This window comes from Leptosomus discolor, chromosome 4 (assembly GCF_034619465.1).
Source record: "Leptosomus discolor isolate bLepDis1 chromosome 4, bLepDis1.hap2, whole genome shotgun sequence".
Classification (NCBI taxonomy): domain Eukaryota; kingdom Metazoa; phylum Chordata; class Aves; order Leptosomiformes; family Leptosomidae; genus Leptosomus; species Leptosomus discolor.
The window spans coordinates 6644244-6761525 of NC_141394.1; the positions used below are offsets into that span (position 1 = coordinate 6644244).

Sequence of the window (117282 nt, forward strand, 5' to 3'; positions counted from 1 at the left end):
TTTCACTTAACACAAATATTTTCTTTCAAAGATGACATAAAATACCTTTGCTCTTGTTGAGAACATTCATTTTGCTGAGAACAACTTGGTGGTGAACTCTTCCCTCTCCCATTTTCCTCGGCAAGCCAGCAATGTAATACCTAATAAATAGACAGCTTTTGCTAGACTTTTCTTCATTCTGTTTTACACTTTCCTGGTACAAGTAAAGATGTGTAGCCAGGGCAAGAAGCACCCTTTCTGTACAAAACCTGATTTTGCAGCATTTCCTCATAAAACATCTATCATCGTGGGGAAGGGGAAGCGTTGCCAGAACAGTTTTCCATATTGTTATTGCCTTCTCTGGATCCTTTTTGATAATTTATTATGTGACTGATTAAAAACAAGTTGTTGCTATTAAATGTATTATCATACGGCACAAAGGGGGTATACCTGCAGTGCGAGAAAGCTGTACTGGGCAATTTTAAAACACACTGGAAGGCAAATCAATGCATATTTTCAACTTGACCTCTCCATTAGACCTTAACTCCCACTATTACCCACTTTAGTGGCATTTTCTTGACTACTGTCACAGCCAGTTAGCAAAGCACGCCTCAGTAGCCCACACAACCTTACCTAGGCAGCCTAGCCAGCTAGGTTGAGCGGGATGGGGTTCGGCCAAGTCTCCTCTGGCAAGGTGGTGAATGTCTGTCTGGGACAGGAATCTTCAGGAGCCTCCTGGGATCTCGGCAAGCTCAATGGCCAAAAGTTTGGCGAAGTACTTTTCAGTTTGAGCTTACGCTCGTCATCACGCGAGGGCCTGCAGCAGCGTTGGCGCAGAAGGGGCTGGAAGGGCAGATAAAATCTCCCCACTCTCTCGTTTGGGCTGGGGATGGACCGGCCGCAGCGTGACACGCTGTGGGTGACGTGAGTCTCCCCTCACGCAGAAGACCACGTACCTACTACACGATCTATTTCCCCTCTCAGCCTGACCCGAAGGTGACGAGAGGCTGCCTTGGTAGTTCCAGCGCCCACCTTGGGCATGTCGAGCCTCCGGCCGGCTGCCGCACGGCTGAGGGGGGGGCGGGGGGGGCGCCGGCCGCTCCCTCAGCCGCCACCAGCGCGCGCCACGGCCGAAAGCCATTTGACCGCCGTCCCGCTCCACGACGCCGGGGCGGACCCGCGCTGTGCGCTGATTGGCTGCCGCCGCCGCCCCCCCCCCGCCACGGGGCCCGCTGGCCGCGGCAGTCGGGGCTGTCGTCGCCCCGCGGAGCTGGTGGTGCTGTCGCCACCCCGGCTTCCCTCGGGCTGCTGCCGGCTTTGCCCGCCTCTGCCTTCGCTTCTCCGCACCGGGTCCGCTCCGGCTGCTTCGCCCCGCCAAAGCGCCGGAGGGGTGGCGGTCCGGCGATGGCGGTGCGCGGGCGGCGGCGGTGAGACAGCTGAAGAGGGAGTAAGGACGGCGCCATGCGGTCCCTGAACATCACCCCAGAGCAGTTCGCGCAGCTCCTGCGGGACAACAACGTGACGCGGGAGCAGTTCATTGCCCTCTACGGGCTGCAGCCGCTGGTGTACATCCCGGAGCTGCCGGGGCGCACCAAGGTGGCCTTCGTCCTCATCTGCGTGCTCATCTTCGCCCTGGCGCTCTTCGGCAACTGCCTGGTGCTCTACGTGGTGACCCGAAGCAAAGCCATGAGGACCGTCACCAACATCTTCATCTGCTCCCTGGCGCTCAGCGATCTCCTCATCGCTTTCTTCTGCGTCCCCTTCACCATGCTGCAGAACATCTCCTCCAACTGGCTCGGCGGTGGGTGCCGGGGCTGGGACAGGCAGTCCCGGGCTGTTACGGGCTCGGCGGCCGCTGGAGGGGCAGTGTTTGCGACCAGCGCCGCCGCTGAGACCAACCGCCCGCCGTGAGGGACCCCGCTCCCTCCCGCCTTCCCGCCCGCCGTGAGGGAACCCCCCGCTCCTTCCCCCCCTTCCCGCCCGCCGTGAGGGAACCCCTCGCTCCTTCCCCCCCCTTCCCGCCCGCCGTGAGGGAACCCCTCGCTCCTTCCCCCCCCTTCCCGCCCGCCGTGAGGGAACCCCTCGCTCCTTCCCCCCCCTTCCCGCCCGCCGTGAGGGAACCCCTCGCTCCTTCCCCCCCTTCCCGCCCGCCGTGAGGGAACCCCCTGCTCCCTCCCCCCTTCCCGCCCGCCGTGAGGGAACCCCCCGTCTCGCCCGCCTTCCCGCCCGCCCTGAGGGACCCCGAGGGGTGTGAGGTGTCCCTACGGTGAGCCCCGGGCAGCCTCGGCCATTGGGGCCGGTCCTCCGCTGAGGAGGAGGGGCGCCGCCTCCCCGCTGCGAGGGGGCCGCTGTCCTCCCCGAGGGCAGCGTTATTTCCGCGCGTCCCTGCGAAGCTTTTCGTGCTCGCACAGGACTTCTTAAACTCCTCGGTGGCAACTTGAAACGCCTCCTCTCCCTGGAGCCGCCGGTCGCCTTCAGGCGTCCGTAGCGTTTTATGGCAGGACTGGGGCGCTGTCCCCAAGTGTGTAGTTCAGTAGCCTCAGCCCGCCGTCAGCTGCTCTTCCGCGGCGTTAAATGATGGCTACGCCACTCCCTCAGGTTATGTTAAACCCAGTGCGCTTTCGTGCTAGTATTCGTTAAAAATTGGGGAATGTATGTGAGAAACTATACATTGTGTGGTGCTGATGAGCTAGTCTTGCGGTACACTTTTTTTTTTTTTTTTTTTTTTTTTCCCCTGAGTAATGAAATCTGTCTGACAAGTGAAACACCAGTCTATATTCGGTTAAAATTCCTCTGACAGCGCTCGTCTCTGAGTCAGACCTCCTTATCCTTTTGTGAGGGAAAACAATGCGTCCTTGGGGAATTAGGGCAGTGAGAGAAGATGCAGAATTTATGTTTAAATGATGCATTATTTTCAAGATAGGCTTATATCTTGGGAATTAAGTTGTGTTCCCGTAATGTGAAGGACCTTTGGGCAAGGCCTTCCTGTTGCCTAGAAAGAATTACTTTTCTTTTTCAGTTTTACGCATCCCAGTTCCAAAGCAGTAAAGTAACAGACAAAGGTGAAGTAACACTGCAAATGGTTTTTATCTTCATTCTCTTGATCTTGAAATGCTGTTTGACAATTTTAAGTGGAAAAATAAAAGGGATGTACAAGAAAACATCTTTTACAACCACAAATTGAAATATTTTTCAGAATATTTAAACGTGAACAGAAAAGATGTCATGAAGTGATACAGTTATGTTTCAATTTTCAAGGCTTCCTGTGCTTCTATTGTTGGGAGACAGTGAAGGATACCTTCAGAACATGGAGATTTAATTCTGGTACCTCCCACAGACTAAAATGCAGGATGGGAATTGACAGGTCAGAGGAGACTTGAAAAGCACACAGATACTAACCCAGTGAGAAATGGGCTTTATTTTTGTGTGAAAGACAGGAACTTTCTGGGAGAAGTGATGAATACAAAATTCCAGGGGCTACTGATAGTAAGGACAACTGTTTTATTTTCTTACGAGCTCTTTGGGGGAGGTAGCCACTGTTTTAAGACAGTACGGATGTTGAACCTCAAGACTAGTCAGGATGTGTAAATAAGAATAATGGAATAAATTCATAGCTATGCTGCTGTTTCGACTACCGTAGTTCTAGTCCTCCTTCCTCAAAGAATACAGCAGAAAGTTATTGGTGGCATCAAGAAATCTCACATAAAGGAGAGAGAAGTGAATTGAATAGCTTTCCCTAAAGATAAGAGATGTGATACTTCTCACTTGTAAGGAAGACCCTGGTCTGTCAGCTTGACCGCACATGTGGCCAGAATCAACTAAAAGTTGGGTGGAATGAAGCCTCCACCTGAGGTGAATTACAGCAGATATGGCACAGGCACGTGGAACAGCATGGGGAAAAGTATGTATGTTTTCATTTACCTTCCATTACTGAGGACAGTGACAAAAATCGAGAAGTAGCGAGTGTAAAAGGTGTAGCGTAGTTGCAAGATATTGTCAGATATTCAGTAGTTGGATACTTCAAAGTATCTGCTGTTTTGTGGGTTTCACTGTGCTTTTTGTCTACCCTCTTTGCTGTGCTAGAGCATCTTCAGTACGAGGGGATCCATAGGTCCTGTTGACTTTCATAGCAGCCTTTATGGCCCTGGTAAGATAATTAGCTTTAACTCCTTGTGGGGAGGGCATAAGAAGTCACATAATGTCACGGTTTGAGGCTGGGCCAGCCACTAACGAATGACAGACGCTCTCTACTAACCCCTCTCCCCTCCCAAAAGGGAAAAGGAGAGAGAACAAGGGAGAGAGACTTTACGGTTCGGAAAAGAAAACTAAAACAGCTTTAATGGAACAATAACAATAAAAGAAAAGATAAATAATAAGAATAAGGAAAAAATGAAATATATACAATATGTACAAATATGTATAAAACCAATACTGAACCCAACTCCCCCCACCCTGATGACAATACGTCACCATCACACTGCAGGGCTGGCACTGGGGCAGTCCCAGGCTGGACTCGGCAGCAGACAGGGACGGGATACAGGAGCTGGACTCAGGCACTGGATTCAGGGATGCACGGATCAGTCCTCCTCAGATGTCGGCCATCGAAGAAGAGAGGAAGACACGAAGAGAGCGAGACCCTCGTGATCTCTCAGCTTTATACTGAATATGACGTATATGGGATGGAACACTCTGTTGGTCAGGTTTGGGTCACCTGTCTGGTTCGCTCCTCCCTGTAGGTGCGACCCTTTTCAGTCCTAGCACCCCAACATGGAGTACAAGATTTAGCAGTGACCTTGGTCGCCATAAGAACAAGTATAAGCAAGGGCCTCTCTGCATCCCATTCCTTGGTACGAACTATAAACACCAGGCCTTATCACTGCTAGGAGCAGTCACTGGAAAAACAGGCTGCTGTTTCAGAAAATGCTGTTAGTTAGAGGAGACTTAACTGAAAAGTTAAAAGCACTAAAACAGAATTAGTTCTGATTTAGCCCAAACCAGGACACATAATTGATGGGTGTTACCTTTCACTGTGGGGGGCAGAGTGTGTGAAGTAAAATTCAGGAAAACAAAGGAGGTGTACACTGATGGTCTCCCGAGTGTATCTGATTCCTCAGGCTTCCACTGTGAAGCGTGAATGGTGATTAGAGCAAATCGGAGCCTGCCACTCTGGGAGGAGCCTTTTCCTTGCCAGGTTTACTGGTTTGATTTTCCTTTGGAGTCTGAAAAAGCTTAATCTCATCCACCTTAATGCAGCATCTCCGAGTAGTTCAAGCAAGTTAAGAAAGAGGTGATTTGACTATGTAACGTATCCGTGCTGGAAAAAGCGGTGCATCCTCAGGCATTTGATGCTAGAAAATCTTTGGGTTTCTGAGCATTTAGTCACTGTATATCTTTATTTATTTGCACTTGCTTCACCAAAGCAAGCATCTGTACTAGGTGATGTGAAATGAGACATGTATGTTTTGTACTTGTCTTTGATTTGGAACTGGTTCTTAATTTCCATGCTTGTATGTGCCTGTCTGTTTCTGTCTCTTCTCTTCTCCTTCAGAAACCCACAGCAGAATAGGAGAGGTGAGGGGAAAGCTGCAAACAGTCTAGACTGTAGAGGCAGAACATAGAGACAGAAGAACAGCCACAGTTTCAGAGCAGCTGTTATCTTTTAAGACTTCGTGGGATGCTATCAGAAAGAACTAACTACCATTTTGGTCCTTGTAAAGCCAAGTGTGAAACGCTTTCACCCCAAAGTGTTCCAGGTGTGCGTAGTTTACAATAGGACTCCAAGGAGAATGTTGATAGCTGGTGATGTAAAGTAATTCAAATTGTGGGTGGTAAAGTGGCTCCTGTAATAGATAGTGTTTGTCAGAATTCTTTAGAAACTGCAGATTTCTCAGGTTCACTGCATTACACCTGTCAGAACTTCTGACAGAGATTGGAAAAACTAAAGCACTGGCATGACGTTTGCCACCGTATATTCATTAATACGTCTTAACTTCACCAACAATTTAGCAACTGCAGTTTCAAGAGTCTGAATGTGTGCCTCACTTTGCCTGGTGCTTATGCAGTGTTAACATGGACCTGCTAGCTCTACGCAGGAAGCACCTGGGAGCAGCACAATATTGGCCAAAAATGGGTGAATGGATCTCACTTTTGATTTTCTGATCTCTTAAGAATCTGTATAGCTGTGTGAGACTGATAGTGACAGTGTGTGATTTCATTTCTGAATTGATACTTTTCAGCTAAAATGGCTGTAATTTCTAGGGAGACTGTTAGTAAAAATCCTGCAAGCTAATCTCTCTGTGATGTGGAAGATAACTGTGGAAGAAAATTAAAGTTGTGGCTTTGCCATAAATGATCACTGGGATCATATTTACTGGCAAAAGGAAGATAAAACGTGAACTTGAGCAAGTGGTAAATTGCTGCATACAACAAAGGTAGCCTTGGTGGAAACTGAGGATTTGCTCTTGTGATCAAGGGTAGGAGGAGGCAGCAGTAGTGGTCTCATTGTCACACTGATGGCAGCACTGTTAAAGACAAATTTGGGCTTTTGTCTTTGGGCCAAACATTACAAGAGTTGCTTTATTTTCTGACACTCCTTAGTTAGCTGAGTAACGGCATTATCTTTACAGAGCTGCCTGGAGTGACAGGAGAATTACTGTTAATGTTGTATGGTGTAACAGCCCTGGCAAAAGACAAGGGCAGAACGTGAGGTTATGTTAGACCTAGCACTATGCTACATCTGTCTTGTGAATTTTGCATCTTATCAGTTAGAATATGTATTCTCGAGACAGGTGTCAGAGGGTGGCTTTTCCTATCACTTAGAGAGTAGTGAGTCATCTGAGGCACTGCGGAACACACAGCAGTGTTTGAGATGCCCTCACATATCTTGTCTGGCCTGCAGCTGCCACTTGGGAGAGGGGTGGGTCTTCTGTGCGTTGCTGTCATATCTGGTGCTCCTTGACATGGCGGTTTCCTCTCCTCTAAAGGCTTGGTTGAAAACCAAGTGACATCTGCTACCCAGCTGAGTATTTGAGGTGCTTTCTGTTCTTTACCAAACATCTCGCATCAAGCAGTGTGTTACCTTACTTACAACTTTCCTGAATGAGAATACATAAACGTTACTTTCCGAGGGGTTAAAACTGAATCTTAGCAATGGAAATCACTGAACCTTTTATGTCCTTGGGTATAAGGATATCTACAATATTCTTGGATACCTCTAAGCTCCTCAGTGAGATATTAGAAGCATCTTAACTCTGACTTGCTTCTGGAATGTTCTTTGATACTGAAGGGTTTCCAAATACTCACAAAACTGCTGACACGCTATTAGGGTTATTACTAGACAGTAAAGCTGGATGTGACAGATCCGGTTATTAGAATCTCCTGTTTTTAAGCTTCATTTTTAACTTTCCAATTTAAGTTGTCCAGATTTGCTGTAAATCAGGTCAGGGTCACCAGAGCACTCTTCATTTGCCTCCCGCAGTGTTAGAGGCTATGTCTCGGGATTGAGCTGCTCCCGTTAAGAGCAGGGTGATTTTGTAGTTCTGTCTGTATTGCTCAAATCTTACCTTCGCCTTCATTTTCCATGCCCTGCTGTTGTGTATTTTGAGGTGTTTCCTTATAAGTAGAGGCAGGAGTAAAATTCTGTATGAAGATGGTTTGAGAAAGGGTTATACAGTGCATCGCTCAGTAAAGGCAGTAATAGGCTTAGGTTTTTTATACATGTAGTATATCGGCAAGGTGTTTTGCTTAAAAGCAGCAAAATGACACTGACAAAAGGAAACTTGCTTACGCTTTCAGCATAGGGAATTTCTTACTGCAAGTTGTGCATATTATTAATTAGTGTAAATATAAAACACAGATATGTGAAATATCTGCTGTTGCATTAATTGGGCAAAGAAATGAAGCGAGTTTTAGGTTGCAGATAGATTGGTTAGGGTTTCATGTGAGGAGGTTGTTACATGCTTTTTCTTGGTAGAAATACCTGACATTCTCTCTGCCTTGCATTGAGTGAATCAGGAATGTTTGCCATGTCCTGTTTTGTTCCCTGCTAGCGGTCTCTTTCTTGAGAAGAGATCTGGATCGTTAACCTGTGTTCCTGCCAACCCCCCCACCTGTACTGCTTGGTTTTTGTTCCACAGTTGCAGATAGTAATTTACTGCCATAGTTTTGTGTTGTAGTAGCAGTGCTTTGCTGCACAGCTATCCTGCATCTTTGCTTGTTTATATGTGGTTTTAGTCACCGATTGCTGCGTTTTGAAATAAGCTGCTGATGCAAGTTTGCCTGGAGACTATGGTGCCCATTTCAGCAGCTTTGTAAACCCATGGGCAGAGGAGCTGTATGTGAGCCTTGGAGGGAAGCGGGGAGGGTGGTGGACAGTGTGGAGTACCATGGTCAGCTAGCCCAAGGTGTGTGGTCCACGCTTTCGGATTGCAGGATAGAGGAAACTGTATGGACTCGCACCTTATGTCGGTAAATAAACTATAGGCTATTCAAGGTGCATGGTCTAACTGCGTGGGCTCATGCCGTACCATTTTATCTCAGCTGCTGTAGTTGACCATAGACAGGCTTAAACTACCAGAGGTAGTACCAAGTGCTACGCTCATGCCTTTTTCTGGGCAGATGTACGTATAATGCTCTTTATCCTCTGTAGCTAACATGCACCTGCTTGTGCGTCATGGATGGTGAACTACTAAGGATGTAAAATGCCTGTATACCCAGGAATTGATATAAAACAATGCATTGCCCAGCTATGAAAGACCATTGAGGGTATAATCTATATGGTGATGGCTGCCTTGTTTTCTGTCCTGAAGTTACAAAATATAAGAAAACTTACCTTGCTTGCATCAGGTGAGCTGGAGAGAACTGGTTTACAAGCGGTGATAGGGGGTTTTGTGCAAGGGCTTGGTCGACAGCAGTGCGTAGGAATACTTTTGGGAACCTCAGCCTCTTGAAACAGAGAAGCGATTTACTCATGGCAGTAATCAGTAAGCTGATTTTCAGAAGTGGCCAGAGATTGTGTGCCATAGCCTCTTTGTTGGCTGTGTTCACTGTTTGCCATGTGTAAAGAAAGTATGATTTGAGCTTGCTTTTTGTTACCTCACTGCAGAAGTTTCAATACACTGGTTGAAGGACTGTAAATTTGACTGAGTGGATCTGGTGCTTGTATGTGTAGCATATACTATACTGGGTATAGTGAGAACTGGATGAGATGCTGAGTTAATAAGATACTGGCCGTGTTTCATAACTTTGTGCTTACCGAAGACAAGAAGTGGGGGGAATTTAATCGTATAAATTGCAGCTGATACAAGGTGTCAAGATGTCTTGTCTTGCTCTTTCTGATAACCTGGAAAAATACGTATTAGGTGAGAAACAGACATGCAGCCCAGTGCATCTTCTTCCATGCGGTTCCCACTGACCGTGCTAAGATTTCATACAAGTAGCTTGAAATTGGGCTGATTGGTATATTTTTATTCTGTTTTAAGCCAGATCTGTGTGCACATTCACGGTATTGCTGGTGCTGAATATGTACTTAAAAGGCCTGGATTTCCATCCTTTGCCCCTTGCCTTCTCCTTCTCTTTCTGGAGCCACAGAAAAAGTGATCTTTCTGGCAGCTGGAATTGATGTGACCAGTAGCAAACGAGTTCCTTCTTGTAAGCCACAGCGGCTTTTAGCCTGCCCTGGAAGACAGAAGTTTTCCTATTCCTTGTTCCCTTCATGGAGGGCAGGATTAAGTTCTGATAGTTTCCTGTTTGTTTTCTTTCTGTTCTCTATGCTTTTATTGCCTAAGGGGTCTGTAGCATCTTAAAGTTTACCTATGACTGGATCAGGTATTCCTTAGCCTATTTTGAGTTTATGGATTATAGCTGGGTAAGGTATAATTAGTGATCAAGTAAGGGAAATAATCCCAGCTGTTGCTGAAATGAATAGCTGACACTGAACTGTAAGAATGTGAGAGAACTGTGAGAATACAGACAAACAAAATTATCTCAGGGTCAGAAATATGGTCAGAACATGAGTAAGTGAGAAGCAGGTTGGGAAAGGCGTTAATGTAGGGCTTTTGAGAGAATAATTTACACCTCAGTTTCTGAGATGGTTGGCACTTGAGGATGAGTAATGGAAAATGACTAATGTATTAAGAATTGAATATGTACTTTTGGGAGGCTATAGCAGCAATGAAATCTGAAGATCTGTGCTAGCTGTGCATAAATACAATGAGAAACTGTACAACTGTGAATATGCAGTCAGGAAATTGCATTTAATTTGGACAGTGTCATTAACATAATGTGTTAATTGGGCAAGAGGGAGACTTGGAGAATGGAAAGATGATGAAGAGGTTGAATTTTTCATCTTACGTTGTGCCTCTTAGAGGATTGCTATGTATATGCCTTGGTAGAATGGTGCATTAAGTGCCAAAGTGTACAAGTAGAGTGGTGTTTAAATGCACAGAAGGAATATGTTTGCCACAGCAGAAAAGGTAAACTTTTAAACAGGTAACACTGAGACCTTCATAAAAACTGGAGAGTAATCTGCCAAGATAAAAAGATTATAAATATCCATAAATATGTAACTTGGCATATTTAAAACAGGTGATGGAAGATCTTGTCAACAGTGAAATAGGAGTAAGTGTCAGTCTGATACAGAGCACGCAAATATGTCCTCATAAGTCTTGGTTTTGCAGATGTAGCGTGTACAACAAAGAACGACTATTGAAAGCTGCATTTGATGAATAGCTTAAGTAAGTGACTTAGCAGTTTAGCTGTTAGAACAGACCAATATTCTTAGATTTATTTTTCTGGCGCAATAGCACTTTAGTAAAGAAGTCTGGTATTAATAGCTTTTTCATAAACTGCGACAGTTGCATACCTTACGTTCTGACTATTGCAGGTGCCTTTGCTTGCAAGATGGTACCGTTTGTTCAATCCACTGCTATTGTAACGGAGATTCTTACAATGACCTGCATTGCTGTGGAAAGACACCAGGGAATTGTGCATCCACTAAAAATGAAGTGGCAGTACACCAATAAAAGAGCTTTCACGATGCTTGGTAAGATTTTGGGCATCTCCGGTAATCCTGCGTACAGAGGAATGATCTTCAGTGTAGCTGGTGTAGATGGCATGACAGAGCAGAAGTTGTCTGGTAACATTTATAAAATAGCTCAAGGATAATGCCTATATGTATAGTAATTACTGGCCGAAACCCTGACAACAAACTTAGAATCTGAAGTCAGGGATTTACTTGAGACTCAGATAAACCTTTGGCACCTCTTTTTTTTTTTTTTTTTTTTTTTTTTCTTTTTTTCCGAAAGGTTCAAAATGTACAAGTACTGCTAAAGCAATGTCACAGCTATAAATGGTCCTTCCATTACACCAGAAAGAGAATGTATGAAATGTGGCTCATGCAAATTAGCGGCCTACCTCCCAAAGGTAGTTTGAGAGAAAGAAAACTGAAAAGGGCACGCTGTTATTGATGTGAATGTTGACTGATGTATGCCTCATATAGAGAACGTTGCTCCTTATTTAAATGTCTACTTTGCCTGACTTTTTAAAGATGAATCTGTTAAACTGTTCAACCCCAAATTTCTGCTGCTTGTTGTACAAAGTATTAAAAAATGTATTTGTTTGCAGGCGTAGTCTGGTTGCTGGCACTTATTGTTGGGTCACCTATGTGGCACGTACAACGGCTTGAGGTATGTTAAGTGAAATGGGAATTTACATTTTAAACTCAGTCCTTACTGGATCTTTTTGTACCTTAAGCAATGAAATTGTATAAGCTCTTAGGAAATGAGAGTGGGATAAGGGAAGCGAAGCTGTTGTTCTGTGTGCCAGCATGAGAAAGGATAAGGATTGGGACTTGCATGCGCTGGAAGAAAGACTGCCAGCAGGGACTAGTCATGTCCACCCTCCCCAGTTAGGTCAAAGAGCAGTAATTATTACATCTATGACTTCCACTTGGCTTCCCTTTGATTCATAGGTGCACTGGCACACAGCAGTCTAGGGCTTAGATTACTGATTTCAGGATGACATATTGTTCCCCGAGATTTGGAAGAACTGTGCCTAGTTTAAAAGGTAATTAGCTGCCCATTATAGTTTAAGGAGTTGCTGTACAGTTTGGAAGGATAATAAAAAAAAAAGGCTTGTCAAAATCAGCTGCTTCTGAGTCTGAATGTTAAGAAATTTATTTCTTTTCGAGTGACTAATATGTGAGGTTTCTACACACCCATCTTTACTTGCAGAATGTGTAGCCAAGCTCTCCTTTGAAAATCCTCATTTAAAAAAAAAAAGTTTTGAGGATTACAAATCAGAGCGTCTCCTGACCTGTCTTTGTCAACTTGGATCAACTCAGCACTTGATGTGGAAAAGTGCTTGGAAGAATTTTGTCACTTTGAAATGTCTCTCTGAGTTTCGGTTGTTGTATTAAGAGCAAGGAATGTTTGAATGTGCTTGTTTTTTACACCTGACGTAAACTCTGTGTGACTCATCTCCTTTACACTTCTTACAGGTTAAGTATGACTTTCTGTATGAAAAAGTGTACGTTTGTTGTTTGGAAGAATGGGCCAGTCCGATTTATCAGAAGATATATACAACCTTTATTCTTGTTATACTCTTCCTTCTTCCACTGATGTTGATGCTTTTTTTGTACACTAAAATTGGCTATGAACTCTGGATTAAGAAACGAGTCGGAGATGCTTCAGTTCTTCAAACCATTCATGGGAGCGAAATGTCTAAAATATCAAGGTTTGTAAAGTACCATTTGCCAGTTGGAACTTTGACTTCTAGGAAGCTTTTTTTTTTTCATGACAGTTCTTGAAAACCGGTACACACACAGAAAGAATACATCTGTCTTTCCTTATCCCTTGGGAAGTCTACAAGCATAGACCAGATTTTTAAAGCTAGCTAGATATCGAACACTTAGATACCCAATTTAAGGCAACTTAAATCGATTGTTTTCTCCAAAGTATAGGGTAGCCACACGTTGGAAGTCAAGCCTGTTCAATAAATCTCATACATTGTGAAATCTTTGTGTTTAAAAGATGCAGGCCATGAGTTAGAAGATGACTTGGGGAAAATGCTGCTACATTATTTCCATATGTTCTATGGAAAGTTCTTTATATAATTCTGAGACTGAGAACACTGCTTTATGATCCTATTATAAGTTAAATTGGCATATGGGAAAAAAATCAGAATTCATTTAAAAACGACTTTGTTACAGTTTAACTTGATAGAGCTTCCAAAGAGTTTCAGTGTTCTCAAATGAGTTTGTGTGAGACTATCCAGATGGTAATCCTCAGTCTGAAAAGTTAGCAAAATCAATAATTATAAACTGTTATTTAGCACTAAATACGGGCTAACCTTAATATTGCCTCGTGTTTTTTCTTTTCATTTGGCAAATTCATCTGTGGCCTGATGTGCCAGAAACTTCTCACAGTTCTGCTCGCTGAGGAGAGCATCACCTTAACTGTTGATTGTAAGGAGAATACTGACAAGCAGCTTTAAGAGAAATAATTCCTTAGATATTTGTCTAGCAAGGTGCCTAAGGAAGAGGACACTTGTAAGTCAGAACTGAAAGAGGGTGCAATCTCACAGTTGAGGTGAGGTGATGTGTCATCTTCAGGCTACTCCTCAGTTTATTTACATGCAGTGGGGAGAAGATCCTGTAACTGCTATCAGTGAAGTGCTGCTGCTTTAGCGCAAGTGAGAGATCCATCTTGGGTTCTATAAATGTAGTTATGTAAATTATGTATCAATTTGGGAATGATGATAAATTCGTGTATACCTTGAGTTTGTGAGATGTTATAGTGGAGGCAGGGAGTGTGTTTCTTGCTGCTATTCTAGCACTTCACCTGGCAGCAAAGGTTGAATGCTGCAGGTCAAGTTCTCTGTGTAATCAGGTGCTGCAGGTATGGTCAGTGCTCCCAGATTTAGGAAGGGACTCTTGTTTTCTGAGCAGTTGATGAACTTCATTTTTGCCCCCATCTCTTACTATGGGAATTGTATCTGCTTGAATAGAGTGAAAATGCCTTGCAAGATGAGCTAATGTCATTGCTTGCTGCAGCTGCAAAGTGCACTGCTTTCCCAAAAGAGAGAAATAAAAGGTGTAAATTGATGAACTAGTTCTATATGATGCTGCGGGTTTTTTGTTTTTTTTTGTTGTTGCAAAGGGAATTGTGTACTTCTGAGCATTCTCCCAGGGTTTTATTTGCATATGCAACCATTAGAACACATTTACAGATCTAACTTGAAGAGACATATCTAACTACCAGTCAATTCTTAGTGATTCAGTATGGAATGTCTTGATGCAATTTCAGGAAGAAGAAGCGAGCAATTGTTATGATGGTGACAGTGGTGTTTCTCTTTGCAGTCTGTTGGGCCCCTTTCCATGTGATTCACATGATGATAGAATACAGTGAGTATCTGCCGTGTGTCATACGGTAAAGCCTTTTTTTAGTTTTTTTTGATAATGGAACTACAGGTTGTGAAAAGCTAGTGCTGCTGCAGCATTCAGCTATAGCAAACCTTCTGCTAGCAAAGATTAATGTGCATGTAAATCCTGGATCCATATTGTGGTCGAGGTACGTAGTGAACAGCAGGTAAATTACTCTGAAGTTTATGAGTGATAGACAGATCTGCGGTGCCCATGGAAAATGAGTACATTTTGAAAACCTGATTGTCATAGAATCATTGAATCATTTAGGTGGAAAGAACCTTTAATGTAATGCTTGGAAGATACCTTATATCTGAGATTGAACTTCTGTGTCAGCCACATCTCTTCTTCCCTGCTGTGAGAATTAAAAAGAAAAAAAAAAAAGATAATCGTTGTGTCTTGCTGTAAACCCCACTGAACTTTGCGGCACAGTGGGCGGGAGGGAACCCAAGCTCTCTATCAGCTCTTTTAGAATGAAGTAAGCCCTTTAGAAAGGGGATTGTCATTGCTTCTGAATTTGTACAGCGCATAATCCAGTCCTGAAAAGGAGGCCTTACAAGACTCGAGCAGAAGCAAGACTTGACTAGTAGGATGGTGAGCCTATCTCTGTAGATTCTTTTTCTTTCTGTGTCAGTCATGCTACCTGCATTTGCTGAAAGGTCAGAAGTACCTGGTTGGAAGGTAAAAGTTATTTCCAAGTATAAAACCTCTTAAATAACTTTTAAATTCAATTTAATTTTAATTTAATGTCTGAAGACTTCTATTTGCATCCACTTAAGTTGTCATACTGCTTTGAGTTGAACTGTTACAAAATATTTATCCCTTCACTTGCCCTGATTTAGCGAGGTAGGCATACTGGAAATATAAATACTGAACATCACAGAGGTAATACCCAATGAATCCAGCTCAACTTTTTCAGTGGTCTCGACTGGATACTAGCTTGGAAATATGTTTGTAATCTTTGCTATTTGCCCTATTCTCTGGGGTCTTGCAGTGTTCCCCTCCCATCTTCTGCATGGGTACTGTGTACAAGAGGAAGGTTTCAGTAGTTGTTGTGCTCTGCTTGCCAAAGGCAGTGGCTGTTTCTTTGCCTTCTGTCACGACTAAGGTTGTAGCAGATAAATCAGTGGCCCTGCAGCCAGTCAGCTGAACCAGACAATGTTTATGCCTGGGCAGGATCAGAAGCGCGGAAGTTGTAACTATTAAAACTGTCTGGATTGTCCCATGTTAAGGCTGCCCATAACACTCCATGAACTGTTTGCTCTCTTTTCGTTGCTAATTTCAGGAATTATTTCAGATGCTGCAAGGCCTTTATTTTACTTGCCATATAAACCTTTGTAGTATTTATCCAGAGTTTGGTTGCTGAGTATTTGAGTTCAAGGAATTCAGAGTCCTCTGTTACCTCAATGATTAAAAAGGAGAGATGTGACCAAGAAGATGCATTTTTACCTCCATGAGCTGATCTGTGTCAGCACAGAGATAGAAGCTGTGTGTGGTCAGTGACAAAACAGAGGTTGATGTTACAGTACTTACACATTTGATATGGACATGAAACTTGGAGCCAGAAGAACAACTTGAATAAACAAGGCCTATACTTAGCAGACTGGAAGCTTTCTGTTGCGTTGCCATTGGACAACTTTTTTGGCTCGTAAATTGCCTGTTTCAAAGCAGGGCTATGTGGTAGATGGTGATCTTTCCTTGCTGATAAAGCCCTATTGCTAATATTAAGAACCTCCAGCAAGGTCTTTTGTTGCTCTTAAACAAAGGCTTCTAATGCCAGACTAGGTATAAATAGGCTAAGTAGTAGGCATTTATGCCATTCTGTCCTTACAACATATTTGCTTTTTCCTTTCCAGGTAATTTTGAAAAGGAGTATGATGATGTGACAGTCAAAATGATCTTTGCAATCGTCCAGATTATAGGATTCTTCAATTCTATTTGCAACCCTATTGTGTATGCTTTCATGAATGAAAACTTCAAGAAAAATTTTTTGTCTGCCATCTGCTTCTGCATTGTCAAAGAAAATGCGTCACCAGCCAGGCAACTGGGGAACTCGGGGATTACGATGAGGCTGCAAAAGGCAAGTGTTTCTCAAAGAGATCCCATTGACCTGAATGAAGCCAGGAGGGAGGCATTCAGCGATGGCAACATTGAAGTCAAGTTCTGCGATCAGCCACCTTCAAAAAGGAATTTGAAAAGGCATCTCGCCTTATTCAGCTCTGAGCTTACTGTGCATTCTGCCTTAGGAAATGGACAGTAGCATCACAAAGGTTATGAGAGTGGAAAAAGCATTATCTTTATATGATAGCTTTCAATAAGCCATTTGAAATAGTTTTCTGCCTTGCATGCTGCAATGAGGGGGAAAATATTTTGTGGATTATGACGATGTTGGGATAATGGTTGAGAAAATGTGATGTGTTTTATAAGGATGAGGAGTAAAATTTATAAAAACTATTACTGTAGGATTTCCAGGAAAAAAAAAAAAAGCCAAAACATTTTTCTTCCTAAGCTAATTTCGGGCTTGTTTGCCCTCTGCTTTAGGTAAACCAAACAACTATTGCTTGCTCTGTTTATTCTGCATCTGGGTGCTGGCACAGTGCTGGACCATACACAGCTGGATGCCAGAAGACAGGAACCAGAGAGAGAGTGCGCACGTTTTTTGGACAGATTGGAAATCTGACGAGGGTCTGACATCTTAAGATCTGCTCTCTGCAGCTCTGAAGGACAGAGGAGCTTCAGATCTGAGTTCAGGAAAGATGCAGACTGAGATGTAATTCTATTTTTGGGAAAAAAAAGTATACGAAATAGTCAGCCAGAATTTGACTCTGAAGCGATTAAGATTTAAACGTTGCATGCATGTTCAGATTTTGTTAACAGGAAGCATATTCGAAATTATCAGTGCATGCATAATTAGTTTGCTGGTTTTACAGCTTAATTCTTGGGTACAGATTTAAATGTTAGTGTCCTGCCTTGTAAACTCCATTGTTCTGCTGAAAAATGTAGAAGGTGAAAAAGTGCCATACAAGAGTGTGCAGATGCTGGAGGTGTGGTCTGTAGAGTGAGCACTGAGTTTAACTGAGTCATGCTTGGATGCGTGATGCATGGGTTGAGAGTGTGGTATTGCCATTTTCTGGAGGGATGTAGGGGCCCGGTGGGTCTCTACAGAAGACTTTCGATTGAATATCACGGGCTTTTGACCAGACACTTCTCTGGAGACGTACACAAATTTTTCTGTATCTCTGTCGTCTTCAAAGTAGATTAATTACTGGTTTTATTTATTTTATTTATTATTTTATTTATTTATTATTTTATTATTTGAGAACAGGGCCAGTGTTCTGTTATTTTTAGGCTTCACAGTAAATTATGAGGTTGAAATCCATATAAATTCTAAACAATTTTTCACTCAATGGGTCAAACTGAGAAATTGTGAAAGGATGCTTACAAGTGTGGGACTGGAGGAAAAGTGTGATCTAGAATGGTACATTGTGATCTGGTCCTGGGAATGAGGCTTTGAAATACATAATATGCAACTCCAGCTAAGGTTAGGTTGGATCCTTTAAGGGTCTGTGAAACACTGATACTCTCTTCTGTTATCCCTTGCCTCACCTGAGGGACCTTGGTGCTCCCCGGGCAGTAAATTTGAAGATTCTTTTACATTGGTACTTTACACTTCATTGTAAATGAAACCTTGGTCTAAATTACCCTTGTATAAATTGGAAGTAATGTGATCCTTCTGTAACATTTACAGATTTCCATTGGATAAGGCTTTCTGGTGCTGGTTTGTGACATAGTCTTTATTTACATATGTATCATTTATATTGTATATGATATGCTACCATGCAATGACAGGGGAAGATTCCTGACTTGTCCTGACAGCCAGGAATTCAGAGCACTGCTATTTAAATAAGCATATGTATTAGATAAAATACCAATTTTGGAGAGCTAGTCTGGGTAAAACAGCATGAGTGAGGTCAGGCTCTGCTTTAGACAGTCATGCAGGCATGGCCCTGTGCATTACCTTCGAATAATCCTGTAAAGAGCAGCAACAATTTTTGCCTGCAATTACAACTGTGACTTCCTTTGAGAACCATTTTTGTCTTAGCTTGTCTTTCATCTTTCTAGACAGGGGTCTTTTAGTAAAAGCTTTCTGCCCTGGAGAATAGAGGCTAATGGTGGTTTTATTATCATAGTTTTCCTCAGTTGGTGTAAAGTTTATTTGGCTGCTGCTGAGAACTATGTGTTTTGACAGGTTCTGTAAGTGAAAAACAATTTATTTTAAGTTTTTCGTTTATTTGTGCTGCTAATTTCAATGACAGATTTTAACGAGTATTTAACAAAAACTTCCATGCATTTTGTTTTTGTTTTGTCTTACCTGTTCCTTCTATTGTCTCATAAAATGTTATGTCAGTGAGTAACTGTTGTAGTATTGTATTTTTTTCATTAAAATTCCTTTTTGGCATTGCTGGTGCTGTTTTGCATTGGGAGCATCTGCTATAAACTTCATTCTTTGAGTCTCTCTTTGTTTAAAGATTCATGGAAGCTTATATATGCTTTTTTAGTGTTTAAATTCCAGTCCTGTTACAGGTGCCAGCTGTTTCTGTAATCCTGAGAGATGTGGTTTAAAGGACTTCACAGCATAAGGTGAGAGAGGAGAAAAAACTTCCAGTCTCTTGGTAGGAGAGATGGGTAAATGTTACAGCACAGATGTGTTGCTAGGGTTAGATGAAATATAAACCAAACTGCTAAAGACAGTTCTCATGCTCTCCCTGATAGTAATTATATTATTTGTGCATTTTTGACACAATAGTTTTGTCAGAGCCAGATAGTATTGTGAGAACTCCTAGCTGCAGGGAATAGGAAAACCTTTATTGACTTAAGGAGAACCAAGTTTTTGCCCATGTTTTTTTTTTTTTTTTTTTCAATCTGTCAGAACTTCACCTTTGATTTAACTATCAAAACAAGTCATTCTATTGAATTGGGTCAATTGTCAGTCCAGGCTAGTAGCCTTGTAACGGCTCCTATCATCTGAGTGTGTGGTTGTAAGCGAGAACTCCAAACCAGTGAAAGCTAGCACTGCTGTGGAAAGAACAGCCCTGCTGTCCTCCCAGCTTGCCTGCCTATTCCTGTCTTATTTTGACAGAACTGCATGGTGAACCTGAACAGAAAAAATTCTGGCTAATTGTATTACTGGAGAACAGAAAAGATAACCATGCTCATTTCCCTAAACCGAGAATATTTATCAAAATTGTTGTGTTCTTTGAAGAAAAATGCTTCCTCAAAATTTTTTCTTTCTAATTTTTTAATTACAAATAACTTATAATGACTTTGACTTCAATCAAATTAAAGAGAAACTTATTTTATTCTCAGCTGTGAGGAGCTAAGCCTTAAAGTTACAATGAGATAATGCCAGGAACTGGCATGTGGATGGAGACAGGAGCCTGAAAGGACGCCTTCAACTGAACAGACACTCTGGAAATTTGAATGGACTAGGAAAAAGTGTCAAATGTGTGGTCTTGCTCAACTGAGATCAGAGAGTATAAACAAGGAAAACAGTGAGTAGAAGGGAATGAACCGTCTCAGTAACTGTCTGTAACAGTTTCATTCTGTTTTCAAGTAGGCTTTGATTGTTCCCTAAATAAGGATTACAAATAGTAGCGGGGAAGATGCTGTGTCTTGATCTGGCAGTGTGTGCTTAGAACATCCTCAGCCAAATTCTCAATAAACAAGCTCTAAAGGTGATCAGTTAGCTGTTTAAGACCTTGGGTTATGGTTAGCATTTTGAGGAGTACTGCCTAGTTTTCACAAAATGATTTTATGTAAAACTGTAGATCAACTGTAAATCTGCAAGTTACTGGTTTTCAGTCAAGAAGAAAAAACCCCGTCTCTTGGTGAAGATAATTTGCTCTGGTAAAATACCCACAAGAAATGGTCTGTTTGGAGGGAATGGTAGTGGTAATGATTTGGAAGGCAGCATACCCTAAATGTAAGGGAGATGTTGGAGGGAAAGGTGAACAAATGCTTGAAGGCAGATGGCATGAGCAAAGCGGCAGTTGCTCTCCTACACGTAAGTAGGTGTAAACCCTCGTCCAGGGTTCAGCTGTCCAAGGCTCGGTTATGAAGCACAGATGTGAGTCTTTGCTTAGCTTTGCTGAAAAAGTTGTTGAGCTGAGACCATGTGTCGTAAAGCCATGTAATAATTACCTTTTTTTTGTTTTTCCTGAGATAGTAATGTCAACTCGTGGAGATAAGAAAAGTTCAAATTGAGGCATGAGGGGAAAGATTTTTTTGGGGAGTTCCAAGATAGCAATTAAAAAATACTGAATATTAACCTGTTCCATGGAATAATGGGAGGCAGCCTTGCTCCACGTGTCTCATGATTGCCAAGCCAGCAGGGATGTGCGATATGCCTACATCAAGGGGGTAAGTATGTAAATCTTCAGCTTGGCGAGGTGTTAGTCCTGTCTCTATGCCGATTACATGATTAGCTAATATGTGGTGGGTTTACATGCTGCTTGCAAAGTCTTTGAGTATGATGGAAGCTATTAAAACAAGAGATCCAGTAGAGGGGGAGGGACACCTGAGAGATGACAAGTTCACACAGAGCGTTGAAGATGAGGACTAGATTAGTATTGCCCAGAGGGGGAAAAAAAAAAAAAAAGAGTAAGTAGATGAAAGGATTTAGTAGAGCTGGTGACTTAGAGAGGTTGGATAGGAAGATAATCATGACAAGCTACATTTTTATATAGATTAGGGATGATCTGAGTGTTACAAAAGTTGGGAAAGCTTAGAAACTATTTAGAGAACGGTTTTGGGAATGGGACAGCATCTAACTACACAGGGCAAAAGGCTGGGAAGACTGAAAGCTGCCCTTTTGGTGCCCCTCCAAGTGGAAGCGGTGGAATGGAGCAGGAGCTCTGCCAGGATGAGGAAGAGACAGAGTGTTGGGAGCGCAGTCCCATTGTGTCAAACTTGCCTGGTGAGAACAGGAGGTTTTCTTGAAACAGCAGGAAGAGGAGGATTAGAAGAATAATTTCTCTCTGCATCCTGGGTAGCAGATTATATCTCATGTTTGTTCTCCTTTTGTTGTAGATGAATTCTGAGCAACAGCAGCATTCTAAAGCTTATATCTTTCTGAGAAACAGGGATTTAATGCAGAAACACAACAAAGTGTTAGATTGTATATATTCCTTCAGAAACATTCACATAACAATTTTCTTTTATTTCTGTCTATACTGAAAGTCCTGCTTTGACACCTCAAAATTGGCTTCCAGGAGTCTTTCGGGAAATTCAAACCATTGTTAACTTCCTCTGTTGAAACTCCAGTGAAGTTATTGTAAAGATCACTGGTGATTTGAGATGAGAAAGATCCATGCTATTAATATTTAGGTAATAATTTACTGCAAGTGGCTCTCATGCCTCAAAACTGTCAAGATGTGGAGTCCTGCTCAAATGTTATGTAGATTGTCTCTGATTCTGTAATAGACTGGTTTCAATTACTACCTCCAATGCTGCTGTTAGGATGGGATACTATCTTTACCAGCTTTTGATCACTGCTGTTTGCATGGGTATTGTTTCCTGTTCTGGGATTTCTGGGTTTTGCTCTGTCTCGCCAAAAGTGGCAATTTTTGTCTTACTGACAGCTGCAGTGATTAGAGCTGCTCGTCCAGATTTCATTTTATAGAGGCATGAATACGTCTGTTTTTTTAAAAAAGGATGCTTAAATATTTATGATGCTTGCATTAAAAAAAAAAAAAATCTCACTGGAGTGAGTTTGTGTTTAAGGCACTCCTTGACCTGATGCAACTGCAGGTGAAGCTCGGTGCGCTTCTTCAGATTGACCAGAACTATTGGTGAAACAGGTGCTTACCTTGGATTCAGCAGCTGATCTGTAACCGTGTAATGGGAACATCTGGAGGAATAAATTAAGAGTGCAGTAGTCTGCTCTCCTCCAGAGTCACATACTATTTTATTATGAGAGTTTAACACCCCCCCCCCCAAGTTTTCAGCTGCATGAGTACAACAAAACACTGTCAATCAAAAGCAGTAAAACCTAATTCCTTTCATTCCTAGAAATAAAGGCTAACAGTCCTGCAAGCCAAGCTGAGATACCATCTGTTTTGCTGCAAAAGGCCTGTCCTACAAGCCAGGATTGTCTTTGAGAAGGTTTAAGGATATTTTCATGTAACATATACATTCATAAAAGGCTTCTAGAAATTTAGTAGCGATAAAAACAAACTTCTAGAAATTGCGTCTGTGCCCTGTAGGGTACTTAAAGCTTAAACCAAGGCTTGAAAGATGTCTGCTGCCTGAAAAATGTCAACTGAATTTTGTTGACAGATCAGCCTTCTGTGGAAAACAAAGCTTTCTATGAAAAGCTCTTATTTCCTTACATTTTACATTTTTTTTTTCTCAAAGCAGAAACTTATGCTTATTTCTTATTCTTTAGAAATTAATCTTAAAACCTTTGCCCCAAACCTCGTCTGTTTATGTCACTTGCTGATGAAAAATGGGAAAACCTCAACTTGAAATGTTCCCACTAAAACAAAAATCCCAAACCTATTTCGAGCTATATCAAAAGAAACAACTTCAGAGCTTCAGTAATGTATGCAAGTATTTGTGACTTTGTTGAAGCAGCCGTGTGTGTGTGTGCTGTGTGTGTGTTGGGGGGGGGAGGCTTGGAGATAGCAGAACTGTAATTCTTTGGTTTTTTCTAGTCTGCTCTCATTTGCAAAGGTGCTCTGATTCAGATAAGAATGCAAAAACTCCAGGTGCCAGTGTAAGTCCTTTCCTTCCTTGAAAAGGAAGAAATCATTCATCTTTCTCTCTGCGGTTTTTTCAATCCTCAGGTACTCACAGAATGGTGGGGGTTGGAAAAGACCTCTGGAGATCACCAGTCCTGTATGATTGCTGATCTGTCGTTACCACTTTCGGCACCACTTTCGGCTGCAGTTCAGTGACAGCACAGGGTCAGTCCATGCATTTCTTCTGTTGCTGACAGAAGGTACCTTGTCTCATGGAGCATAGCCAGATTTTTTACAGATGTCCTTTTATTAAGCACCTGGACAGAAACATGTAATTAAGATCAACTGCTGAAGACTGAGTCTTTCTTCATTTCAAAAATCTTGTTCACATTCAGAAAGCCTTAACCTATTTCTTGTACACACTGACCACCACTTTTCCCTTCTCATCCGAAATAAAGCTCTGCAGCTATTTATCACACTGGCCTATAACCTTTCTGGTCCCATTGCACTGTGGCCTTAACATGTTTCCTTTGATATTTTTTTTTTTTTTTTTTTTTTTTTTTGGTATAATCCAATTTAGCCCCTATAATTTTACTTTGATACCTAGTTCTGTTCGTGATTTTTCTTTCTCTTACATCTATAAATCTAGCTGTTTGTACTGTCACTGTTTGAGCAGTTCTTTTGGGTGTGAGGTTTTCGCTGGTTGTTACTAGGAAATTATTACATGGCACTGAAAATGGTATATCTTGGAATCTTTTACTGCTGTGAATTTATGTGTATTTCTTTTTGTATGATGGTAACAGTGAAAATTAAATACAAAGTTAGCATGAAGCAATCATATTTAAAATACTGTATCACCATTTTCTGATGCAATCTTATATTGTGCCTCTAAGAGGTTTTCTTGGGAATATATGTAAGCAGTGTAGCTCACTCCCCTGTTTGTGGAGTATGGTCAGGTTATGAAAGGGACTCTATTATAAAATGACACAATATTTTGCTTACAGTGAAAGACTTTTTTAGATCAGCATTCCTTTCTTATAGGAAAATTTCTTTTTTTAAGTTTCTGCTTGAAATCTCTTTATAGCTTTCTAGTTTTTGTTTGCTCTTTCCGATGGCAGCACTGATTTTTTCTAAATTAATCACACCAAGCTTTCTTGGGAGTCTCTCCTATCCGGTAAGTTTACTGTTCCCATGCTCATGGCCCTTCTCTAATCTTTTCCAAACATGCATGATTAAATTGTATGCAGTGTTTCAGCTGAGGTTTTACCAGTGCCTCATGGAATAAATATTAGTCTTTCCTGACAGCTATATCTTTGCTCTGTTTGCCAGAATGCAGGTGCCTTTGGATGCTTAACTTCCTCTTCGTGCAAAATTCACAGTGTGTGTGTATACTTTCACGGCTCTTTATAAACTGGAAAGTCTGTTTTTCAGATTTGAAATTATTTTCCCTACATCTTAAACTTACAGCTTTAGTCACATTCGATTCTTACTTGGACCATCTTTCCCCCCTGCCCTCGAGGAAAGCCTTAATTAAATAATTTAAAATTTAAGGCAAGGTGTCCACAATTCTCTTGTTATGTCTTGGAAGTATGTGAGAAGGATTTCAGGCTTCTTCAGTGCACTTGTAGCTGACTTTTAAATCCAATTCATTTTCCCCAGCTGAAATAGGGTCCTTGCTACTTGTATTTATGCCACCTTGATAAATATTCTGATGTATGTACATATACCTGTTGCAGGATCAGCCATAGTTTTCCAGTAGTATCGCAGGTGCACTGTTTTTGTTTAACTTTCTGCTTCAACTGTTTGTTCAAGCAAAAATTCTACAAGATTGAACTGTGTTTTCCAGTGCTGAAGAATGAATTCTTGACTGAATAAAGAAAGCAGAAGTGCAGTGGCTTACACCTCTGTTTCACTGGAGGAGGAAAAGAGCTTGAATGGCTTTTTTTTTTTTTTTTTTAATATTGTGCAAGCCAGTCTTTTTGCAGGCAGAGATTTGCTGATGGAATTTACAATAGTAATAATTTGTGAATATTATTCACAAATAGTGAATAGTTACATTACAACTCTTTTAGGAAAAATAAATCTATTTGTAAAAGAGAACGTCAGTAGTTTTTATTTTTTTTTAACATAACTTTTCTTCTTAATTACCTTTTTTTGGCTGTACTAATTTGGGACTCTTCCTGATGGTCTCCCTGAAGCTGTGAGTCCATCTAGCAAAGTTGGTCTTGGTTATACTGCAGTGAAGCTCTTTATATTATGAGAATTGAAGGTATTTTTTACTTTGCTCATACCTCCAAGAACTTACTGATTTAAATCCTCATTGCAGGGATTCTCATAAATAAGAAGTGTTTGCTTCAGAGGTCAAGTCTGAGAGAGTGAGAAAGGGGCCTGAAGGTTTCTTAACTTTTTACAAAGAGACAATTTGCAAGCTTATGCCTCTGCTTATCAGTACCCAGACAACTAAGCCCCTGCTGGCAGACAAAGTCAGGACAAAATTCCTACTTAACTTCAGAGCAAGAAGTAGAGTTTATGAATAACACAAACTCCAGCATAAAACAAACCTGAAGGGCTCCTATTTGCAGCAAGGTCTGAAGTAAAGCATTCAACAGCGGTGCAATGAAAGGCTAGCAGTACGAATGCTGGGAAGGTTATTGCTCAGGTTCGAGCTTACATGCTTTCTGCTGTGGAACAGATTTGACTTCAAAATAGGTGGAGGAGGTGGTAGGTGAGTGTCCACATGAGTATATACTGGGTTGGGATCTAGATGGAGGCAGTCTCTTTGCATGGAAACATGTACCCATAATGAAATGACCGAGTAGATAACATAGAATTGGGTACTAAATTAAAAAACAAAACACGAACAAAATCTGCTGTGCTGTGAAAGATCTGCCCTACAAAGCAGCTTTAACAAGCTTGTGAATTGCCTGCTCTTCATTTTAGATTTCTTTCCTTAGTGTCCAGATTCTGCGGTGAAGGATGAGAAAGCTGCTAACTGGCCTGTGTTGGATTCACTCACTGAAGAGGCTGAAGTATAGTTGTTAGTTTGTACAAGGGCTACTTTCTGTACTCTGCTTTTTGATATTCCAGTGACATCCCTGGGAACTTTGGGCTTTCATAAAGTCACTGAACTCTGCAGTTACCTGTTGCTTAAGATCACTCTTTCCTAACAGTCAACTTTGTTTAGTGGGAAGTTGAGATTTGACTTCTGCCTTTTGCCTTGCTCCTTTTCTTTTTCTTGCCTTATCAGTTTGTTTTACTTTTTCACTTAGTTTCTGCCCCCTTTTTTTTTTTTCTGTATTGCTTTCCCTGAAGCAATTCCTTGAGTTCTCTGTGACCTCCTTATCCCTTTTACACAGATTAGAATAACCAGACAATGAATTTTGATTATGAAGTGAAGCAGTCTTGTGTTTTAGAATTTGTGTTCTATCAAGGCTGACTATCAGATGTATGAACTGCATTTGCAGTCCTTATTTCAGGCTGTCTGCACCCTTGGAAAGACCTTGCCCACTCTACTGGTTATATTTGGCTTGCATATGCTAAGAAAACTTGCGATTTTTGAGACACTTGGACTAATCTGACAAAAGGCTTACCTGCGTTAGGAGAGCCTGGAGATCACCAAGAGGAGTGCATGCAGCTGCCCAGCAGACGCTTGGCATCAGGCCTGGGTGCAGCTGTAATGACAGTGAAGGTGGTGAGATGAGGCAGCGTGGAGAGATGTGCAGCGATGCATGATGTGGGCCGAGCCAGGCAGCACTGGTAGAGTTGTTAAGGCCCCTGTTGTGAAATGTATCAGCTCCAATTAACATCGTTGGCATAAACAAGAGATGTTTTCCGCCTTTCCATCTGGCCCACTGAGTATGTGAAGAAAATGTAACTTTCTCCAGCTTCTGGGTGCGTATTAGTGTGCTCATCCTGATGGCTTGTATGTAGTATATATTGCTATTGCTGAATTTGTCTTTATGTATTTCTATTGACATTCTATTTCTAATGCCACTTACTGACATATTTCTAGTTACCTCGTCTATTTCTTTGACTTCACATATTTCTAATTCCTAGGAGGTAAAGCAGAAGCTGCACTGGGAGAGCTGATTTTTTTTCTTGCTTCACATAACAAGTGTGGATGTCCAGCTTGATTGTGCAGATGACAGCTGAACTATGGCTTATAAAAAGGTCCAGTAACTTTCTTCTGGGAGTCTGTAAAATCTGTGTAGTGTATTGTGTGGGTGTGACCACGGAAATGTAATGTTCTTCTGCCTCTTGCCTTTAACATATGGTTCCCATAGACACATCTGTTAAGCACCCAACATTAGGTTTGGTCCATAGCTGAAGAGTCTTAAAGACCATGCAATCTGAGAACAAATAGGTAGAAAATATATCGCATCTCCATGGGTAAAGTATAAAAATATATCCTGCTAAATATAATATTAAATCTGTGTCTTCAGGCTTGAATTTTGAAGAGCAGATTTGTGGCAAAAACGTCTGAAATATCTCTTTGCCTGCTGTAACTCCGTACGGTTGTGTTGTGGCCTCGCTCAGGCTGTAGATGGCACCGTTGCTGCACAGGAAAAGCTGCCTTGGGCTTGCTCTTCCAGTCACTCCTAAGAGAATTGTTATCCTTCAGGCGCTTGAAAGCGTGTATTTGATGACAGGATTTGGTAAGGGTTTGGTAGAGCTCCCCTCTCCGTAGAATTAGTCTTAGGGAGAAACATGGAGAGAGGTGTTGGATTTTTTTTTATTCTTTTTGTTTGTTTGTTCCTTTGTGCGGTGGTGCTTTGAAACCCATTGGTTACACAGCTCTTTTTCTCTGATAGTGCTAATAAAGAGTGGATCTCTTATTTAAGTTCTCAGTGAGAACTGCACAGGACAAGGCATTTCTTAAAGGATTTCCTTATTTTCATCTTTGGGGTTTCTGGGATATTTTCTGTGATACTGCGAAGAAGGGTGATAAAGGCATGATATATTTTGGAGGATACTGAAGTTAAAAGCCTACACTTTTCTGGTTTTGCCAGCATAAGCATCCAAATCCCCTCTTGGAACTTTAAAACTATGCCTTTCCCTGCAGAAAGAGGATGTCACTGTCAAGAAAGGGAATGGGTCTGCTCCTAAATGAAGGAGGGTGCAATATGAGGCCCTTTGGGCTTAGCCACGGCCTGAAACAGTGGGTGGACAAAAACCTGAGGTAAGGAGTTAGAGCTGATGAGTGACCAAGGATCAATGGTATAAGCAATCCAATAGATATTGGTTTTATTGGGGTTTTTTGAGTCTTACCCAAGATGTTTTAAGTTTTCCTTTCTAAGAGGAATATCTGAAAGTCATCCCATTTGCTTTGGAAAACTTCTGTTTTCCAAAACAAGTGAATATGACATTCTAGGTCCGTCTGTCCTGTTTTTGAAATTGAGCATGTGAAACATAAATTAGTGAATGGATCTACAGAAAAATAGAGACCAAGGCTCTCTGAAATCCTTCAGACAACTAATTTCCAGACTCCCTGGAGTGTACGAAAAGGCCCATAGCTGTAGACATCCTGCTTACCAAATCTGGTGATATAATGGGGGGAAGCCAAAGGGGGGGGGGGGGGGTGATATTAAGATTTATTTGTTAGCGATTGGGAGAAATCTTGGTTCTGCAATTGTGAACTTACAAACGTAAATGGTCTCAAAAAGTGATCTGGTTTTATTACAGTCTCCACAGATATCCATTAAAACATGTTAAGAACAAAAAAAGTGTCTAAAAATCTCAAAGGGATTGGGGGAACATTGCTATTAAAGTTAAAAAAGCAAAAAGTACCTTTGTGTAGGGAAACAAATATAGCAGCTTGTCAAGATCAGCTGTAAAAGACGAGTCTTGCCATATGATATAAGTTAAAGCTCCACAAATACCGGGGCAAATGAACAAATTATTATTTGAACCTGTGAAGAGTGTAAATGGAGGATAAAAATCCCGGCTCTCCAGGGTAACGAAAACCATGAGAAAAAGTGGGAAGTCTTTGTCTTGATTTGCACCATGCTCATGAAATGATAGAAGTTCTTCAAAGAGTTGGGGATGTATGTTTATGAAGTCTGAAGTGGAATAAAACCAGTTTACTGATGAGGGGGAGGAGCACAGAAGGACGTAGCTACAAAAGTAATTTGGTTTTTTTGTTTGCAAAGTAACCTGAAGAGGCAAAGGAAGTGGCTGAGTTTACAGTAATCAGCTGTTTTGAATGGAAATAGTTGATAATCACATGAAAAACAAAGCAAACACTGTTTGGGTTTTTTGTTTGGTTTTGGTTTTTTTTAAGGGAGATATTAAGGAAATGTTACTTTTCTTAGCATGTGGTATTTTTCTTTCCAAAGTAAACTTAAACAGTTTTGAGGTTAAAGAGAAAAACTATCAAGAAAGTCATTAATTCATTCACTAGCTATAAAAAGGATCCAAACCACAACCAGCAGTAGTGTTAGTCCTACTAGTGTGTCTTGGTACAAATTTGGGTCGGGTGTTCTTGGAAAGCAATGATATCACAGTTGCTTGTTTCTGTCACTGGTTATGGCAATGCTGTTTTTCTTCCATTGCTTTTGCGGTAGCCATCTTATAACTTCCTGTTTTTTAATATATTTTAGAGATCAGATAAGCTCCTGGAGCTTTTGTTCCTAGAAACTGTGCTGCAGTTGTTGGTATCTGGTGCATTTATGTCTGACAGATGACCCTGAGCTATTGAGAAGCTACCTCTGCATGAAATACATGAAGCCTTATGCTAAATAATCTTATTTTTACTCATCCATGCAGAATAACTTAGTTGCTTAGGAAATGTAAAATGACTGCCTCTTAGGCATTGTATTTAGACATGTTGTAGGCTGTTACTGCTGGTATCGTGGTTATAATGTACAAATCAAGCAGATAAAACACTTTAACTCCACCTGAGACCATAGTCACATTTTGTATTAACTGTGTACTGGGTGAATAGACCCAATATGATATATGTACTATGATTTTTATTAAATTATCTCTCTATCTATATATTATATAACTTAAACTTTTTTTCCCATAAACCTAGTATTTGGTCCATAAGAAAGATGGCACACAAAGCCCTCGTATTTCCCATATATATAAGCCGGTTACAGCTATATTCCCAAAGTGGAGACATTTATAAATTTGATTTCTTTTTTTCCATTTTAGTTAGCAGCAGAAGTCCTTTCTATGTAAAATTTCTAAAGGCATTTAAATGTATTTTATTTTAGAGGCTATGCATAAGTATAGATTGTTTTGGTTTGTTTTGGGGTTTTGTTTGATCATATGCATGGGACTTGGCGTCAGCCAGCATGGCTGTTTCTTGGGGTGGAACTGCCCATAGAGAGCAAGCAGCCTCCCTGCAGGAGGGCTCAGAAGTCTCATCTCAGCTGGTCTGAACTCTTTGCTCCTATCTGGAAAAAGTCCTATCTCAAAAGTAGTAATGGGAAGCTCTGGGAATGTCCTCTTCCTAGCGTTCCTCCCAAGCTTTTGCTCATTAGTTGTCCCAAGCGTAAAGGCAGCATGTAAACCTTCCAGTTCTGTCGTCTGGTTGTAAGCCTTCTGTGGGTGACCAGCAGCTAAACATCCACGTAGCCACTAGATCATTTCCCCCCAGCACTCTCCCCCGAGTCTTTATTGCTGAGCATGATGTTTTTGGGAAGCTTTGATAAGTTTTCTACCCAGAAACATCTAGTTAGACGTGCCCTGAGGACCTTGCCTTCTGCTGATTGCTCAAGCTCTTCCTTGCACAAAATACTTGCCATAAGCTGTATGAGGGCAAAATTGACTGTTCAGATACGACCTTTTAGAGATGTTTTCCTGGCACAACCTTTTATTTCAGGATCTGCAAGGACAGAATACAACTTTTTAGTGGACTTAATCCTGAAGCATGAATCCACCGCCCCAATTCTTATTTTAGGTGTGCAATTTAGTGCGGTTTTGTGATGGCAGAACGGCCAAAAAACCCTGTGTAGTTTCATTCTTGTTTTCGAGTCTCTTTGTCCAGGCTGGATTGTGTAGCGAGGACAAGGTTCGTTAGAATTTACATTGCCTGCTATTGCTTTGCAAAGATTTGATGAATTGTGTTGGCCTTCCTGCTTCTCATGAAGAATGAAATAAGGGGGAAGTGATCATGTAAGGGATTCTATCAAAGAAGGGGCAGTCCCTAAAAGCTGAAATTGAATCAGCTTAGGTCAGTCCTGTGATCACAGTATGGGCCTGTAGGACTTGGCTACTTGCATCACATGAGGCAGTCTTTGGAAGCTGACATGTAGCACAGGGGTGGGGTGACTACAGTGCGCTGGCTGCTAGGCAGTAAGTGAGGTAAGTCATTACACCTGGTGTACTTGGGGTTTTTTTGGAGCAGGTGAGTGCTAGGTGTGTGATAGGCCTCTGCACTGTCCATCTGTGAGTAAATGTATCATCTGCTGAGGCTGTAAATCTTATTGATTTTTCAGACAATAAAAAAAATTAGGCACTGAAATGTAATTTCTACGTGAGCTTTGTGTCAAAGATGGGTTTTCAAATGTTAATTAGCCCTTATCTCAACTGAGATGTGATTTTTTAATTTTTTTTTTTTTTTTTTTTTTTTGAGAGAGAAATGTGAGGGGAGATGGGAGGGGGAATTTTTTTTTTTTTTTTAATCCCACACAGATATTTTGAATTCATACTTTGTTCATGCAGTGTTCAATAGAAATGGCCTTAAGTGGTAACAGTAAACAAGGATACTAGCACACCGTCATATCTGATGATAACATATTTGCAAAGCGTCTGTGTAGCTTTCAGGGATAGGTGTGATTGGTAAAAGATGGGTATAAAAACTGTGAATGATGAAAATAAAATAAAGTGAGACAAACCATCTTTCCTGGTGTTAGTGTGGAACTGAGGCAGAGCTGATGATGGATTTTGTTCCTCTTTCTATATGAGGTGTCTGGAAAGGGAGGCAGCACATCGTCTGTTGTCTCTCACTGCGTAAAACGTAAAACCCATTGCAAATTTTTTGAGCTATTTCATTAAAAGTTGATGCCTAAAGTTGACTTGAATTTCCCATTGATCTGTATGTACTTGGTTCATTCATTGTTCAAATTATTGCCGACCTGCTTAACAGGCCACAACTTAAAGGACAGCGCTGCACAAGCACGCTTCCTGCTCAGACACTAACTCTTTTTTTTTTTTTTTTCCCCATGTTTTCAAAGCTGTGTGTAACATGCTTCATGGGAAGGGGAAGCAAAGATAGCGGAGGGTGTTTGAGGAGGATTTTGGCTGATGTATCTCTAGTGACACCTTGTGGGCTAGTGGGAAGAAAGAAACTGAAAGGCTTGTTGGGCAAAAAGTTACCCAAATACTCCACGTGGGATATGGTTAAACTGACGCAGCGGTCTATAGTTTTTCAGGTTGGTCTTTGTAACTTGTAGTTAGCAGACAGGATGAAATACAAAACATCAAAGATGCTATTTGGCAAATAAGGGCAGCAGAGAACTGAAAGATAACACTTTTGTTAGATTTTATGGTGACTTTTGGATTCCTCTTCAATGCAGTTTCTGGAATTACTACTTTATGAGCCAAATCTTCAGAAATCTTTGAGATTTCAGAACGGATAAAGCAAATTATTTGAAGTAGTTGTTAATCAAATCAGCTAAGTAGAAATCTAGCAATTCCTAGGATTTTCATTGCTATAGAAATTCCATTTCTTGATACGTTATAAGCAAAAAATATTAAACTATTTGTCCTAATCTTAACTGATTTTATTGTTGACAATATTATCTATTGATGTCTCTTGGAATAATTTATGCTCTAACTCCATCATAAAGTCTCATTTTATATCTTTTTAATTAGAATGCTGGAAGGAGACAGCCACACAAACTTTCCTTTCAATGAAAACAAGCTGAAATATTTGCATGTTGCTTTTTTATTTTTTAACCCGTTCAGTTTAAAGTCTGATGCTACCTCCTCAAGACATCCTTAAACACCATCAAAGTGATTTCTCCATTTTCCTCAACATGTAATACTACTTAGATCAAAAAGTTCATGTTTACTCCTACAGTCCAGAAACGGATTTGAGTTTCCTCAGGTACTAGTCAGGACTGCACAATTCATTATGCACTGACAATGTCTGTACAGGCATCTAGCCACTTGCTCCCATCTTGAGTTGTGGGATTTTCGTACTTGGGCCTTCCCACAGACTTAGCAGATTGGCAAACTTCATGAGTATGCTGGGTACGTTGCCTTGTAAGAACCATTTTGCCGTTGCTACAGAGGCAGTTCGGATGGAGAAGCTGCAGGCTGATAAATAGGACTTTTGCCATTAGTAGTAGAAGGCTGTAGGTGGTGTACTGTAAAGGCTATAGGTGGAGTGTCTCGTGGGTTGTCTGGCCTTTAGCTAGCTTTTGCTGTGGGTGTTGCTTAATAGCTAGGCAGTTGTTTATTCCTGACGTATCTGAGCCTTGCTCCAGAAGAACTACTTATACAAATGTCTGAGAACCTAGACCTAATGATTTAACAAACAGCGATCCTTTTTGTGAGCTGGGGCTGGCGTGGGCTGTGTTGTAATTTGAAGCTTAAACTGGTAGCTAAGCTGGAGAGAGCTGTCTGTGTTACGAAAACGTAAGTGTAATCCAGAGAGACCCCCGACGCCAGAAATGAACTCTTCCTGGTGAGGAACTTGGGATGCTGCTGCTAAGCTGGTGTTTCGGCATGAAGATGGCTGTTGCTGTTGCTTTCAGGACCCAAAGGGACACTGAAAGAGCAGGTATAAGGCCAGAGGGAAAAAAAAAGAGTAGGTACTAGGAAGTTTGTATATGTAAATCTTAGTTGCATTATTAAGCATAGGTGTAAGTGGACTAATAATAGTAACTTGTGTTTTAGTTAGACTGCTAAGATTTTTAAGTAGATTAACTGTTTCCCTGGATTTTAGACTGATAGCATATACAGTATTCTTTATAGAACAGCCAAAAATAATTACTGCTCTTATTCAATTCTTTGGTTTTATATATATACAATCAGACCCTGAGTCCTGCTCCCTGGAACGAAAAAAGTACCAAAACATTTAAATGATCTTTCACAAATAATAGTTAAAGTGGAAACTCTGTAAACAGCTTCCTGGCCTTTGATTTTTGACACAGACCATTTTTTTTTTTTTTCCTAAGGTGAAAGGATAAAGTAATTTGAAGCAACTTTGCAATACAGACCTGGCTACTAATTCAACAAGGCTTCAAATTGGACTGGTCTTCTAATGATATATTCTCAGTGAAGAGCGATAAAGGTAATGTATCTGAAATAAGTGGGTCCTGTGGACTTATAACCGGCACTGAAGCTTATTTTTTCCTTGAAACATTAAACAATACAGGCCAGCACCAAAAAAAAAAGATCAAATGAAGACATATTTGACTGTTCAAAGCACTTTGGCATGCTTCTTCAACTTTTTTTCCTTGTTTTCTACTGCACCAAGGGAGAATAACTTCCTCTTCATTTCTTCAGCTATAAAATCTATTAACTCAGCAGCTTTAAAAATAACAACTATCATGGTTTCGTCTTCACTGGCTGTGTGCCACTGAAGTTCTTCCTAGATTTTTGAGGACTATCAGTAGTCTTAAATCCATAAGAAGGCTGCAGATTGAAAGTTGCCCTTTTCCTCTGCAGGGCATGTGAGTGATATGAAAAATAACAGTTAGATGCTTGTGTCTGCTCCAGTCAGGGTAACAGTGAACCTTACTTCTCACTTCGGTGGGTTCAGGACCACGCTGTAGGTGCAGGACAGATGCAGGACAGGAGAGGAGGGCTGGAGAAGACCATTTTCAAAGGTGCTCAAAATCCAAGTGTGCACAGCTGATGAGGCGAACCTGGGCAGCAGAGAGAACAAGGTCAGTGGTAAAACCGGTTGTTATTTCTTTTGCAGGCTAATATTTGGGGAAACAAATGTACTGATGCACCAAATCTGTTGCGCCCCAGAAACAGCAGTCCTGCGTGCCTGTGGCATACCTGCATACAACAAGAAAATACCTCTTATAAGCCTGTCTTTAAAAAAGACCCAAAAACCTGTTAGTAAAGAATAAGATTAATTGTGGTAATAAAATAGTAAGAGAAATACTGTGTTTTCACTGAACGTGCCTTCCAAATTTCTGCTTGATTTGCTTTTCCTTTATATAGAGAACATTTTTCTGCTCTCTGCTGTTATTTCTGGGTAATTTGGTAGTAGATTTTATGGTGGGTTTTTTTTTTTTTCTTCACAATGTGGTGGCTTCTCCTTTGGCATAACAAGATTTAACTTCATTATGTAAAACACGTTTGAGTTGGTTGATGTGAAACTCAGTATCTGGCTCATAGTTAATACCGGGGAAAAACAGTGATATAACTCATTCAAGGTCTGTGTGAAATGGTCTCACGGAGATTACTTTTGCATATTATGTCACTAAATGCTAACATTTTCTGTAAAGAAAATATCTTTCATAATGATTTTTCTTTTCTTGTGGTGCTTTGAGGATAACTTAGATGTTGTCTTCAGTACAGCTCTGAAAACTGAAGCCAGTTGAAGTGAAGCAGAAGTGCTAGACTGGAGGAGAATGACCAAGCAGAGCGTTCAGCAGCAGGTAGACAACTGGGAATGCAGAATGAGATGCTGCCTGGCAAGCAGGCATTTAAGCCGTGGATGTGATCAGAGCCCAGCTTAAGAAAGTCTATTTTGCTTGGGGCGGGGGGGAAAGTAGTTGTCTTTATCTGGATTGCATGGTTTAACACAATGGTAGTAATAGTTGGGACCTTTTTAAGGGAATATTTTTGCAGAAAAAAGCTGACTTGGCCAAATAGAACCTAGTCCCGCTGTCCCTTGCCATGAAGAAAGTTCTTTTCTCAGGTCTAAGGAGGAATGAGGGAGGACTGGGCTGCCACTGCAGGGGCTGCAGGAGGGGTGGAGGTGAGAAGGATGCTGTGCCCAGGTGCTGCTCTGCAGGGCTTCAGCAGCTGGTTGAGACACAAATGCAACAAGGGCAGCAACGGATTTGGAGAGAGGCCGTTACTCCCCAACACTTGCCTTTTCTCCTGCATGGGGTAAGAAGGTCAGAGCACCAGGCTGCCCTGGAAAAGGGGGCAAATGGGTGGGCAGCAGGTTCCGATGTCTTCCTGTGCCTCGCCTCCCCTGAAAACAGAAGCGCTGGTTTCTCTGCAAGGGGCAGGGGCTGAAGTACTTGTCCAGTGCGGGTGAAGAGTGGCAAAGGAGAGGTTAGCTGTGGTCTGAGCCGGAGTGCCTGAAGCCTGTGTGTACTGACTGATCTGGGGCCATGATTATGTGTCCTTCTCCTGTCCTCCGGCCCAGTATTTGTCCCCTTTTCATTTTCACCAGAGAAGTAATTCTGCACCCAATAAATCTGCTGTTGTAATTAGTATGTTTCTGTAGAAGAGTTGTGGTTTTAGCGAATTCTTATTTTCAAAAAAACCAGTTCTTCGAAAATTTTCGACTAGCTTTATTGCTGGGTCTATAGGTGAAGAGACTGTAGTGGGGGAGATGTAGCAAGACAAATAGCTTAAAGAAGAAAAATTGGAAATGATAACTGAAATGAGATTTGAAAAAGATTTCCTGTTTCTTTCTTACCCAGCAGAATATTTTATCTGCCTGTGTATAAATATAATGAATGTGAATTTAGCTTGGTCCTTTACTGACTGAGAAGGAAGAATCGGAGACTTCAAGCAGGTGCTGTGGGTTCTCTTCCAGCATAGCACAGCTGTACTGACTTTTTTTTTTGCTTTATCTTTCAGCCTTTCCTTTACTTGCATGCCTTGTGCCCCTGGCATTCTCTCCCTCCCTTCCTTAGCCACCCCAGGCCTCTTTGCTTCCATGGGGTTGTGTGATTAGTCCTTGAGTTGATGCCTTTGATTCCATCGATAGTTTTCTTTGTTTCCGTGTCTCTTCTCTAGATGCCAGCACTGGGCCATCTGATCCTGAAGAAGTAAAAAGGCATCTCTAATACCTGACTCCAGAAGTCAATCCAGAGGACCCATCTATTAAAAAGGCATCCACAAAACTCTGCTATGAAAGAATTACATAGTGAGTTTGACTACTTCTGATTCATCTAGTCATAAAGATTTCACAAACAAGTTGGTGGAAGTGTTGGCTAGTTCTTCTACAGCAGCTACTGTGGAGAAATGAAGCTGTTTGATACCCCTCATATTGATTTCCTTTTGATTAACTTATATTCGCACTGCCTGCTTACCTCTTGCTTTCTGTGCCTGACATTTGAAAGTGAGATACTTGAACTGTTGCTCAGTTTTGTGGTGTTTTGGTTTTTTGTGCTAACAGCACAGGTAGATGGCAGAGGCAGAAGACATAGACTTTCTGGTGTTGCCTCCTGTTCCCATCTCTCTAGTGAAGTAGAACTGATGTAGCTAAACTCAGTGCCAAGATGATACCTAAATACAACTATACTCAGTCAGCAGTAATATCTTCTGTTGGAGGACTGAATGCAGCAGGAACATTAAGCTGTGCGATTTTCTTAAGCTTCCTGGATGGAAATAGACAGATGGTGTGACTTGGTGAAGTAGCACTGTGGTTCAGTGGCAGAACAACCCATGGTTTTATCCTCTGCCTGTGGATCTTCCACCCAATAACATGGCACCGCTGCAAACGCACTGGTGTGCCAGTTCTCTGTGAGAACCTCACACCCTGGGCAGTTACCCGGTTACTAAAAAAAACCCTGACTGCTGGCGTTTGTATTCAAGGCAGAAGGCGCCCCCTGTTTGTACAACCTACGTATGAAACATCCCACGTCGTTTGTAACCATCCTCCTGCTTTCACTGTGCGTGGGAGTTTATCTTTACTAGAAACAGTAATTGCAAAAATGACCTTCATACTTACTGAAAGCAGTAGACTGCTCCACTCTGACTCATGGTATGAGCCCAGGTATTGGGTAATGTCTTGCTGCCTGATAACGTGTTTCTGTAGCGTCTTGTGCAATAGTTAAACTGAATCCTAGTTCTGTCAGATGCTCTATTGTAGGTGATGTGTACGATGGTTCTGTCTCTGCCAGAATCTAGAATTAAGTCAAAACTACCAAACTGCTGCTGACTGATGAAAGCAGCCTTGCGTTGGCTCAGCTGGGTTTCAGAGCGAAGGCTGACATACAAGCCTGTCTTCTGGTTTTGGGTTTAGAATAACAAATCCAGTTTGGATCATGCACCTCTAGGTGAAATAAAAGGCAGTGCTTTTATTCTGTAATCGTATTGCCTCTCTAGTGGATCCTTGGCCTCCCTCTTCGCTGTCATCTTAGCTGATTTTTGTTTTCTGTGATGTTCATTGGTGCTTTACTTCAGTAGGAAATCCCCTTTTTTAAATACCATGTAATGAGTCACTGCTGCTGTTTGCTTCAAACTGAAGGGGATTCCAACTATAAAATTGTATTATTGCTAAAATATGATCCTGTTCCATTGCGTAGGTTGTAGTTTAAAACAGAGAAAGGTTTGGGGGAGTTGTAGGGTAAGCAAGCGATGTTGCTAGTTTTGTTTATTAAATTGGGGATTAATGACAATTCCAGTAAGAAGTAAGCAGCTTAGATGTTTAATAGATCAAAACCAATCTCAAACTGAAAATATTATTCAGCAGTTATATATCTCTGAAGTTCTGTACAAAAAAAAAAACAAACCAAACCAAACACCCAACCCCAGAAAACAACCCCAAACCATAATAGTTCATGTGTTCCCAGTAATTAATATTAAGATTTGTTCAGCAAGAAGCACAGTTTGGTTTGGCCTTTTTTGTGTGTGTATCTATGTTGATCATGGATTCAAAATTGAATTGCTTTAAAAACGTTTCTTTTGGGCATGGAAGACTGCTTTGAATTTCCTTCTTTCATTATAAATCTGACTATCCTCATATCTATATTACTGTTTGCTTAGCCTCTGTTGCTTTAAGCTGTAGTCTTCTGAAACCATCCTCTGTTGCTTTCTTTTATCTGGAGTAACTGCTGCAACTCTCTGTCATGCTGGAGTTTTGATCACATTTCAAATCTCTGTGTGGACATATGAGAAGGAAATTTCAGTTTGCAGTAGCCTTTGGTCCTGCCTTCTCATGTCTGCAGAGATACGCAAGCAATGCAGGTGTATTCTCTGAACACACTTCCTTTGGTCCCCTTTTCATCTCTGGATTTCCTTCCTTATTTTCACAGTTTGCCTGAGAACTTCTACAGGCTGTAATCCGGACTCCCCCGTTCTGCTGGTGACAGCTGCCTCTGCACTCAGCACTAGGTGAGACAACTTGTTCTCTGCTGCTTTTGGACTCTGAAAGTCCTCCTGGCTATTTTATTTATTTATTTATTTTATTTTACTTGTCCCTTTCTGGTTTTATCTGTCGTTTAAACAGAACTCAGCAATTCCAATTTTACTCTAGGCTGTCTAGGAATGTAAAAGAAAAAAGAACTAAAATCACAAAAGGTGTCATTTAAAAGCAAATTGTAACTAAAATCACAGAAGGCGTCGTTTAAAAGCGAATTGTATCAATGTCTTCAATATTAAGATATGGAAGGTGGTGGTTATATATTGAGATATGGTGGTTATTGAGCACTGAAAAGGACCATGAGGTTGCTGAAGGCCCCACAGTAACACTGAGTTTAAAAAGAGTCTCACTACTGTTTTTACAGCATATTGCTGTAAAGGAAATAAGTTAATAAAAGCCACAAGGATGTACAATTTCTCATAGCCTTTGACTAATGCTTTAAGAGAAAGAACATTTAAAAAAATACTGTTAACTGAAGGTAAGGGGATTTCCTTAGGAAGATGGCATTTAAGGGGCCTTGCTCTGAACCAGTGACCTTGGGAGGCAGTTGTTTCCTAACAGCAGGAGGGGTGTCTGTGCTGATGAATGGGAGGACATAGCTCCATCCCTCAACCCCCAAAATGCATTTGGGTTTACCTCTCTTCAGTGCTAAAGACTCAGAATCCTATACCTGTGCCCTAAATTGCCTCATTTGCTTAGCTCCATCCTCTTACGGTAACAGGACCAAAGGAGCTGGGCTGCCCCACAAATACTGCGAACCAGGGTGGTGCGGTGCGGAGGCACTCGGGTGTGTCCCTGTGGAGACACTCTGAGTCAGGAAGCTGACCAGCTTGGTCCGGTGAAGGCCACTGGTGAGTAAAGCCAGGCTTCCCCATTACCCTGTGCAGGTGAGGGTGTCTCAGGTCCAGCCATGCACACGTGTCTCAGGCTATGCTAAGCAAGAACTGCTAAGCCTCATCTCAGTGCACCACCTATATGGGTCTGGGAGTTCAAAGCCAGGTCTGGGTGGAGTGATTTGTCCATGTCTCCAGGGTCCAGAGGCCTGGCTGCAGAGCTGAGACGTTTATGTGAACTGGCAGTGTGGTGGCCCAAGCTGACTGTCCACAGGGGTCAGGAATCTGCTGCATCTATAGTCTGGCTCAGACTCAAGCCTGGAAAAAACATGGCTACTGGGAGCTGACTGATTAAGACAGTTCCATATGGTGTTGAGGTGCATAGCATGGAGTCTGGCTAGTTTGGAAAACTCAGACCTCAGTGCTTTTGTCACTTCCGGAAAGGGAAAAGATTCCATGGACCCTGTACAAATTTTGAAAATAGCACCCCATTTATGTAGTGAGATCTGTACATAGATGTCAGCGCTTTGATTAGGCTGTGAACTGCTAGTCGTCAAATATTTTCATTTCTATGACCATTACTATTTTTCTCCTGGAATACAGTGTCTTGTCTGAATAATCCTCTTGTATGTATTCAATTGCTTTTCAATGTCCATCTTTTGGTTTGCAAATGCTGAATATGCTTTTTTAGGAAATTAGGTTGAACTAAACTTGAGTGCTTGTAAATATTTCAAAGACTTACAGGTAGTAATGGGATATTTTTCGCTGGCCATCTGCTGTAGTCTAAGGCTTCTGTAGGATTCACAGAGAGGTCCTGCAAAATTTTAGAGTAAGGTTATAATTAATAAGTAGATATATATCCTTACTTTATAAAATAATCTTCAGTACTTAATCTGTTTTCTGGGTTGTAGTTGCCAGGAAAGGAAAACTGTATGTTTCCTACAGCAAGCAGGTTTTTTTGGGTTTTTTTTGTTTTTCTTTGTAAGGGAAAAGAGAAAAGCAACAAAAAAGGATCTTATCTGCACTACAGCAAATGGCTTTTCCTTACATCATTTGTAAAAATTAATCATTTTAATAACACTTTTCTTTACTGTTCGAAGAACTTTTACATTTTTCAATTGTTCCCCAATGCCTATACGCTGCCTCTGTCTATGTTTTATGAGTAAAATCTGCATAACACAAGGGTACAGTTTCCATAAAATTAAGGTCATATGAGGTGGAAACAGCAGCCTAAGATCAGGAGTTCCTTCACTTTTATAGTCCTTTCTTTTGGTAACAGGAAACAGCTCTAAGGCAGTTTTCTTGCAGGATGATATATAGGAATGTTTGCCTTTATAGATTTATTTTGTGTGTATGTGTGCTTATGTCATGGGGAGCTGCTTTAGAAATTTTTGAATCTGGCTTCTAACAATGAGAGAGCTCCCTGTCTAACGCGGTTATTAGCTTTACCACACACTTGTATGTTTTGCACAACCAAATCGCAAAGATGTAAGCAGATATTATTCTTGATTTCACAAAAAGGGAAAATTAGATTTATATGCTTTATTGGGGAGGGGGGGAACTTCTGCTTTAGCGTTATGATGAATATTAGTGGTTGTGAAAAGGTCATCAGATCCTCCAGAGAAGCTGAGAAAAAGTACAATTCTCATCTGAAATGTAGTAGACAGGTCAACCCTCACCACCTTTCCTCTCCTTCAAAGTGCCTTTCTTCCTGTCCACCGACAACCAGGATACCTCCTACGAGATTTCTTCGCTTCTCCTGTGTACCCTTGGTCAGCTGCAAACCTAGGCAAAGGCATCTTCCTTAGCTGTACTGATGGCAAACCCTAGCTCTCACACTTCCTTTTTCCTTTCATTTTTAACCCAGACCCTTGTAGCTCCTGTGCTCTGTTGACAGTTTACAGCCCACAATAGTGGTGGTGACAAAGGCAGGCTAAGCTTACTGTTCAAGGGAGCGTTTTTTCTGTATAATACTGGTTTATGTTATTGTGTATTACCTTATTCAGCATCATTCTAGTGTTTCCTCACTGTCAGCTTCCAATGGTGCTTCAGTTAATGTGACAAAACCTGTGCTGTGCTTGAATGCCATGGAGCTCTATACAGAGGGACAAGCATATGTAGTGAAAAGAGTGGCTAGTTTTTTGTAGAGGTTTCTGGCATGTTTTGAAACACACATTTTTGCACAGTCTGTCATAGAAAGACAGGTTAACATCAAGAGTGTGCGCCTTACACTTGGGGTGGGCAGCGATGGGGTTTGTGATAATCCTTCATTCTTTCCACGATCTTCAACTTCTGCTTTGAACATCTTGCAGTCCGTCCTTGGCCCTTCCTGTGGAGGTATCCACTGTTCCAGGTGAACATGGTAACTCACTGCACTCCCTTGCTGCTGAGAAGAAAATCAGAGACCAGGAACTTAGCTTTGTGGTAGATCATCTTGTTGAGAAAATTCTCTGTACTATTTTGTGATAGTATAAAGGTACGTTAAGTCCTCCAGGCTCTGTGGCTAATCTTATTGTTGTAGCTCAGCCAAGAAATAGCAAAGGCGGGAAAGTGTCTGCAATTTGCATTTTTTTGGCAGCCCCTGAATCTAGGTGAAAACACTTTGCCTCATCCAAAAAAACCCTGTCTCCACGAGGTAAAGGTCACGTTTCTGTCAAACCACTAGATGTTGCTTTAAAACTTCACTGACATAGGGAGAAGGAAACTTAGTTACGGCTTCAGGGTTGACTTTTTTCTCGTATTAACTGGCAAGCAGGTTAAATGGTGTATGGATGGGAAAGAAATCTTTCTGAAGCTTATGCAGAAAGAGAAATCCCTCTCATGGAGGATTCGAACATTGCCTAAAATTAGATTTAATTCCAGTTTGGACTAGAATTTAAACACTGCAATATTTCAGTAAAAAAAGTTGTGGTTAAAAAAAAATCCAATGAGTGTTCTCCAGTTGGAGAACAAGGTGGCCAGAAAAAAGTTTGTAGTCAAACTTCCTTGACACTAAGCTGCATGCTTAGTTTGTAGAATTGACAAATGTGATGGAAGAGATGTTCTGCTGGAATCTGCTGCGGGCCTGCTGTAAGGCCTGTTTCATACTTGCTATTGTATCAACTTCATGAACATCTTCAAGAAAATCCAGTGAAATAGCCTAAGAATGTATATGAATAATAATAAAGAATTGATTGAATCGCCATCTAAGACCTCATAAAGGAGCTGTGGCATTTCTAATTTTCCCCTAAAGAAGGGAGAATTTGTTGCGGGTGGTCTTTCATTCGTGGCTAAGCAGTAAGCCACACAGAGAGCAGGAACAAAATGGGTGGGAAGTGCCTTGACTTTCAGTACGACTCAGGCAAAAACTCTTTGAGTCCAAACTAAAATCAAAGTGGTTCACTGAAATTTAGGGTAGAAGTGGGCAGCAATGTCTTCTTCCCTGGGGAAGTCACTTCTGTGAGCACAAAAATGTATTTCAGTTCTGCATGAAGCGTGGCTAAGAGGTACCCTCACCTTTTAACTGTTTTGTCTAAAAACCTGACAGCTGGGACTGACTGTCTCATGTGAACCTGCTTAAGAAATACAAAAATAAAAAAGAGGATAGTGGCCAACTTATTTCTGAGTGAAGCAGAAGAGAGTATTTTAGCTTGACAAAAAATGTAAGTGCGTGGGAGCAGTTTTCATTCATGAACCAAAAAGAGAGGAGGACAGCTGTAGACAGCCAGGGAGTAACGCTCGTGTGGAGAATAGCAGGCTGCCTTGTTTCAGCAGAATGAATTTCTAATGCCCTAAGTGTGGTATCAAAGTATAAACTTAAAACTGAATCTCAGAAACTTCCTGGAGAGCAAATCTGTCTTTAGCTTCCTCTCTACAGTACTGGAGTCCCAAACTGTTTTGAGCACTTTTGAAATGGCTTTTTTTTCCAGTCTCCTTTCTTCCTTGTAGTGGTCTTTTCTCTCCTGAATAGTACTTACATGGCAATTAAGCCCTTTACAAGTCACCTAGGATCCGGTACTTTAAGCTGCTATCTTTGCTTTATATTAAATTTTCTCTAACTCATTTCCTTATTTTTCCCCTATGGAAAGCCCCTAAGCAAACAGTTCTTCAGTGGACAATAAAATAATTCGAATGGCAGCCATCCAATCTGGACTTTCTGTAGTTAAGTGGCTTGGGTGTGCATAAGAAGCAATGAAGTTTTTATTTTTATGTATGCTGTAGCCAAAGGGGTTTTCCTCTTCTGAATGGGGGGAGTGGGGAGGTCAGGTAAAAAGAAGCATATGTGATTTCTGCTGTACCCCGACAATTTTCCACTAGAGGTTAAGAGAAAGGGTTCCCCCTTCAATTTTTCCATTGACTACTTCTCTCTGCCTCCACAAAACATTTTGTTGTGCCTGCTTTGCTGTTGTGAAAATGTCATTACTTTCATATCACTAACATTTACAGGAGATAAAAATGAAACAATATAATTGCTTGAGTCAAGGTGGCTGTTAAGCTGGCGTTAATATGAAAGGAAGAGCCCACGTTTTCATCTCCTCTTCTCTGGAAGCAGCAAGGATGCTGTTCCCTATTAGTATCTGCAAAGGCAGCAGTTGCTGCAGCCGACAGAACAGTGCATCTTTCCCTGGCCATGCTTCAGGCATGGCGGTCGTGAAGCACTCCAAGCAGCCCGATGGTAAATAGGTGTGGCTCAGAATGACTCCAGTTGAAAGGTCTGTAAGCATTTTGCATTTATTCAGGGAACACTTCCCAGAATAAACTGGCATCTTTGGTCGCGTGCTGGCTTTCAGATAAGAAGACACCTGACAATAGAGGCTTAAGAGTCCTGTCTTTGCCTGGCCCCAGATGAGGAGAAATCTGATTATTCCTGGTCTCCTTAGCAGAAACCACAGAGATGCAGTTGAACAAGTGATGGATATTAAACCCAGGAGCAGCACACATGGAAAGTTTTAATTTAGCCCCATTGTTGTTGCTGAGTTGACAGATGATGACAAAATGACAACAACCCCCCAAACTATTTCCAGTCCCGTAGAAATTAAGGATATTGCTCAGTCCAAAGTGGAAAGCTGTGTTTGAGTGCAGTGAAAGCCAAAAACGTAGAAGGCTAAATTCATTGTACTCTGTGTGAATGCAAAATGAGGAATAAGTAATGCTATTCCCTTGTTACTCAGTCATCCAGTGGAAAAAGCATTTCCCCTCAGAGGTGTATCTCTTGGCTTCCATTTCTTCTGCTGCTTGGAAGGATTTGAGTACGTGCCACTCGCCTCTTGAGACAGCGCTCTAGCAATTTGCTACTGAGCTTTTACTGGTGGGTTGCTTTCAGACCTCCCCTATGGAGGCTGTTCTGATTTTTATAAATGCTTATAGAAAACTAAACTAGAGATCAGAGTAAGAAAAAGTGACTGATGTGGAGCTGAGTGAATAGGATGCTGTTCTGAGAAGTGGAAGATGTTGGTGCCATTGGGTGTTTGGGTTTTTTTTTGGTTTTTGTTGGTTTTGGGTTTTTTAAAATTATTTTTACCAGGCAGGCAGTAAATCTGAACTCTGTTGGTAAATGTCTGAACCATCGAACTGAAGTGATTAACATTTTCTCCAATGAAGTAACAGCAAGTACTTCATATGTAGTGGAAGACTATTATTGCAAAAGACTACAGATACCATCCTGCAACTCCAGCAGTTAAAACATTTATCCAGGAGGTACAAACACAGTTAAACTCACTTCAGGGAAAGGCAGGGGAAAGAGTTCAACCTTGGTCTCCCACATCCTGACCCTGGCCTGTTGTTTCCTCTGCTATAATTGCAAATGCCTCCAGAATAGTTTTGTTTCAACAAAAATGCAGTGTAAATGGTTTGACTGAAAAAAGATGCACCCTGCTCTACTGAGCAGTTGTGATGTTTCTGCTAGGAGGGTGAAAAAGCTCTCAGGGCTGTTAGATCACTACTATTTCCACCCCAGAAGACAACAGGAGTCTCCTAAAAATGTCAGAATGGTTTCTACTCCTTAGTGCGAAACTGCACAGGTTTTGTTGACATCAAAAGTGAAACTGATAGAAGAATCGGGCTTAAAGATAAACCTTTTGCTGAACGCACCTATCGTGAATCTTTCACTTCTAGGTAACAGCGTGACAAAGTTAATTTTCATCATCTGTGAAACTTGATTAATCAACTCCTGTGTGGAGTGGACTACAGCCTGAAAGGCACAGTAGGCTCTTGAAAATGCTGCATCACTTCTTGTCCGGGTGAAGGAAGATATTTCTACATTCTCCACCTCTATACGCCTTCTTCCTCAGAGAGAAAATCAGATGCGATAACATAGCGTTTCTGGCTAGGGGCAGAGCTGAATGTCACTTCTGATGAGGAGACTGTAGCTGATTGAACCGAGCACTTGTTCTGTAGGGAAACCTTTAGAATACATTCTAATGAGAATACATTCCTAGAAATGGGTCCCTGACCTATCTGCCCCTTACAGTAAATTATTCTACTTCTAGATTAATATTTGTGTTTTATACCTTTTGAGTTGATGCAACTTTTCCACCATGCTAGACTGCTGCTTTTCCCACAGAGCAGCTTTTGCTAGTGCGTGGGTGTACCATTGTGTCACCGTTCCATGGTAATCTGAAGAATGAGAGGGAATCCTCTGTGGTCTCTTACAAGCAGTGCTTTCAAGTAGATCTGTGTGGGCTGTGTTTGTTTGAGAGAGATGAATATGCTTTCAACGTTAGAATGACTTTTAAGAAAGGGGTTTCCCTAAGCCTGGGGTGTAGGTTAAGCCTTGAGAGAGATATATATATATATATTTGCCTCCAAACCACTTAGTTCTCATTTGATTCAGAGTGCCTTTATTGAGACTAGTACATCCTAACCTTGCAGCACAGAGACGAACACCTGCCCTAAATATGGTGAGTAACTTCTGCATTAATTTAAAGCTCATCTCAGTGGATCTCTGCCTATCCTCAGAATGAAGTCATGTGCCTCTTTGCCCTTGTCAACTACCAAAGAGACCTCAAATGCAAAACTTGATATTTTAGAAGTTGGAGGGTTTTTTTCCTAATTGACTTCTTCATTTCTTAATAATTTTTATATAGAATAGCCATAGCAGAGGTCTTTTACTTTCTTTTCTTGCACAAAACTGGACATTGAAAGGTACAGGAATAGTGAACAATTGTTGCCATATAGAGCATTAAGGCTATGTCAAACAGTTTGGGGTAAATCTAGTGATACAGAGAGTCAAACCTGTACGGGGTTCAACCCACATTTTTTCCTTGGATAATGCTTCTGCTGAGACCTTTGGAAGTTTTACCTGTTCTGTAGAGTTTGAGATGTTCCCTGTGCTACTGACTCTGACTGGAGCAGGCACAGGATTCCCTTAGCTGGGTCTGTCATTAGGAGACAGGTCCTTTATCGACATCTGCTACAAATTGTTTTCTGTAATCCACATAACGTTGGAGGATGGGCTAGGGCTCTGGGCTAGGTGGTATTTTGCTTGCCTTGTTGCTGTAAATTGGTGTTAATGCTGTGTCTTGGAAAAAGTTTTGATGCATTCCGACCCTGAGTAAGGAATCCTTGGAGCCATGGTATTATAAATTTCGAGTGGTATGTTTTGGATTAATAAGTATAAATGAGGTGAGCTGTGAGGAGTAGTGAGATGAGGTTTGTGTAGTAGAGAGAGAAAACAAACACACACATGGTGTTTTTTTTTCCCCTCCTGGTTTTAATTATTTCTTTGATAAAAACATAAAGCTGCAGTACTTCTATCCATTGTAGTGAGAAGCAGCCCTTCTATTTTCAGAACCAGCGTTGTTTGCTGCCAGAGGGCATGCAGACCCGTGGAACCTGGAGGACCATACCCTGGAGGAACTCCAGACTGCTTTACCTCCCCCTTCTCAAAATGAAGCAAAAGTTGTCAGTACACCTGTGAGGATTCCAAAATGCTCACAGCAAACCATTTGAAAGCCTGGAGAAAGAGCAGGGTCGTCTTTCCTTGACTTGCTTCGGGGTCTACAGTACACCATGATATGCTGCCGGCAGAGTCCTAATTTCTAGCAGCAGCAGTACTGTGTTTCCAGAAGGGTGGGCACGCTAGAACGTATGGAAAGCAGCATGCATTTCTGAGCTGTGTAGGACTGGTGTTGCTGCCAGCCAAACAATGCAAAGGTTTTTTTGCAACTGGCTTGTTAGATTGTTCCTACCTTTCTATGGGCCCTTCTTTCTCTTCTTTTGTCCCGGGTTTTTGGAGCTTGGCTGGAGAGCATGAAATTTAAATCAAGGAGCTGTAAGAAGGAGCCAATTTAGATGAGGAATACATTCTCACTGTTAAACTAATGTTCTTGTAGTTGCACTTCTTGTAGGAAGGTCTGCGTGTATCTGGAATTCTTTTCTCAGCCTCGCTTCCTTCCCAGCCAAGTGGGCCCTGTACTTGGAGTGATCTCCTTTCTGCTACTGTGCTACCACCTCTGTATACTGCAGAGACCGGATTCCAAAGCTGGAGTTGATAGATCCTAAATCTTTTCTCTCTTGGCTTGGATTGCACAAGAGAGTTTCCATCTTTTCTCTTTCCTATCACAACGTCACAGTTTCACTGTAGTGAGATCTCAGCTGAAAGTTGTTCAGAAAAATTACCTCGGGCACTATCAATGAATATTGTAGTTATTAATCTTGCTTTTATCTTGCAGCATTTTCCCTTTTCACTTCTGTATTTTATCTCTTGGAAAGTTTCCTGGACGTACCTTGGCAGTGAATAATAATAAAGAACCATTTTTTTTTACTGCATAGTTTAAAGCTGACATTTAACACATACCTAAGTACTTCCCTTCTTGCCCACCTCCAAATAATTTGTTCTGCTAATTAAAGTTGGATACAGATCATGGGAAAATACCATTGAAAAGGCTCATGCAGTGCTATTCCATGAAATATGCCTAGTTCGCAAGTGTTTGCCTGAAGATCTGTGTACTTGGCAGATTTGTGTATGTTTGACAGGTCTGTGATTGCTTGGTAAATGAATTTTAAACAATCAAAGATATTTATTATTAATGTTGAGGTTTTTATTTTATCAACATGTTTTATACTGTTCTGGAGCTAATTTGTATTCTATTAACAGCAATTTGCTTTCAGAGAAATTGCGTACAATAGGTATGTTCAAAGTATCATTGACTTTGCTGCCAGACCTCTGTACACTAATTGGCCTCAGTTGAACCTAACATTTTCCAGTGAAGAAAAGATCTCTTCTAAATGTAATAAAAATGAGGAGTTTATGTGCAGTATCTGTAAGTCAGTGATGGGCTGCATTTAAATATCAGAGAGACTCAAATAACTTGAAAATCAAAATTTGTTTCAAAACACGGGAAAATGATGAGTTTTTCTTTAGGTGACATCCTCATACAACTTCTGGCAACTTCTTTACATGTTGCAAACCTCCCCAAAACAGAAAAGCTTAAATCCTCCCAACTCCCGAACTCAGAACCTTATAAAAATTAGTGTTTTCTTCTTTTTTATGATGGGAGAGAGGGTAACTGCAGGAAACCAGAGAAGTACTGAGGGTGTTTTGAGGTGTGCTGTATGTGGCTTCGGCTTGATGATATTTATGGCTTCCTCTGGTCACTTATGCAACTCTTTTGCATGTTGGAAGCATAGTCGTGATATTTTTGGCACTGAACTTACATCTTGTAGCCTTTCAAATTAGCTTGTATGCTTATAATTCATCTGTGCAGGTGCCCATGTGGAGTGACTGACATGGTAAGCTCAAATGTGGAAGTCTGTGTCACCCGAGCCCTGGCCATGACTGTGGCTGCTTTTTGGTAACATTTGTGCCACTGATTTCTGTTTGAAGAAGGGATTTATACTCACTGGGGAATAGTTTTCTCACTTTTAGATGTAGTTCTCGAGATCTTCAATCCAAAGATGCTTAGAAATTGTGAAATGGACGTATTTCCAAAGAGAAATATACCTGAAAATCTGTTTTCACTCTCTTAAGGAAAAAAAGTGATATATTGATTTTTTAACAAGATCATGTAGTTTAAACAGTGTTTTGTACCCGGCACTTAATGTGTGTCAACGGGAGCATTTTCACACACGCAGTGGTGGAGGACCAGCACCCATAGGACCGAAGAGCCACACAGCAGGCACTGGCTCTCTGTGCGAAGTCACCCTGCTCCATCCAGCACGACAAAGCAAACGCGGAGGTTACATTGCACGTTTTCCTCTCCTGGACCAGAGCCAAAGAACCCACAGTGCAGAGCCTCTCCAGAGTCCCCTCTGCACTTTGCTGAAAGCCAGATGTTCAGTGCTGGGTAGAACCAGTGTGTTCAGCCTTTAATTGGATCGTTCCTTGGTCTGGTCCACTTCAAGGGGCTGCTGTTGTTTTGGGGTTTAATTTACTTCAGTTGCTGCGTAGCTCAAGAAATGTAAATAGACGGCTTATCAGGTTGTGGATATCACAGCTTCGTGGGAGGGCATTTGTGAATTAAGTTCTTTGGGTTTGAGTGCTGTTCTGAATCTACTGTTACCCTAACCAAGGAGAGTTGTACTTAATGGTGAGATCAATTTTAAGTATTTGGCATTAAATCTTCCTGCATCACACAGGGCAGGTACCAGTTTCATTTTGCCTGAACCAAATCAGGTAAGGCAGAACTGAGGAACCTAACTACTCTGTATTTTTGGCAAAAATCAAGCTTCAGATTCTAAATTTTGGTTAGAAACTGTCTAATATTGAAGTTTCAGCACTTTATCAGGAAATAACGGGGGGCGGAGAGAACGGGCAGATCTTGCTGTGTTCGTCTGTGGCTTTTTCTCGTGCTGCATTTACATGACTGGAGCTGCATTTTCAGCAAAGAGTGTTGGATGCAAAAGCAGAAAGACACGTAATGCATGGCTGCATCAAGGCTGGCTGCACTGCACGCTGGTGCTATCATGAGTACTAAACCCGGGAATATCTAGGTGGCAGGAGATCACAGAAATGTAATATGTTTGACTCCTTCAGAGCAAAAACATCTTGAAGGCTTTAGTCCTGTTTCAGGTCAGCTTCAGTGAGTGTTGCTTAGGATCTCTTTCATCAAATGCTTTTTTATTTCTTCGGTTGTTCTTCCATTTCGATCACATTTACAGTAATCATTTCTCCCTCCCACTCCTCCTACACAACAGCCACACTCAGATAATGTATAACCTGCTGGCTTGTTTATCAGCAGCATTTATGATTATATATGTTCCACTTTGCTTCAGAGCTATTTTGCAATATGGGTAATACTTAAATGAGGTAAGTTGACTTGACCCGGCTGTAACAGGCCCTGGATATTTCGCAATACAAAAATGGGTGTCGCTGAAAGGGTAACTTGTTAGTGAGTTTATTCCTTATGTATAACTTGCTGGTATGTACTTCCATTTATTTGGCATACAGTCTGTTTTCTGCTCCTTCCACTGTGACACTATGTGCATTTATGGTGGTGGTCTGTAAAATTGATTCATTGAGCTGATCTCGGCAAGATAAACAAACCAAAAATCTCCTTTCCCTCTCTGTCTCTTTTAGGCTGGCTTGTTTCTGACATTTGTTTTATATTGCTTTCCCACAAAATATCGCTTTAGTACAACTGAAGAACAAGTGAATTACAGAGCGGGATTGGGGAAAATGAGCAAATGTTTGGGGAAAACAGGATGCTCTTAAGCTAGAACTAGACTTGGAGAAAGAAAAAGAGAATGGGGTGAGGGCAGCGCAGGATTTAACATTTACAATATAGATGTTTGTAAAATGCATTTGGGATAACATTTTGAAACTCCAGCGTGATGAGTGCCTTGTCTGGCTGTGGTCATTTTTATAATTAAGGTTTTATTAGAATTAGTGAGTCTTGTTGTCATTCTTGAGCGATGTCTGTTTTTTTTTCCTGCAAATATGTTTTTTGTATGTGGAAAACCTGCTTGCTTTTAATGCACATTAATACTTCAAACAAAAAATGCTTTTTCAGCCTATTCGGGTATATCTAGGAAGTACTTAGGGCCTGGAGCACTGATAAATTTGGTGGGTGAGCACCAAGGGAATTTTGCATGCTTTTTACCCAGCATTTTCAGTTATTGCAAAAATCCATAAATCTGCGAGCAAAACTGATCCTGTTTTACTTCAGGGTGTTCCTGTTCCTAAAAGCCTTGTCAGAAAGCAGAAAATGTATGTAATTCTAAGCAATTCTTTACATGGCCATTATAACCCCTTATTTTCTACACAGCCTTAATTCTTTGAAGTAGCTGAGTTTTATCCATCTTGGCTTCAATTTGCCTGATCTAATAAAAACCTACAGCATTAAATTGCATATTATAGTTGTAAAAACTTATGGTGGTTTTAATAGCAAACACTTGCACATGGTACAATAACTTAGTTGCATCTCTTTTGTTTAGTTTCATAACTATAGATTTAGATTTACCACAACTTGTGCTGCCAACACAGGTCAGACTCATTGCAGTAAATTTTTTGTTGTGAAGAATGGAAAATGATTTTTTTTTTAAATTTACTTTTTTATTAAAAAGCAAGCCTTTCAGAACTGACTTTACCAAAAAACTCTGAAGAAATGAAAGGCAAAGCCATTACTCTGCATGAACTGTCCCTTGCTCATCAATAGTTTGAGAAACAGTGGAGGCAAATCAAAGCAGGTGGCAGTGCTGCTGAGCTGGCACTAGCCTAACCATTCTCAGCTGGGTGGACCCTGCCAACTACCGCTGCAGGTAACTTTTTACTACTTTTTCCGATATCTTGGACTGGATAGAAAAGGGTGGATGTATTCCCATGCTATGATACCAAAACACCTTCTGGTATCTGGGCTGGCTTGTATGTTTTTCACACGCGTGAAACCAAGGTGCCCAGCGCTGAGGGACACGCTGTGAAATCTGCATATGACTAAGAGTCAGGAGATACATACAACGGATCTTGTCAAGCCACGGGGGAGGGGACCCCCCCACCCCTGCAGATGTCAGCAGTAGGACTTCTGGAGAACTGCTTGTTTATGCTGGCTGGGTGTGCAGCTGGGCCACGCGGTGGTTTGGGAACGGTCGGCTTTAGCAGCTCCTTTCTGTGCTTCTCCCTGGCTTGGCAGAGCAGGGCCCCACCAAACCCGCAGTGCCCCCTGGGCGATCCCAGAGCGATCCCCAGCAGCGAGTGTGCAGCACCCCATCCCTGCGGGCCCGCCTGGCTCGCCATCCTGTCACTGCAGAACCAGGAAGCGACACAACTAATAAATAAATACCTTTTTCTGTGTTCTTCACTGCTTTTTTTTTTCTTTTCAGTTTTTCAGGACTTTGCTTCCTATGTGAATTTTACTAGCACAGGTGTCTTCTTTTCAGCACCACCTAACCTGTATCCCTTTACCATGGCCTATTTTTCAGCACACGGGCTGCAATACTGCGTGTAGCTTGGGAAATGCACCTGAGACTCCTGAAGCATCTAAGACCAGTGGGATGAGTTGGAGATGGAATAGCAGTCTGAATTCTGTGGGGTGTTTGTTTTTGCTTCAGACAAGGATGGTCAGATTTCATTTAGTCGTTTAATCTTATTTTTTGTTGTTTCGGTGGCAGCAGGGAGCGTTCATTCTAGGTCAATGCTTTTCAAATGCTGTATTTTTAAGTTAGACACCTAAAAGCCAAGTTTAGGCCCTCCAAAATAAGGCTTAATTCTCATGATTACCCAGTGTCTGCAGCTCCCATTGGAATCAAATGAATACAGCTTTCCATACTTCAACATGTTTTTGTTATGATTAAACAGACACTCATAAAACTCAAACAAGCTGGAATCAAGTTTCACATGAAACTGAACTGACATTTTTTTCTTAATAGGATCCTTGTAATTAGTGATTACCAGATGCATTTAAAATGTGTGAAATGCCTGCAGGAATGGGAATTAAGAGGGGGGAGGGATGCCAAACATCTTAGATCTTCTCCTGGTGACATTTCATTTTAAATTTCTGCTCTGCACATACATGAAGCAGCATGGTTTCTATAAAATGTTCAGCTGTGGTTTCACATTAGGTTGATGTTACCAATAGAGTGACTTGTAATTGAAAACTTATTTGGTTATAAATGGCAAGTTTTGCTCTTGATGGCTTTCCACTTTATTTCAGTAATCGATCCTTACGATAGTTGTTATGAAATCACTTGGGTTGAGATAAGCTCTAACCTGCCAGTTTTGTAATTCCAGCAACTATTGTAATGCTATTGTTTGTCATTTTGATCTAAAGAGAAGAGTAAGACTTCTGGGCTCCTTTTCTGATGAACTAGGGGTGTCCCACATCGCTTGAGGAAACATACCCAGGGCTGTTACCAGCCTGCAGCACAGGAGCAAAATGACTCCTCTGGATGAGGGGTGATGGAGAGGTGGTTGTACCTCATAAAATTCCAAAAGCTTGCTTGCTTCCCGTTTGGGGTTTTCATCCAAAAGGGAATACCTAGATGAGGACTGCTTACTGTTACCCCGATGCATGTCCTTTTCTCTGGGATGGGTGTGGGGGTTTTTTCCCCCTCTCCTTTCTCTTTGGAAATGCAGTGATGGACAGTAGCTGGACCTGACCAGAGGGAAGCTTGTTAGGAGCTTGTATAGTTCTTGAACAACACACTTGTGCACATTAACTCACACATGGCTCCTTTTCTCTTCTCTCCAAGTGATCTAGATTGGACTCATTATGCAAATTCTCTTAAATTTGGAGCAGTAGTTTTACTGGAGCCTGCCATGGAGCATATGAATTTTTCTGGTCAATGTGAGGACGTGCTTGAACTCTAGAGTATTTAAGATAGATGATTCTTTCAGGATGAAAAATAAGAGCCCTTTTTGCAATACTTCCAATGTTCCTGTGGCTGCTGATGGCTTTGCTCCTTGGGGAGATTCTTGCCAGTGCAGCCAGAGACTGTTTTTGCTCCTACCATTGCAAAACTGTCCCTGACAGAGTGGTAGACTTAAGAGAGGATGATGCTGGGAAGGAGGAAGTAGATTCCTTGCCTGCTTGTCAGCCATTTATGGTATATGAAGAGGAAAACAGAAATGCAGGCCAGACATGGTTATCTCTTCTAATAGTAATTGTGTACTTAAATTTTTCTTCCTAAATGGTTAAACTTTTTGTTTCCCCTTTAAGTCTGCTTTTTTCCCTCCCTGTTTCTAATAGATTCACTGTGAGCAGCTCAAAAAGAAGAATAAAGATGCAGAGGATCATCTAGAATTGTGCCCCCATCACTGTGTTGAGATGGAAAGGTATTAACTATCTTAATTTTACATGGACAAATTTACTTTATTTCTTAAAAAGTAATTTACATTACGTTATTGGAAATATATAGCTAAGTATTTCCTGTATACGTCTATCAATTTATCTTCCAGAGACCCAGGTTAATACTTTTTTCTTCTGCTTTAATCTGTCCTGTGGAGGTCTGTATCAGTTCCATTTAAATAAGTGAAACGTGGACATTTTGTGTACTGAGAAGAGCAAGATCGTACACAATAGTGTAGGTTGGAAGGGACCTGTGGAGGTCATCTGGACCAACCTCCTGCTCAAAGCAGGGCTAGTTATGTCAGGTTACTCAGGGCCTATCTATGTGAGTTTGATATCTCTGAGTGTGGAGATTTTACAGCCTCTCTGGGCACCTGCTTCTTCACAAACTACTACTAGTTCTACTGATAGTAGCAGTAAAAGAGGTTGTACTGTAGGATGTAAAGAGGTCACATGATGGCTACAGCCTCTAACGAGGCAGTGATGATGGCAATGCCTTTCTAAGATTGTCAGTGAGTAATAAGGAGCTTTAAGAAAATTAATAGTGCTGAGTACTTTAGTGAATACTGCTGTACTCAGCATAATAATCCCTGGCCCCCAAAAAAATTAATATTTTGAGGTAGCTGAGAATTATTAAAAGATGGCTTTAAAAAGTATTGAGTGTGGATTTAAGAGAGAGAGATAAAAAGAAAAATTGTTTTGATGTAATTGTAGATTGTTTAGGGAAGCTTAAGAAATAATACCCTACCCTTCTCTCTTCCTGTAAGAAGCATTTTTTCCCAGGTTAGTTTATTGTGAAATAACTGGATTTGAAATCCTTTGTAGACTGGGATTTCCCATTTATTCAAGGCATTGTGAGCTGCTGCCAGTGTAGTTTGACTCCAGCCTGTCTCTGCGAAGGGAGGGAGGCACCAGGTTTCCGTCTGAGGATGGCATCCCTGGTGAAACCATATGCCAGTCGCTGACAGTTCAAGCCCTGGACTTGAGATACAGACAGTCACGCAGCGAGCTTCCTCTGCCTTTCAGCTTGGCTGACTAACAGCTACCACAGGCAAGAAGTTGGCTTGACTTAACAGAGCTGGTTGTCCTCCCTCAACTACTGTATGTTAAATTTCCTGGCTGCATTTCCAAATGGTGTTCATCTGTTAATTCTGCTTGCACTGTTAGTAGTAGATCACTGAAAATATCTCGGGTCTATGTGGGAGACACTGACCCAAACGAATTATGGATTTGTTTTCCTCCAAGGGTGCAGCCCAACTGGGAGCCCAGTTCGGTAAGGCATTGGTGATGCATCCACATCCTGGCCAAGGCTGAACTAGAAGGCGAAATGGGCTGTGCATAGGTCTTGTTCTGTTTGTGGTGATGCCCGATTCAGGAAGAGAAAGAATAGTAAAGTAATATTGTCAGCCATGTGATTGCATCGGGATCACAGCTTTCCACAGAAATGAGCCCATGTAAGATCTGAATAGACTTGTGGTGCTCAAGCTATATCTGTGGAGTGAGCAGCCAGTCCAGAAAGGGCTGTAGGAGTGGGGCCATTTCAAAAAGGCACCTACTGAGGCTAGGAGAGTGTCCTAAAAGGGGTGCAAGCTTTTCTAGCTATTGGTCTTCATAGGAAAAGAGCAAGCACTTGAAAACATCTCGATTTGTCTCCCTTCTTGTTTTTTAACTCTTAATTTTCTGTTCTTTCAACACTTTATTGCCGTTTCCCACCAGCTTTCTGCATGTGTGCGTTTCAGTGGGGGAATTCTGCTCAGAAACCACATGCTACTTGGTGTCTCTGCTTGGCCAAGCTTTACATTTGATTGATTTTCATGGCAAAGCTTCAATTCCGTTTCCACTAGTGATCCACATGCAGCTACATGAGTCTTACGTGACGAGTCTGGGTGACCGTGCTCTGTTTACTGCTTCTGCAGAGAGACAGTCATCTGTAACTTGCTCATGGCTCATTTAAAGCCCAAGAAAGTTAGTGAAAGTAATTTAATTGGCTTTCCTGAGGTTTGAGTTCAGCCCAAATGCTGTCTGTCAGGAAGAAATCCAGTTATGGTCTTGGTAGTATAATTAAGCAGAAGATCCAAGTGAAAGAGCAATGATGTTATTTTCCTGACGTATAGGCTGCATAGGGTACAGAAGTGAGGCGGCAGCATTGAAACCCAGTCCCAAAGGACAGGAACCTCCAGGCATGGAGGGGAGCAACACCATGTGATAAGTAATGTGTCATTTAATGTGAACCAGCTAGTCGTCGTCGTCTTGCATGTTGGTGTTTGTTGAGGGGAATAGTCAAAGACTGGGAGACACCAAGTGCCTGTATATCAGTAGCTTTACTTCTCTCTGAACTGAGATGGAACACATTATAGGTGCAGCTTCACTTAATCACTGGGCCCTTTTTTTCTTTTTTGACTTATTTTCAGAGAAACCAGATGTGTTTCCATTAAGAACATGCACCTCTTTTATTGTTGTGATTTGTGTAATTCTTAAAATTAAGCAAAACTATTAAAGAATAATTGTTTCTGTTCACATTAACAGCACACAGCTTCTCCAGATGTGGCATTTGACAGCCAAACAGCTGCTGGCTATTAAATGTGCTTTAAAAGCTCCATTCCTTTGTCATAAAGGGAACAGAAGTGTAGGGACGTTTATGGGGTGATAGGCAGATGTTTTGGCTACATCAGATTTGAGTGAAAGTTTAAGTGGTTTCTCTGCTACAGTCACGATACGTACATGTTTTAACCCCTATCATACACCTTGCCTTATGGAGCTCGCTTCTTGGGAGTGGAGTGAGATTATTTCTAATCTCACACTTGCCTCCCAGGCAGCAGTGCCAACACTTCTTTTTTTGCAACATCTGGGACATCTCACTCCAAAGACAATGCAGTTCTTCTGCTAGAGTGGAGCTCAGCTGCTGCTGGTGGCTGGCTTTCCAGCTATGCTTTTGAAATACTGGGTGAAAATTTTTTGGTGAAACTTGAGTTAAAAAATTAAGTTCGAAGTCATTTGAAATAGTGTGGTGTTTGCTTTTTTTTTTTTTTTTTTTTAAATAAACTTTCTTTTTAAGTATATCCCCATAATCATCAAAGGCAGGTGTTCTTTTTGTGTTCGTACCAGCACAGTACGCTTTAAGCCCAATAAACTGTTTTTTACGTGGTACATGTGAGGTGGAACATAGAACTAGTGGAGCTCAGTTTCAAGAGATCTGGCTTAAATTCCCAAGCCTAAACTCTGAGCGGAGATCCGTTCTCTGGGTGTTGAGTACTGGAATAGCACCACTGATCCTTAGGGAGCTGCACCACATTGTAACTATTCTCTATCAGCTCAGATCCGGTAAACTTGTAAGGGCTCATGAGGCTGCAGAAATTTTTTTCTGTAACAAAAGTCTTTTTGCTTTCTTGGCAAAATTTCATTCTTCCCATTGCTTCTTGGACCGGAAATTCTTTGTCATTTATTCCTGACTGGATAAGATTTTAATATAAAAATATCAATGTATTTACATGAAAAAAATAACCTAAGAATTCTACAAAACTGAGTTAAAAGAGAGCAAAAATACCTGAAAATCATATGGAACATGAAAGAAAAGTCTAGTTCTACAGATAAACCGTCATTTTTAAGAGTTATATGTCTAGTTTTATTCTTATTTTAAGTCTCTTTCTAGTACGAGTTAGAATAAGTATTCTGTAATCAAGGTCTCACTCTCTCCCATATTCTAAAGGCCTTTTTCTGAAATGAAGTGCGTTATCATAGATAGGGGAAATATTAGCTGAAATGGTTTGCCTTGAAATTTGCCCATTTTTTAATTTATCTGAACCAGTTCATTCTGTATAATTCAAATACAGAAATGTATTTCTTTCCATGGACCTGCTCCTTCGGCTTAGCAAAGCAAGAATCCTACATCCCAAATGCCCACCCAAGGGGATGAAGCATGTGTTTAACCCCTAGACTCTGGACTTCATTTCCCGTCAAAATATGACTTTGTGCTCTTGGCATCTGGCTATAAATCCTGGCTTAAAACTTTCGTTCACAATTGTTTATGGTGCGTATTTGTGCTTTCACCAGTCATGGGAGAATGACCCCAGCACACCAGCCTTGAAATTACTGTTTAAAATCAAGTTATGTGCCTTCGGTGTTAATATTTTGCAATAAATGGCTTGGGACATGTTGTAGATATGTCCATTGTTGCCACATAACTGCCGTTCGTAAGTGTTAATGCCAGTTTCTAGTGAAAACCAGGGAGAGCCAAGAGCTCACAAGTGGTGCCAGCTGCAGAGCTGGGACTCTGCATGAGGCTTGTACCTGGTTATTTGAGAAACATGTATTTATTTGTCAGCCATCAATCTATGCTGCTACAAGCCCAAATCATATGGCTCATCAAAAAAGGATGGGGCAGGCTATCAGGAGCTGAGCTGGTTTCTGCTCCATTATGAAAGTGTCTATTAGTGGGAGTTGTTCTGTCTTCTGCTTCTTCTCCTGACCAGGCAAAGATGGACTGCAAGGAGTGCCCCTGACACTTTTAGAAGCCACTAGTGTCCCCAGCTCACGCTTCCTTTCTGGTGCCATCATATTCTGGCTTTAGTGATAGGTTTGGGCCAAATTCAGATTTTCTGCTGGCTCAGTTACCTGCATAATTTAATAAAATTCCCTCTGTGTGTTGAGGGGAACCAGCACTTCATTGCCTAACCCAGTGAGGACAGACAGAGCAGCATGGTTTATTTTGCTGGGTGGCATTGATCTGCGTAGAAATGTCAGTCCCATTCACATACAAAGCATGTGCTAGGCACAATTTTTGTTCTGGCTCCCAGCTGGAAAACTGAATTGCTCTAAAGAGCCTAGAAATTGAAATGGTGCAAAGAGGTACCATAGAGCAAAAAGCGAAAACCATTTTAAAGGCAGCTATGTGAATACGTGGGAGAAATGAAAATACCTTTAATGTGGTGCACAGTTAGTCTCTGGTAGTGAAATCCATGGCAACTTGCAAACCAAAGAGAACAGCTCTAATTTCTTAATTTTGGAGGATGTGGCTAGAAGGATGTTGGCTACTACTTTTCAGATATGACATGGAAATTATGAGTGAGGCTGGGCTCTTTCCTTTTCCTGCAAGCTACTGAAACTTATGCCGGGAGACCAGCTCCTTCATTACATCTGTAGGTTCTGCTTCCATATGAAATGCCTTAGTTTTCCCAAAAAAGGAAATTTAGCAACTAACTCAAAGTTTACAAAGAGGAGTTAATATTCTAATATTTTATTGGCTTCTGCATTAATCGTAGCATGCTAGGTAAGTAGGATGAGCTGTGAATTTTTTGTATCTTCAGATACTTTAGAAAGCTCTTGCATGTTGAATGGATATACTTTGTCCCATGTGACCACATGAAAATGCTTTTAATATTCTCTGAGGATTGATTATATAAAACGTAAGAAACGATATCTCCCAAATTTGAATGGATTTAATTTTTAATTTTTTTTTCAAACAGATTGCCTATTTGCATAATTAAATTATTAAAAACTGAAATACCTAATTTTGGAAAATGTCGGCAGCAGATAGAACAGTAAGCGTATTAATGGTGCAGAAATGTACCTGTGAGCTTCACAAAACCAAAAGTAGTTTCTGAAAAAACTGCTTTCTGCAGAAGCCCAATGCTGTGTGCCCTCTAGAGCCCAGCAGGGGAAGCTCAGGTAGTCACCAAGAGCTGTCTTGTTCTGGGGTAGCTCCTGTCACCGGTACCTTGATGACTCGGATTATCTCTGTGCTCTAAAAGTCAAGAACTGTAAAATGGATCTATATGCCAGTTATTATTAATGTTTTACATCACAATAAATATATCCTCCCGATTATCAAAGTGGCTAGTAATAAAATATAGATAAATGAAGCAATAGTTTCTGGTCAGAAGACGTTAGTCTAAAAACGAAGGGAAAACTAAATGCACTGAGAAATCTAGTCAATGAAGTAATTTTCTGACTCCCGTGATGATGTTGAAGCACATGGATATTATGGAGCAGCAATCAATTTGTAGGGATTTGTCTCTTGCCGTTCCCTTTCTTTTACCCAGGCACAGCTGGTTCCTGCTCTTGTCCAGGTAGTCCTAAGCCCAGAAAGGAGAATGCAGAGACAGGGTGGCAACAGCCAGAGACAAACATCATTTACAGCCACAGCACCAGACAGACTGCGGGGAGCAGAGCAGAGGCTGGCTAAAAAGAAGTGTTTAAAGCCAACCCACCATCTTCATGGGGTATTTCCCAGCTTGATTCACGCTCTGACCTCAGGAGGCTGTGGTTATACATCTCCTCTTGCTGTGGCTGAACCAGCAGCAGAGATGAGTGCAGCCTGCCTAAATACTTGCTGCTACGCTCCTGCCAGAGATTGCTGCCCATCTTTTACTGTCCTTGGGACTGCACCTAGGCATTCCTCCTTTATTTTGAACAGTTGTTTTAGTCTAGGCTGCTTTATTTGACTGAAACTCTTTTAAGGAACTGTGACTACTTTGAACAAGCTAGGAGAGTGGGTTGTGCTGGCAGTTGGGGATGGTAATTCACAGTAGAGAGGTAGTGAAGGTGGAAAGTGGCTGGGGCTGTAGAGTAGTTAAACTCCGGTTGGCTTTGCTGCAGCTAGAGCAGGATGTGTGACTGCAACCCTGGGCAAGTCGCAAAATACCCTTTGTCAGAAGCCACTCGTAGGCCAGAGTATTTTCTCTCAGCTAAGCGACAAGATGGTTGCTCTACTGATTTCACACAGGAGGTGTATGGAGCAAGGAAAGAGGAGAGCAACTAGCCTACCTTTGGTTGGTTGCCTAAACACAGATAAAAACCCTGAAATTTTGAAAGCTCAGTCTGAAAATATCAGCCTGTGGTTTTAGCAGCTCTGTCTGAAATCCCTCAATACTGCTCAGTAAAATGTTTCATCTCGCTTTACTTTCGCCTCTCCCTTCCTTTTGCCACATTTCTAGGGGCTTTAAAGCAAATTATTGTTTAGAGCAAATTAGTGCTGCAGCAATAATTTCTCCCATACTATGCAAATATAATTTCATGCATTTTTCCTAAAACTGCACTGTGAGCAACTGCCTCTGTGCTGTGGCTTTTAAATTCTTCAAAGCATCCTCAAAAGCACTGAGTGCTCTGCACAGGGTTTATGCAATTCTGTTAGGCGAAGCAATCTCAGGCTGGGTCAGACATCGGAGTCCAACTAAGCTGAAGATGCTGTTTCCAGGGAAGTGCACTTGAGAGAAAAGGAGTGTTGATACTTAACGTTGCAAAGTTTGCATTAGGTAGCTGATTAAAAGCAAAGGCTGTAAGCATAGTGTTTGGTCAGGCTGCTGAGAGTTTATTGTCTGGGAACCTCAGCTCAAAACTGCTTAAAAAAGGAAAAGTGCCACTTGCACGGGTCTGTCCAGGATTTTGCAATACTTAGCGAGACAGAAAAGGGCTGGATTTCTTTTGCAAGTTGTTTTCCTTCTGTAGTTTTCTTCACAAGCTGCCACGTGGTGCCTGTGCTGCTGGGGCTCACCTGCCACCCACGCACAGCTGAGGCTTTGGAAACTGCCAGGAGCGCTCAGAGCAGCTGCAGCTTGCCGCGCTGCCGTGAGGTTCACGAAAATGTGCATCAAGAAGGTCTTTCTCTTAATTGTCATGGCTTAGAAAGGGAGTTACGGGCAGTTAAAGCCGTCTAACAGAAGGCAATACTGTCTTCAGTTGTGTACTCTGTTTCTTTGAACTCACACTAGTTGCTGTATTAGTTTGGTTTTTGGTTTTTTTTTGTTTTGTTTTTTTTTTTTAAAAAAAGGCAAAAAGCAAAAGTACAAAGAAATATCTTTCTGCAGAAAAGAAAATTAATGTAATGCGTTCTAGTGCTTCAGGACCTTCCGGCGCTAAAAACCCCTGGTCTTGGTTCCTTGTGTAAAAGTCTTATTTCCCTGTGTCATAGGTCTAGCCCTCAAAACACATCCAAATAGCTTGTTTCTGCCATGAAACTTTTTTTTTGGTGCAGACAGGCTTCATGGCAGCTTCAGCTGCCATGAAATTCAGCTTGTCCAACTACTAGGTGGTGAGTCAAAAAAAACCTCTTGAGTTTTACTTGTCCTTACTTGCTACTGTTGGTATTTTATCGTAGTACCTCTGCAAATGATTTTGCATTCCTGCTTAATGAAAATACGTTTCTGTTATAGTCTCTGCGTTGTAAATATCGAGAATAAAATGAAGCAGTTTATGCTATTAGCACAAAATATGCCACACTTATTTACTCTTATAATTAGGATAGATGGGTTTGTTTATTGGATAATTTTATCAATTGCCCTTCAAGAGTTTCCTCAGAACCTACAGTGCGATCCCTGTGGATTGCCTGTCTAAACTGTAATAACTGAAAAATTTGTATTGCTTTCAGCCTTTCTGGTAGTTCAAATGAAGTATTTTCTACCTAAATCAAGAAGTAATCTTGCTATAACAGTTTGATAATACTTTTGAGCCTTGCAGTTTGCTTTCTGGTCATGCATTACTTAGAGCTGGTTTAAGCTGATTAGGAAATGAAGGTCTGAGCTTGTCGAAGAGACAAGTATTTCTTGAAAACTTGGGTTGGTCTATGTCTTTTTGGGATTTGTTTTAATTTATGCCTCAGTCTTTTCTCAGAAAGTCACGTTCCACCATTATGGTGTATCAAGAGAATCAGCCCCAATTGCCAGTTAGTTCTGCAAATACGGAGCAAGCCCTTAAGTGCACGTAAGTCCTGTGTGTCCTTTGCAGAGACACTGAAAGCAAAGGAATTTTCCCACCAAACATATATCATTTTAGTGTTCACAACAGAGCAATTTTTACAAGATATTAATGTTTTCAAAAGGAACTTTCAGGGAACAAAGTTTGAACATGCGTGTCAGGTATCCATTACAAAGCGTTACGGAAAACAAAATGTGCCATCCAAAAACTTTGTGAACTGAGCACCTAGTTTTGGAGTTCAAAACCAATTTGACCATATTGCTTGCATTTTTGCTAAAGTTGGATATAAATTTCTTGAAACTGTGAGTGGATGATGATCTTCATATAATCCCCAAAAGGAATTATTTGGATTTTGTAGACAGAAGGTAGTAAAATTCATAAAGACTGATTTTTTTAAAATATCTTAAATGAATTTCTGCCACACAACAGTTAGATTGCCTGTGTGACACTGCTCTAGTGCTCTCTGCATACCAGGAAGGAAGGTAGCAGGGGCTCGGTGCAGCTGTGCTGTCTGCATTGTCACATTCGGAAGACAGCTGACAAATTTACCTTCATGAGCTTCAAATTTTGGTGTGAAGTTTAACATTCTGTTTCTTTCTAAGCAGGTGTGAAAGTAAAGAGCTTGATGTTGAAATAAGGAACCTGATAGAGAAGAATAACACTTCCCAATCGTGTGAGGACCCCGAAGCTATTGCCCAAGAGAGTCCGAACCCTCAGAGCACTTCGTGTTCCCTTAAGGTAAACACAGTCTGCTTTTGCAATGTTTATCTGCCAGGAAAGAACATTCAGGGGATGTTCCCTGGCTGACTTGATTATGCATGAAACTTTTTGATTTCTGAAATGATGCAATGAACTTGCTACACTTTTTTTTTTTCCTGAAGACTGAGTGAGAAAGATATGTTTTATAGTGCTTTAAAAAGTCACCTAAACCCACCAGTTATCTAAAGTGCCACCCTCTGTAGCCAGCTGTGCTTTTTGGATAACACAGATCCACAAAACTGTACCCCAAAAGCACTGACATTTCTTTAGGTTGTTACGTTTCGTAGTTCTGCTTTAGCCAAGGATGAGCAGAGATGTGAGTGACAAAGATCTTTGGGAGTGTCAGAAAGGCTTTGAGATAAAGAGGAAGAATGAAAAAGAAAAATGATGATTCAAACCCATACTTCTGTGGTGTTATAAACAGAAAATCATAAGCCACCTGCTAAGATGGTTGTCTTCGCTTGCAGTGAAGCAGTGGTTAACAAGCATGACAGAAACTTGTTCTAGGTTTCCCTCTCAGTTTCCCTCTTCTCCCCTGAAACAGCAAGCTGCTTTCTGTCGTGCAGTAGGAGGACAAAAGGGAAATCCTGTTTTCTGAAAACCGGGAAAGGGAGGAGTGAGAGGTGTGGAGGAGAGGAATGCTTAAGCCATGAATGCCATCCACCTGCAAGTGATGACACGCTTACCTGCCTGTGTGACTCCTCAGCGGGGCAGGGGGAGAAGGAAACCTCTGAAGGCTGCGCCCTGAGGCATGATGCAGGAAATTGAGGAGGAGGTAAAGGGGAGATGACTCTTTTTTTGAAATCTGAAATTACATATAGCTCCTTTCACATGTAAACCGCCATCTCCAAAATGACTCATGACCTTGGGGCATGAAGCTGAGCTGAGCCTAAGGGTCAGATTAGTGGAATTAGAAACAGTGAGAGAGAAGCCACAGGGAGGAATGGGGATTCCCGGCCCCAGGGAAGGAATAAGCGCAGTGAAACAGAAGTCAGTGCAGAATCAAGTAGCATTGAGCTACCTGCCATATGAAGAAAGGCTGAGCAAACTGGGTTTGTTCAGCCTTGAGAAAAGAAGGCGTAGGGGAGCCCTTATTACCGTGTACCAGTACAGAAAGGGTGGCTACCAAGAAGATGGAGACTCCCTTTTTACAAGGAGTCACATGGAAAAGATAAGGGGTAATGGATACAAGCTACTCCTGGGGAGATTCTGATTTGGCTCCATAATGAGGACAATTAGACATTGGAATAATCTCCCAAGGGAAGTGTTGGATTCCTCTACATTGGACAGTTTTAAGACTCAACCTGACAGCATGCTGGGCCATATCAGTTAAACTATATTTTTACCTTGAAAGGTTGGGCTAGATGATCCTTGAGGTCCCGTCCAACCTGGTATTTTATGATTCTGTGAAATTACAGGGCAGAACAGCAAACCACAAATGGTCTGTGGAAACCCCTGGTTCCCCATGTTGGCCTCCCTCCAACAGAAGGAGATGTAGGAAAGGATTTAGGGGATGTGGGGAGGGAAAAGAAGGGATGTGCACCATTTCTGTGGGGTGCTTCAGCACTTCACACAGAATACTATGGCAGTATTTCATCTGTAGTGCATTTAGTGTGTGGTTTTCACAGGTTAAAGGAGGAAGGCTTATGATATTTCCACACTGGAAATATACTGGCTGTTTTTATTTATACTTTTAAGTCAAACAGCTTTTCATTGGCTGGTTATTGACTTGGGCTTCAAGTGAGTGACAGCTTGACAGTTGTGATGATAAGCTCCAGCAACCTCAGTATAAGATGCTGGGAGTACATGTATTGGATTGTGTGTTTTGGAAAAGGAGGCAGTGTTTTTAACAAACCTGGTATACTTGCGATTATGAAGGTTATAAAACAGTATTTAAAAAACCCCAAACAAACAGACCAGAAAATGTCAGTTTGTAAAATGCAATGCTGATTTAGACTTAAAATGAGAGGAAAATTGTATATTTAGGAAAAAGTTAATAATGAAACAAATGTGTGCGCTTACCTATAGTGTTGGTCATTCATCAGGAAGTTACTTGGCAGAGCCAGCCAGTTCTTTTTATTCCATAACTTTTTTTTCTGGAGTGAAGAGCATAGATTGCACACTGTAAAACAGCATTTCCTTCTGAGCTTAAATTGCTTTCAAGACTGTTATCTGGAAATGTCTGTAAACAAATTCCCTTTTTCACTGGGATTTTTTTTTTTCATAATATTATATAATATTATTGTGGTTTTAAAGGCAAATACTTGAGAGAGAGAAAATGTAGGTCTGCAGAATGACCTAGCTCTCAGCACATGATCCAGCCTGTGGTTCCTTTATCTGTAGTACTTTAATTGCAGCTTGCCATGATACTATGTTCCCCTCTCTGGGACAGGGAAGAGAGGGAGGAGAAACCAAAAAAAAACCATCCTTACAGGCAGGTCACAGCAATTAAAGCCTGTTGGTGTACTCGGGTCCCTGACACCCACATATGGTTCATTGCTCTAATATAAGGGACTTGTGTGCCTATGTCCCTGTGTGCAGTTTGTCTAGGTGAGCAAACTATGTGTCGGGGTTTTAAGTGTTAAGCTGAAATGAGAGGTGAGACATTAGAGTGGCATCATTATTTTACACCAATTTAAGCTCTTCTCAGTTTAATGAAATGTGTTTTTGTTTGCTAGAGCCATTGACCAGAAAAGGGAAACACAAGATGAAATTTTTTACTGATTAGAACAATTGATACTTTCGAGTTCACATATGTATCTGTTTCTCCTGTCTTCTGCAACATCAGTTATTGCTGCGATGTGCAGCAGGAGGGTATGTGAACAAGAAGGATCGCAAGCTCCAATCCTGCAGAGGCCATAGTCTGAAAATGCCTGTCCTCAAAACGTGCCTCAGGGAGAAAAGGATTTCTTGTTCTGTCTTCTACAGGGGGGGAAACTAAAGGCCAAAAGCATCATGCAGTTTGCCATTTTATAATAAGAAATCAAAGAAACATATTTCCTACCACAATAAAGCAGCTTCCTTTTTCAAATTTAAGTGTAAAGCTGATTACGTTCCACTGGAATAAGCTAGTCTAAATATTATGCCTCAAAATGCAAATATTGCTAAAAAGTACTTGTGCAGAGTGTTTTCAGTATGTTTAGGGCTTCATCAAGATTTTACACATAAGAAGGATGTTTTCTGGGGGAGGTGAGGACAGATAAAAATGTAAAATAGGATGGGAAGAATAGCAACCGAAATGGTTAGTTGTGTGTCAACATAAAGTTGACAGAGATAATACATTTTAGGGGATCAATTGGTTAAAAAAAAAGACGATAAACTTTCAAGCACCTTAATCATTTTGGGTGTGAAGTGAGAAAGAAAAAATTTCCATTTAAGGGCTCTCTGTAGTTGCAATGACTCTGTTGTAAAACTCAGAAGATGCCTGTTTGCTACAATTACAAATTAGCGTCCAGTTATTGTTTCATGAAATTGGGATTTTCATCATGAGGCCTGAGTTTGCAGATGCTTGGGTACTTGAGTAGCCGTGGCCTTATGGTTAGTCTCATTGGCGATGATGGAAAACAGTGGATAAAGGAAATCCTGAAACAGAAGCCTGTGCTGTGGTTTTACTTACTCTGAAACCACATCTTGCTCTAATTTTGTCTGGTTCCCGCATATTAAGGCACACATTTGCATCTGAACATATTTTTCTGACAGAGTGAGTGTTTAACCAAACAGCACGAAAGGTTGAGGCTGACATACGTACTTAAGGGAAAATCCCTTTCTAGCACACTTCTTTGGGTGAAGCACGTGGACCAGGTTCAGACAGGAAGAGGTAGACTCTTCTTCTGGTTTAAGAGCTGATTTTATTCTTTGGCAAACACCTCTCGTTTTTTACCATTTCACCATGTGCACCAGAAAGGGTAAAGGGATTGCAATGGATATTGTAGCAAGCACGGCTGGCAAAACAGCAGCTTCAGGACTAAAGCTAAAAGCAAAGCTCGACCAAAGTGTAAGCAAATAGAAGCCTCCTCAGAAGCCAGCAAATTCTAACCCAGCTAATCTCAGTGTAAATCTAGCTTCTACAATTCTGCAACTGAACAGTACAATGCATAAAAAACCACCAAAACCCACAAACAAAAAACCCCAACAAACCTCACAGGAGATACCTGATCAGGTAGTAAGAAGAAGAAGAAAAAAAAGATGTTACCATTTTGTCATCATTAAGGAAAGATTCACTTTTACTTGACTTGAGTATTTTAAAGGTTCTTGGTTTCACTGCAGTTACTAAATAGACGGAATTTTCAGAAGCAACAAGTGGCTTTCATTATCTTAATTTGTGAGTGCCTATTTTGTAATACTGTAACAGAAGTCTTTCTCGGAATAAAGTTCCTGCATGCTGAAAATGAGAACTTTTATCTTCTTGTGATGCTTATGCTCATGAGTGGATTCAGTGTTGGTGATAACTCCAAGGCTTTGATTTTTTTTTTTTTTTCCCATTGCAAGCTTCCCAAAGATGACTGAAAGGCTTTTACACTCAGAAAGGTCAGGTCTTCCTAGAATACAAACTAAAATAATTCTCATTTTTAAACTGGGGGAACACTCACTCCCCCCAACCTCAAAGCTGCTACCGCTAGAAATTACAGAACATTTATAGAAATAGAATAGAAATCAATAAAAACCTTCTAAGCAGTTCAGCCCACTTTGTCCTTGCAGGTGGGGTTGTATGCTGCCACTTGTGAGTTAACTAGGTGAGTTTCTGAGAGGCAGCAAATCCTGGCTGGTCCCATTTGCTGCCTGGGAAGCATTTTCCATACCTGGTAGCTGCCTGGCTTGTTCCTGCTCCTCAGGGCAGTTTCTCTACAGGAGCTTCTGGCTCCCAGCTCCCTGCCAGACATTCCTGGCAACACACTCCAAAGTATCTGAAACTTTCTTCCCGGGGTGTGCTCAAACTGATTGCCATAAAAGCGGATGTTTCCCCCTTCACCCCAGTCTTTAAAGTATATAAGAAAGCCATGAACAAAAATGAAAGATAAAACAGGTACCATCTGTCGTAATGATCAGAGCTGCCTGATAAGTTTTGAAAAATACATGGCCGATTCTCTTCCGTCACCCTTGCCTGTAGCATGGACAAAAATGATAAATGCCAAGGATAATACTTCATAGTATGTGTGTATGAATGGAGAGGGAAAAAAGGAGTGTGAAGTGTGGGAGAAAGTTGGGTAAAGGTCTTACTAAGAATTCATGCTGATAAAGAGAATTTAAATGTTTTAAATTATGATTCACATAAATTACAGAAGGTTTCAGACTATCAGTCAAACTTGCAGGTGCAGGTTTGCTCATGATAATATTTTCTTAATGCATTTAATCATGTTTTGATTAATCACTCTAATAGAGATAGAGCAGTGGAAACCAAGGAACAGAAGGGCTCATGTGGACATTAAGGAAGTGTTTTTATAGTACATGTAGAAGAGAAATTATCAACCACTCTTCTAGGAGGAGCCAGATCTGATCAGCTCTCTAGAGACAGAAAGTGGTCATTCTTGTTGTGTTAACTTCACTTTCTTAAGCTACCAAAATTCTCTTGCTCATCTGGAGAGCAGACTCTGCTCCATTTCTCTCCTTTATTTTCCACGTTTATCTAAACTATGTTCAAATGTAAAGTTTATTTGTATTCAGTGGTGGTTGATGCTACAATTTCATGTCACTTCCCAGCAGTGGGAGTAATGACATTTTGTTTCCTTGTTTGGGATGGATAGAAGGAACGTGTGAAGGAAATGACTTTCTGGAGAGAAAGTAAAAGGAGAAGTAAAGGATGAGGAACAGATGAAAAGAGAATGTAAGTTGCTTACACTCTTGCTCTAAAGTGTGTGATGGACCCCAGCTAGATAAAGGCCTGTACGTCTGTGTATTTTAAGGAGGCTATAAAAAGTAACACAACTCCATCCACTGCAGACTGTGATGTGGTTTTACACGTGTTTATGGAGAAGTCAGAGGCGGTCATACTGTAAGAAGTTGCCAAATTTGTATTTCTCCACACAGAGACTATTCCCTGCAGTCTGTTTTCTTGTGAATTTTTTTTTTTTTTTAGTGTAGCCAGTAAATGCCATGACACAGTTCACTTAAAGAGGAAGAGATTAAATAATCAGGGAAATTAAGGCTCATGCAAGAATTAGATTGGGATTTATAAAACTGGTGAGCAGTTTGTCACTGCTGTTACATCATATTTAGCAAGTCTTCATTTTGCATGTTAGCAGCTAAAGTAGGTATGATTTCACAACAGTAGATCTCACTTTTAGTTGTCTGTGACAAGAGTGATTAGATTTTCCCCATATTATTGCAGTGTTAGGGGTGGTGCTAATCTGCACGGCAGTGTCCAGCATGTAGCAGTCAGGGGTACTGCCCACTTCTGAGGTGCCAGTACAGTCCCTGGCTGCAGGAGTGGCTCAGGCAGCTCCTGGGGAGCACTCGCCTTCCTTAGCGCCGATGGACATCCTCTCAGCACGGCGTGTGGCTGACATAGTTCCTGCTGTGCACTTGGTTTCTCCTCTGGTGACTTCTCTGCTTTTCTCTAGACATTTACCAAACAGTGCAACACCTAGCAAACGCAGACTGCCTTGCTTTTGGACCACACTGCTAAGTCTGTGTTTTCCTCCAAAATTTACTCTCCTGATGTTTTGTGCAGACCTGTTCACACTTTGGAGACACCCTCTTCAACTGTCATTTTTGCTTCCTGTGAAGCTTCCTGAGCTTCCTGTGACTGTGTAGCACTAGGACAAAAATCTTGAACTTGTCTGGTTATGTTTTGCAGGCTGGAAAATCTCAATAGCTTTTTGAATGTTTGCTTGGATCCGTGAACTTTTTTAGGTTTGCAACTGCATTTACAGTCTGGTCTTCAACTAGAATTCTCCAAGCAATTTAAAACTGCATATTAGATTCAATAGCTTCAAACCAAGTATAAAAATGTTTTTTGGTTTTGGACTTCTGAAGTCTGATAGCTGTCAAAAAGAGTCTTCTTTCAAGGGTTTTTGTACAGCTCAGACTTCTGAAGTGCTGTTGTACAACTAAAGTGTTCTTCATTGTTTAACAGTAGACTGATAAACAAATGTAGCATCTTTGTCTCTGCAATACCAAAGAAAATGAATGTTGTCATCTCCTTGCCTTTCTTTTCAGTGCTCTTTAACTGTTTTCACAGAGACAACGATTTTGCTTCAGCCTCTCACAGTTTTTGCCGTAAGAATACCGCCACCTCTGAAGAGCTCGAGCTTTTGTTCCCTACTCATTGGCATTTCTTCTATTTGTATAGATTTCAGACATTGTCTTCTCTTTCCAATACCCTGTACTGTTCTTAGGTGGCAATCAGTACAGAAAAGCGCTTGTGAGGGAGGGAACAAGGTACCTATCTCCCACCGAGCTGCTAGCACAACTGAACAGCATGTTGTTGCCCTTGAGTTGTATTTCCTATCAAGTGTCTTAAAAGACATTTGATTTTAGGCACTGTGCAAAGGGGCATCAGTGTTATCCGTCTGAATGCTAAGCTTGCCTAGGTAGGCACTGAAGAGTACTTCATGTCATTTCTGTCATATTTCGCATAAAATACTTGTAGTGAACATGGTGAAAGAAAATTTGGCACTGTTTTTAATGTGCATATGTAGGGTGGAATGGCAGTAACAAAGCTAAGAGCTTCCACACGGGCATGCCTAGCTCAGGGCATATTGATTTTTAGCAGGGAGCAGCACATCTTTCAAACAAGACGATAATGGTAGGTGACAGATTTGCCCAATAAATGAGGCCCATATAAACTGCATTCTCGGACAGTGCCAAACTGCATGCAGACAGCAGCTGTTTTGGCAAACACCAAATCTTGCCTCAAAACTCTTATGCACAGCCCTGGTGTGGGAGACGACAAGGGCTGTTGCTGCTCAGTCACTGTGGTAGGCTCACAGAGAGTGGAAACGGACAAACGTGCAGGTCGTTTTGGCACGGAAAGGGGGAGATGTGGAGATGCTGCGCTGTTCTAGCCTCTGCTTTTCCAGGAGCTTCACCTTTCCTCCCAGGTCTCCCCAGCTCTCTCACAACGTGGCGGGGTGTGGGGGGGAAGTGGAAAGGAGCGGTGTTGCAACTAATTAAAATCTCAATAAATGGCACCTTAAAATCCTCCAGTCCAAGAGAGAATCATTCACTTCCAGTACTTGTTAATATGGTCATTAAGATATCAACAACTAAGGACTTGGTGTTCTAATGTCCACCTAGCTTTCCAGAAAACTACTCGGCTTTCCAGGAGACCGTTTTGAAATAAATAACGGTAACAACTGTGTGCACTCCAGGGTCTTAGCCTCATCCCCTCTCCAAAGTAATTTGAGCACTAATATCTTTCAAGTGGGAGCTGTGATTCATGAGAAGAGTTGTGGCCTGGGTTTGCTCTTCTGTCCCTGCTGCAGGGACTGCTCAGCACTTCACGTAGCACATTGCAGCGCGCTGTTGTGAGAAAATAGGAAACTGGGGCTGGTTCACCTTGGGAGACCAGACCATAAAACGCAGCTGTTCAACCTAAGCTTTTTCTCCAAGCTTAGCTGGTGCTGGAACAGGGATGGGAGTGCTGAGCATGGGAGCAGGGGTAAGGGAAGATGTCTGTGCTTGAGAATTGTTGCCCTCGAGAGCAGATGTGCAAGGTGGAAGTTTTTTCTGGTTATATTTTTATGTATCAGATGCTCAGTGTTGGCACTTTATAGATGTAGACTCTGTTTCCATGGGTTTATAATCTATAGGACTGTAACAGGCCAGCACAAGGTAGCAGAACATTGTGAGAAGATGAAAGATAACGGTGTCCTTTGTGTCTAGTTACAGTACAGTCACCTTCAGCAGCTGACTCTTGACTCCTCATGTGCCCTAACTTTAGTACAGTCAGAACACAAAATTGTGCAGTGACAGCCTGCTAATGGATGCTGCAGACATGGCCGTGACAGACAGATGGACAGACCATGGGTGAAAAGAGACACCCATCATTCTGTGATCTGATACTAGCATCTAGCTGACCTTTAGCATTCAGATCATCGGTTTCCCGATGTGTGTAGTAGGGTTGTTGCCTACTTCTGCAGAGAGCTTTGAAGTCGTGAGGCGTAAGCTTTGCTTTGACACAAACTTTTAACAATACTACAATACTCAAATCTCATTTTTAAAATACACGGTGCTTCCTCTTCCTTCTCCACTACGGGGGTTTTACGGTTTAACTGTTCCTATATTCTCTCAGGTAGCACAGTATGTTTATTCGTTTTAGCAGTTGGCCTTCTTGCATGTCTGTTTCCCAGAGGATGGCCTTCCTGATTCACTCAACCTTGCTCTGGTGGTACAGAGGTTTCCTTTGTTTCATTGCCTGACAGTTACTGGCTCATATTTCTTATGTTAATCACTACAGAAGTGTCAAGAAATGCAATTATGGAAATTGCTGTTGCGTTATCAGCCAGTAGTTCTTTGTTCTTAAAACCAGTGTTGCACCTGGGAGGGGTGTGCTCAAAGAGTAGTTTTGGTATAGGTACAGAGGCAATTCTTTTATTTTTTGATAGGTAAGATGACTCCTATGTAGAATGCAAAATGTCTTTATTAAAATAACATTTGGTTTTTTAATTTCTCTCTTTAAACCACGTGAGTTTTCCAGCTACTCCATAAACCAGGAAAAAATAAGAACAACATCAGGGTAGGGAGGATATATTTCATATGCAAGTATTACTGGGGGTTGGACTGGATGATCTTTTGAGGTCCTTTCCAACCCCTAACATTCTGTGATTATAAAATAGTAGCTTTCTTCCAAATTGGGTTTGGATCTTGCAAAAGAGAAGTTGGTTAGTCACAAATTATGAACCAGAGATCTGGATTGTGGCTGTTAAATTCCAGCATTTCACAGGATTACTTTGTCTAAATCATTTTTTTGGTAATTGAAAGAACACCCACAGATTTATATTATTTTATGTCGAATTTCACAGGCTAGCTTTCATTACATTTCTTGAAAAGGGAATAGGCAACTGCTGCCCCAACTGAAAAAGCCTCAGACCCAGGGATCTTTCCACAATAAGGAAAATGATTTTTCTTTCACGCTTCCTTCTCAAATCCATCATTATGCAGAATTCCGAGACTGAAGATGACAATACTTTGTAGTTTTCTATTTTGTCCTGACTTTGTACGTGAAGTCTGTGGAAGCCTTTTCTTTGTTAATCTTTCCTGTGAGTTTAACTTGGTAAGGTTATCCTCCTTTTCCAAATGGGAAACCAAGACACGAATTTGAAGTGTTTGGTACCTTGAGTACTCAAGTGAAGGCCTGAGTAGCTTGAAGCTAGATCCATGCTTAGATAAGGTCAGTACTAGAACTGCAAATACAATGTCCTTAGGAGAATAACAACAGCACCTGTCATTCTTCACCATTGTGCAGATTTTCTTCAGGAAAAGTAAATCAGTTTTCCAATTACGGTTTTCCCCGAAACGTTTTGGGGTTTGTATGGGTGTGCTCTTCCTCATAGCTGTTAACAGACTTTGCTATTACTCCTTTATAGGCATGACTCGCTAATTTTTCTATTATGACAGTTTGCACAGTCTTAGGGTCGCTTGTCATACTTACGTAAGTCCTTTTTTACAGCTGGAAGCAGGGACAGAAAACCCTGTCCTCTTATTTACTGAAAAAACCTACCCTTCCTTCCTTTATACGTGCAACTTCCTCTCTCGGGGTGAACTGGCCAGTCGGTTGCGATTTACATGCACACTAAGCAGAGTACGGCCTTGCCCAGCGTATTAGTCATAGGCAGTGTGCTTCAACCCGTCTGGGAAGCCCCGGCCAGGAAGTAGGAAAAGGTTAAAATCAAAATTCCACCACTTATTTCTGAACCTTGGCTGCTTCCACAGGCAGCACTTGTGGATCTTCTGGATCTTAGTGCAATTCTCCTGCTCCTTTAGCCAATGTAAAATACCTGTTTCATTGCTCTTCTTCTTCCAAAGACCCGTAGTGAAACAAATGCTCAAGGCCGTCTTGGATGCACGTGGGCAAGTGTGAGTGACATGGAAGCCCCGGCAGACCCACTAGAAGTAAGTGACTGTTTTGGCTGTCCTCTGGTGTGCTGTCTGATTAACAGGAGTGGCTTGAGCTGGTGCAGTTATCATGCGTGTCACTTTGTAGGTTGACAATTATGGGCTCATTGTTGTGTCCCAGTAGATTTGTCTGAATGATTTTTGCCGTTTAAGAGTAGAAGGAAATGTAAGAATTACTTTTGGATACAGCATTCTTAGAAAGAAGGCATTCCCTAACAGATTCCCCACGCCTGCTCATTTTAATTTGTTATACAAAGAGTAGAAAGTGGTTCGTTTGAGTGACGCAACGACTCGCTGTGAGCTGTATTTGGGCCAGTTGGTGCCAAGTGTATATACAGCCGTTAGATTTGCGAGTTGTCCTATTCAGTTTAATAGGACTCTTAAATACGCAAATATGCTTAAGACCCAGATTCTGAAGACAGTTCAACATGTGGATAACTCCATTGACTGCCAGGCAATGGCTTCAGATACTTTAAGTTAAACATGGACTTCTACAGGAAGAGTATTTTCTGGCATGGAAGTCAAGTGCTCCACATTAGAGCTCAGCGGGACTGGCCATGGGGCAAGTACATGGTCAGGATTTTTGCCTGTGAAAAGACACAAAACCCCTATTCTTTGATCTTCTTCATTGATAATTGGCATTAAATTCTCTAGTTGAAGAAAATAAATTTATTTCAGAAGATTTAAGACCTTACAAGTCCTCACACTTTTATTCTATTTTCTCCTATATTGGTTAAGAATTTAGGGAGAAAAAAAAAATCCCTGACCAGGTATCCAATGGTATGTTTTATTTTTATGAGCATGTATCTTTTTTTCAGTACAGTTATCTTGATATATATCTATATATATATTTAATAAATTGCATGAGGTTTTTAATGACAATCCATAGAAACTTCTTGGAAATTATGATGTATGATACTGCCATTATAAAAATGAGGGTTTAGCTGCTGTTGTCCTGCATGGGCAATACTCCACACTTGACAAAAATGGAACAATTGCAGACTGATTTCCTAATTTCTCCAAATGGCCTGGTCGTTTTCTGTATTGCCTGCTTTGAACACATTGTGCTAAAGTTTATTGCCTTGGGCCTGCAAGCACTTACTAGGGGCAGTACTACTAATTATCCTAGTTCTTGTGAGTGAAGGGAACTACTTACTCCCTCTTCAACTTATGCTCAACTTTTGTGGCTTGTACTACATGTTTGTATTGCCATCTGTAAGATAATTAAAATCCTATTTTGTGTTCCATGTCTCAGATGGTACAAATAGACATAATTTTGTTTATTTCGGTGTCCATTTGCATAATGCTTCCATTCAAACAGAGACTAAGCAGGGTTAAAGCAGATGTACGCTTTGGCATCTGCTGTCAGCAGGTGTAAAGGTACTGAAATACAAATGCAATGTAAAAAAATGTTGCTCTTTCAGTTTCTTTACATGCACATGGCAGGGTGAATGGGAGTTTTATAGGGTAATTTTGACCAGAACACAGCATGACGAAAGCATTCATTTTTGAATATTTCTTCTCTCCAGTCAAGGCACATATTACAGACCAAAAAGAAGACTATATCAGCCAGTTCTCTGGAACAACAGATCCTCTCCCTGGAAAGACAGAGACGAGAGGTAATCTTAAGTTTAACTTTTACAGACAATAACCTCTAGACAGGCATTACAATCTCAGTGATATACCTGGGGCAGGGTATCACCGAATGCATTATCACTGTTACTTACCCTGTGTTTATGCTGCCGTTAGTTTTACCTGCCAGTCCAGCAAGGCCTGTGTTTTTCCCGTGGGAATTTCATTCTGTGCTTTTGTGAGACAATTTCTTTGTGGAGACTTTCTACTTTGCATTTCTTCACAGCCCAAAGTGTGCAAGCACTTAAAATTATGTTTAAACTAGTTCCTACTTCTCTCTGCCATGCGAGGCAGAGTTATACTTGAAGAACTGTTCCTAAAAACAAATGATGACTTATTGTAACACGACTATGAATCTAGAAGAGCAGAGATTTATACGGTACAAAGGGCAAATTTTCTTAATGATCACTATTGTAAAGGCCAAGGAACCACTATGAGTAGTAGCCAGTGGTGTCTTGGTCACAGGTAGCAGCAAACTGGAAGCCGTTCTTTTGCTGAGCATCCTAAAGAGTGACCCTATATCCTGCGAAGCAAAATGCTTCAGAGGGATCTATTGGGCTTTCTTCAGTAAAAATGCAGGCACACGGCTTCACTTGACCGCTTACGTGTGTGGTGTTGGCCAATCTTCCCGTCTTGCATGCACATGCTCACTCAGTTTAGTGGTACTGGGAAAGGCAAGCAGGGCTCACCACACCCAGTAGTAAATGCAGTCAGTGGGAGTCTTCAATTCACTTATTTGAAGTCAGAGACCTTCTAATTGGTAATATGTTTATGGAGCTTAAAGCAAACTAATAAGAAAGTCCTTGGCCATTTAAGAGTTTCAGCTTGGTACTTGTACAGCATTGCAAATGATTCACCTGTTGCTTATTGTGTATTTGCATGTTTCCTGAGTGTTCCTTCCTGAACTTTCAGGTACTTTAGCTGAAATACCAAGGCACTGGCAGATGGGACGTAAAGCTTGACAAACCTTAAACTTGTTTTTTCTGAAATGAACTGGCTGGATAATGAGGAGGTGGTGAACACTTAGAATGCCAGTCTTTTTTTTTTTTTTTTTTTAATTTATTGACAGTGTTGAAATGAGGGTTATTTACTGTGACTTCCTCATACTTACAGCTTCTGGATGTGAACAAGCAGTGGGATTATCAGTTTAGAAGTATGAAACAGCTTTATGAAAAACAGGTAATGGATGTTGACTACTTCTATTGGAATATGTATATCACCTGCTGATAGTTAAGTCTGTGCTTAAATACCAACCAGCCATAGCTATAGTAAGTATCTTAGGGGGGAAAGGCATCATGTTTAGTTTGTCTTCAGCTCACAAATTAGAAAAGCTTCACCACATAAAAGTAAAGCTAATGGGTGTACAATCTTCAGTAGAACAAAACAACCAGAGAAGCAGGGCATCTCTAAAATAGTAGGGACAGAGTGGACATGACAGCAGAGATCTTCATGCCCTCCACAAGGTAATAAAAACTGCTCTATACTTCAGAGTATAATTAACTGAGAATTAGCCTGCAGTGCCTTGTGTGCCCACTCACTGATCCGCATCATCACATATCTGTTCTTTCTTGTCCCATCTCTTGTGGCTGGCTTGTGAAGCTGGAAGCTTTCTGGGGCTCCCTGTAATGGTGGAGCTCTCAGATAAATCGTCCATGAATACTGCCTTCTATAAGCAGAGAGACTTTTTTTTTTTGCTTTTGAGAAACTGCTATGTGCAAAAGCTCTTTATTAAAAAAATTAATTGTAAATAAATAATTTTTATTTATTTATTATTAGATCCCATTGACATATTATTAGATGCCCAGTGCTTGGGGCTGTGTGGTATCTTTGCTGCAGACATTATAATCAGCTGTCTAGTGAAGCTGGCTGCTTACAATTTTGGCTGGTATTCCAAAACCCAAGTTGATTCATTGGCTGACAATTCTCATCTCCTCTTCCCTTCTATGAAAAGGAAGTTTGTGGAGTGACATCATGTGCTTATCAGGAAAATTTTGTCTCTAATATTTTCCAGTAAGCTTTACTGAGAACTGGATAATTTCTTTGATTTTTTTTTTTCCTCTTTCCCCAAAGAGAAGAGGAATTTAAATGGCTTTTCCTCATTTGATATGGGACCGTTTTATGCCTCTAGCTAGGTCGTTTGAATGTGTCCCACTGCAGAGGGAGTCCAAATTGCAAAACAAAAAAAAACCCCCACATTAAAATGGAATATCCATTTGATGGGACAGACCCATGGTAGCTGTTCTTTGGCAGCAAAACAATGTGAGACCCAACTGGGTTAGCACCAGTGGGGAATTTGCCTGAGATCATTAGGAGTCTCCACTGCAGACAGCAGCAGAAGAGGTGGGGAGGGGAAGGTCAGTGGCTGGGGACTTTACACGCACCCAGATCCACTCCTTTACACCAATCTGCTGAGAGCTGAAGGGATTCGAAGGTACCTTCGAGGTGCTAGGCCTTTCAGGATCCCCAGTCAGCCCACCATGGTCTGTCACTTGCTTTTCAGCTGACAGAAATGAAAGCAAAACTGGATGTGTCAGAGAGGAGAGTCGGTGAGCTGGAGCAAGAGAGACATCGACAGCATCCAGAAGATGAGAGGTTGCGAGCCCAGGGCAGAGAGAGGCCATTGCAGGAAACGGTAGGAGGGTGCACTCTGTTACCCCGTTTGTGCTCTGTGCCGAACGCTGTCTGGCCTTTCCCCCTTCTCTGTTGCGCGTGGCAGGGTGTGGGTTGTTGCTCAGCCGTGTGATGAGTCTGTGGTGTTGAGTGCTCTTCAGTATTGTGCCCAAGGCAGTGGCTGATCTTCTGTCTGATCAGAGAACTGTGTATAGAGAGAGAGTCACTCCAACAGAAATTGGCGGAGAGCGCGGCCTTAGTGTGCGTGGGGGAGGAAAGAGCAGATTGATATGAATACCGCAGAGATTTCCTTCCATGCTGTTCAGTTTGGGGTGAATTTCTTTGTGAACGAAAATGCTATGGTGATTTCAAACGGAATAGGAATGACATTGCAGATGTTACACGAAGTGCTTGGCAATAAGTACTTGAAGGAGTGAATTCAGCCTCAGACACCCACATTTTGGTATTGACAATATAGGCTTTTATGTGTGCTGGGTGTCTCAGCTCCTTGTAAATACTAGCAATGTAGTCAGTGCAGTTATTAGGGCTGAAAGTGCCTGGGCTGCTCTAGAGTGGTGTTCACTTCACCCTGAGAATGGTTGGGCACCTCTCTCAGGAGTCTTTAGGCACTGGCTCTCGTGTAGGCATTCACATCTAAAGTTCCATCCCCAAGCTGAATTCCCACCACAGTAAAACCACCACCCCGAGCGATCGGCACATATACGCCCAACATATACACGAAACTTTGTGCCCCGTTTTACAAGCGCCATAGAGTGGTGCTTCCTGCTCTCATTCTGCTTCATGGTATCGTGCACTTCTTGTAAGGCTTTGTGGATGGTACTCTGACAGCTGGAGTTCGGCTTCTCTATTCGCTTGATAATGAAACAACCCTGAAAACAAGTGGCAATTGCATCACTTCCAGGCTCAGATAAGATGCAAGTTGGCTGCTGCAGGAAAAGAAATGCAAAGCCCTTAGCTTTTATCTTCAGAAGCAGAACATTCATCTTAGTTGCTTATCAATTACAGTATGCTCTTAGCTGAGCACGTGCTTGATTTCCGACCAATAGGACGGTTTACATGTTTTAAAGCAAACTATGTTGTTATGCACGTGCTGAATCACTGCCTAAATTTGCTCTGAGTGTGGATTCAGTGTGAGACAATCGATCTTCCTGTTCATGTTACTAAGGTTTTTACTGCCTGCCCTTTAACATATGATAGCTGTGAAAAATAGCCCTAGCTATCCTTTTGAAAAGGTAAGGATGAGCAGTACCGTCTCCCAGTTTTTTCACTGCATACATGAATAATGAACTAAATGACAATATAATCCAAAAATCTTTTACAGGGGCAGGTTAACTTTCATGGAACTTCAGCCTTAGATAAGCAATTTCTTTACAGATTGTGTGCTCACCCAGTAAGTGCTTCTATTTACTTTGAATTTCTTTAGTTTTTGGATGTCATGCAGAGATGCAGATCATTTACACCCTCGCAGAGGCAGCTGCTAAAAGTAGAGATTTTTTGAATGAGCGACAAGGATTGTTAACAGCCATGTCAGCAGCTGTGCCAACTCAAGTTATCCTGTGCTGCCCACGGGGCAGGATGAAGAAAAAGCACTGCCAGGGGGTGATTCACAAAAATGCATAAAGCTATGTTCAGCTTGAAAGCACGTGAGTAGGCTTATTGCTTTGAAGTTCAGCAGTTGTGGAAGAGGCCCAAGCTGACAGATCTACCACGACTAGCTTTTTAGAGCTTTATGTTTGAGGGTTTTTGTTTGTTTGTTTTTGTTTTTCTGCAGCAACTAGCATTCTTCATACTTGCATTTGGTTTTATATGCGTGTGTGTGTGTGTGTGTGTGTGTATCTTTCTTTTCTGGAAAGGTAACAGGCCTTTCTTTTTTTTAAATAGTTTACTTACTCTCCTGTAGCCACAGAACTGGGATGGGCTGTACAGGGCAATTGCCAGAGCAAAATAATAAGATGTTTGTTCTCTACTTGCTTATCTATCCAGCAGCCTGAGAGTACCTTTTACATTTGTTTACTAGCTAGCTAGGGTGAGTTCCTATACTTAATGCAGAGATACCCTGCTGGTCTTGCCCGGCTTTTGAAGAAAATGAAATGTTCCAGCTAAGTTAGAACAAAGGAAAATAAAGCTACTTCATATGTAAGCAACAGTTTCTCAAGGGTGTTTTTCAGCAGCTCAGTTAGCCCATGGTGATGCACTTCTCATGAGCCTGAACCATGAATGCCTAGTAGTGGCTGCATGGAGATATGCCTGTTGCACAGGAAAAAAAAAAAAAAGCATTCATATAGTGTCCTGTGCATGTCATTGTTGGATCTCATTTTTTAAATCACATAAAGCAGCTGCAGAAGAATATTTGAAATATTTTCTTTTTTTTGTAGAACAGGCCATTCTGTTTCATATGTCTAAACAGCTTTGGTCTAAGACAGTCTGGCAAAAACGGGCTAGTGAGGAATGCATTACCCTATGAGAGAAGCTTACTCAAGGCCATTTGCTTCAGGATCTGATTTGGGTCTTAGCTGCCTTCACTGTAAATTGAAAACAGCCACTCAGAAAGTGATAGGAGAAGAGGATCAAACTCGAAGTTTGTCAAATCTGTCCTAATACCTCCTATAATAACACCTTGAAAGGCTAGTGTGTACATCCTGTTGCAAGTAGGGACAGCTTCCTGGGAGTTTGCTGGGGTGGCCACAGTGTGGGTGCACGCACTAGGAAGGGTCAAGCTCAAGTCAGCAGCAGCTGTGATGGGGTCAAAGAAAGTGGATTTTTAAGGCTTGGTTGGTAGCTTGCTAATTCTTGAGCACGCTGAGACCTGCCACAGCCTCTCGTGTAGCGGAAAAAGCCCTCAGGCTATGTGATACTGAGATCTGGGTTTGTTTTTAACGTTGTATGACACTGGAAATGACTGAGACTCCACCAGCTTTCAGCCCTGGCCTTACGTTGTGAGTACATGAGAGTAATGCAGGTTTGGGATAATCATCTGTACGATACTGAGCTGCTTGGCCTGCCAGCTTTCTCGTGCCTTTGTGCAACTGCAGACTGTAGAGAGCAGGGGTTGAGTCTGGTATGTTGTCTCTGACTCATCATAAGGTGAATGGTCAAAACAGTTTCAACAGACTTTATCGTATCTGGGTTTTACTAACCATCCGCCTTCCTGTTGCCTGCCTTCCCAGCTGTGTTCGGGACAACAAAAATGCAGCACATGTGCCAGACAGCGGATATTCTGAAAATTGTTCTTGAAAAATGGTTCCATCTGCATTTCAGCAACATCTCTCTGTATTTTTGCATCCTAGAAAGAAACAAAGTTCCTTAGTGAAGCTCTCCGTGAAACGAAGGAAGAGAACAAGCTCCTGAAACAGAAGAACGCCTCAATGATCAGAAAGAAAGAACACTATGAGTGTGAAATAAGTCGTCTCAATAAGGTATGAACAGGAGTGAGCCACTGACCAGGGCTTCTTCCTTTAATTCTAGGGTCTCTGCTGTCAAGCAGTGGCACTGCCAAATGCCCAGCTTTTCAGTGAACAACGTGTTCATGGTGGCAAACTCACGACTGCCATTTGGGAGCTGTGGAAACAAGCAGGAGCTTACTTTAGCTAAATGCCTGTGCGTGCTGTTCTTGGCAGGTAGTAGGGTGGCACTGTAAAGAGGAAAGTTAAGAGGATCTTTGGCTTTGCCTGTGAAACCTCTCTACGTGTCATATCAAAGCTCTTTCTACATTCTCCCTCCTTAGAACAAAAGGGAAATTGCGCAAAGATACTTTCATATGCGTCCAGTGAAATGCTGTGATTAAAAAAAATTCAGACAGTTTAAAAACTATTGTTTGTGTTTGGGAATAATGGCTTCTCTTCACAAGCATGCTTCTGTCTTACTTTTTAGGTATATGTGTATGTGTATATGGGTCTATTGAAGAAATCACCATAAAATAGCTAAATGGGATTTATTTTTTTTTAACTGAGGGAAAGTAATAAATGTAACTTTGTTTAATCAAAAGATCACGTAAAGAAGTGAGTGTTTTCTAATAATTTTGTAGTTCATGGTGAACCACACACACTTCCTGAGGAAATGCACTACAGTAACTATTGCTGTGTAACTTCAAGTGATACAGAAGCTAAAGGGCCACGATGTGCCAAAGTCAAGGCAAAATTAATGTTGCCATACTAGCTAAATCTAACAGAACATGTGATCTCTAGCTCTTTTTGAAATGCATTGACAGGGCTTGCTCAAAGCATCCGTGTAACTTTCATTCAAGGTCTTGTTTGTAAAACAACCTATTTCAATGTTTTATTTTGCTGTCTTATTTTATGATGTGGTTAGAGCTAAGACAGATTGGTAAATAGACCATTCTTTTAAATGAAACATCAATTTTATGTAACACACTTTCCCATGAGTAATTTACTGATTTTCTGTGTATTTGCATCTTTCAAATCTCATGTCATGAATGCATGTAAGACTGGAAGGCACCCTCTGTGCCCTTTTAAGTCTAGTCCCCTGCTATAGCAGGTTCAGTGACTTGAAGTTCTTACGAATTCTCTGAAATCAAATAGCTTTTTCCTTAAAAATACTTAAGCTCCTTCTACTGTGCTTCTGTTGGAAGGCTGTTCTGGAACTGAAACCCTTCTTTCATTGGTTGCTTTCCTCTGTTTCAATTGGGCTGAATTTATTCTGGACAGATGATATTAATTTGTTCTTCTGGTAGTACTGGCAAACAGATCTGCTTCACTCCGTGAGTGATGCAGAACTGTCCTCTAGTGAAAATACCGTTGCTCTCAGGGGCACTTGCTCTTTCCCTGTAGCTACCAGGAGCAACGGTATTTTCACTAGAGGACAGTTCAGCTAAGCTGACCCAGCTCCTTTGGTCTTTTAAAATACAACTGTGCCTGCTAATATGCATGCATTTTCATCTCAGTCATTTAAAACTGCTAAGTTCTCGGTTTATGGAAGATACTACTGCTTGTTTGTATTAACCTTTTTACTTCCAAGTACATTGTCCTTTTTATTTTTGGCTTCGTCCAACCTTGAACTGGTCTTCCAGAGTACCCAAAGCATAGAGTCGGATCTGATCCTACTTTGATGTCTGCAGCGCGAAAGCGATGTTGCAATGCCATGATAGTTCGCAAAGCTACATCCCAGGAGTATTTGCTTTCCTGTGGCAGTTTCCTTGTTCACCATATAGTTGAAGTATAAGCCAAATTTCTGACTTAGTTCATAACTTTGCTGCAGGACCATCTCGATTGTTACTTAAACATAGACAAATAAGCTCTGATTTATTTCCCCTTGTCATGGTTTTTATGAAAGACACCAGGCTAAAGAGAGCTTTATTTCAGCCCTTTTCTCAGGTCTATAAGGCAGTTCTCTTCAAATTTCCGCCCAAGCCTAACACACTCTTTAAATTAGATTAAGAGATTTCTAGATGCATGGACCACTTATCCTTTTTGTAGCTTTGGAAACCAAGGCAGTAATTTTTTCAATGGTACACTTCCATTTTTGATGTTCAAAAATTCTGAAAACCTCAATGCTGCTTGTCTTGCAATTTCAGGTTTCAGTTCTCAGTACTTCTGAATGAATAACACCACATTAAGCTCAGTTTAACTCAATGAGCTGTGAGTTCTTTCTCATTGGTACATCTTCCTTGCTGTTAGCCACCCTGCCACTGCCACAGTGCTCTACTGTATCCTCCTTATTGGAAATACTGTCTCTAGTCTTACTTTCTTGTGTAACACCTTCCTTCTTGTACTCGTTTTTATAGTGAAAAATGTATTTTATAGTTATATGTCTATATTTTGTAGTTTAATTTCTTTTGGACATACAGCTGAGTGCAATCGGCTCTCTTGCCCTGCACTTTCATCTAAAAGCTAACAAAAGTGGTAGCTTTTATTGTGGTGGAATCCTTTCTCCAGTCCCTAAAGCCATTTTTATTTTTCTTCTTGAAATTATTCATCTAGCTGTCCCTCAAGTATTTTCATATACAATTTTTTCCAGCTTCATTGAGGTATGATTTTCTAGGAGAGTAGGGGAGTGGTTGGTTTGTTTGGATTTTTTTTGTACTTTTAATGAGGTAGGAGTAGCCAAATGGTCTGAAAAAATTGCATACAGGACCAATTATGGAAGGTGCCTAGAAGTTCTTTGTAATTTCTCATGTTTGCTAATTTGAAGTTACAGATCTTAGTTACATATTTAAAATAGCTTATTTACTATTAAATTCAAGTGTCTCATGATCACTTCATTTACAGTTGTTTTTTAAAACCAGCGGAACAGTATCTTCATTTCTTCCATAACTGAATCTAAACCAACGCCACCTTTTGTGAGTTCAGAGTGATGGGAATTTTGAAAGAAAACTATTCCGGTTGTATCTTTGAGTATTAGCTTTAGGTGTGTTGAGTCTCCATTTTATAACTGGGAACCTAAATCTCCCATAATGACGTAATTCTCAATAATTTTCTATTGATCTAATAGCAACGTTAGAAAATTTTACTTCCTCCCCCGCCCTCATACCTAGCACTGCTCAGAACGTCTCTTACAATCTTTCCTCAAAGGTTTTGATCTGGGTTTGGTATGGCCCTGAACCAATTCAGCTTTATTCATGCTGCAGTTTCTTATTTCATTTGAAATGATAAAATGGGATCTCACAGTGGTGCTTCCAAATGCAGTTTAAAAAAAAAATTCCTTCCCTTATTTTTCTTTACTGCTAACTTTTTGAAGATCAAATTTTCTGAATTTTTCTATTTTTTCTTCGTAATTGAGATATAGAAACTACTCAAAAAAAAAAAAAAATCCCAAATAAACAAAAAACCCTGAAGATTTGCCCAAATACTTATTATGTCTGTATCATGATAAGATTCTAGGAAGTGAGCTGCAAGAAAAATAGTCAATATAGTGACATTTGTACAAGAATTAGAAGAACTACCAACAGCTTATGAATATACATACTTCGGTTGTAAACTTTACCGTTTGGTAGTGTCAGGATAGCCATGGTCAGTGAGATACATCCTAGAGAAGGAGTTTTAACAGAAGACAGAGCCATATAAAAAGTAGGTGCAGCAGATGACTGGGAAAATGGTGTGTCGTGAAGGAAGCAGGACACTGGGTTATCTTTGAATTAGAGCATCTGAAGAACTTTCTTTTGAGGGTGGTCAAGTATTAGAAGAGGTTGCCTGGAGAGGCCTTGCAATCACCCTCCTTGGAGGTGCTCAATACTCAGTTGACAAGCCCTGAGCAACGTGACCTCCCTGGCCTGGCTCTGAGCAGGGGCTTGGACCTCCAGAGGTTCCCTGCCACCCAAATTTTTGTGATTTTTGTGGTTATCGGCCAGATTGAGATGTACCCCGCATAGGCAAGGGGAAGAAGAAAAGTGCATTTCACTCATCTTTGTCCTCAGCGGGATGTTTAACAAGCCACACGCTTGGGAAAGGCTCTGGGTTGCAGTCAGGCAGGGAACGCATCATATGTACCGTGATATCATCAGACTTCGCTTACTTTTACTGCTGCTAGCGATCCATGCCCAATCTAAACGCCAATGTGAAACTTGGTTTTATTATTTGTTTTACTATTTGTGCAGAGCACTGGAACGTCACAGCCTAAAAGGGATTAGCAGTGGCTCAAAGGGGCAAAAGGAGGACTAATCAGTAAGCTATCTGTATCTTCATCCTCCCACGTTTATGTTCAGCCTTATTTATATACTGACATGGCACACAAACTTTCCCGCTATTGTGCCAATTTCTCTCCTGCACAATTCTTAAGGACAGCAGCTCATCAGATAAAAAGCCTCCTTTTTCTCTTCTGTGCTCTGCATGGAAAGTGCTAATTCTTTTTATTTGTTTTTTTTTTGTTGGCTGTTTGATAATTAATACTAATCCTTAGGTTACTTTAGATACTGGTTCTCATGCTTGGCCACTTTCCACTCTGCCTCTTCCCCCTCCAAGTTATCTTCCCTCCTTTCCTTATGGCATAAATGGAGTGTGGCCAGCAAGGGAGAGCAGGGAATCATTAGCAGGAATTGAACTTTCTAAAATGGATGAAGTTAGCTGGGTCTGTATCTTGTGTGAGAGACATTGAAAAGTACTGAATGGTGAGTATTCATGCTAGAGTGAAAAAAAAATTATATAGAAGTGTAGTGTGTGGTTCTAGACAGAGAGACGTAAGAGTGATTTCAAAATTATTCCACTCCAAGGGAGAGCTGTGTAATATTGTTAAACAAAATCTGCAACAAACTATGGCAGAATTTGACTGAAAAATAGAGTAAGAGCGTTACCAGTGCAGTGTGTGTATTCATAACTCCCTCTAGTGACAAGCTATAGAGACTACATAACTTCCTCTCAACCCAAGGGTTTACTTCGGTTCCAGTTGAAAAACTTTGTACTCTTAGTGCAAAAAATGTTTCAGTCAGACTTTACTGTAGTCACATTTTTAGGCCATCTTTGAATATTGCTTTTGTGTTCTTGGGTTTTTTATTTGCTTGGTTTTGGCCTCAGCTGAGTTTAAACACCTAAACCTGTTTAGGCACTTGCACAGGGAAATGGTGTTTATGAATAAGATTTACAGCTGTGATTTCCATCAGTAAATGTTGGTATAGTTAGAAGTAAAAGCACAGTCCCCTAAATGACGCTGTCTCAAATTCATAGATGTAGTGTGGGCACTTTGAAAACTTGGACCCAGTCATGCATCTATGTTATTCATGGGTTTGATACCCAGTGTATATAATTGAAGCAACTGCAAGTGAAGGGAAAACCCCTCACAAGTCTGTGACTCACTCTAATCTGTTTATTTAGAGAGCAAACATTCTAATCATTAAAAAGTTTTGTGGTTTGGTTTGTGTTCTTTTTTTTTAATGTAGTGAATCTCTGCTTAGTAATTTTGTTGTTTGACGTTGTAGGCCCTTCTGGATGTGTTGAAAAAGCAGCACTCGCCTGTTCTTGGGACTCCTTCAGAGAAGGGTGACAGGAGCAGCCTTGAGGAGATGAGAACCCAACTTGAAGTTCTCAGACAGCAGGTGAGAACAGCTGGAAATAAGCCTGGATGGACTTCATACAGCATAATTTTGCCCTCTCTCCCAAGAATTGTGCCTGGTAGACTTGTTATGTAGAACTTTTGAAAGGAAGAACCAGTTTAGCTGTAGCCTGTTCAGATGGTGTTTCCTAAGATGCTGTCATCACAGCAGTGTCCACAAAGTGAAACGAAGTCCTTGCAAAGGACTGGAGCAAGGACCCATGCAGGTCTTGAAGCAGCAGAATGGCTCTACTGACTCTTGGAGATGTCCTGCCAGCTCTCTGCTAGGGACTGAATTTCATCCGGAGGGAATGCTAAACTTCCTGAGTTACTGACTGTGTGTCTTCTGCTGCTTTTATCTTGAAAGCTAAAAGTTCAGTGAATTATCTAAGAATCCTAGTCTTGGAAAACTAGGGTGTTGGCATGGCAGTTTTTCAAAGTGTGAGGCAAAACATTTGCATCAGTAACCTGCATACCAGTCACTATAGAGAAGAGTTTTGGGGTTTGTTTTTTTTTTTTTTAAAAAATCTTTGTTCTGAGCAATTCAAGTGCTTTGTGCAGTCTTTTCTTTCCATATGAAAGAATCTGTTTAAAAGCATGATACTTTTCAGATAATTTTACGGTTTAGATCTGTCATCCTGGACAGTATTAGGGTTAACATTATTGACACACAAATGGATGTGATCAGAATGGGAATTTTATTCAATGGGAATAAAATACTTGTTTCTGTCACGTTTGACAGCAGAGCCAGATTTTGCTCGCTAATGTAATGCTTGCCACATGCTGGAGAATAAAATCCTGCACTTGATTGTACTGTAATGAGTTATTTCATTCTACACAATAAAATAGAGTAAACCAATTTTTTTCAGAATTCTCACGGGGTTTCCATTTTATGAATGTCTTTTTCTAGTTGTATAAATCAGTACAGTGAGTCCAGGCTTCCTTCTGCACGGAATGGAGCAGAAGGCTCTAACTGTGTGGAGGAAAGACTCTCGGGACAAACAGCGACGTGACAGAGTCTCCCTAGAGCTTGGCTGTCATCAGCCCATCCCTGGCCACGACAGAAGAGATGAAGACATTCATTGCTTGGGAGATGTCCCCCTCTTTCTCAGGGAAACAGAATATATGGCAAAACTGTGACAAAATGGTTCCCTTGCAGCTTTTGTAGATCGTACAGCTGGGGAGCAAGAGGGAGGTGGGACAGCAGAGAGGGAATCAGGAGAGAAGAAGTGAGGAAATACCAAGGAGAGAAGTGTGTAGATGGACAGGGGTATGAGAGACCTAGATTTCTGCAAGCAACAGCTTTGCCTCTGCTTTAGGGGGTCAGGGGCATGCATGCTTCCTGCAGGCACAGGCTGAGACCCCACACGGCCGCACAGAAAGCCTTTGTTCGTTTTACACAGTGTTATTCAGGAAGGGGATAATATCTAGCAGGGGACTATCAGGTCCGAAAAAAACTTGCAAAAATTAGCTGCAACAGGCTTATAGAACCCTGTGTTGACTTTTTTCTGCCCCTGAGGTATAAATATTTCTTTAGTCCTCAGATGAAGTCATGGTGGTGCTGTCAGCAAAAAGAAAACTGGATCTGTACAACAGGCAGGGCATGAGCCACAGTGAGCAAGTTCTTCGGAAACAGACTGTCGGTGGGCTTTAGTGACCAACCAAGAGGACATGAAAGGACTTCTGAAAGTTCTGGTGGCGGTTCCCACCCCAATGTGCTTTTACTGTTACTTGTCAGTAGAAGAAACTTCCAGCTTCTTGCCAGGTGGATGCTTGCCTGTGAGCTGAAGAATTAAGCCAGTCGGCTTAACGCCAATTAATTTACGGATTTGTGTTCCGCTTCTGAATCCGTGCGCTTGCTGCCTGTGCCTGGGGTGGTCAGATATTTTTTAATGGGATGAAGTGCTATGACTCCTGGTGACATAAAAAGAGCTAAGCCATTGCATCCTTCAATATGTGAAAGGCAGCTTATCTTCTAGGAACAGGGTCAAAGCTCTGTGTTTCCATTTTGAGTTGTGTACATGACATTCCCCTCTGCTTCTGCACTGGGGCGGGTAGGTTCTTTGGGCTGCAGTTTGGGAGAATGAATTAGAAGTTCTGTGTTGCAGACAAAAGGTACATGGGCCAATTATTTTTTCTGTATACAGTTTCTAACATCTGGGGCACAATAGCCTCCTAGAGGTCCTTTTTTTTTTTTTTTTTTTTTTTTTTTTTTTTTTTTTATTCCACAGTGCTCCAGCCAAGGTCTAAATTCCTGACTAGTCCAAGTCTTCTGGTCATTAATATGTGACCACGGCTCTAAATACTATGACTTATTCTGCACAGATTAGTCCTTGGGGCCACACCTTGGTTAGCTAGCACAGTGGGTAAGGTAAGGCTGCAGATAACTACAAAAAAGGGAAGCAGGCTCAAGGCCCACAGCATTCAGTGGGCTGTAAAAAGGCAGGACCTTATTTGGTTATAGTGGCTCATCAGATTAGGTTGGATAAGGTGATAACATTCTGTCAGACTGCGTGCTAGATGTCAGTTTGTTGTGCTGTGCCAGCACCTCTGATGTCCACCAGGATGCTAGCTGCTTGCATCTGAGATACAGGGGGGAGTTAAAAGTGCCTATAATTGAAGAGAAAACTGGAAAAACTGTTGGTAAAACATTTGTTGTGCTACTGTTTATCCCTTAAAAAGATGAATGTCTTTAGTATTTGCTATCTTATTTATAATATTTACAACTGATATCTGCCAGTCAACCTTTTAAATTACCAGAACCTAAGAATACTGAAGCTGTGGACTGCTTTGATCAATGGATGCCATTGCTTATCCTTTTGTATGGTCTTAAAAAAAGACGAGGGAAACTTTTGGTTGCAGGATTGTAAAGAGGAGGGATCCCTTTGGAATACATCCCACTGCTTGGCCGGTGTTTAAAAAGCAACCAAAGAACAAAGTGGATGAAAATTTCCATTGTGGCTGTACTGAAATTCACGTACTTGGTCATAATGATTGCAGGTACAAATATATGAAGAAGACTTCAGAAAGGAGAGATCTGACAGAGAGAGACTTAATGAGGAGAAAGAAGAATTGCAGAAAATTAACGAGAGATTACAGTCTCAACTGAATAAATTAAACTCTCAGGTATGAGTCAAAAGAAAGTTACCATTGCCAGCACATGTGTATTTTATTTTTGTTTTCTCACTTTCCACACAACCCAGGGCTTTCTGGCTTCCATTAATTGACATTGGATTTTATATGAGGTCACCACCTGGGATGAAATCATTCTGAAGTAATGCGGTAGGAAGATGAGAAACGATTAGAGATGACTTCCAAATTAAGTAGATGAAGGGAGTATTTACTGCAAAAACTCTTCAAACATATCTTAAAGCGGAGGGGGAGAAACCAAAAACAAATCCAGGGGACTGTTGATTTGATACAAGGGTTATAACATCAAACCAACTTTTGAAATAGAAAGCTTCTGCAATTAATCCTGACCTCTGCAGTGGAATTACAGAGTAATGTTAATATCACTGAGGAAAAAAAATTGTCTCCATCCAAATTATCTGAGCAGCCACTGCAGTAATTTTTTGTTGCAACATCCTTTTTATCTCTTCACGGTAGTGTCAGTATTCTGTTCACAGACATTTGGGAAGCCATAGTAAAATCATGGCATGCAAAATTCTGAGCTTTCTCAATCCCCATTTAAAAATGATGAAATTTTGAGGTTTCCTGTCTTGACAAAATTGTGCAACGTTTTAAAAGAATGGACGATTACCAAAATGTTCAGCGATGATTTATTGTTCTCCCCAACGATGTTGTGAAACAGAAACTTCAGTATTGGCTTATTCTCAACCAGCCCATGCATTGATGCTAGTAGGGTCTTGCAGTCGATCAGAGGCAAGGTGCTATCAAGCAACCCTCACTCCTGTCAGCTTCAGTGGGAGTGGAGAGCAAGTTGGGCGTCCTGGCCAGTGCTGGGCACTGCTGCAATAAGGCCCCAGTGTTGTTGGTGCTTTTGTGGGTACTTGGAAGCATTTCATGAGTAAATGTGTAAAAATAGCAATCCCAGAGGGAATGCCGTGATTTGCCACTCGGGGCACCCCAGGCATACAGAAATATCCTGGGCAAATCTGTAGCATTACATGCAATAACTTTCAGGTCTATTTGCCCCACCCACCAGCCCACTCCTGGGTGGCTCAATAAGGTAAAGAAATGTTTTTGTAGGAGACAAAAAGACACCTTCTTGCCATATATTTTTGCATTGTCTAGAGACTGTAAAGGACTAAATCTCTTGCATGACCCCAACCGGTCAATGGATGCTGTGAGAATCTCCCACAGCAGTGGCAGTGAAGAGGGGGACTACAAATGGGGCTAAAGGACCTTTCCCACTCCTCCCCAGCTGCTCTGGCCAGGAGAAATGCCAACAGCACTGTACGTGTACGACATACCTGAAGGGCTGTACAAGTGCTGTGTAATGTGTATGTACAAATTGACTGTCCCTGCACTGCATCGATAGTTTACCCTAGAGATCTTGTTTGTCTCTTCCTGCCTTGGGATTTGATTGAACAGAGCTTGTGAAGGATTTTAGACATGAGAGGAACCATACAGAATATTTATTAGTTTGTTTTCTTGAGTCAGATTATTTAGTTGTGACTCATAGAATCATAGGATGTTAATCATCTTTCACACCTTCTTGCTCTGTCCTTAGGCAAATTTCCCTTGTCTCTGGTGGGACACAGAGGACCTAAGAAAAGGCAGACCCAAATTTCAAGGCCATCGACTTTGGTCCTTTACCAAAATTATTTATTATTCTTGTTATACAAATGCCTGTCCATGTAGTTCTGCTTCAATCTATTGAAAGCTCCTGTGTGTAACAAAAATGTTTCTTGAATATAGAAAACACCCAGAAATGTGCTTGCTATATCTTGAAACCAGTATTTTCTCACATAAAAATGTCAAGACTCTGGTGTGGCACAAGTCAGCTTTCTTAAATGATTTTTTTTTTTTTTTTTAATCACGAACAGTCTGAAGAGGCTAAATGAGCAGCATTGCAATCCATGCTGAGAGAGGAGGGTTTCTTCCTCGTTGCTTTTTATTGATAAATTTGTACGTGAATATTCTGTTGGTCATTGTATCCTGCCATTAATACATTTCTTCTTGCTTTTCTTGTTTTTTTTTCACAGACAAAAGACCTCCCAGTACAGTCCGAGAGGCCCAGCTACCCACCTCCACTCTTCCTCTCACCGTGTGTTAATTATGGAAGTTGTGGGTTAGTTCTTCATTATCAAGATCCTCGAGTACATCCAGCGTCTCGCAGGGCGCATGAGCAGCAACAGCACTCAGTAAGGTTCCCACCATCTCCTGTTTCACAATGGCCCTGATTTTCTCACATCATGGTGACCACAGGAGAATAACCTGGTGCTATCACAGTGCCATCCTCACCAGTAACTAAATCTGTAGTTTCCCAGTTTGTTGTCGGTTCCAGATCAAGATTTTGTACTGGTTTTAGAATTGGCCCTATGTCTGGAACAGCCTTCCTAATCTCTGTACAGTCTCTCGTCCCTTACTATCTGCCCCAAAATGCTGATTTTTCTCTTGATAGTTGTGTTCTTTTCTTCCTCGTTGTTCGAGTATCTTCGTTACTGAATTGCACAGTGCTGCCGTGCAGCGTAACCACAGAAATCTGTGCACAAAGAGGAAAAATTGCAGCAGTTTAAACATATGGTTGATGAGCTATACTATAAGTATATATTCTCATGTATTTTAAATTTACTATGGGAAATATTGCTACCACTAAGAAGAAAAAGGGGATTATTATACATTTGTTTTCAATAATACTGGTGGTCATTGCTTAATGAAAAAATAAGGTCGTTTGGACTCTTGCTGATTTCTTAGATTAATTTACTTCTACAGCACACATTCAGAGCCCTTTCTAGCTATACAGTTACCTGAATTCATAAATGTGGATCTGCTCTCTGCAGCCCTGTTTTGGGCCTTCAATATGAATGATAGTGACAAAAATGAGAATGTAGCTGTGGTCAGCATTATTCTGGTCTCTTCCCTCCATTCGGTCTAAGAAAGCTTGTTGACCAATATGTCTTATCTTATTGCCTTGTCTGACACTGGGTGTTTCTTTCTCTGGCCCTGTCTTTTTGGAAAGTGACTTTCCTTCTTGCTCATGGCTTCTGTGTTCGTAGGTAACATAACTGTCCTGCCCTCAGGCAGTACCACTGTAACCAGACTGCACAATCTCAGCTTCCCTGTGTGCCTTCTGGGGCAGGCAGGTGAGCTGTTGACAGGATTCACAACGTTGCTATGAAACCGTCAGGTGAAATCCTAGGTGCTGTTGCTTGTACCCAGTAGTATATTCCCTCTGGTACGCTGCTGTGAAATGGGACTATGCGAGGAATAAGGTTCTACTGAGGGTGAGGCATTCTGGCTGTGAATGCTTTAAGAATGCAGTTTTCCCAAGCAGGTCTGTGTATTGCAAAAAGAATAAAATTAAAAAAAAAAAATTAGCAGAAGTGGAAGTTTATATATCTGAGTGTGCCTTTCACTGTGGGAAACTTGCCTTTTTTTCTGGCGCACAACAGGGTCCTCTCTTCCTCAGCAGGAAGAATAGCTTTGCACTAGGGCAGGTTATGTGAGGGGCAGTTACCTATTTCAAGGAAAATCCTGCTTCAAAGAATGCTGTTTTTGAAGTGCTTTGTGTTATCTAAGTGGGCTGTACTTGTTCAAACCTAGTGAGAATGCACTTAAACGTGGTGAATGTCGTTTTAAATACACAATATCTGTTTCTGGCTATAAAGCTGTCATGTATGGAAAGATGCTCATTATTTGAGAAATTATAGCTGAATTTGTGCAAAACACATGTAAGGCTGTAGAAATCCAACGGAAAAGCTGTGGTCAAACAAGTAATTTCTGTGCTTCAGGAGTGTGCTTATCTGCCTATTTATCAGAGTTGGAAGTATTGCAGAATGTTTTTCACTGCAATTTGGACACTGTCCCAGATTATTTTGGCTCTTCTCCCTGAACTTTCATCATCTGGGTTTCTAATTCTGTGAGGGATCACTGGGTTTACAACTTTGCCATTCCTGCCGGAGCGCAGGGGTCAGTTTGGCTGGTTGCTTTGTCACTCGCAGTTTCATTCTGAGTTTTCTTTGAAATTCTTTGTCTGTGTGAGTGCAGCGTTGCTGCTCTGAGCTTTTGATACCTCCCTGAGCAATTTGTTTAGCAATGAAGAAAGGTGTTAGAATTTAATGAGTGTCCTGAGTTAACATATGTAATCCTGCATGTTTAGTCTGTGCTTTTGCTTTCTTGTTCTTTTTATATCTTGCACCTTTTCGTTCCTTTTTACATTGTTAGTAGAAACGTTTTGTTTAGTCTGACATGAAATACACCTCTCACTTCTGAAATTCATTCAAGTTTGCGTGGCGTATGTGGGTATGAAAGAGAAGAGTAGATCAGAGAACAGAAAATTCAACAGAAACTCAAAAAAGCAGTGCGAATACGTGTATTTTTGAGCCATCAGTGGAAAAACTACCTTTGTATCAAAGCCTGTTTTGTTTACCCACAAGCACAGAATTAGTCAGTAATTCCTGTGGATGGTATAACTTAAATGAAAATAGGATAGCTCCTTTTTTCCTGGCCGTGTGTGATGGTGCTTACTGCTATGTAACTATGAACGACAGCATACACCAAAGTGAAGTCTGTTTTCTGTATCTATAGCTTCATCCTGCCATCTTAATTTAGGCAAAACCTCTTTAGGAGTCTATGAAATTTCTTCCCTGCAAGTTGAAATCTGTAAGAGTCTCGGGACTACTCAGGATTTTGTCAGAGTAATTTCTGCAAAACAAGAATTATTCTCCCAGTTTAACTAATGTGAAGCAGTAGTTACCCGGAGTTTGACAAGCTTGCATCTAGTACTTAAACCAGATAGACAGCTTAATACAGCTTCAACTGAAATGCCTGGTCCCAAAATTGTGTTCTCTAGTGGTAATTTGCTACTCGTTTACCACGATGTGTGGTATAAATTATAATGCAGTATGTATTTCTTCCAGGATTTCCCTGGACAAAACTCTGTTTGCATGGACATAAGCTTCCTCTCATAAGAAATACGGGAATTTTTCCTATCCCACAGTATTTTCAAGAAGTTATTTGATAACAGCTGATGTTATAGTAACACTAATGCTAACCTGTGGCAAAGGGAGGAGGGGAGAGAACTTTATTAAATGAGCTATTCCTGTCACACTGAAACATGTTGCAGATGTTACACATATTCAGACTGGAACAGCTTCACCTGTCAGGTCAGTGTGTACCAGGTTTCTCTGGGGTTCTTTAGTACAGAGTGTGTGATGCCTGCTAGTATCTTCTGGTGCACTTTATTCCTTAACCTTCTTAAAATCTGACTTGTTCCTGCTAATGTTTCTTTTGATTTGTGGGATCTAGAAAGGTTTACACCAATATTTCTAATGAGTGTAGCATCTAAACCACATGTCATAAAAAAGAAAGCGAGCTGAAAGACTCGATCAGTGGAAATATAATGCTAAATATAAGATTTTTTTAAAGTACTTTTGTATGAGTAAGAAAAGCCTTCACAGCACAATTATATTTTTATCATGTCACTGTTCTTTTGTTTGAAGTGTCTATGAAGTCCATATTGCTGCAATAATGTTTTATTGTTCTGTGCAGCCAGACTATCAGTGGTATGTTCCTGACCAGTTTCCGCCAGATGTGCAGCACAAGGCAAATGGTAAGACAACAGCTGTACAGAGCATATTTTAAATGTACTTTTTTCTAAATGGGGGCCTTTGAGGGATGTAGAGTAAACTTTCCTGTTTATCTGTTGAGTGCTTATGCGACAGCTTTGCCTCAGAGAGACAAAGTTGGTGTATGTGCAATGCAGGTGAGGTTTCTGATGTAATACCATCTACACTACGGCTTTCAGCTCCATTCCAATTTGTAAAACGTCTCTATTACACATAGGATCACACATTTGCCTCATAAAACACCTAGTAATAGTCCTAAAGAAAAGCTATCCTTGGAGTTGTCCTTAGAGCTTCTGTGCTCCAGCTAAGACTAGATTTAGTGTGTGCCAAACCTGGGGGCCAAGATGTAACAGTTTTTAGAAGTCCTCAGTAACAAAGTACAGGCTTTAGGATGTTGTTTCATCTTAAAGGCAAAATGCTCATTCTTGATCTGCTCTGATAGTTCAAGGTGCCAGGCCTGAAAATAAAACCATGTAAATGGACAAAGTTAATTAGTTGCCAAAGTGTCAGTGCAAACTGACTTTCGAAAACCAGGAGGAGTATTTAATATTTGTACCTGGATTTGAAATCATGCCAGGTTCCTGGCTGTTTTGAAGTACTTGCTTTAGACCACTCAGAAGAGAGATGCCAGAGAGCACAAAGAAGGGATGTTGTTCTGAGTGGGAATCTGGCCCCCTGGGTCTTCTCCTTCAGAACCTCCCCTAAACCACCCCTTTTCTCTCAGAAGTGGTTGAGAACTATGGCACCTGTATTTCTGTGTTTTGCTCTGTTCTCATGCCTCATGGCCCTTTGGTAAAGATACCCTCTCAGATGAATGGTACATCACCATGTGCTGCGGGAGGACCGGTGAAGTTTGCTGGTGTGCGCTGCGGGAGTGTCTGTGCTTCACATGTCTGCCATGTCACGGGGCGAGTGGGTACCATATGGGGGGGCAAGGGCTCATCACCAAAAGCTGTTTTGTGATGTCTAGAAGAAGATGGCCACAGAGGAACTGTTCTGTTATTTGTTGCCATCCAGGTTTGCAGAGAAGAGAGGGTAGGGTGGGAATGCGGCTTGCTGAAATGGAGGAGGAGCTTCCCGTAATTACATGGTGACTGTTTAGAGGGTTCTGATGTGGTTGTAGGGAAAGTAGTGCTGTGACTGCAAGAGAGGACAGGAGATTAATTTTGTAGTTCCTCCCACTTAAACTCAGTGATTTACTGCACAAGAGAATACAGGGAGGATGTTTATAACAGTGACTAAAACAAGTCCGGCCACCAACTGCAGCTGTGGTCCGGGGCAGTACACTTAAGGGATCTGAAGAGAGTTCTTCTTTTACCCTGTTTGATTATATGACTTGACTTCTGGCTCCCTGAAAAAACTTTTTTAAAAATCCATGCTCTGTCTTTCTATCACTGTTCCTCATCCAGAATATCCAAATACCACCTTCTCAGTGGGACAGTGAGTAGGACCCTTGCGGACTTTTCCCTTCCATTTTCTCTATATTTCCACGGCCATAGCCGAGCAGTGTCTCTGCACCCCGATTCATGTACTGTCTTTCCATTTTGGTGTCACAGGCACGATGGAAAAGCACTAATTCATCCAAAGCTGTACACTTCTCCACGCAGCTTTCAGAGCAGGGTGGTGGTTTCTTTATCTGTTTTTCGGTTTTGTTCTACCAAACTTCTTTGCCACAAAATCTGTTAGCCAGCATTTACTGGCAAACTGTGTGTGTCCTTCAGTCCTAATTGATTAAATATTACCTTAATGGAATTCTCAATGAGTCCCATCATAGCACTGCATAGGATGTCTACTTTAACATCTTCAGGGCTCTGTTTCTTTTTATCTTTGCTGATAAAACAAAGATTGTTTTATTATCCACTGATCACAGAGAAGTCCAACTTCTACTATCAATTAAAAGGCACTAGCCTGGGTTTATATATTATATATAGTCACCTATATTAAATCTGCACTGAAGTATCTTGAGAAAGGTTTCCGAGATAGGAACTCCAGGAATATGTGATGAAAGTATTCTTGATGTTCCAGTTTCTTTGTTCTATTTTATACTAATTACAGTGGTGGGTTTAAATGAGCTAGTATGTGCAGCAGCATTTATTTCTCATCTTCCATTTCCTTATTAGGTGATAAACTGACCAATAAATCTTGTCTCTTCTGAGACAGGGCTTCAGTATAGAAAAACAGAACAGCAGTGCAGCAACTTTTAGGCATGAGGCAGTTTCCTTTAGGAAACTGTTTCAGCAGATTGATGTTTCTAGAGAAAACCCTTAAGTTTTCCTTAACCAAACAGATTTTCCTTTGACACTGGGTATTTTGTCTTAAGGAATAATTGCAAAATACAGATCACAGGTTGTAACTTTAGAGCTGAACACAAGTGAAATGAATCAAGAAACTGGGTTTTTTTTTATTATACACCATCAAAAAAGCCTATTTTAAAGGTATTTGAAACCTGTGAGAGTCTCTACATCAACCTTAACTAGTTTGCTATAATGTCATTGGGACTGCAAAGGCATATTGTCACCAAGTAGAAATTATTATTGCTTTCTGCAGTTTTATATAGAGGTACCTAGATTGTTTTCCTCCCTTTCTCCCCTCCTTGGTGAGGGAGGAAGTTATTTGCATCCAGGTGCTTTGGCATTCGGCTTAAGTTCTCCAGGTACTTCTGTAACCAGCTGTAATGCCATGTTTTCTGCTTCTCATGTAACTTTATCTTCTACTTTTCTTCTGACTGGCACCACTTTTCTTAGCTGTGCCAGTGTTCAAAGGAGGCTATCTTAAAGGACTGCTGCCTCTGTGAAGCCTAGTTTGTCTTTCTGTTTTCTGTAAGAAGCACCTCTTTGCCTGTATCTATGGAAACAGGATAATCACTGGAATATTTTTTAAATTAAAAGAAAAATCTACTGCAGAAATTTGATCAAGCCTGTTTTCTAAAGTTTCTACTCCAGTCTGTTACTTTCCCCACAGATCTATGTTTTGGTAGTTGGCAGGGGATCACTTATGCACAAGTCTGAGGAGCAATGTTGCCTCCAGCACTGAACTTGTACAGTAGCGTGATGGTTTGGATCTGGCACTTGTTGATTTGAGCCCTTTCTAATTAGCCTGGAAATAACTTTATCAGAATACAGGAAGGATGAAAGAAATATGGAGGCAAAATGAGGAAAAAAACCAGCAAACCCACAAGTCAAGAAACCTCTCTTTTTTCCATTAAGCCTTTCTTTTCAAAATGAGAATGAACCAGAGATGTTCCACAGTAGCAAGACACTGGTAATTATCTGAATGAAATTCTTGCAATTTAGCTTTATGAAGAGCATGAAGCTAAAAGGAAGCTGCTAAGGTATTACAGCTATGAAGTATGGCTTTATGCAAAAATCTTATGTGTCTGTCCAGAGTTTAGAGTAGTGAACACTACTTGTTACTTCATCAGGGCTACCTCAGCTCCCTCTTTCCTAAGAAATTTGTCAGTTAAGTGAGGTTCAGCGATGTGCTGATGTTTTTTTGGCTAAAACACATCAGAGCTACCCTATGCTTCCTCTTGGTAAAGTAATCAGTGTCTCTTTCTATTTTGCAGCTAGAGTATCTAGGAACCATTTAGGGATTTAATCCTACTGAAAAGAGCATAAGGAGTTGGTTTTAGTGATCTACCTCTCTGTTCTACAGCTGAATATCTACAGGCCAATTAATCTGTATGAAGAGAAGGGTCTTGTAGCCCTTGTGGTACGTAAGGCTGAAGTTGCTCTATAGAGAGAGTTATTCCTGGAGTTGCCCCAGGCTGGCTGCTGCAGCTTGAGAGACTGGTCCTCAGCCTTAAAATCACGTCAGCTTGCCCCTGAACTCAAAGTTCAGAGCGTGATGCAACAGCATGCTCAGTTATCTTATCCCTGACCTGGTTCATGCAGGGCATGGAAATGTGGTGATAGGAGTATGTGTGTATGAACATGTGGAGGTAACGAAACACAACTGGCAATCCTGGTATGTGTGTTTGATTACATTTTCTTAACATTTTTAATTCTCTGTATGCCTAAATAAATAAAATTAAAACTACTGGAGTCCAGGAAGGGATTCTATGGTTAAGACTTGTCCATCCTTTATATTTTTGATTCAAAAATCAAAACTTAAATTATTTTATCTTTTTTTTTCATTTGTCCACAGTTGCCTACGGTTATTATTGAATTGCCTTCTTTAACCAAAAGTTGATGATCCCCCTGGCTTGTATAAAGCCACTCAACTTGTTTTTAAAAAACAAGTGGTCTTGGCTTTAGGCAATATGTACTTAAAAGTTAGCAAAGACGCATTCAGGCCCCTCTGGCTTTGGCACCCTAGAAACCATTTTAATAAGCTTCGTAGGTTAAAAAGCACAGCACCTCCATTGGTAAGCATGGAGACAACTTTGACCTGCCAGGGCTTGCATGGAACAATGAAGAATTACTGACCATGTAAAAGACAATTTGCAAAGAAGAACGGGAAAAAAATTCTGTCCTTGGTGATGTGTTTAGTGGATTGATGTATTCCACACTCTTGCACATTCGCAACAGGTGCTAAAGGCATGCCCATGGTTTGGGGTAGCTTTTGGTTGCCTGCCGTCTGTATGTCTGCATGGCCACAGGAAGGTGAGGGTTTAACCTGTTCCTCTACTCCTGCTCTTTCATGCTGCAGTCTCATCAAGAGTGCAGTTTTCCACGCCACCACTGGGATCTGAACTGAATCCATAAATATTTAACGGGAGGTTTGCAAATAGGAGGGTTTTGGCTGTATTCAGATTTAATTATCTGGTTTCACCAGCATTTTTCTTCTCATTTGTATCCAAGAAGTTTCATGTTACACCTCTTGATAAACTGCTTAAAAACTCAGATAACTCATACCAGAGTTCAGCTTGTCTGTGAACTTAAGTATTTCTTTTCCATATCTTCCCAAACAGTAAATACTCCAGCTGAAAGCAGGCAGGGCAAAGAGATGGATAGGAATGTTTTGTGTCCAGCCATGCTCTGTAGTTGGGCTGCAATGGAGATCAGGCTGCCAGGGAGGACCCCTCAGGTAGTCCTCACAGGGTAATCGCCAGTCTGCAAAGCAAGATTAGGGGAAATCGTCAGGCTTCCAAAAAAGCAAAGGTGTTTCCTTGAAGGTCACGACAGAGAGAGAAGGGCAATGTGGAAAGGTAAGCGATGGGAGGCAGGTAGAGATTAAGGAAGATGACGAGATGTGATGTTGTCTGGCTGCACTGGCAATGCATTTCCAAGAGAATCACTCTTCCTGCTCACCTCTGGGCTGGTCCCTCCCCAGGTACTTTGCTGTGCAGAAAGCCTGATGCTAAACGGTGCTTAAATTCTTCCAGCTTAGTTTGGTTTGACCAGCAACGCTGCCTTTGGAGGGACATGAGCTCTGAAGTCTCTCTGTGCTCTGTCACTCAGTGTTCCTGGAACTGGTTTCCAATCTTTTCGTTCCTGGTTGTAGAGGTTTCTTTTTGGTGGTGGTGTTGTGGATGCTGGGTTTGGTTTTTTTCCTTTTAAGAAGTAAGGCAGAAAGATTTCCAGCAAGTGTACTTAATGTCACTTTATTTGGCAAGCAGTGTTGACTTTCTTATCCAACTGTGCAAAATTGAAAAGACTTTTGAAAAAAAGATTGATTTTGGAGATTTTCCCCAAACCCAGTTTTTTAATGAAAAATTCTCTGGAAAAGAGGTTTATTGCTCAAAGCCTACTCAGAGCAAGAACCCTTTTGCATGCCACAACTGCTGGCGTGTATTCCCTTTTTCACTTCCAAAATGAATCTTACTGTATTTGCTTTCTTGGCAGAAAGATTCTCAGTACACAGTACAGTACAACATATTCAGTTACCCCTTCAGAACATCATATATAACTACTGCATTTCTTTGACCTAAACTGTGCAGTTTTACTTTGGATCCAGTTGTGCCAGGCACAGGGAGAAGCCAAAATGTAGCCCTTCACCTACCTCTCAGTTCAAGGGGTAGCTCTGGAGGCTTGTGGGAGAGACGAGAGCAGCTGGCCACCAGCTTGTCTTGGCACGCTTAGGGAAAGCAGAAAGCAACCTGCAAAGCCCTGAGGATGCCCAGATGAGCATATGAAGAAGCATGATGTGTCCGCTTACTTTCATTATAATATCATCTCTTGTTCCCTTCTGCACTCTGCTGCTTCCCAGATTTTTGCCCTCAAGGTACCTACTTGGCTGCTAATGTTGTTATAATTACAGCTAATTGGAAGAAGAGGAGGGAGAAGTGTGGGGTTTTCCACTTGAAAATAATGACATCTGTAGGGAGGGGGAAAAAATTAAAAACTGAAAAATGGATTTGTGGAGGTCTTCAATGAAAACCAGACTGAAAAAAAAAAAAAGTCAATTAACTGACATCTTAATTTTCCTGGGAGAAATCCCAGACCCTAAACATTTTTGGTATTAGTCTGTCCTCGGTGCATACATTACATTGGAAATTATCAGTGCTCCCAGCTCGTCAAGACAGATTTAATTAGCAGCTTGCCATCCCCACTGGGAATGAAAATGTGATTATTTTCAGGATTTCTATGTGATACAACTTGATTTTCGCTACTGCAATGTAGCAAAAAGGCCATTAGCACAGCTTTAACTTCTAACTCCAGAACATGAGAAGTTGCCTTTTTTTAGACAGGTGTTGCTTTTAAAAGTCAGCTTGAGCTAAAGATCACAGAACGTGCTGTAGTTTTTCACAGTACCAGGCAGAAAAGCCTAATATGAACAGGATATTTAATTTAAACAGCTGCATGATTTGATAATTTTATTTCTATGAAACAATGTGTGGGGATGTATTATTCAATACCTGTTAGGTTTTGAACAGCTTCACACACAGTGGCAGTTTGTTGCTTTTTTTTCCCTTTGACAAGGAAACATAGGGAAGAATCAAGGATATAAGGGAGTTTGCCTGAAAGGGGACATCGATGGTGGTCTTCTGGTGATAGGTGATGTGGTGGCCGTTTTCAGGAAATCATTCTCTTTCCCGGTGACTTGATGAAGCATCCATCTGCTATCTGGCAATATCCTTAGTTCCTCCTTGATCATCTAAGGAAGAGATGTAAAAATTCATTCCATGCCATTTGCTTGTTCAAGTAGCAGCCAAGTGCTACCTACCCTCGTTATATGGAGTCCACCTGTTGTACGTGTTTTAAGTGTAGAAGTACTCTGTGCTGGGCTCTGAAGCCTGCTCGTACTGCAAAATATCCAGAAGAATTTCTTTTTCTGACCAGTTAATGCCATCCTAGGTGAGAGAGACCCTTCGTTTCTGGGAACTACATGTTATAGCAGGTTTGCCTGCCTTTCTTCTCGAACAGACCGTGCCTGCAACGCTGTGGTATCTGCTGGTTTGCAGTAGCTGGGCAAGAACTTTAAGAGCCAAAAGCATCTTGGCGTAAGCAGGGTGTTCTCAGTGTGTCCCAGAGGGTCTCGGCACTGGGAAGGAACAAAAATAATTGAAGGACATCCCCACTGTAGGTGTTTGAATACCCAAGTCCTCTCAGTTTTTTTTTTCTAAATTGTATTGTTATATGAATACCAACATTTGATGTGAAGCTTGGAAGCACACTTCTTGCTAGAAGTTTTGTTCCACCATCTTTGTTGTTATAGGAGGCTATTTGCATGAAATGAAATCAACATACAGATGTCTGTATTTATCTACCTTGCACAAGGAACCAGTCTGCTACTTGTGCTCTTCCTGGCTTTTGTGAACAAATAACGTGAATTTTATCTCTGATACTACCTGCAAGGAAAAGGTGTCACCAAAACTGATGATTCCCGGCACTGCCACTTGCTACAACTGTGGACCTTTTGGATCAAGTTTTCCTTCATATACATTTGGATGTCATCAGCGCGGTGGGTTTGGGAGTGAATGCCAGGGTTACTGTATAGCAGCTGCAAAGCAGTTCTCCTAGGCAAATGCAAAACCCTGCTGGAAACATTTCACTCTAAATGTTTCTCTTGTAAGCAAAATACTGTGTGCACTTGTGTGTGTGCTACTAGCGATGTCTTACAGCATTTCCAGAATCTTCTGAAACTTCAGGAAGGAAGGATGTGTTACACTGGCAATAGTGTATTTCCTTCAATTTTGATTTCTTTTCCTAGCTCGAGTTTGAGTTACTATCAAACCACAGGCACTTACTTAGCTGTAGGTACTACTGCCTTGTTCTTCCCTCTGTCATACTGACCTGCTCTCTTGGGTGCACCTAATGCTAAGGTATACCTGTGAGCGCTGCTGAATGTCAGCGCTTCTTTTTAGAGGTCTAGAAAGATTTTACATGGGGGCTTTAAGTTACCAGCCCCTGCTGTTTGCTCTGTATCAACGATCAGGACTAGATACAAATTGAAAGCGAGAGACTGCTAGTGCCCTGTATGGTATCCCTACCCCCTTCTGCTTCTTCACACTTAATGCGGTTTGTATTGGATTGGTTACAGACTTGTAATGATGTACAGCGTGGGCTCTGGGGGGGTGTGTGTGTATGTGTTACAAAATAGAGGGAAATTAATCATAAGTGAGTTGTATTTCTCAGTGTCAAAATGATTTGTGTTGATATACTTTTGCAGATTCATCCCCGGAGACGGGAGCCCATCACTGACAGCCGATGACCTGGAGAAGTGTAGACCAAAGGCTGCAAGCCAGTCTTTGCAACTCCATTATTCTGTTTTCTTCTGGGGTTTTTTGCCCCTAGCTCCTTATCTCTTCAGTGCATGTTATTTATGCCTGGTGAAATCCCTGCAAGGACAATAGAAAAGCAGATCATACAGGCTGGTGATCCTCAGGATCCAGTTAAACTCTGCTGGGAAGCGTTATTGCTCTTTGTTCTGAAGATGCTGTTTGTGCTGCCTATGAGAATCTGTTAAAAAGCCGTATGAGAAAAGATGCAGCTATTGCCGGGGATTCAGAGACGGTCACATCTGGTTTGAATTCAAGAGCTTATAAGCCCAATAGTGTTATGATTTTTATTTTTTTTTCTGTTTGAGAATTATAGTCTTTTTTATTTGATTCCAGGGATTGATTTGTTGATATACCATCTTGAATTCTTTACTCTTTTTCCTGGTTGTTTGGCAAAAAGGAAATCTGCTTCACTGTTTTGACACATTTGCGTAACTGTAAGCAGGGTACTGCCAATGCCAGGCCAGGTAGAAGGTGCCCACTCCCCCTCTGAGTCAAGGCCAGCTCTCCTTTTGTTTTGGCTCCAGATTGTATGACAAATACAGTTTCTTCTGTGTGTACTTATTTGTATCAGAACTTTGGTAGAAATTTTTGATGGGTTTAACTTCTCAGTGAAAATGGCTTTATATTTGCAAATGATTCTTGTAATGAATCTGAACATCATTGTGTAACCTCTAATCTAAGAATAAAACCTGGCTTTTTAAATGACATTATATTTAGACCATGAAATTTTTTTCAGAAAACTGTGGTGAATGGGTGTTCAGCAAACATTACTTGATAATCTACTTGCAAGACTGTCTCTTCCCTTCAGGCTTTTAAGAGGGCAGCTGTTGGGAGACAGTTACCTGAACCTTCTGGGATCCCACCTCAAAGAAGGAACTGAGATTTTTTGCACCATAAGGCCATATGAGGTGTCCTGTGTGCTTTCCTTATAGCTCAGAAGTAGTTAATACGAGTTTAAGTTCCCACACAAACAGCTTTTTGAACTGTGCAAAGACAAAATCATCAGTTAGGAGATCGCCTGCTTGTGTCATTTCTGCTTTAGAAGAGGTATTTCCATTCCCATCGATAGACAAAAGGCCTGTGCATGAAAATAATAACCTTACAGGGCTGAACATATTCAGCATTTGATTTTGGACACAATGGGGAACAGTCCATGGGAAAGGATTTTTCTGCTGTTCCGTTTTACAGCGATGCTGGTTTTGCCTACGCTGATCAAAGAAACAACACTCCTAACTTATCATAGGGACTCAGGAAGAACACGACCAAGGCGCCGAGCGAACCGGCCTCTGGAGAGAAACTGTGTTTTCATGAACAATTGAAAATTAGAGTTTGACTGCAACATTAGCTACAGAATAAACTCCCGAGTCTTTGTTAGAGAGAGAGGGGTTTTTATCTGCATTAATTTGGAGCTGGCTTACAGACACTATAGCGGCAGATAGTTTAACCAGCAAACAATATAACCGTGCAACTCCTGATTAGTGATTTGGCTAATAAGGGTGAGATCATGGAAAATGCTAATGCGGTGCCTTCGGAAAATCCAATTATAATGTAACCTAATTCAATGCGAGCTCTCAGCAGGTGACCAGTGCTGTGGGCAGAGCACCCCACACTCAAAGATGTCGTGAATCCTCAAAACAGACAAGCTTCTGTGTGGTTGGTGGGGGAGGCAACAAACCCCCGTTTCATTCATTGCCGCTGTTTTCCCCAACTAACCGCGAAGGTTTGCGCCTTCCATTTGTGGTGCTTAACTCATTATCTGACAACTTGTGCAAGCATTATCTGGCCCAGGCGGATGATTCAACACAAGCCATTCACGGTAAGAAAATAGAGTTTGCAGGGCTATGTTTTTTCTTTTTTCAGTCTGTTTAGTCATAGGCTTTTAATGATTGGCTGGCTTGGGCACAAGACTGTAAAGTTTGACTCACGCAGATCCTAATCATGCTAAGTGTGGGGTATTCCTTGTATTATATGATAGAGAATTTTTCTCTTTTAAAATGCGTATAAAATGCCTGTACAGTTGATTTTTTCCTCTTGATTTTCTAGTAATGACGTATTTTTCCCAAATGCAGGTGCTGTCATCTCTTTGAATTAGCATTGCCAGACTCAAGCACCCCCAAAAGATACACTTTCTGCAGTGACCCAGACAAGTTTGAGAGGGTGAGTTATTTTAGTTAAAATCAATCATCGTACTCATAACAGGCATTTTTCCTTCCTCAAGCTTTGCCAAAACTGGGTATCAGCACTCCCAGTTCTTCCAGTGGCCTTTTAAAGAACCTTCTAGCATTTCTGAATCTTTGTTAGATATTTTGTTTTCCAAAAGCCTACCAAGTTGTCCATCTGATTTTTTTTTCTGTTTAGCTTTCTCCAATATTTTTGTGTATCAGTGGTGAGTGGACCAATTTCACAGTTACCGCTAATGTGTTTATGAAAGGCCTTTTCCTTTTTCCTTCCTTTTTGTGTAGGAACTGCCCAGGGTTGGGGAATATTGGAATTACTGTGTACACTGCAAGAGGAGCAATTCGTATACAGGGAGTAGCTTTCTTTTCATACCCAACCGGGCACTTACTTGAATACCTGAAGCAGGAACAGCAGCACCAACAGCAGTTCGTGCCCCCTTCTTTCCTCTGTCATGGTGGCTTGGGAAAACTAGACAAGCATAAAGTGATTTTTCTGTCAAAACTTTTCAGCAGTTTAAGGGGATGTTTTCGCTTGTCTAGCAGAAGGATCATCGTGTCCTGCCAGTTGCCCACTAGGCAAGATGTATCATGAGCGCTTGACTCATATCCCTGTGCAACCGTGTTGTAAGGACCCAACTGCCATATTAAAAATGCTTCCAAGGTGATGAACTTACATACAATAAGGAACTGACCCATAATGAAGCTGATTACTCAGCGTGTTGAAATGCTGGGGGGGGCCAGGCATGGGTTGCGGTCAGGCCTTGGAAGGCCTTGTTACTTCTGGTGGGGGCACACATGTTGACAGAAGTTTGTACAGATTCTGAACGGTGAGTTACAACATGTAATAGACACGTGAAATGTTGTTACATAGCAGATTGTAGAGAACGTTTTATCTGTGTTTTGGTGTGGGTTTCTGTAGACTTCTCTAAACTGAACCTTTTTCATTTGGTTGCAGTGTATATACTAAACATGTCATGGAGAAATCTTCATTCCTGTGAATGAGAGCAGGTCTTCATATGTCAAGTTAAATTATCTGCTTACAATATGGTTTTACATTATTTTCAGCACAATATGCTGGATTCACTAAATGATGTTTTGATTACCATAACTGTAATTATCCAACATTAAAATAGGAGCACGTTTGAACTCATGGAGTCATTAACATAAATGAGGTACTTAAAAGCTTGGGGTCTTTGGGGAATTTTTGTCCCATGTTTTTTGTTTTCTTTCTTTTTGTGGAGCTAGCAGATGTCACACCAGCATTTTGCTGACTTGAAGTTTTTTGTTTTGATTCACTGCTATTTTACTTCCCAGGTATTTTAAGCTTCGTGACTTGTCAAAAACGTCTGTTGTTTTAAAATTGTCTTTTTTTTTTCATAGGGCCTGAATGCTATCGGTGACAGTCATGCCAATGCTTATTCTGTTTGAGTTCTATAGATATGTCTTTCTACTCATATCCGCAGATAATGCACGGCACAATATGAAGATTTCGCTGATGATAAATAAGATGTCACTAAACAGCATCCTTCCTTAGTCCCAGGCTGTCATTTGTTTTAGGAAGGAAAAATTGTTACTTTGAAATCTAGTAAAAGCTGGGAGCTGTTTTAATTGCTTCGGAAACTCTGAGTACGAGAGGAAGTGGGTTCATGATAATGCTGTAGGCAAAGCACATGGGGTGCCCCAAATGCACTCCTACGCTATCCTATGGTGGGAAGGCTGGGTATCACAGCTGAGGATGGTTTGATAGAGTGCAAGCAAAATCCTGGATTGCCTTACTTTCCTCCTTGAATCCATTCATTAGGTTTTCTCTTTTACTGCATCAGTATTAGATTTCTTGTCGAAAAAATAAACCTTCATCTCTCATTTGAGCATCTCTGAGCAACCTGGTCTAGTGGAGGGTGTCCCTGCTCATGGGGGGGCGGATTGGAACAAGATGATCTTTAAGGTCCCTTCCAACCCAAACCATTCTATGATTCGTTCATCTCCTGCATAACATTTCACTCTCTCAGGCTGTCTGAGCTTCTTATCTTTGCCTTCAGAGCATGACTTTTGTGTCCTATATAGAATGATGTTGCTGTTGCAGAGTCTTCAGCTTCTGCCAGTCAGGAATACTTCTGTCTTCCTTCAAATCTCTCCTGTAATCTCACTTCCCAACTTCTTCTCTGTATGATTGATTTCTAAACGTTCTTTACTTTCAATGGCCTTTCAAATTCTGGCATACCGTTCTTGTTTGTCTTTTAATAACACCTGGGAGGAGGTCAGGGCTTTGTTTTCTAGATCCACTGGAAAGGAATGCCAGTCTACGATCCTGTAAGAGGGATTAATGTGTTACCCACTGCAGCACGAGTTGTTACATTGTTTGTATGTAGTCTCATGAATTACAGTAAGAACACATCATCAATGAAAGTATTTTCTTCTGAGATTAAATGACTTATACAATTAGTAGAACTAGAAATGCACAGTGAATGCTTGGATGAAAGAATGCACTGTACCCTTTGGCTCTGGTTCCCCACACCCAAAGACTTGCACTTCATTAACTCCACATCATACTTCCAACTTCCTACCAGTCTTTGCTTTGTCAACATTTCAATTTCCATGACAATATGGTTTGGGGGGAATTAGGATTATGAGATGCCCAAAAATTCTGGACTTCATTCTCCTCTCCCTTTCTGTAGTCTAGAATAGAATGAGAAAAAGCTGGTGTTGTATGATGATACCTTTTGGTCAGGCAAGCTCAGCTGCTCCAGCTCCCCCAATTCTTCCACCTATAATAAACTAGGAACACAGCGTTACCCCAATGAGCTGGAAATTCTGCCTTACTGATATCACCCTGTGCTGAACTTAGAAAGTATTTATAATCAGGTTGAAGTTCTCTCTCTTGTTGAAAAAAAAAAAAAAAAAAATAATCCTCAAGTTTTTAAAATGGTTTCTGTATTTTAACTTTGTTGTGAGAATGACAGAAGAATTTCCCTGATTTTTGCAGATGCAAGTTTAAAGGTCTGCAAGACACCACAGGGTGGAAAGTGTTTTTTTGATTAGTAAAACACTTTCCCACCAGGAGCCAGGATGCTGGCTAATGCTGTGTTTTCACTTACGGCAGCAACAGCCTCGCTTCCACCTGCCCTATAAATGGGGAACACCCAGGTGCTTCCTGTTCAAGGGCTGCTTATGCGAGAGCAAAGGGTCCACGCCGGCCACCGACTGTGAAATGGCAGTGGTGAGAGCAGGGCTGAGGGCAACGAGGGCAGGCAGGTAGGGTACGTGATGGGGCACAGTTCCCGATACAATCTCTTGGTCGCTGTAGGAGTTAAGATCTTGCAAGACTGAGACCGTAGGTTGCAACTTTGTTGGTCTAATGGGAGGTATCAGACCAAGGCGGGTCTGGGGCTCTTCCCATGGCCAAGGGAAAGGATTTGGAGAAGGGAAATCTCATGGAGCGAAAGCAGGATGTGTGACGCTAACGTTTGTATTGCATGACCTGATTAAGAGAGGAGTTACAGCTTTGGCGAAGGGTAAATCTCCTTTGTTGGTGTTTCGTCATTGATTTAGTTTAATTATTTGGTTTAGTCAAGAAGCAAGAGGGAGATGTTTTAATTTTCTGGGAGGAAGTTTTCATCTTGTGCCTTCCTGTGTTCAGGCATCCTGTATCTCAGCTCTTAGTCATGTAAATCCCAAGTTAATCCATTTAAGGCAATGGCATTACACTGTAGAGCTGGCACATGCATAGGTCCTTTGCAGTTTTTCACAAAACCAGCTATCTCTTTGACTAAATACAGCAGTCACTTAAATCTGTTACTTAAGGCTAGGCATAAACCACCAGCCAGATTATTTCCCTATTCTAAAAGCTGAGAGAGCGCTGCATTTTTCTGAAATTGAAATAAGAGCTGAAATAAGAGTCCTTTTGTATCTCCTATTCTTTTTTCCTTCTTTCTCTGCAATGCCAAATTTGCAGCCTGTCCTTTCTAGTCATGACCCAGCATGGAATCTGTAGAAGTAAAGTGTCAGAAGAAACAATCCTAGTTGTGCTGAATGGAAGCACTAGCGATGATACCAGAAAAACACGGGCATTGACACCAAAGAGCAGGATATTTCAAATAAAACTTTTTCTGCATAAATGACCTGTTCAGACACCAAAACAGCTTTGGAGGGGCAGTCGATCTCCCCATATTTTCAGTTTTCTTTTAGCAAGGAACATTATGGCTGTACAGGAGAAAAGGATTGCTTATGAACTAGTACAATGCTTTCTTACGTTGGCGGTAGCAAGGGAGGTGTTACGTTATTCCCTGTTACAATTCAAGAGTTAGTGAGGGTGGGGATACCAAACAGGGGACTTGGAGCCACCAGTGATATACTTGCTCTAGAAGAGAAGGGAACTTGCTAAAATCAGGTTTGGGGCATGAATATTGCATTACAGTTAGCTAAGAGCAGGCTTCAGTCTGGCTCAGTAATGCCAGCAAAATTGATTGCTCACAGGGATTGTTCCTAATCCTTAATAGTGACAATTAAAATTCAAAGTGTGTGTGTGAAGTCGTTATCTCACTGTTCACGACTTCTGAAAAGACATCTGACTTCCCTGAGGATCTGGGTGTGGTTGGGTCAGAGCGCTGTAGCTGCTTTTCTATTTCTGTCTGATAAATTAATAACTCGGGACTTTGAAACACAGCTAAGAAAAAGCTGCAAAACCAGAAAACCTCACCGCCAAATCAACCCCACTGCGTTACAGGACGACCTCTGTGAACCACGATTCTGCATTACAAGATACCTGTTGGGCAACTGAAAAAAAAAAAAAATCCACAGGAAAAAAAAAAAAGGCAATTAACCTGAATGTGCTGTTAATTTAATAGTATTCCCATGGGGAGCCTTAGACAGTGCTACTATTCACGAGCTTACCATAACTTCCTACTGTTCGACAGATGCTTGTGACAGGCTCCACTTTTCATGCTTGTTCCTCTGAAGTCCTTTACTTTGGAGTCACAGCAAACCATCTATTTGTATTTTATGAGGAGGTTTATGGAAAGTAAAATTCCCACTGGAAGTGAACTTAGAAAGGTGGTGCTGTACTGCCAGGAAACTCTTCCAAATAATTGAATTCTTATTAATACAAGTTTTCACTTTAATGAATGCAAACATTCAAGCTATAGCATGTTGTGAGGCTCTCTGTATCTGAAGGCACAGATAAGAGACGTGGGAAAGGCAAACAAAAAAAACCTCTGAGTAGTACCAGAGAGGGGGAGGATATTAATAGGGAAGGAACATCTTTTATGAGTTTCTTGTTTGTCCTGATTCATTCAGTCTATTCCGCCCAATTTTGTTTCGTTTCTGTATGTAAACTTCACTACTGTTTACCAGCAGTATTTCATTTTGTTTTAGAGCAGCTTAATCTTATGAAGACTGTAGGCCTTTCTTTGTTGGAGAAGAAAATGATACAGACATTGCACCTCAATTTATGTATGCTAGTAGGGCGTAACACTGACACGGTATTTCATGACTGCTAAGCAGATGCCATTCATCTTGGTCAATTGTTCTCAAAAACATTACATTTCAGATGCAGGCATCTAAATCTCCATTAAATTCTTCAGGCTACTTTGAACTTCTACAGATTAGTCCCTGAAATTCTGCAGACTTTTTGCCTGTCAAATCCCCAGAAATCTGGTGGGGCTCTGCAAAGCCAGGCTGATTCTGGCTTTGCTAAACTGCACGGGTTTTCCTTGCTCTATAGGAAAAATGTGTGTAGATGACTCAGGTTCTTCCAGGTGGTCTAAGGTATGTGCAGGTGGTGACGTTCACGCACATGTGAACAGATCCCAGCTTGTGCTCGTGTGCATACTTGCATATTTGTATCAGACACATAGCAAATAAGTGTTCAGTTATGAAGGTTTGAGCGTAAGAGCTAAATATATAAATATACATGCTATTTCCTCCAGGAAAGAAATCTAGCAGGATTGCTAAATCTTTTAACCTGGCCACGTAACAAGAGTCGGTATGCCGTGTCCGCAGGGGAGAACATTGTAGCAAGAGAAAATGAAGATTTCTCTTTAACCTGGAGTTCAAGCTTCACCAGGCTCTAATTTTCAAGTTTTCCCAGGCTGAGAAGCTTTGCCTGTGTTAATGGTGTGTTGTATTCAGGGCTGGCAGAGTCTGCTCCGTGCCACCATGCTCGCTTTCTCAGTGCTGGCTTTCTGTTTATACACTGGTGAGGGAAAAGTGCGTTTCCATTGATTTTTATTTACTTCTTTAGAAGAGTACTTTGAGGTTACTAAAACAATATAATTGGGCTTCAAAGCGGTCTCTCCCATTCACAAAAGCATACTGGTGTTCCACTTCTGTTTTTTCTTTGGGATGAGGGGCCTCCAGAGCTGAACCACCATCTCCTCTCTGCCCACAGGCTGCAGAAAGACTCGTGGTGCACCTCTGTGAGCCTTGCTGGAGTGGCGATGGGCAGTGGACGCCTTTCCTCTCCTCAGCCTCCTTTGCCCAGCAGCGTGTGGTGTTTCAGCAGGAGGCAGAAGGTCAGTGCCTCTCCAGCAGAGCAGTGCTCACAGGAAGGCTGGGTTTGTCTGAAATGACATAATTTTAGACAAGCTTGAAAAAAAACTCCTGGCAATTTAAACACCTTTCCTTTGTAGTGAGAAAGTACAGTATAAAAACTGCCTTCCCCAAAGGCTTCCTGGGCTGTCCCCTCACCTCACAGAGCTGGTTTCCATTGTGCAAGGCACAAGTTCTTCATTAGAGGGAGTGGATTATTTTTTAGGAGTTCCCAAACACAGGTACGACCCTGCCTTACCCTTGCACGGAGGGGAAGGGACCTGGGCAGAACAGGTCCATGCTCTTTGCCTGGTTTCCTGCGGAGCAGTGTTTCTGAAGCTGTGCTGGCTGCGTGCATGCATGTGTCTGTCAGGCCTTCCCAGTGACTTTGTAACATCTATGAAATGTCATATTTGCTAGAAATTTGCTTAAATTTGATAGAAAGCCAGCAGGTCTCAAAGGCGTTAGCTTCCTAGAGGTGGGCAGGTAGAAGATAGGGGACCCTCTTGGCTTAAGGAAACCTCAGTGTGAACTCTGGTCTTATTAGACATCAGAGAACCCACACAGGACCTCAACCAGATGAGACCTGTCCTGAGGAGACCCAGCTTCAGTGACCCAGGGCCACGCTGCCTGTTTGATCTCCATCCCTGGTCCGGCAGGTTGCAGAGCCAGTGAGATTATTCTGAGGGAGAGAGGCAGGCCCTAACGAATAAATGTGGGATGCGTGTGTTATGCACCAAGGACTCTGATAATTATGGCGTTAGTGTGATGTTTTTCTTGATACGGCAGTCTGCATGATCTGAATCTTGCAGAGTTAAGCTTCTGCCTGAGTGGTCATACTACGGACCATACAGGCCTTTTTCTGATATGTGTATTGTTTCTGTAAGAGTATTTTGTTTCATACTCTTCATTTTGTATAGGAACAGCTGTCTTTCAGAAGGCTCTCTGATACAGCTATAAAAGGCAAATAGGTAAGAGGGATCAATCTTCATTTCTATCATATAACACAAGGCAGGGTTACATAAAGTTACACTCGTAACGTAAAGTAACACAGTAGGTTGTTTTTTCTGGGTTTCCAGTTGACCAGTGTTTCAGTGAAAGAAAGCCCCGTATTTATTCAGTGGTCTGAAGATGTGTCACAAGGGGAATGCACACCAAAATATTGTAACCTCATTTATAAAATTAAGCCTCTATTTAGGGAACCAAGGCTTTTATGTATTTTTGTTAATCATTCATTGATGAAATTGTATGTCAGCCGAACAGTAAAATAACATAAAATGTCAGTAATACATGTCCACATTCTTGTATGTATACATAAAAATCAGGACATGTTCAGAAGGTGGAGTCCAACCTGTCTGTTTTCATCAGTGGGAACTTTGTCTGAATAAGGGTATCAAAATATAGTCCGTGCTGTACAGGCTTATCTCTGCTTTGGAGAACATAACATTTTTCAAACAAGTGCAGATGTGGCTTTATGCTGGGAAGGAACTTTATTGACTCTAGAGAGAAAGAGCATGTAAAATGTAGAACGTTCGTGATCCAGATCCAGGCCAATTCAGAGGAAACTGTAATGTTACCAGTAAAGCAGAAGAACACTGTAAATTAGGGCATGATAAATGTCGATGGGCTGGCAGCTCATCTAGGCAGCAGATCGAAACGTCGTTAGGGATGCCAGGCTGAAGTTAGTGCAGCTGAAGTGCTTTGATGCCGGTCTTCCCTTGATTTGGCAACGGGATTTTTGTGGACATGGTTGTCCACAGTGAAAACATCATGCTGATGGTGTCACAGAGAAACCACGCTGCCTTCTCTGGAACAGTGGGACGTAATAAGCAGCACCTGAGGATGCTGCCTGCCTTCTCTGCACAGTGCCAGACCTTTACTGAAGCGGCGTTGTGTTGCTGCGGCTCAGCTGATGCCGGTGCTAATACTGTCTCCATCTTCAGTTCTCCATCATCCTATTTCTTTCTTAACAGGAGTGGAATATCGTTTGAAAACAAATGTGCTGC

General features: G+C 41.3%; 2 protein-coding genes across 2 annotated transcripts; both read left to right on the forward strand.

The window, feature by feature from the left end:
- The first annotated feature begins 1440 nt into the window (after positions 1–1440).
- Positions 1441–16658, forward strand: QRFPR (pyroglutamylated RFamide peptide receptor). Its single transcript, XM_086464431.1, has 6 exons — positions 1441–1780; positions 10862–11020; positions 11602–11663; positions 12476–12711; positions 14283–14380; positions 16255–16658. The coding sequence occupies exons 1-6, from the start codon at positions 1441–1443 to the stop codon at positions 16656–16658; spliced, it is 1299 nt and encodes a 432-aa protein (XP_086320557.1).
- Positions 16659–44835: 28177 nt separating this feature from the next.
- TNIP3 (TNFAIP3 interacting protein 3) lies at positions 44836–106494 on the forward strand. Its single transcript, XM_086464377.1, has 15 exons — positions 44836–44869; positions 46200–46308; positions 55101–55173; positions 55317–55402; positions 64709–64841; positions 75828–75914; positions 77447–77536; positions 78663–78728; positions 80050–80181; positions 83468–83596; positions 89044–89160; positions 92157–92282; positions 94325–94483; positions 97833–97893; positions 106463–106494. Exons 1-15 carry the CDS (start codon positions 44836–44838, stop codon positions 106492–106494), a joined length of 1434 nt encoding a protein of 477 aa, XP_086320503.1.
- Positions 106495–117282: the final 10788 nt, after the last annotated feature.

What these genes read in the sequence shown, in the direction of transcription:
- QRFPR (XM_086464431.1), top strand. Translation starts at nt 1,441, where the DNA reads ATGCGGTCCCTGAACATCACCCCAGAGCAGTTCGCGCAGCTCCTGCGG. An exon ending in CTCCTCCAACTGGCTCGGCG is followed by an intron (nt 1,781 to 10,861) that starts GTGGGTGCCGGG and finishes TGACTATTGCAG; the next exon opens with GTGCCTTTGCTTGCAAGATG. An exon ending in GAAATGTCTAAAATATCAAG is followed by an intron (nt 12,712 to 14,282) that starts GTTTGTAAAGTA and finishes ATGCAATTTCAG; the next exon opens with GAAGAAGAAGCGAGCAATTG.
- TNIP3 (XM_086464377.1), top strand. Translation starts at nt 44,836, where the DNA reads ATGGCGGTCGTGAAGCACTCCAAGCAGCCCGATG. An exon ending in AACAGCTTTATGAAAAACAG is followed by an intron (nt 78,729 to 80,049) that starts GTAATGGATGTT and finishes CTTGCTTTTCAG; the next exon opens with CTGACAGAAATGAAAGCAAA. An exon ending in TGAATAAATTAAACTCTCAG is followed by an intron (nt 92,283 to 94,324) that starts GTATGAGTCAAA and finishes TTTTTTTCACAG; the next exon opens with ACAAAAGACCTCCCAGTACA.